Genomic DNA, 104,143 nt, shown 5'->3' with positions numbered 1-104,143 from the left:
TATAACGAGACATTTGTCCTTTTGACATCTGTGTATTAGAAATCTAAGCTGCAGTATGTTTGTGGTAATTAACACACTTCCACTGAGGCTAGCGGGAATCTCTGACATTTCACAACCTCCACTGAGCCTAGACTGAGCAAGTGTGATGGCACGAGAGACTCGAGCGTCTTGGGCCCCAGAGGTCTGCAGGTAAAAGGGCAAAGCAATTGTTGATCTGAAGCTCACATCCCTGGGAGTGATTAGCACGTCTTTGGAGAGATGCAGAAAAGATCATGGAACAAAATAAGAGAGATTATTTGAAATGTTTAAAGGTCTGCTGGCATCAAGAGAGATTTTGTTTTGAAATGTCAATGCTAATGGTCTCTTGGATTACGCTGTGGCTTATGTAAATGTTGATTAGTTACTATCATCTTATCAAGTCTGCTATGTTTGGGGCTGTATGTGTCATATTCAAGTACAGAGATAAAATGATTTTTAAAGCTTAAATTAAACAAAGATTATTGAAGTAAGTTTTAGGAGAAAATATTACTTCGTTTTTTCTTCCGCAAAATTGTACATTTAACTCAATGCTTTACTTGCCATTTCTATGTAATTATTAGTGAAAATAAAATCCTATTTATTTAAATAATAAACACTGTATATGTTTTTCATTTATATATATAAATATATATATATGTATATATACAGTGAACGTTTCATTACAGGTGCTAAAAGCCTTCAAAATGGTCTCTCAGTTTGGTTCACTAGGCTACACAATCATGGGGAAGACTGCTGATCTGACAGTTGTCCAGAAGACAATCATTGACACCCTTCACAAGGAGGGTGAGACACAAACATTCATTGAGAAAGAAGCTGGCTGTTCACAGAGTGCTGTATCCAAGCATGTTAACAGAAAGTTGAGTGGAAGAAAAAAGTGAGGAAGATAAAGATGTACAACTAACCGAGAGAACCACAGCCTTATGAGGATTGTCAAGCAAAATTGTTTCAAGAATTTAATTGAGCTTCAGAAGGAATGGACTGAGGCTGGGGTTTATTGCATCAAGAGCCACCACACACAGAAGTGTCAGGAATTTGCTGAACCACAGACAACATCAGAGTTGTCTTACCTGGGCTAAGGAGAAGAAGAACTGGACTGTTGCCCAGTGGTCCAAAGTCCTCTTTTCAGATGAGAGCAAGTTTTGTATTTCATTTGGAAACCAAGGTCCTGGAGTTTGGAGGAAGGGTGGAGAAGCTCATAGCCCAAGCTGCTTGAAGTCCAGTGTTAAGATTCCAAAGTCTGTGATGATTTGGGATGCAATGTAATCTGCTGGCAAATTTACCAGATCTGAACCCCAGACAGAATCTATGGGCTATTGTCAAGAGGAAAATTGAGAAACAAGAGACCAAACAATACAGATGAGATGAAGGCCACTGTCAAAGAAACCTGGGCTTCCCTACCACCTCAGCAGAGCAACAAATTGATCACACATCTTTTCCACAACATTCTAATTTATTGAGATGTACCTGTACATAATTTATAAGTTTCATTATATTTTAATATCTGTTATAGAAGATATTAATATATCACTAGAGATCGTAAATTCATTATACTGTATATCATAGTGGAACTTTTCTTTCGGCATCTTGAGAGCAATCTGAAAACATCTTTATTTCATACTTTGAAAGAATACAGACACACTTTGACCATTTTAAAAAAAAGAGTGTTATTAGGAAATAGCCAAAAAGTACAAGAATTCACATATAAGAGCCTTATAATGGGGGCTTTTTTTTCAAACATCTAGAAAACTTAAGAACCTGAGGCCAGAGTACTCTGAGGTATCATAACTGGATTCTGTATTCAATAAAAACATAGAAAACTGCAATCTTAAGGGGCTCTTTTACACATTACCCTGTTTACACAATTTTTCAAATCTCATTTTATGTTAACAAACCGTTTAGGTCATTCTTGAGTCCAAAATCTTTTTGCAGTCCAGTTAAACATTTAACAAATATCAGACATGCTCCTCTGACTATTTCAAATATTCATGCACAACATTGACAGGCAACAGCTTTGGTAATATGACAGAGTGGAGTGTTTGTTTCTTTTGGAATCAATATTTTCTCTGTAAACTAAACTGTATTCTAAAACTGTACAACAGAACAATTTGTAACTTTTTTGTTTGTTTTTGTAATACATTTGTGCATAAAGGTTTTACAGATCCATGGTCACACACTGTGCATAAATTTGGTGCCAAATATGATGCAAATAATAATAAAGAAGACAATATTTCAGAGTGGTACCAAACACTTCATTTCCCTTTTTAGTGTATAAATGCTAATACCACATTTGCCATAAATACATACCTATCTTTAAATCATACAATACAGATCATGTATAAATAGGAAACAATATCAGCCACGTTCAAAAGTGACACCGTAAATAGTGGACCTCATGCCTCAGGCGTCTACACCTGTAGATCTTGTGACTGTGGGGCCCTTCACACCCAGTGGTCCCCGTCCTCATCTGCACTGTTGTGTTAAGCGTTCTCTCATTTTCTGGTGAGCAACTGGCTCTCTAGAACTTCCAATCGCTTTGTCATAGCTGACAGTGAAACACAGTTAAGGAAATATACTATAAAAAAAAAAGAGATCAATCAGCAATACTTTTTTTTTTTTTAAGTGGGTTTTGGTTAAAGGCCTAAAATAAGGTCAGTATTTAACACAAGCACAAGACATTTTAATGCTTTTCTATGACAAGAAAAAAAAATCAGTAATAGCCCTTGTGGTTTTGAAGGAGATGGTTCCAAACAAGTGTAAAATAAAATCCTGATGATTTTTGGCTAATGCTACAAATACACCCATGCTACTTATGACTGGTTTTGTGGTCCAAGTTCACAAATATAAAATCAGCAATATCTACTGTATATATGATTTTATGTAGCAACCATATATATATATATATATATATATATATAACTTTAATATAACAATATGGACTGTATACAAAATATATGTCAGTTTGAATGTTTTGTAATCTATTGTTAAGTTACATGCCTATTACGTATGTAATGTAAACATGTATTGATGAGTTTTATCATGTAGATGATGTATATGTCCAAAATTGTATCACAAAGACATATTTGTATGGGCTAGATACAGTATAGTATATATGGTAATAAATGAAATTGTTCCAATTTCCAATAGAAAATGAAAACTTATTACATGTGTGGAAATATAATATACTACATATGTTACATACAGCGTATGGGGGCAAACTCATTTTCTCACAGCCTTGTTTTGTTTATAACTGCACTCTTTCACACTATTCTAAACCAAACTTTCAGGGAAAATGGTTTTTTTTTGTATCAAGATTGAAAGAGTTGTCAGAAGCTCAGATGCTGGTGTGGCGTAGTTGGTTTATAGCGTACGCTCAGCTTTGCACTTCTGCCGATTACATGTAGGCTCCTAAATTCATACAAGATGTGTTAATGTTCGAAGATTATCTTTAAAAAACAACGTCTAAGAATCATAATTTTGTTGCTTATTTTCCACAATAATCCAAAAGCCAATGGAAAAATCATACTGGGACTATAGTAATGTTAACTTTTGGGATGGCCTACAAAAATACATAATCACTGCAGTGCATATTTACATATTTTCACTCCAAAAACAGTAAATGACAAGGCTTTTTGGCCTCTCTGATAAGAAAATGATGTTGGAATTGGATTGTGAATAACATTGCTTGAACAAATAAGCTCAAAGTATCTGAGCAATACGCTCTAACCACTAGATTCAACTGTAAATGACTCCCTTCAGCAAGTTCTGTTCTTAAACTATGTTGAGAGAAGAAAAATCCTTCCTTTGTAATTTCATCAAATTCTAGTTAAATGGATCCAGTGGAGATGTGCATCTGCATCTAGCAGTTCAGAACATCTGTTTCTGGCCTCAGATGCGGGACAAGGGCTCTTTTGAGCTCTGCTGAATGATGCTGAGTGAGAGATCTGAAACAAAGAGCCATTGAAGCGTGTGGGTCACAGAGGTTTATGTGAGGAGCCAAACCAGAGAGGTCAGTCTGGAACAGATCAGACCAACAGACACAATGTGGGCTCTTTCTGTACAGAGGGGCTTCTGTTAAACCATTTTGCTTGTTGTAATAATCATGCGTAAATCTTTAGGTTATAACAGAGAAAGTTTGGAGTCTGGACGAGTTATGCTGCAGGGCTGCATGGTGTAGCTGAAAAAAAAGCAAGCTGTTTAAAGGATTTGTACTGATGAATATATAAAGGATATGTTTCTGGTTGAGCTGGTCTAGGGTGGACATCGTGACCTGCTGGAACTCCACAAGGCTTTCACAAGCACAGGGGTCCTTAACCTCAATCTCTCCTTGACTCTCAGCTGAAAAACAAGGCATTAAATGTGACAATGAAAGAAATGTTCAGGATATTCATTATCAATAATGTTTTGAATTTATGCAATTTTGAATTTATGCAATTTATACAGGCTATAAACTCCTTTCATTGGTACCTCCTTGTGTGAACATTGCATGTGTGTGTGTGTGTGTGTGTGTGTTTACCTCAGGCTCCAGATGGCACTATTGAACAACATATTATTATGTGCCATCTAACACTGCTGATTTGGGTATGGTATGTGTGCTCAGTCTTTCAAACGCACCTGCACAGACATTGAGTTTGAGGTTCTCAGCGATCTGGCTGATGGCAGTGAAGTCGGCGGTGTAGAAGAAGTGTTTTTCCATGGGCTCAGAGGCAATCTCTCTCAACTCATCCTCCACAGCTTTACCCACACCAACAGCATACATGGTGATACCTGCAGCATACAAGAAACACATCAACACTTTTCTTCTTTTTCAGTAATATGCTCAGTGAGAAAATGCCGAACTAGCTATTCATTTGATAAGAGGTTTACAATTGATGAAAAATGTGGGATATTTGGGAATTTAGATATTAAGAAACTATTTATTTTAGTTTTTTCAACATTTTCTGGCAATAACAAGGTCAAAAACTAAAAAGCAAAAAACAAATCCTGCACACTATCCAAAAATTCAAAACATTTATTTACTACATTGAAAATGCAGATTTTTTAAAAATAAATATTTATATGATTTATTTATTTTATCTTTTCATTTTTTATATATTCATTCAGGTTTGCACTTTTGGACAGTTTGGCACATATTAGATTATATAAAAATTTGATAAAATGTATTTTAATCTTTTCTAGCAATAATAATAATATTAAAATTTAAAAGATTCAAACAAAATACACTAAATGTTCAAAAGATAGACTAGGTTAATATATAATAATAAATATTATTATTATTATTTTTTTTTTAATTTAGCAAAATTAAAGAAAAGTATTTATTTTAAAGCAATTTAAACCACAATTTGAGTGCCACTTTGATTTTCAGCCCTTAAATAAAAATACCGGCTTCCTTGGCCTTCTTGGCCCACTCCTGAATATCATCCTGTGATCGCCCATCAGTGAAGACCAGGCCGACCCGTGGGATGTTCTTCTCAGCAGGACGGGCTCCATCAGCCTCGGAGAAGCTGTTCTCCACCATGTGTTTGAGAGCCAAGCCTGTCATGGTCCCCTTCTCCATGTATTCCACATTCATCACAGCCTTTTTGATCTCTTCCTTTGTCTGATACATGCTGAGCGGAAACTCTGTCCGCACTCTGCTTGAGTACTGGACGAGACCCACGCGTGTTCCTTTAGGGGAGACGTCCAGCTGATCCACCACCTGGTTAACAAACTGCTTGACAAGCTCGAAATTCTGCGGCCGCACGCTCTTGGAACCATCGATGAGGAGGACCAGGTCAATGTTGGAGGATCGACAGGCTTAGAGGGGACAAGAGTTTCCATTACCAGAGAAGGAGGAACACATTTATTCATTTATTTTTTTCAAAGATGAATTGTCTAATTTGGGCCACAAAACAGTTATAAAAATAAGTTCCATATTCATATTTGCTTTCATCTGCAAAAAAAAAAAAAAAAAAAAAAAAATCCTTCTTTTATATTTAGCCTCAGGGGTTTAGAGAAAAAAGTTACATGAGCAATAATACAGCTAGCATGTAGAGGTCACTGAATGTTAAACTGAGACATAAAGTATTTTAACACTGAAAAAATTCTACACTTCACCTCTTGCAACAGAATACATTAGGTTTATAAAGACACCAATCTATAATTTGCAGCTTTAGGTATTTCCCCTTTTAAAACAAAGTTTTGGATAATTTCAGCTGTATTGAGGGCTGTCTGAATGAAAGCATGCATACTTCCGCAGCTCTTGCCGTCGTCCTGTAGCACATGGCCCTCAGGACATATGCAGTGGTATGATCCTGGAGTGCTCACACACTGGTATTCACAACCATGTTCCACTGTGTTGCACAAGTTATCCGCTGAAGAAGACAAAAACATGAAGAGCATGTCATAAACCACAATGAAAACAAACCTGAAAAGGAACCTGAGGTAAGTCAGAAATGAAACGCCATTTACGTAATGAAAATGAATAATTTTTTTCAGCAAGGATGCTTTAAATTGATCAACAGGGCCGTAAAGAAAATATAAATATAAAGTAAAATATAAAATATTTATAACTTCATAATAATATTATATTATGCTTATTAGAATGATTAATGAAGAATCATGTGACACTGAAGACTAGAGTAATGCTGAAATTTCAGCTTTGCATCAGGAATACATTTGATTTTCAAATATATTAAAATAGAATATATATATATATATATATATATATATATATATATATATATATATATATATATATATATATATATATATATATATATATTTTTTTTTTTTTTTTTTTTTTGTGTGTGTGTGTGTGTGTGTGTGTAAAAAATATTTCACAATATTACTGTTTTTGTATTTTGGATCAAATAAATGCAGCCTTGGTAAGATTTTTTTATTTTTCAGAAACATAAAAAAAAATATTACCAACCCTAAAATCTGTTTGTAAGTATTAAATAATAAAAAATATTAATAATAATAATAATAATAATAATAATATTTTTATAAAAAATAAAAACAAAAAAATTGAATGAAAGTTATGTCGGCTTTTCATTATATTGGTATCAGAAAGCGGAAATCTGGTGAAGAAATGACTGGGTTCTTTAAAGCAAATGTCCAGAGCCTTCAGGTAAACATAACAAATGATATACAACACAGTTGATATTTTGGCTTTTCCAGCTGTTCAAGGCCAAGGTCTGGGAAGGCCATCAGGCTTAAAGGCGGGGTGCTTCATTGCCAGCTAATTTTGAACCATTGAACCAAAGAGTTTCACCCAAGGTACCATACAGTGTTAAGTAATTTGAGCACAGTTAGCGAACTGAATAAATTTATGAGCTAGATTAATCAACTTGGAAGATCAAAAATCATACCATATCTCAAATGTTGTGAAAGCCTGAATGATACATAAAAGGCATGCAATAAAATACAGGCATCAATATGCACTTAGCTAATTCTACCACTGCTTGTTAAACTAGAATTTTTTGCAATTGTTTGTATAAACCTACTAATATTTATATTTGCATCTTCAGCTAGGATAACAGACACTTTCATCCTCTTTAATGCAGCACCTGTCTGGAGCTTAATACATACACTGGCAGGTCTTTCCATTCTCCTGAAGAGTGTATCCCTCGTTGCAGCGACAGTAGAAGCCATTGAGCACACTAACACAGTGATGATCACAACTGTGATTCCCAAATGAACAGTAATCGATCACTAAGAGACAAAAAAAAAGTCAAGTGTTTTAGTGAATAAACGGTGCAAAACATCCCTATAACGTCTTCAATATGACGTTAACTATTCTGAAGAGGTCAAATTTCAATGGATCTGGAACAGTATCTGTGTCGATCAGTTACTCTCACTAACTTGTGCAGGTCTTCTTGTCATCATTGATAGTGTATCCATCTTTACAACGGCAGTGAAAGCCTTTCAGGACACTCACACACTCGTGCTCGCAGCTATCGTTCCCAAATGAACAGTAGTCGATCACTGGAACAGGCAGAAAGAAGCAGAGAAGCGCAAAATTAAGTAAGACAAGCAGCCAAAGTAGTTGGCAAAGAGAAAAATGTTTTGTAAGAGGAAGAAGCATAGAAAGGAAACTTGTAAAAATGCTATTATGTTTATTTTTCTACTGAGATTTGATGGATTTGTTTTAGTTAAGCATGGTTTCGTAAAGGATATTGTATTCTTTGCTTTTGTACCTAAGTATCAAATTGGGGTTATGGATGGTGTGTGTGTAGGGTTTTAACATGTGGCCTTCACTAACTTGTACAGGTCTTCTTGTCATCGTTGAGTGAGTATCCATCGTTACAAAAGCAATGAAAGCCTTTCAGGACACTCACACACTGGTGCTCGCAGCTATCGTTCCCAAATGCGCAGTAATCAATCACTAAATATGGATTAGATGTATTAGAATTCAAGGATATGACATGTTGTACCAAATATAGCATTTAATTCCTTCCTAAAATGTGGGTGTTTTAAAGTAAAGTTTCTTTGCTTCTTCCACATTCTTCCCAATTTTTCTCAATCATCTACCATTAATATGACAGTAGGGCTTGTTGAGTATAGTCGTATTGTAGTTTTGAAAAATTGGACTTTGATACAGTTACTCCATTGCGTGCCACACATGTTTTCTCAATACAACAAAACTCAAAATGACAATTGTGTGACTATGTTGGTGTCTTCTAAAAACAATCTTTGCAAATTGCCTTGAACACACAATGTATTAAAACCGGAAACACTTAGAAAAATCTCACCAGCTTATCAATCGATGGCCCTAAATACTGATGGTAAACAATTGAGAAAATAGCAGTGAAATTGATTTTTAGGAATGTGCAAATTGATTGTAAGCAAAAGGATATTCTCCCTTCACTAACTTGTACAGGTCTTCTTGTCATCGTTGAGTGAGTATCCATCATTACAAGCGCAGTGAAAGCCTTTCAGGACACTCACACACTCGTGCTCACAGCCATCATTCCCAAATGAGCAGTAGTCAATCACTAAATATGGATTAGATGGATAATTCAAATATGACAATATTTTTTTTATGCTATAGTGTTTAGATACTTTAAATCAAGTCTCCTTCTAATTGTTTCTCAATTGTTCTCCATGCTTAAGGTTAAGAACTTATTTTGGTCATCACAATTTGCAATGCTTTTAGCATTTTTTTTATTATGCTTTGTGGCTTAATTCACAACTGTGAATAAACATCTGAAATCCCTTACAAAGCTTTCAGTGCTTTTAAAGAGAACAGAGAACAATGAGAGGAAGGATATTATACAATTAAACCTGATAGGATCCACATCGGTTGATATTCAAACTTAACATCTCAACAATTTAGCATGGATGGACCCAATACTGATGGTAAACAATTGAGAAACCTCGATTTTAAGGGAATTCCTTTTGATTCTGTGAATGTACAAACTGATGATGGTCTTCACTAACTTGTGCAGGTCTTCATGTCAGCATTGAGTGAGTATCCATCTTTACAACGGCAGTTAAAGCCATTGAGCACACTCACACACTCGTGCTCGCAGCTATCATTCCCAAATGAGCAGTAGTCGATCACTGGAACAGGCAGAGAACAGTGAGAGAAAAGCTTTGGCAAAGCAGGAAGAGCAGGTAACCCCATCAAAGTAAACTTAAAGCTGTGTTTATCTCGTTTCAGAACATTTATGCTGCTAAAACTATATGCATAAGTCTGTTTAGCAGTGCTAGGGAATAACTAGCTTAAGTCAGCAACACTATAAAGTTAACTACATTTTCAGTAGCATGACAGCTTAGCTACCTTCAAAACAGTGGGTTTTTTCAAGCAACAAGCTAGTTTTTATTAAAAACTGCTAATTCACATTTTATGCCAGATTGTCTTGTAGCATAGCTAACAAATAGCAGATTATGTACAGTAATTTACTGCAGCTTGCTAAGCTACATTAACAAAACAAGCTACTTGTACTAACAAATAGCAGATTAGCATGGAAAAATGCTAAATCACAGATTTTTAAGGCGTATTTTACAAATGGTTTTAACTGAGTTAGCTACTTTTTGCTAGCATTGATAAAGAGTGGCGGACAGTGTTCTTATTAATTTTTAACTGTAGCTTGCTGAGCATTATACAGTGGGTACGGAAAGTATTCAGACCGCCTTTCACTCTTTGTTATATTGCAGCCATTTGCTAAAGTAATTTAAGAATTTCTTTTCCTCATTAATGTACACACAGCACCACATATTGACAGAAAAACACATAATTGTTGACATTTTTGCAGATTTATTAAAAAAGAAAAACTGAAATATCACATGATCCTAAGTATTCAGACCCTTTGCTGTGACACTCATGTATTTAACTCAGGTGCTGTCCATTTCTTCTGATCATATTTCAGATGGTTCTACACCTTCATTTGAATCCAGCTGTGTTTGATTATACTGATTGGACTTGATTAGGAAAGCCACACACCTTTCTATATAAGACTTTAAAGCTCACAGTGTATGTCAGAGCAAATGAGAATCGTGAGGTCAAAGAAACTGCCTGAAGAGCTCAGAGACAGAATTGTGGCCAAGGTTACAAAAAATATTCTGCTGCAGTTAAGGTTCCTAAGAGCGCAGTGGCCTCCATAATCCTTAAATGGGAGACGTTTGGGATGACCAGAACCCTTCCAAACTGGGCTATCGGGGGAGAAGAGCCTTGGTGAGAGAGGTAAAGAAGATCACTGTGGTTGAGCTCCAGAGATGCAGTCGGAGATGGGAGAAAGTTGTAGAAAGTCCACCATCACTACAGCCCTCCACCAGTCGGGGCTTTATGGCAGAGTGGCCCGATGGAAGCCTCTCCTTAGTGCAAGACACATGAAGGCCCCCATGGAGTTTGCTAAAAAAAAACACCTGAAGGATTCTCTGGTCTGATGAGACCAAGATAGAACTTTTTGGCCTTAATTCTAAGTGGTATGTGTGGAGAAAACAAGGCACTGTTCATCACCTGTCCAATACAGTCCCAACAGTGAAGCATGGTCGTGGCAGCATCATGCTATGGGGTGTTTTTCAGCTGCAGGGACAGGACAACTTGTTACAATCAAGGAGCTACTAAATACTGAGCAAAGAGTCTAAATACTTAGGATTATGTAATATTTCAGTTTTTCAATAGATGTGCAAAAATGTCAACAGTTCTGTGTTTTTCTGTGAATATGGGGTGCTGTGTGTACATTAATGAGGGGGAAAAAAAAGAACTTAAATGATTTTAGCAAACGGCTGCAATATAACAAAGGGTGAAAATTTTAAAGGGGTCTGAATACTTTCCGTACCCATTGTAAGTGAAAGTTACTTGTGCTAACAAATACCAGTACAACATTTTAAAAATGCTAAACTACAAATTTTTAAAGATAAGCTCAAACACTAAAACACACTGTTTTTGTTCAGTGGCTTAATAGGTAAACCAGCTGGTCACAGGAGGAAATGCATAGATAAGTAGCAACTGTGTTTTATAGCGGCATACTGCAGCCAAGAGGAAGCTGTAATGACATTGCAAACTTTATCTTTGTATTAGAATCTGTTCCATGTGTTTGAGAAATGTTTGTTAGGAGAACGTCTGTGTCTGCTAGCAATTATAGGCTTGTAGTGTTGTAGATATTTGTGAATCCTCCATATGTGAATTGTATGCATATCTGTGCACTAACTTGTGCACGTTGTTTCATCTTCATTGAGTGTGTATCCTTCATGGCAGCGGCAATAAAAGCTCTGAAGCACACTCACACACTCGTGCTCACAGCTATCATTCCCAAATGAACAGTAGTCGATCACTGGAACAGGCAGACAGAAGCATGAGTAAATGGTAATACGATGGTAAAACACAAGAAAAATTCATTGCTGTCATAAATGTTTGCATTTGGCGATACAAACATTTCTACTAACATGCTACTACGCAAACATTTATTAATTCTGCTCGTTTAACATCACCTGTTCTGTATTTATATGGTATAAGCTGAATGGAATACTATTGAAATACTACACAGCATATACTTTTTATATTTTAAAAAGCATTATAAGTTGTAGGGAATTGCTCTCACTAACTTGTGCAGGTTTTCAGGTCATCGTTGAGCGAGTATCCTTCGTTGCAGTGACATTTAAAGCCACTGAGCACACTCACACACTGATGCTCGCAGCTATCATTCCCAAAGGAGCAGTAATCGATCACTGGAACAGACAGAGAATGGTGAGAGAAGATGTATAGGTGAGTAAATCAGGTGTTAAAGAACCCCTGAAATCAGGACTGGAGCTTTCTGAGTTTTAGTTTTAGTCCATGTCTATTCATCTTGAAGCCATCTATAGACTAGTGTACTTCCTTCTTCAATCAGTGCTTTTATAGTTATCTAAAACTAAATCTTCTGTCACTCAATTGAAAATGTATGTACGGTATACTGTCCATGTCCAGAAAGGTAATAAAAACATCATCAAAGTAGTCCATGTGACATCAGAGGGTCAGTTAGAATTTGTTAAAGCATTGAAATTACATTTTGGTCCAAAAATAACAAGAATTATGATGTATAATGCATACTGCTAAAATAGTATGAATAGTATGGTAGGATGCTATTCCGAACAGAACCTTTGTCTGTTATTCTACAAATAATAGAAGTTCACACTTCACTTAAATTGTTACGCAGATATCACTTGTGTGTCACTGACTTGTGCAGGTTCTCTTGTCATCGTTGAGCGTGTATCTTGTGTTACAGTCACATGTGAATGACCCGGGTGAAGCAATACAGATCTGGTCACAATCATGCTTCCCTTCAGCACATAGATCAATGGCTGTAAGGCAAACACACACCTGTTGAGCACCACTGGAATGATAATTTTCATACTTCTGTGATGGTGTGTCATTTGCAAGGCTACACACGTGTGCAGGTCTTGCCGTCCTCGTTGAGTGTGTATCCGGGCAGACACAGACAGTGGTAGGAGCCAGGCGAGCTCTCACAGATGTGCTGACAGCCGTGATCTGACTCCAGACACAAGTCCATCCCTGCAAATCCAACACACACATGAGTACAGAGAAATCAAGAAAAGCTAAATCTTTGTGTCCACAGGATGCAAAAGAAACAGCATTCATGTGCTTAGTCAACATAAGATTTATGTATAGACTATTTGTTTCCACTGTTATGCTGATGATACTCAACTATAAAATGGAATATAATTGTTGTTGACAAAATAGAATAAAAATAAGATTGTAATTAATGACCTATATTTAAGATAAAAAAAATATATATATTTTATAAAGATTTAAAAAAATATTTTTATTTTTATTTTATTTGTATATTTAATTACATCATCTAAAATGTATACAGGATCGTTAAAAAGCATTTTTTATTGCATTTATTCAGCAAGAATGCATTCAATTTATCATTAAATTGATCATTCAAAAGTGACAGTAAAGATATTTATAGTTACAAAAGATTATTTAAAAAATACTATTCTTTTGAACTGTCTATTCATCATAGATTCCAGGAAAATAAAACATTTAAGCAGCACAACTTTTTTCAACATCGTTTATACTAAAACTGTTTTTTTATTTTATTTTTTTATTCACTAAATCAGCATATTATAATGATTTCTGAATGATTATGTGTTGCTGAAGACTGGAGTAATGATGCTGAAAATTCAGCTTTGTATCATGATTTGGAATTAATTATTTTGAAAAATACTGTATATTAAAATAGAAATCAGTTTTTATTTTTCATTATTTGAGAAAAATATTGTGAAATATTACTGGTTTTACTTAATTTTTTATCAAATAAATGTAGCCTTGGTGAGCACAGGAGACTTTTTCTTAATTGTTTTCAGTATTAACAGACCCTAAAATATTTGCATGGTAGGGTAAATCCTTTGTTATTGCTAAGAAGAAATTATACTTTTGAGTTGTGGTTTGAGGTTAAAACTTTTTAGAAAGAATCCTAAAAAGTTCAACTTTTATGCCTAGATCCTTTCTCTAATTTGGAGTGTATTTCAAATGGAGGAACACTTTACCACAAAGCTTGTCTTGGAACTGAAGACCAAACTGGTGAATGAGGTCAAACCTCTCCACCAGGAACACGTGATCCTCAAACGGTGGAGATGCCATAGCTCGCAGTGAGGTCATATCAGCCCTGGCCACACCAACGGCGTAGATCTCAATCCCAGACTCCCTCGCAGCAGCTGCCACTTCAGCCACACGGTCCTGAGGACGGCCGTCCGTCACAATAACCGCTACGTGGGGGACATTGGGACGGGCACCTTCTTCAGCAGAGAAGGCTACGTTCATGGCATAGCGGATGGCCAGGCCTGTCATGGTTCCCTGTGCCAATGGAATGATCTCGTTGATGGCTTTGACCATCTGTTCAGGCTTGCTGAAGGCTTTGAGGGAGAACACGTTCTGGACTTGACTGGAGTACTGGACCACACCAACTCTTGTAGCTTCCAGGCCAATGTCCAGCTCATGGATGATGTCTATCATGAACTTGCGCATTGTCTCAAACTCATGGGGACGAACGCTGCGCGAGCCGTCGATGATAAACACAAGGTCGACTGGGCCAGATTTACACTTTGGTTCAGCTGAAAAAAAAAAGGAAAAACACACAATGACAATACTGACACTATGACACTAGGTTCTTTATTGCCATCGATGGTTCCATAAAGAACCTTTATGGAAACTTTACATTACACAAAAGGTTGTTCATAAACAAAGAATCCAAACAAAAAATTATCTTTTAAGGACTGTTTCATGAAATTCCCTTTGGGAACAAATAATGGTTCCCAAAATATTGGCTGCCAAGAGCATGACACCATTCAAAAGACATTTAGAAACCTAATATTCAAATTATAAAAATACATTTTCTGTGTCAGCCCCATCACGGTTTAATAATTCTGCATATTGGGCCATTGCAGTTCATGCACTCCATGTAAAACATACTTTCAAGATTGATTTTTAAGTGTTATGACGGCGGTTTAACCAACCTGATTTAGGTCTTCCTTCCGTCGCAGCCATTATGGCTATTAGCACACCAACATACACCAACGCACGTATCATGTTTCTTTGACAAAGGCCCAGTTTTACCGCACAAATCCCACTGGCTGTAGGTGGAGAAAAGAAAGAAAGAGAAAAAATGCAGGTCAAGGGAAATCTGTTCTTTAAAAGCAGCCATACATTCCAGTCTGAGCTCGCAATAAAATGGCGACACCAAACAGATGGTCCACAGCAGCAGTTCTAAACAGGCTGTTAACATGGAAGAGTTAATAGACTTTTGGGCCAATCACATCACCACAGGCACTAAGTTCAAATGCTGTGTGAAGTAATTGCTGGGAAATAACAGCGTCTGGGACGTTGGCGTTGTAAATGGCGTGCTGTCAGTCACTTTGGCTTTCAAAAAGGGATTTGCTTCTCCAAAGCCCTGATAAGGGTTCTCACTATCAGTGGGCCACAGAATGGAGGAGTGTGTCATGGTTTGGCATGAACTGTTGTCTTTGAACTCGGCAGATAAACAGACTGACAGATTAGTGCTTTTCTATTTGCTATTCAATTAAAAACAGCATTTCAGCTGTACAAATGTTGCAGTTGAAGCTGATATGCTTGCAGGAATAATTCATTCAAAAATGAAGATTCTGTCATCAGCACCACGTAAAGTACCATAAAGGTTTTCTGTACAACATGCACAATACTGCAACTATATATTTGCAACTTCTGAAGTTATATGAAAGCTTAATTAAATGAATATATATATATATATATATATATATATATATATATATATATTTTTTTTTTTTTTGTTTGTTTGTTTGTTTTTTGCCATAGCTCTCAAATCCTTTTTAAGACCAAAAGTTTTATTCAGCATTGACATTATATTAAATAAAAATGACAGTAATTACATTAACAGTATAATGCTAAAGGATTTTATTTGTCAATTCAGAGTTTCTAGAAGACTGGATGCAAAAAAAATATATATTAAAATAGAAAACATTTAACATTTTTGCAATTTTTACTGTAAGTTTGACCAAATAAATGTAGCATTAGTGAGCATAAGAAACAATAAAACATTTTTTTTTAAATCTTATTGACCGGCACATTTTTCAACAGTACATTACAATTTTGATGTGAATACACTCAATTGTTAAAATGAGAATATTCACAAATCTTCTACAAGATCTTCTACAGGGTCAAATGCAATCATTTTGGTCTATAGAATGGCTTCAAAATCCTCAATTTTCATTTTTGCTCAATCTGGAAGATTACAATCAAACTGGTTTAAATACAGTATAATATAAGTAATGCTATTATATGCCATTTTAAATGAAAAAGAAAAAAGATATCAAACATGCATCCCTATATACTTCTCTACTTCTTTCAGCATGAGCAACATGACCTCTATGACCAGGAGTGCAGGACTGGTTTGTGGTTTCTCTCAGCCTTGATAAAGACTCTGCTCATGACTGTCGGTTTCAGTGGCATCCAGGTTAACGGCAGACTTCAGTCCCTTGTGTGCTAATACAATGAATCCTCTGTGCTGTATGTGTACATTAGGCTTTGAGTGTGTGCGTACGAGCTGCCGAGACCCTTAACTCGGCTTTGATTATTTCTGTACTGTGTGGTCACACTCATCATATAAGCAGATTCAGAAGATTTAAGAAGTATGTTTAAGAGAATATAGCTTCATTACTTGCTTTTGGATGGCAGCCAATGTCATATTTAACTGCAATGATTTATGGAGCACGTCTAGCAGGCATACAGAGAGGTGCTGTTATTCCAAACCATTTGCATGTACTGATATTTTACTGATAAACTGTTTCCAATCAACTGGCTTTGATGAACATTCAGCCCCTTGTAAATGGGCTTGTTGATTTAATGAACACACACCCTCCATATTTCAGAATTTCAGCTCCTCTATCTGGAAATAATGCAAATTCCATGTAACCACATCAATGCCAACTTGTGTAAAAACACTTATCCTCTTCAACCATGATTCCTGCTTGTTATTCAAGGTTGTAACTGAAAAGTCAGATAGGTTTGGTTTCCACGTTTTACTCTCACAAAATAATTAACATCTGCACCAAAAGTCCCCCACATTCACTTCTATTTGGACTTTACGCCTCATTCTGTGTTCAACTGCTTGCCACGTGGAGGAAGGCGTGAGAATTCAGCACCTGAGTGCAGGTGACAATCTCTGAAAACAAACATGCATGCAGATTTACAAATACTTCTATAAGGCTGATACCACAGTTGTTGGAAATGGAGATGGAGCAGTCCTCTTACAACAGGACTCTGACAGTTACACTATTGACAGTTACACTATTGTGAAAGGATGGAATAAAATAAAACCAGTTGGCATGAACAGTAGTGGAGTGTCTGGCAGAGTTTGTGGGCAGTCGTGGCCTAGTGGTTAGAGAGTTTGACTCCTAACCCTAGGGTTGTGGGTTTGAATCTCGGGCCGGCTATAACACGACTGAGGTGCCCTTGAGTAAGGCACCAAACCCCCAATGACTCCCTGGGTGCTGCAGCAGAAATGGCTGCCCAGTGCTCCGGGTGTGTGTTCACAGTGTGTGTGTGTGTGTGTGTGTGTTCACTGCTCTGTGTGTGTGTGTGTGTGCACTTCGGATGGGTTAAATGCAGAGCACGAATTCTGAGTATGGGTCACCATACTTGACTGAATGTCACTTCACTCATGAGGATTTCAAAGTGGATGTTGCACACCTGAACGCCATGCAGGACCAAAGGAAAGGAGAGAGAGAAACAGGTCAGTGCAACAAATATGATAACAATGGTGGCCAGTGTTTTAAGTAAATGAAATTAATGTATTTTTTATTTATATTATATAATATTTAATGATATACGTTTTTTTTATTACAAATTTATTAACTTATAAAAGAGAACCATGTTAACAATAGTGGGCATTTTTTCAAACAAAATAAATTAAATGTATATTATGAAATAATATGAATATTTATCACATAATATTGTATTTATTAATTAAAAAATATATAAAAAATATATAAAAGATAACCATTTTAACAATGGTAAGTATTCTTTAAACAATTTTTTTCATTTATTTATATTATATTAATGATGTATTTTATTAAATGAGATTGAAGGGAAAATATTTTTTAACTATTTAATGGTGGGCATTATTTTAAGATATAAATAAAATGAAAAAAAAAAATTATATTTAGCATTAGAAATTCTATTTTGATATTTATGCTTTGCAGTATGCATTGCTTTCCTGACAATTTTAGTGAATCATAAAATGAAAAAAATATTTATTTGTTTATACTATGTAATTTATACAAATATTTATATCATTAAAAAAAGGGTCTTTAGGATCTTTAAAATTTGCAATGTTCCGACATTTACCTGAAAATTAAACCGTTAAAAATTAAATAATTAAAATAAAAGAATATTTATAATTTGTATTATATAATTTTTATTATATAACATTTCTAGATATTTATATTTAAAATGAATATCTGATTCTCAGAATAAATCATAAATCAGCATAATTTAAAGGCACTACAGCAAAACTACCTTTACAGTTAGAACATAGTATTAATTAGCCTGAAATGCAAGGGGCTAAAAAACAATACTAGATAAGCTTAATATTCTTTAAACAAATGAACATTTTTCTTGTTTACATTTTTTTGAGGGGCTTTGGGATAAAATATTACCTTATTCATCATGGGTTCGATCAATCTCTGAACTTTAAAAATTAGGGGGGGGGGGGGGGGGTTATCATTATAAATTATAGGTGGACAAAAAAAAAGACAGCTCCTCTGAGGAAACCAAACTAAGAGAAACCATATCCAACCATCAGAGTAACGTAGAGGAGCGAGAGAAAAAAAAAATGCAACAACACATTTCTTCCAGCATGCTGTATGTATATATATATATATATATATATATATTTTTTAAGCTTCCTGGATCCCAGTTTTCTCCAAAAGGGATCTCCATGAGTTAAAGCCCCACAGTGTAACCATTACTCTCAACTTGACATGGGGCACAGACAGACCAAAGAAAAACCCATTGTGAGGGAGCGCGGGAGAAGACAGGAGCTTTAGAGGAGGCGGCGAATGGAGGAAAATGACAAGTATATGGTTTCTTCAGCAGCCAATTGACTGACAACTTCAGAGCACCGTTAGATTAACTAACAGCAGCTTCTTGTTAAAGTGGGATTGAAAGCAGATGTGACGCTTTGCTACTAATGGCATTTTGCCTCCAGCCAACCACTGCGCACCTAAAACATGTGGCTGTGTCCCAAAATCTGGTGAGCTGCCTATCTAGATAGCACTGTGGGAAGCATGATAGCCAACTATGCTGTTTAGGTTGGCAGCTCACTAGGTTTTGAGACACAGACAGTCTGTTACATGCTGATTTATATTTAGTTTAATTCAAGTCTTGGCTGTGTTTGAAGGGAATACTAATTACTTACAGCACAGTATATACTGTGTACTGTAACAGATGCTTTGATAGAACATTCAGAAGAAAAAAATAAAGATTTTATAAGAATTGCTTTAGAACCATTTATTTCATTAATCATTTTCAAAAGTAGTATGCTGCATTGATGGTCCATGATTAAAATATCCATTTCATTACCATCACAAAATTAAAACATGTTGCAATTAACTTAAATTTTGTATATATATACAAATATATATATATATAAAAGATGGTAGCTGACATATCTTCCACTTAAAAAATCAAGGCCAATTTAAGTGCACTGCATTGTGGGAGACAATTTTACACAATATGCTTTGGTAGAAAACCACACACTATAATATTTAATGGATACAGAAAATACACCTTTTGAAAAATCACATAATGTGCACAATACAGACAGCAGAAATAATATGTCATTTAAATAAATACATTTAAATGTTTTTCTTTTGTTTTTCAATTTCAATTTCAGTTAGGCTATATGAATTTTTTTGAATGATCAATTGCATTTTATAACGAAGAAAATCATTTTATTATAAATAAATTATTTTATAACATCTTATAACTTAGCTTAAAATGCAGTATTGCAGCTAAATTACATTTATACTTCTTTTTCATTATTGAGGGAACATTTAATCTAAAATCATAGTTTAAAAATAGCACAGAAATGCTCAGCTAAGCATTTTTCTCACATTCACTAAATGTAACTGCTATTTTTTTCCGAACCAATATGATTTTTTTTATGAGAAGGTCACTGTCCAGGTCAGTAAACATATAGTTTAAATAGTCGAAGAAACAATTAAATCGCAAGCAACCATGCATTTTTTCTTCTCCTAATTCTCCAGGACTGGCAACTGTGGGCTCAACAGAAGTGTCTCACCTGTACACAGCAGACTCATGCTTCACTCACCTCAGGTAATGACACAGGTACAACGGTATCCAAAAATACGACAAAATGACGCAGCAGTGGTTCAGAAAGCCTATCAAAAAGAGTCAGACAGTTCCTTAAGGTGAGTAGTAACCTCTCCAGGCTATTATCTGGGCATAGAGTGAACAGTCAAGACATTGGCCAGTTATTAAATCTACAGAGCATGCTTAAAATGTAGTTCCCACCCCCGTCCGAAATGGGAAGAGCAGGCAGGATTTCTTCGGGGGGTTGCAGCAGGAGAGAGAACATTAACGCTTTCTTTCAGTGAGCCTACAGAAATTCCTTGTGGTTCTGCTTTAGTCCACGACTGATGCACCAGCTCTTGAAGCGCTATTAGTGAACACAGAACTGACTTTTATCAGTCTAAATTTCATTAACAGTGATGCTATTTTCTTTAGAGGCTTCCTGTGAAATATTAATGTGATCTATATTAGCGTAGTCATGAATAACTGTATCATGACTTAAATGAAAGGGTAAGTGTATTTTAGAGACTAGAAGAAAAACACTTAAAATAATTTTAGAAAAATTACAGCTTGTTAAACTGCATATTTCATGCTAACTAACCATACAAAGTATTCAAAAGTTTTGTGTGCAATAATTTTTGAAAAGCCAGACACTGTGATCTGATTCGAGCTTCATCCTAACACACTCTAAGTGGGAAATAACATCAGTGCCCCTCTGACCCCGTATGCTCCTGGGAAGTCCTCTAATAAAAATCTGGGCAGACTGACTGAAACATCCTAAACCTGGGGTATTAACTGTGTTTCAGTTAAAGCACTTCACTCTGCTGGGAAATATCGTATTTATATCATTGGGGTCTTAATCAGTGGAATTAAAACTCCCAGAACTGATCATAATTGAGTAAGTAATAAAATGATTTAAAATGAGTCACTGCAAACAGATCATATGAATTTCAAAGTTAAATGCTTTTGAAAGAAGTGTTTCATGTTTACAGAGGTTGCAATTATTTGATTAAAAATAGAGTCATGTAATTTACTCCTGTAATGCAAAGCTGAATTTTCAGCATCATTACTCCAGTCTTCAGTGTCAAATGACCTTTAGAAATCATTCTAATATGCTGACTTGCTGTTCAAGAAACATTATTATTATTATTATTATCAGTTGTGCTGCTTAATATATTATAATATTTTTTTGTGGAAGCTGTGTTGTTTTCAGGATTCACTGATGAATAGAATAGAATAGAATAGAATTTAAAATAGTTACTATCTAAAAGGATTTAAAAAGGAAATTAGAATTAAAAATAGGATATATATTGAAATATATTGCCCTAAATGTATCATGTAGTGTTTATTTGTATTTTTTTCCCCTCTTTTTTCCAGAGTTTGTGTCCTCTGCTAAAGTCTACACATTTAAATCACCCACATAAAAATGGCTTATATTTGTGTCAGAATATACTGTATATTATTGTATCTTGTATCTATTACTGAATCATTAACACTGTGGTAGAATAGAAAGCACAGTAGGTCTACCAAAGATATAAAGTGCATCCAAAAAAGCTGTTAATGTCCCAATGCCTCGGTACTTTCTGAAATAATATCCATATTTTTGTTAAAACCATTAAAGCCCTTCTCCATGATTGGCTCTCTGCAAAATGCAGATAGTTCACTTCAAAGAGTAAATTGTTCGGAAAGTATGCATTTGGATTTACCACCGTTTTACCATTTTGTAACACTAATTTAAAAATAAATATTTTTGTGCATCACTAGGGGGATCAAAATTTCTCCTCTTTGCCAAAAGTAAACAGAGATTCAGTGAGAAAATACCTTCAATTCAGAGGAAAAATGACTTCCATCTGTGCATTCACATTTTTATCAGTCAAATATAAAAGCATATACAGACATAAATATACTGAAATATGTAAAACCAACTTCAGGTCATTTGCTGGTTTGAGATTTTGACCAGCTCATGACTGAACCAAATCCTTGCTAATGAAAAAAAGAAACAAACAAACAAACAACAAAAAAAAAAAACATAATTCCTTAAAATGGTTTTTGGACCATTGAAGCTGGTTTGGTGCTGGTCTACCAGATTTACTACCAGACTAACAGATTTTTTAAACAGAATTCAGCTGATTAAAGACATTAACATTGCGACACTGAAATTAATCATCATTGAACTGACTATTGAATTTGCTTTCTGTACATCTGCATACAACTTAAACTAATACATGAAATCATTGAGATATTGAACAAAACTAAATTGAGCTGAATGATGCTATTGTTTTCTGTAGAGCTGCTTTACAGTTGAATTTTTCATAACTGGTTAAATTTACAACAGTAGTACTACTGTTGTTATTTTCCTGTTTATTCATGTAAAGCTATTATGAATCTGTATTGGATAAAATACTAATTATTTCCATCCAAAACTATGTTTTTGAAATTATTTGATCACTAATAAAGTAAAAGTAAAACTACTGCACACCCTCTTTCTTCATGTTCCAAAAATAATCGTTTTGTGCATTTTCATAGATTTTTCTGTCCGCCTCCTTGCTTGTATCTATCTGGACATGGATGGAAACTCAGACAGGAGCAGATGAAAGGTCAGTGAGCTGTGAGAGAACATCTTCATTCTTACCCTTGTAATTCACAGTAATTTTTCAATTTGTATTAACACAACATCAGGTCTAGGAGAGTCCAGTTGTCTGCTTTTCGGTTACATGGGTCTGGAACAGCTCTGCTGATCCTCGTACAGACAGAATCAAGCTGAGCTTTGAGGAGCAGACGGACAGGAGGGTGAGACATTGCCAAAGCCCAGTGATCAAAGAGGAGAGAGTCTGTCGGGTTTATGAGAGAACATGACTGCTGTGTACAGACAGATTTGGAGATGGGATCATATGTTTATTCTACCTGGATTACAACCAGGTTTATGTAAGGAGGGCAGGTGGGTGTACATGAAGATGAATGATCTTTAAACTTCCTGATCACAGAAAATAATACTCACAAATAAGATCTCTTGAATATACCACCAAAACAACAAGATTAAATGGAGAGCAAAATTTTGATAAGCTTATTCATGTGATCCTCTTTAGATGAGATCTCAAAAATGTCTCCAACTGTGCTCAGAAACCAGAGTCTGCATTCAAAGATCTTAAAATAAACCCCACAGGCTTTAGATACAATTAACAATTACACTACCAGTTAATAGTTTGATGTCTGTAAGAAATTTATCAAATAATGCTGAATAAATGTAGCATAATAAATATTAATCAGCACAACTGTGTTCAACATTAATTAAAATCAGAAATGTTTCTTGAGCGGCAAATCATATTAGAATGATTTCTGAAGTATTACGTGACACTGAAGACTGGAGTAATGATGCTCAAAATAATTTAAATAGTAAACATATTTCACTGTTTTGACTGTAATTTTGATCAAATAAAAGCAGCCTTGGTGAGCAGAAGAAACTAAAAAAAAAACCCGGAGTGTCTATTTACACTAAGTGCAAATAGCCCACCAACGTGAGATTCAGCTAGTCTACACTGCAAAGACAAACAACAATTGTTAGCTCCAGAAGCAGAGCAGATGGTAAAACGTGTGATGTGTTTGTTTTGACGCGCTCAACCTGGGTTTGAATCCGCCTTTAGGTGAACTTTTTTCTCCCTTTTCAAATCACATCATAAAAACATTTATTCTCAATGAAAATTAAGGATAAAATCAAAAAGTTGAAAATAAAATATCGTGGAGGATTAAGACCAGGAGTAGGGAGGGCTATTGGCCCAATAAGGTGGCATTCATTTAATAATTTGAATTAAAATTACAATTTACACTCAATAAGTTAATATTGTGTACTGTTTTACAATGTACTAGAATACTGAGGTGCAGATAATTGCCACTATTTGCCATAAGTAGTACAATTTTAACATAGTGTAAAAAAAAAAATCTATAGCTTAGTGTAAATAGCATATCACAAAATAATGCTGCTATTTGGATTTATTGTAAATAGCCTCTATTGCTATTTACATTAAGTGCAAATAGCCACTGTCAAAAAAAAAAAAAAAAAAAAAAACAGCAACAACAAACACTTGCATACCAACCTCAAACTTGCAAACTTTTGCAAATGTTAACAATTTCCTTTTTTTTAATGTTTTTCAGATGTTTGTCTGCGCCAAAACCTTGTATATCACAGATATGGACAAACGAAAGCACTTTCGTCTGCTGCTACACTTGTATCACAACAGAGGGCAAGAAACTGGCACATTTAACAGCAAACTCATTAAAGTCATCTCCAAATGATCACAGAAGAGGCAGTGCATGAAAAACGCTGACCGTGAGTCTGTGCATGTGTGTGCAATCCTGAATGTCCATAAGTAATGATGCAAATGAATTTGATGCTGCGTGTAATAGAAAGACAGTCAGTTCAGAATTTTGTGCAGTATTGAGGTTCTAGGTCATTTATATTTATTTATTTATATTTTTTTGTCCAAATTACATTTTTTTTGTAATATTTTTGTTTTGTTTTATGATCAAGCCAATGAATCAAATCAAATATGACATCTTCTGCTAAGTGCCATTTTCATAAAAAGGGTCGAAACTGAACTCCTGTAAGTTTTGGTAGTGTGTTTGCGTGTCTTTGTGTATAAGAAGTGGGGTCAAGCCACTAACTGGTGTCACCCAGCAGCCATTGCCACAGGAGTCAGACATTTGATCTCTAACCTTCTGATCCTAAAGCACACACTAAGAGGGCACGTTCTGTTGACAATGACTGCTAGATCCACAGAGAGCTTCTGAGGGGAAGAAAGAGGCGCTTGACATCTGAGAGCATCGGTCAAGTGACGCTGAATTCCTCACCGTTCTGTGGGAGAGACGGACAATGAGACAAAGATTAAGGAAAAGAACAGACTGGCATCAGTCACAGTATACCCGTCATTTGTGTTTGCTGTCTGCTTGTCAGTCTGAATGTGCATGTTTAGGATCAGTGAGGGTTTAAATTATGAATGGTGTTTCTTTTGTTTGCCCTATTGGTTCAGTAAAAAAAAAAAAAAAACTGTTGAAACTTTATAAAAAGTATGTGATTGTTTCTACAATGTGCATATCAAGAATTAACCACAGTAGCTAAATAAACGGAAGAAACCCAAACAAGTTTAGAAACAAGAGAGTAAAATCAGTTCAAAAAATCTAAAAGGTCCAGTTGTAAATGTCAGCAACATGTGCTCAACAGCTGTAATAAATGTAGCATAAATGGGTTTAACCCCAATACAGCACTTCCTGAGTGAGGTCTATTTTTCTTTCTCTTCCCCTACAGTGTTATGGCCTAATACTTACTCTGTTTCTTTATAGTGGAGGAGATGCAAGCCACTCATAGTGAATACACAGTGTGTGACAGCTTCATCTGTTGTGGCTGTGTGGTTCAGCTGGTAAGCACTGACTCAGGAGTGGTGCTGCCACCAATGGTACATTATGGAAATATAAAACTAGTAATCTCCAAGTAATCCACATCTAATCCATCAATTAATGTCTGTGAATCCAAAATTGCAGGTTTAAAGAAACAAATGAATAATTAACATATTATTTAATGTCAAACCATTGCTTCTGGGCAAAATAGGAGTCCGTAATCTTAGAAAATGCTTCCTTCAGTGAAAAAAAGTAAACTGTTCCTTTAAGAGGATGTTAAATGTACAAAAAAAAAAAGGTCAGCTGTGGGAATAGTTACCCGATTCTATTTCTTTCCTTGCAGGTAATACGTAAAGGGAATTAGCAGCATGCCTATCTAGATGTGGAAGAGCTTGTGTCTCATCTTCATAAATGTGCTTTCCAGTTCAGAGACAGTAGCCACATGTACCTTTGCCTGTCTAATGAAAAAAATCATACAGTTCCAGGTAAACACAGGCAGTAAAATGAACAATAGTTCAACCCAAAATGAAAACTGTCATCATTTACTCATCCCCATGTCATTCCAAACTCACAGTCCTCTCCATGTCCTAAAGAAAGTAATAAGGTGTTACTGAATGATGGCTCCTGTTAGATCATCGCTGGAACAGAGATGGTTAAATACACCTTCAGTGAGAGTCTGACCAGTCACCTGAACACCATCAGCCCTGTACCTGTCATCAGCGGACTAGAGGTCAGAAATCCAGCCAGATTCATTCAATCTCGTCAAAAGAAACTGAATTTAATACGAAACTCTATGGGATGCATGTTAAATAAAAATGGATTACTTACCTAAACAATACTAACAAGTGTCCTTGGTGATTTAGTTAACGGTGGAGGACATGAAGCCATGTTGGAGTTTCACGGAGAACACACTTAAAAGTCTGGTTTGGTAACATGCAGGCTGAAACAATGTAAGCAGGTAAGCTTTTATCATATTTTGGTGCAGTGATAAGGCAGATACTTACATCATGAGTAGCTTGTAATTTGGCAAGCTAAAATAAAGCGACAGTCAAGTCACCCAACCAAATAGATAGTTACACTACAATTAAAAACTATTGAAAAAAAAAATGTCTAAAAAATGTAATATGTAATTCAACTGAAAATATAGTTATAAACAGCAATGCATTGTTTATGTTTCATTGTGTAAACCAAATATATGCAGAACTAAAATAATTGTATATATTATTTCATGCTATACTGTTAAATGTTGAAAAATACTACTAGTACTATTATTAATAAAACTGCACTATAGTGTAGACAGAGTAGTGTCACAATTTAGCATTGTACATTTATTTGTTATTCCTCAACAGTTCAAACACATTAAACAGGAAACTAACTCACTATTTGAATATGACACGCTTTGTGAATGTGCGGTTCAAAAGCTGCCCTTTTCAGTTTATGACTTCCTCCTCCTTTAGTGAACCTCAGGAGATCCTGCGTAACACAAGATCTTCCGTAGCAAACCACAGATCTCCTCATTTATCCTATCACACATTAAAGCACAAATGTCACAAATAATTACTATTCATACCGAATCAATCTTTGAGGAAGTACATTTACTGGTTTTTAGATATGAGAACAACAAAAGATCCCTGTAAATGACACAGGGATTATTTCACTTGTGCTAATTGGCAGGTAGTTACCAAAGCAGTCAGCTAGCAGAGAGTTTATCACAATTAAGCAGTGTCTAAAACCAAGCATAAAGTGCCTAAACCAGCATAAAACATGGTCAAATTAGCGTATAACTCTGGCCATACTGTTTAATAGCTTTTAGAAATCAATAACAAATCAGAAACCATCAGATAAAGCCAAGTTAATTCAAATTAATTTTTGTTGACATATTAAAGTTAAAAGCTTTTACGGAGAGGATTTTGGATATTTTTTAATAAGAAATTACTGTCAACTGCCAGAAAACACAGACAAAAAAAAGTGCTGCTGAAGTGGAGATTTCTGACATTTAAAGACATGTAACTGAAAGACACAAATAAGGAAAATATATTATGTACACATAAATGTGTATTTTGGATGTTTTCTTCCCACTAATCTGAAAGAAGATGTTACGGAAGCAAAATAGCCCAAAAAATATTGATATTGATATAAACTGTGTGGATGCAGATATTTTAAAGTGGCTGTGAACATGGCTTATCTAATCATGAGCTGCCTATTTTATAAATTCTTTGCAAGACACAAAATTAATTTCATACTCCTATTATACATTTCCCTGTGCAATCATTTTAGTTTGTCGTGACCATCTTGCCAAGGCTCCAGGGATGCCGTGGTGAGACATTCCTGTCTCAGCAGGCAAGAATGCAATGATGGTCTCTCTCAGGTCCTTTTAGGGTGATTCTTAGAGCTGTAGTCAATTGTCAGATCTCAGAAGGTCAGCAGTGACCTGATACTGAAATGACTGACAATTATTGAGGTGTACCTTTCATCATCTTAAGTTACAGGACTTTAACATTTATCAAAGTTTGACAATTGCACTGAATTAGAATAATATAAGAGTCACTGCAACCATTTATTTAAAAATATATATTTTTTCAATACTGGGTTTTATGAAGGTGACTTTTTAACACCAAGTAAAGAAAATGTAAGTAATTAATTAAAGGTAAAGTACATAATATGGCAATATGTTTAATGTACATATCTATAGAGAACATAATTAGTTGTATTAGCACACTATAAAAAGTGATGTTTCTTCATCAGTATTACAGTCTTGTTTTCCAGTGTAAATATCTAAAGATTCTTATATCATAATACATGTTTGAGACACTAAATGACACAAGAAGTCTTGTTTTATGAGAAACGGATCAAAATGGAGTATGTTTTTGATTGAACCAAGAACAAATATCTGCCATTGGGCTCAGAAAACAATTAAATTCAAAGGGTAAACGAGTTTTCATTCCCAACTGAAATTAAGCATTAACTTATTATTTTTTTTAATAAAATTTACAACTCACTTACAAATGTATACTGATTTAAAGGGGTCATCAGATGCAAAATGTACTTTTACATGTTGATTGTTGATGTTTTTATACATTCTAAGATTTTGACAAGGTAAAAAGGGTGTTACAGACATGTTATAGACTTTTCAATAAGACCCTAAAGAATCATATCAACTTGTGGAAAATGGGTATCCGATGAACCCTTTAAGGATATTTAGATATTTATATTGGAAAACAAAAATACAGAGGGTGATTTTTATTTTTGTTTTGCAATGCATGAAACATTTAATGCCATGACTTTATCAATTAAAAGAGTTTATTTTCTGATTTAAGACGTTTTCAAGGCCTTAAACTGTGGAGAGGCAAATTAAGACTTTCTAAAACACAAAAGTCATTTTTTTTTTTTTTTTTTATGAACCGGCCAATTTTTATATTTTGGGCCATTTTGCTTCCATAGCATGTCTTCAGTCAAAGAAAATTCAAAGTGCAAAAACATGCAAAATAGTAAAAGTTAAACAATTGTTCTTAATTACGATAATAGCCAATGTTGTCTGCTAACAAGTTCTTTGTTGAAAAAACTGTTGCACACTAGATCTAAGACTTTTATCTCATTTATCTCAGGTCCTCCAGGTCTGTGCTGCGTTTCATTCCTAATGTATCCAGATTGAGTGGTGAGTGGAGATGGATAAGACAACCAATAAAAGTGCCTTTATTCCTGATCCGATTGGACGGGCTGATCTTCAGGAGTTCATACTCATTTACTTACAAACCAGAGCACAGCGCCCCCTCTCAAGCAAACTGTACAGCAGAAAGAACCGCAGACTCGCTCATAGACACCATTCACCAGGAGTTCACACAGACAAACTTTCACCTGTTTATGCAGAGCTGAGAACACACACACATACACAAATATTCATGTAAGATTATGTCCAGTCCTGGCTCACATTCTAGTCTTGTTAACACTCACACTAACAAGGAAAAATCTCGCAGCATGCAATCACATAGAGCTTTAGGGAGCTTACGCACTAGAGACAGCTCTGACAGGGCGTTTGACATGTAGGAATGCACAAGATCTGTCTATTAGGGCTGTGGAATGAACCGGGTCGCTCTGCAATAAAGATGGAATATAGTTCATTGGATTCATGAAACTGGACCTGCCTCTGTGAAGTTCTCATTGGTCACTAGATGCTCATGTCAGAGATAGTTGCAGCAAAAAATGTAATTCTAACTGAGAATCGCTGACATTAAACACTTTCATTTTCTACTGCTTTGCTGTGCAACATCCACACTAAAATCAATTGATTCACAGCAAAAACTAGTGTGTGGGTGAAGAGATAATGCTGGGAAGAATATACAAGAATAATTTTTTTAGTAATTAATATTTTTTATACAGCAAGGAGGGATGCATTAAATTGGTTTAAAGTGACAGTGAGGACATTCATAATGTTGCGAAATATTTCTGTATTAAATAAATGCTTTTCTTTTGAACTCGCCATTTATAGTTTCAGATTCCACCAAAAATTGTAAGCAGAACAGCTGTTTTTAACATTGATAACAAATGTTTCTTAAGAATAAAATCAGAATAATTTCTGAACAATCATGTGACACCTAAGACTGGAGTATCAAAGGAATAATTCAATTGTACAGTATATATATATATAAAAAAAAGGTATTTTCAATTGCAATAATATTCCATAATATTAGTGTCTTTGCTGTATTTTCGATCATATAAATGCAGCCTTAGTGAGCTTAAGATACTTTAAAACGTGATATGAGTTCAAAAGAACAGCATTTATTTGAAAAAGAAATATTTTTAAAGTCTACATTTTTTAATCAGTTTAATGCATCCTTGCTATATAAATAATACTAAATAATAATAATAAAAAGTTAAATTTTTTCCAAAAAAAGACTGACCCCCAAAATTTGAATGGTATGTATAATTCATCAAATATAAGATGCATAGCAGAACATAGCTATAAAAACAAAAGTTTTCATATGGGTATAAATATCCAGCACTTTTAAGATGTTCTGATCCTGCCACTAAACTCCTTAACAAACACCAGTACCATATTTTGGCATGTAATTAGATTATCAGTATGACTTCTATATAATTATCATTAATGCAGTTATGTAATTTATATTTTTGGTTGTGGGATGATTCCCAGGGAACACATGTTAGGTAAAAAAATGTTAGCCTAATATTATTATGTCCTCTATCTCAACTTACTCTGCTTTAATGCACATAACTTTACACAAGGTGACTATTATATAGCACCACTGTCACATTCAAGATCATCTTCAAAGAATAAAGCTAAGAACATACCCAATATATTGTGTTGAAAAGTGTGAAACTGTGTGTGTGCACATTTTGGAAGGGTCTTAGAGGTCTTTGGCTCGTTTCCTCCTCCTAATTACTGAAGCAAATATGCGTGAGGGGGACCGGCACATCAGCTAATCTTTGTCATGTGTCCACCTTTGCCAACAGGCCCCTGGAATTTATTTTCACATCAATCCATTCCACTCGGAGAAAAGAGATATGAAGGGACCTGTTCTTCACACCTCTTATGTAACAGGAAGGATTGTATTCAATACCATAAAAAGGAAATTTCTTTCAGCTTTGCCTTCCTGCTTGAAATCAAACTCTCAGAGCATCTCAAAGTTAAATTTTGGGCATGTGTACGTGGCGCATCAAGTCTCCTATGCTGCTCCCTCTGAGCATAAAGAAACCTCTGTCCCTTTATTTTTGCTGAGTGATTTTCTAATATATCACCACTCTCCCATCATTCCACGGCGATCAGCCTTCTGCTCCAATCAGTTAAAGGACCTGGCCTGTGATTGACAGCTCTGAGAAAGGCCCTTTAAGGTCTGAGAGGCCAGTGCCTGGGCAGAGAAGATGAGAAAAGTATGAAAACTATGTCTGTACTCATTGTTCGCAGGGACTTTTTGGGGCCAATTAATGTGGCAAGGTAGAGCATGGTAGAGTAGCCAGACTTTTCATGGATTATTACAAATACTTTGAAGGATTTGCCATGTTTGACAACATGAACCCAGAATTTTTCCTCACATTTCTTCTTCCTGAACACCGCACAAGAACAAAACATGTAAGCTTATTATGGAATGGATAATTCAAACTCGAAAACCAAAAGTCAGTCTGATATCTAAATATTTTTTAAGTAAGCAATTAGATTGAATACTTCTAAGATATGTAAATAAATAAAATAAATACACACTACATTGAATCGCAAAAATAAATTACATTTTCAAATAGAAACTGTTCTTTTTTTGTTTTTACTTTTGATCAAATAAATGCAGCCTTGGTGAGCATACTTCTTTCCAAAAAACACACACACAAAGAAGTAACTGAGCCTAAACATTTTTAACGGAAGTGCATAAAAAAACTAATCTGTGGGTTACAGTGATTTTATGACTGTACCATTGTAAATATCACTTTAATATACAGCCTCATGAGACTTCATGTTCAGTAACAGCAGCTTCTCCCAGCAGGTAACTTAAGTCCTTGTGCACCAACTGGCCTGATATGATTAGGTCTTATAATCTTCATTTATCAGCTGTGACAGGTATGCATGACCCAAATTGACTTAGATGACCACCTTCAAGATGTGACTTAGCCAAGCTGACATGTATAGTGACCAATTCCAGATGTCTGGCAGATTTTTCAAACAGTCTAGGTGACTAAACAGCGAAAAATGAGGCTTATTTGCCAGACCAACAAGAAAGAGGCATTAACCAAGACCTAGAAAGCCTTAAAAGGTCATTTCTGCTCTGATGGCATTTCACTGTACACTTTAAAGCCTTTTAGAGGACACTTGAATGAAGTTATGCTTGGCCTTTGGGAAAGATGCAATTAAAAGTGAACATTTATTAAATCCAGTACATTTATTTGACATCACATGGCTCTCTAAGTGAAATGGAGTTTGTGAGCTCTCTGTTGTGACTGCATGAGAACCTGGAAACGGTCCGTTCTAGAAAGCCCTTCTTCCTCCGCAGGATGTCTGTAATAATGCCTGACTTGAAGGGGAACCAGCTGAACTTGAATCCTTCCGCCAGCCGGAACAGAATCACTCCCTACAGTAATCTCACAAATGTTCCATGTTGTCAGAATGCCTTAAATCCAAGTGGATCAAAAACATGGGCGGAAAGCCCAGAACTCTGTAAAGAACACCACTTTGTTCATGCAGAATGAGAACATTTTCCAGCATCCTCAGCATTAGGGTGTGTTAGTGCGTACCTGGTGTAAATGTCAGTATTCCCTTGTAATCATGACAAGAGCTTTGTTTTGTAGCTCAGGTGACATAATGGAGAGCCCATTTAAAAGTCAACAATGTCTCAAATGTTTCTTCTAGATGGCACAGATGTTCATTCCTGAGGAGAAATAAAGAAATTAGAGTAGAGGAGTAGTTCACTTCCAGATAATGTACTCACCAACTTGTCATCCAAGATGTTCATGTCTTTCTTTCTTCAGTTTTTCGAGGAAAATATTTCTTTCTGTATAATGGACTTCTTGGTGCCCGGTGGGTTTGAACTTCCAAAATGCAGCTTCAAAGGACTCTAAAATCTAAAATCCCTTTGAAGTTGCATTTAAACTTCATTTTGGAAGTTCAGACTCAGGGGGCACCATAGAAGTCCATTATATATATAATTTTTGCTAATATATATATATATATATATATATATATATATATATATATATATATATATATATATATATATATATATATTTATGACTGAAGAAAGACATGAACATTTTATTATTGAAAAGGGGGTTGACTACATTATCTGTAAATGTTTGTTCTGAAAGTGAACTACTTTGTTTTTTTTTAGACGAAATTCACAGAATTTAAATAATAACCTTTTGTTTTTGTCCCCCTCCCCCCTTTTTGCCTTAGTTGTCTGATGGATTTCCTGGGAAACTACATAATGCACTTTAATCATTCGGCAGTCGTAAATAAAGAAAAGAAAAGAAAGACAGACAGATTATTTTATGCAGTGGAATGAACCTGGAACCGAGAAGGGTTAGAAAGCAAAAAGTATAAGCGACGGCACCTGTAATAAAACATGAATCAACACAGTTTACATAGCATCACATTTGCCATGCACTGACTAGGTTACAAAACAATGTGTTTGTTGGTGACAGTGTCATTCTCTAAACCAGTAACTACATTGGTCTGTTTGCCTATAAAGAGTTTTGGAATCAAATAGTTCACACATTATCTGATATGAATAGTAATCTTTCTGTTTAATGTAAGTGTTGCCAAAGTTTTGTAACAAACTGATTTCAGTGGGTCTAAACAACAACGGAAAATAAGCTACTTACCAGCTCATCAAACAATTTTCAGAATCTTTCATTTTCTTCCTTCTTTGATTATTTTGGAGAGTTTTGGTGTCTGGAAACATTAGCAGTGGTGACAGATTCATCCGTGCAGAATAGTGGAACCAAAACTACCAAAACAATGTTCCTCTGCGAGTAGTTTACTGCTTCAGCCGCTAGATGGACAAAATTACATAGTTTGGTTTTAACATACAGAAAAATCTACTGTATTCAAATCAGTGTGTATATCAGTGAAGATTATTATTTAGCCATGGAATAATTTGAAGATAAATATTCTTATTGAGATGTCTGATTTTGATTGCAAACTGGTATTTTCTGGTAAGTGTCCAAATACGTTTTGGGGCCCACTCTATCCAGGAGAAACAAGATATTAGAGATCCAATTTGTGATTTTCCTTTCCTGTGGGCTGAAATGAGATTTCAAGGGAGAGACATCTAAGTCCAGAGCAGAACCTCATCTCTCTGGCTCTCGTTTCCCTGTACCTCCTCTTTGCAGCAGTGTATTCATGTGGGAATCTCTTTCCTCTCAGGAAGCAGGTCCCCTTTCAGAGTCAATAAGCCTTTCTGCTACACCCCAGCCCAGCGTGTGCACTCACATGTGCAGGAGTGTGTTCACGTAGGTCTGACCGGCAGCTGTGGGTGTGTGGGCTCCTAGGAGCCACTTGTTTGAAGGGTTGGAGATCATTCCAACATTTGTTCACTAGCACTGAATAGTGGAAATGCTCCAGTTTTCAATATATACAGGATAACGTGACCATCAAACATAAAACAAGCATTACTGACCTTGCTCTTACTAAGGGTTAGTTATGTTGTATTTATTATTTATATTTTATTTATTCATTTTTTACTTTTATTGCTTGTCATGTTAATAGCATGGAAATTGTGCAGAATATTACTTGTGGTATAACTCTGACTTTGTCGCAACATGTTAATAAACCAGTATGATTTACACTTGGTACAGCAAGACACACAATACCCAAATTGCATTTAAAATGAGTTTTGAGAGCTATTGCACATGGAAAGATCAGGTAACAATGATATCTGTCTCTTTTTATTGCAATTATGCTTTAACAAGGACAGAGACACAACATTACAACCTTAATAATAAATACATTAAATAAATATAAGTAAATGAATTAAATAACAAAAAACAGTTTAGGGAAAAAATAATAATATTACAAATAAAACGTCATGGACTATTTCTGTGGTGATTGTATTGTATTGATTGCTATGATTGATACATTTATTTACTCTTTACACAGACATTATTGGCTGAGTGACTGGCATGTTTGTTGAAAGCATGGAACAGAATGGAAATTCAGCTTTATTAATATCAGATAATATTCTGACAGTGCTGAGGTATTATACAGGTACTATTTTTTGTCTCTCAAAAATGCATATACGTTTTACCACCTTAAAAACAACTGGAAGGCCATAATACAGACATCAGGCTTTAGCAGACAGATCAAGAATGAATATTTTCCCATTCCTGTTGTCTGCAAAGCATGGCCATCAATATGTTTCCTCTGGAAACAACCACAAAACAGAGTGAATAGCTAGTAAAATGCAATCTTTCATTTAATATTTCTCATAGCCAGTAGTTCAGCAGCCAAAAATAATAAATGCAAACATTCCTCTATAGGTATAGGGCAGAAGGTATGGTTGAAATTGTCCAAGTAGTGCAGTTGTCACTTTCTTATACTCTGAGGTTTTCATAGTAACTGTTCGCTGTCTTTATTTACCTTGAGCTCTGTAATTTTATAAAATAAAGGTCTTTAATTAATCATTTATTTAGGTATGCAGAAACTGACACCGGTGTAAAACACAGGATTCTCATTATAGCCCAGCTGGATAGAGTGCCTGGGGCTTCAGTTTTATTTCATTAGTGATGCCTGCTGAAGTAAAAACTATAGGCTACTGCTGCTCATACTTAAGGTTATGAGCGCACTGGAAATCAAATTGTGCAAGGAGAGGTGTGCTATTACTATAGACAAAAAAAAAACAAATCTCTAGACTTATAATGAAGGAGGGATGTGAGCCAAAGAATATCTAAAAACCAGAGAACAGACTCGAGGTTAGGCTCTTTTGACCAGAACGACCTAGCAACAGCTGAAATGTCCCTTCTCCAAAGTCAAAGCACCATTGTGTTCATGAATAGAGTCTGTATGCGCCATGCTTTGACGTTTCTGTAAATTGAGAAATTATGGTTTATATAGCTTAAGTTTGTTTTCACAAGCGTTTTGACTAGAATGAAGGCTCCGGGAAGCACAAGAGCTCCACAATGCTGCGTGTGTCATTGCCTGGACTTGTGGAAAGTACATAGCAGATAACCTTGAAACGCTTCATTGGGACCCATAGTGATTGTGATTTTTACTGTATGGGCTTTTGAAAATCAATCTTTCAAGCTAGGCATAACTGTCCTCCATCAGGTGTAATTGTGAAGCCCAGGATTCCTGATTGTGTTTAACAATGTAATGTGATATATGGGATAAAATTCAATAACGTGAGGAATTTTCTGGAGCAGGAGGAACCTCGTTCTTGATTACTGCAGAGAACAGATCATCTTTTCAACAAGGACAAATGAGTTTAACCTGCACTACAGCGCCATCTGCAGGACACAGCCGCAAAATATAACACACTGGCTTCAATCTCGCCTATATTAAATTGTATAAACGCACTAATAATAACCATAACAAAACCACATATTCAAGATGTTTTATTTGTGGTAAAAAGCTTGACAAATGTTTAAACATTTCAATCAGCATATAGTACATCACTTAACTAAATAATATAAAGAATATATAAAAGTTTACATCATAAGAGATCCGTTCAAAGTCTCAGATTTTGTAAATAAATAAATGAAAATAATGTAATTTTGATCCTGTCAAGGATAACCCCCCCCCATATATATATATATATATATATATATATATATATATATATATATATATATATATATATATATATGAATATTACAATACATAATAATTTACATCATAAGAAATCATATCAAAGACTTAGACTTTTCATAAATTAACACTTTTTCATAAAATATTTAATTTGTATTTATTTTTAATAGAACTGTCATCAAATAAATAAGCAAAATTAACATGGACAGGTCCCACTTTCTAACTTGAAAATATTTGCCTTAACAAAATTTATAATATTTATAGTCCAGCAAATGTTGAGTAATAACTGTATGTGTAAACATGGTTTTATTTATGAAGGATTTAAAAAGATTGTCATTGCAGTTTAAACACGTGAACTTGCTGGGCTTAGAATTACACAGTCCATTTCTCTTCAGACATAAAGTTTTCTGCAAGATCAAACCCAAACATGGAGAGAAGAACAAGGAAAGGGATAACATGCATTTTTTAATAGTTATGTAAAGTATTTGTGGCAAAAACTTAGTCTGTGTGTGAGATCCAGCACACATCTGAAACATTTAACAGTCAGAACCAGACACTGAGGTTTTAGGGCTTCCTATGGCTTTCTCCAAAAATAATCTCATGCACATATGGAGAAAAGAGTAAACAGGAACTCACCAAACGTTTTCCATTCCCCAGGGATCTGGTTTTGATGTGCTGTGCATCTGGTTATATTTTTTTTGTACAGTAATACAATCCGTCCTTCCATGTTAATCTAGCTATAAATTCCATCTTTATGATGCACTTTGTGTCTGGCTTCTTTACAACTCCAAGCTTCCTGTTTTCGAGTGCAAACAGGCTTAATAAGGTGCGCATATGGAGGCCCGAGACAATGCAATTCATCACCACAAGAGGACGCCATTCAGCTGTGTGCAGTGCTTCTATTACCAGAAGAAAGAAAAATAAAACTTAATTGTCGTGGTTTAATGGTTAGGTAAATTGTATTTTTTTGTTGTTGGTGTTATTATTTGTAAATGTTTAATACCTACTTTATAAATGTGAGAACATTTTAGACATTTTTAAAATGTTTTTTTTTTTTTTTTGCGTATGTAAGCTGCTGAAATAAAGTAGGTAAATTGAAAATTCACCATTCTGAGAATATGACCTTTAAAAATCAGTCAGTTAATTAATTAATTGTACACATTTTTCATGGCTATATTAAGACATCTATGGGGGGGGGGGTGAAAATTTACAACTGTTTTGTTATAATTATCCACTGTTAATTGTATTTTTATTATATATAAATCATGGCACAACCTAACACCAGAAGCTTCCATTAGCATCTGCTGACGTTTGTGTGTACGTGCACTACGTCATCGAGATCTGCGTTGTTGCAGAGTCACTCTGAGTGGTTGAGTGTCAACAAGAGACTAGCAAGGGAAAAATCTAGAATATTGTGTATGATTGGTTAATTTCTTCTATTATTTGTGGGTATTGACTTTACATACGTAATATCTAGATCGCGTTATGCTCGTCGACGGCCTGTCAGCGGGCGGTTTAAAGCGAGTTTTCTCACAGATATCGTCTCTACACACTGGCTGGCTAACGTTAGCCTGCTAGCTTTGTGAACACAGACCCTCATAACAGGAGAAACAAAATCCTGTATGTCCGGGGTATACACGGATTTGGGTCCTTTCGCCGTAAGTATATTTTTCTAATGGTCTGTTTCTTTTCTTTATATATTTATATATCGAGCAAAGAGACACTGAATGCAAACCGCGCCAACTGGATGAACACAATGCTAAGCTTCATAATGCTAAGTGTTCATGTGATCAGCGTTTCATAACATGAATCACAACTACTCCATTGTGATAATTTGAATGATTAAGGAAATTACAATAATAGGTTGTACTTTAAGTCTGCTTGTAAGTTATTACAAGAGGTTATTCTAAATTCTCGAATAAAGTTTCATCCACTGCAGGTTTCCTATATTCTTCTAATAGTTCGAAGCTTATGTTAATGTTTAAACGTACCTGAGTGGGTTAAAATAAAGTTACTGAATGTTATAATAACTGTACCTGGGTTTGCTATTACTGCTCACTTTTATTACTCTCTACTCTTTTGGTTTCAGAGTCTAATATAATGGCTGCTGTGGAGAAAGTAGGAAAGGAGTGTGAGGAGGAGACACTACAGACTGCTTTTAAGAAACTGCGTGTGGATGCTGAAAGGTTTGCCGTATTTAGATTTTTGTGAAATGAATTCTCACTTTTATGTACTGTCTGGGTAATTAATGTGTGTATTCATTTCCAGTTCCACAGCCGCAGTCCGCGTCTCTGAGACTTTGGCTTCCAGATTGGTTGCTCGAAGCAGCCCAGAAGGAGCCAAATCCAAGATGAGCTCCTCGAAAGATAACTGGCTTGGGTGAGGACCGCTTTAGGGATTCTGACCTAGTTAACAATGTAAAGTGTGACATAAGGAAGAATAGTCAGAAAACTGTTGCTTTTAAATGGAACAGTTGAGTGAAGATTCTGAAAGTTGAGGCTAGTTTATTACGTTTCACATTGACCATCATTTTTGATACATCAGGACTTTATGGCACATATGATATTATATAGTGAGAATATGATTGGGAAATAAAATGCCCAAACTGGGCGAAAATATATGCAGTATTTCAGACTGCTTAGCATATAAATATCAGTTGTCACTCTGTATTTTTCAGTATGATTTATTAAGATTATATCTAAATACTTTTATCATCAAAGCTCAAAATATTACCAACAATATAAAAGCTATTCTTATGTTTTCTTTATAAATATCAGTAAAGATTTGTACAGATGGACAGTTTTACAATCATGCTAAAAAGGCATTTTACTTGTTAAAAAAGTATAAACTGTCAATCAAATGACAGGAGGCATGTAGTATGTTGTATACAACTCTTTCAGCATTTTTTTTTTTTTTTTGAGCATTTAAAGGCTTTTGAAATTTTTAGAGATCCAGGCTTTATAGGATTACAACAATATACATAGTTATACTTCATGCTAATATTTTTGCCTTTTTTCTTTCCTTTAGATGCACTAGAAAGTCATCAAGAGGAGTTGTGAGAAGCCAGCGACGTCGACGATCAAAATCGCCAATCCTTCATCCTCCGAAGTTTACCTACTGCAGCAAAATGTCTCCCCCTCCTGGACACCTCAAACACAAGACCCCGCCAGAGCCCGACGACACCTGTGCTGTCAAGAATGAAGTAGCATTCTCAACTCCGTGCTCCACTCTATGTGGTGTCGTCGGCTATAAAACCCACCTCCCTTCTCCAAAGGGTCAGGAATCACCCCTCAATCCCAGAATGCCCCCGGATGACAAGAGCGCTCCTGAAAACAGACCTGCTTTAGGATGTGGGCCGGGATCTCAGGAGGCGTGCGCAGGTAATGCTGCTCCATCTGACTTTCAAACTCTGTCCAAGTTGCAGGAGGCCGATCAGTGCCCATGTGGGCAGCGGGAATGCCAGTGTCCCGGTTGGCAGGGGGTTGAGGTTTACTCATTCACCGGCCTTCGAGATGTGATCTCTGAATGCGAGCGGAAGCTTCCCAGCCCACAGGACAGTTCATCCAACAGCAGAACTTCCGCTGGGACGTCCAGCTCCCCTCGCTCTTGCTCCGAACAGGCCCGCGCCTACGTCGATGACATCACGATAGAAGACCTTTCCGGATACATGGAATATTACCTTTACATCCCCAAGAAGATGTCGCACATGGCTGAGATGATGTACACCTGAAAATTACCTTTAATGAAGCAAATTGAAGCATTGCGGAAAAAAGTGATTTATTTAACAAATAAAAAGCAGTAATAAAGATGCTATCTAAAAGCAATTCTACTTTATTGTGGTATTGAGGATTTATGTTTGTTCTTTCTCCAAGACAAACAGACAACGTGCGCTGACTAAAAATCATGGGAGCATGACTCGTTCTGTGATTCACTACTCTGTTTCCTTTTGTTTTTGTTTGATTTCGTGATAACTGTCTTGTTTGGTTTACATTTTAAAGTTGCCAAAGGTCAATCCCAGAGACTGCAGGTTTGATTTCACTGATATATGCAAACTTACACAATGTCAAGTAATAATTCTGTTCACCATGACAAGGATGTGATGTCATCTGATTTGTCAATAAAATGGCTTTTTGGGGATTGTTCATGAAGTTTGGTGTCTTGGAAGTCTTGCTTTTTTAAAATTAATAATTATTGTTTTAATTTAATTTCAAGGAATTAGTTATGTGAAAAGTGAGTGAGTGAAGTGACATTCAGCCAAGTATGGTCACCCACACTCAGAATTTGTGCTCTGCATTTAACCCATCCGAAATGCACACACACAGAGCAGTGAACACACACACACACACTGTGAGCACACACCCGGAGCAGTGGGCAGCCATTTATGCTGCGGCGCCCGGGGAGCAGTTGGGGGTTCGATGCCTTGCTCAAGGGCACCTAAGTCGTGGTATTGAAGGTGGAGAGAGAACTGTACATGCACTCCCCCCACCCACAATTCCGTCCGGCCCGAGACTAGAACCCACAACCTTTCGATTGGGAGTCCAACCCTCTAACCATTAGGCCACGACTTCCCCAAAAAAACGAATCCATCATTGAGATGTATATTCAAATAACATTATGCATTATAACTAGTGAAAGGATATGATGCAAAAGCAGTAGACACTTGAACATGTCCATCATGCAAGTAACATGCAATTTTTATTCTTACCTCCCTATATATAAAGTTGTGTTACGTAAGGTAATGTTAACATTACCTGCCAATCCAGTGTTGTAACTAGTGCTGCACCATTGTGTAATCCTGTATAAACAGGCCATTTTCTGACGTCATTCTCATCGTGTTTTGTAACGGCCACTAGGGGAGGCATTGCACCATTCATTCACTTCCCATGCTGAAGGCCTGCTTTATGCACAGACAGTAAGCAATAGAGTTTGAAAAACTTTGTTTTCGTTTCTTTTAGTAATATCCATTGAAACATAGATTTCTGATCGCAACATAATTTGAATATTTATGTATAAAATAAAATAGCCTGTTGATTGTTTTTTTTTTCTTCTTAAGACACAGTTAATAGAGATCTCATTTAACAACATAAAGAAATATCTGCGACCCACAAACCACAACATTGGCAGAACATCCCAGAAACAAATGTTTTCATGTACAGATTGTAGATTTAACTTCATCCAGTGAAAAGTCTGTATTTTAAATATTGTAAGAACTGTTTTGATCTTTGCGTATTTCTCTCCTGACTCAGAAAAGCAGATGACTTTATGGAGAGAGGACTTGTATTTTATCCGGAAGCAATGATTTAAGTTAGAACATCTCAATGATGGATTCGTTTCTAATTCTTACAAACACAAAGCATTTTGCTTCATGAGACTAGAGTGGTGTGGATTACTGTGATGTTTTTATCATCTGTTAGGACTCTCATTCTGACGGCACCCATTCACTGCAGAGGATCCATTGCTGAGCAAGTGATGTAATGGAATGCTACATTTCTCCAAATCTGTTCTGATGAAGAAACAAACTTATCTGCATCTTGGATGTCCTGAGGGTGAATACATTTTTAGCAAACATTTATTCTCGGGTTAGCAATTCCTTTAAGTTTGGTTGTTACCATATATTCAATAATGGGTGGACCTTATGTAATATTTTAAAATCAACTATTCAAATCCCAATTATGAACAAAAGATCTGCATCTCTCAGATGCGAGGGGGAAATATCCATGTAAACAGACGTTCACCTGACGTATATTTTTTTTAAAATCCCATGTTTACTTTCTTTAGCTCGTTGCACATGGGCCGTCAGGTGACTTTGTTCTCATCAGAGGGCGAGAGAAACACCCTAAAGGGCATTCCAGTGAAACACACCTTGTGTTTCCAACCACGTCACAGAGACTCCCTATTATCTCTGTAAATAACCCACATGTTAAATGTCATGGCATAAGTCATCTCTCACTTATCTGTAACATTTGCTTTGTATTTAAACATAAGTCAAATTCAACAATCCACCCCGTTTTTTCTGGTTTACAAGTCATTCTCTGCTCCTAGAGAATGACTTGTAAGGTTGTATGGATTTTTACAAAAGGGGAACTGCATCAAAGCATACCAAGAAAAGCTATGGAAACACACAAAAGAGTCTGCTGGATGTTGCTGGTCAACAAAAGCTGCCCAGCTAACCAGTTTGCCCAATAATCTAGCCTTTTGTCAACCAGATTAAAAAAACACAGGGAATTCTGCTGGGAGAACATGCAGGCCGAACATGTGTGGCTGCTTTATTGTGGTGTCTGTTGTTGTGTTTGAGGTTGCTCATTCAGAGCTCATCAACTTTGATGTTTCTCTTAAAAAATGTTTTTAAGAGAAAAAAAAAATAGCCACTAATGAAACACTAGGTATTTAGAGTATAGAGCTATAAATTAATGTGAATAGCAGCTCAAGTGATCTGAGAGAATTTGAGGAGAAATGTTCATATTTTGAATCGTGGTAAATAAAATTTTGAGACAATTTTAGGCTTATCTCAAGGGCAGATCATTTATGTTCACTTTATTTTCAAATGATTGCTAATTATTATGATTATTATTTTCTGAATATTTATTTAAGGTCATTTTCTCAGTAAAAAGTCATGTAGCTTTAATAAAAATCTGAAGTGGCTGTATATTTATTTTCATTGCTGTCTTGTAGAAACATGCAGATATTAAAGAGTTTTGTTTAATTTATTGTTCCAACTTTACCCATGATAACAGTTTTGTGGTTTGTTGGTGGACATTTCAAGTTCCCATATCTCTTAGAATCATGTATTTCAGATATTAACCCTGTACAGCCTGACATATCAAATAATAGTCAGAAAAATACATTTTAAAATTAAACTGTATATTGAAACTTGATGCAAGAGGTTTTATGTTTTGTATCATATTTGATACATCAAGCTTTTATGACTCATATACTATATTATAATGAGAATAAGGAGTTCAAACCTGAGGAAAAACACCTCAATTTTATTTGTAATATTTTTTTTTTCTTCTGATTTTTACAACATATGCTCAAAAGATACAAATAATTTTTCACTCCAAATCTATCAATCATATGTCTTGATGTGTGAGATGGTATTTAAATACTTCATTTCATGATCAAAACATTATATTTTCAAAGCATTTAATGCAATGCAGTTCACTGTTAATGAGATTTCACAGCAAAATACACTGGACCACATTTTTGCAATTACATTAAAAGTCCTTTCACTTGCTAAAATCATAAACTATCAGTCAGATGACAGAACGCAAGTAGTAGATTGTGTAAAACAGGTTTTTCAGCAAAGTTTTGATCACGTAGCTCATTTAGAGGCCCTGGAAATGTGCGTATCAGATATGATGGTGTAGGATTTATATGTTAAATGAAATATGCTGCTGTCACTCACTGGTGTTGTTCAGACTTGTCTCCTCACCTGCGCTCCCCCTAACCCCTGTTCCCGTCCCTCGTGGCTTTGCTCTCTTTGTACGCTGGAATGTTTGTACTTGAATCCTGGTAGCATTCAATCACTGACTCAGGAGAGGAACGCAATTGTTCTGTCCTGGTGGGGTTGCTTCCCCCTCGGGACACCTCCCCCCCCCTTTTTTTTTGTGTGTGTGTGTGTGTAATATAAGATGTTTTTTTTTTTTTTTTTAGATTACTGCACAGAATGCCTGATGATGAGAGTTTAACCAGTGATTGTTGAGGGTTGTTTTAATGAGTTAAATGACTGCACTTTCCTATATGTTGATACTATGGAAATATTCATTTGAAATGTGGGGGGAAATATCTGTGTGTGAAAGATTATGCACCAGAACTGAATACTTTGGGTTAAGGGTTTAAAAACATAATCGGCAGTAACCGTGATGCTTTTCACAGCGAACCTACTAATAATAAATAGAGAGATTTTACAATGTTTAGATGGACTTTTTGACCTAAGCTACTTTTTCCCATGGCTTAGGCAGGATGCTCATATGGAAGTGTTTAGGGCAGCACAGCTAAAGCGGGATCCTGTCGCCACTCAAGCCACAGCCACCCTCGTAGGGGCATGATCCTAGCAACATGGGGTCAAAGGTCAGCAGAGTTGAGTGAGACTGGAAAGATCCAGATCTGAACCTTTGTAGAATGCACTGATCAGTCTGTATGTGCTTTTGAAGGGTTCAACCACTCAGTTCTCAATTTCCTTTTTAAACTTTTTCTTTTTTAGTTTGGCTAGATTTAAGTAAATGCTTTAAGTAAATATATATATATGTAGACCTCAGCAACCACACAAACCTGGCAACAGACCATAACAGACTGTTTATTCAGTGTAAAAATTGTGTTAAATATGAGATTAAAAATCAGGTTTTCATATTCATGTTTTAAAATATAAAAACATTAACATAATGGCAACAGAAACCATCTAATCTATGCATTTTTTGCACTATAAAAAATGTATGCATTTAGCAGTTTTATATTTTATCTGAATATTATTATTATTATGATTATTAGCTTTATTTGCTTTACTCTACCAAAGGAGGAGGTTAAAACAGTCATTTCATGTAACTTCTCGAGATGTTTTAAATTGCTGTCTATTGTCTTTTAAATTGCTTTCCATTTGTACATGTGTCATCTTTAATACCATTTTAAATAAATGTGTATAACTGCTTTATTTTTTTCTATTTTAATTAGGTGTATAAGACTTTATGAGTGCATAATACAAATGAAAGCACTTATTGACTTTGATCTCCAGTCTAATGCATATTAAAAAGGTGAATCAAACATATTAAATTGTAATAAACAGCAATTCGGTTGCAAATGAAAGTGCTGGCATTCATCTAGCTCATGATCAAAGCTCTGATTACCTTCTAAACTAGCCTCTAATGAGCTGTGTAATGAGAGAGGAAGCGTGTAAAGCCAACACAGTCTCTCAGTTCACTAAGTGATGAGGTGAGACTTTCTATGCAGTGATGCTTAGCAGGACTTTGATTGCATCAAGCACTTAATCATGATCATCTGGATGACTGCAGGCTCAGTGCTGGTATGGTGGCTTATTTTTAAGTGTCTCATTCCTTATCTATTCAAGTTCTTCCTGGTAACCCAAAACATCAGTAGGTTACATGGCCTCAGCTTTGTCAAGGTCACAAACACAGATTTGCCATGACACCAATGTTTTTAATATCAACTCTGCACATTTCTCATCAAGTAAATAGCTCCTTCCTCTTACTGTATAGCCTAAGATTCTCTCATTTGTTCTATTGATCAATAAATTATAAATTACAGGTCCACATGTTTCCAGACATGCTCATTAGTTGCTGATTTCCCAGTCAGAAAAACAAAGGAATGTCAGGTTGCTGCATATAAAACAGTAGTTTTTGAATGCATCAGTGCACTTTTGAACACTATTTTAGAGAAGACTCCACTGTACAAAATAAAAGTCCTTTCTTATAGGCCACTTAACACCAGGTGCTAACAGACAATCAAAAACAGAGTTGAAAAAAACAAAGAATGAAACTTGATTTAATATAAATAGAAAACCACAAAGGCATTGTTTTAACTGGGGGGAGGGGGGGGGGTATGTGGGAGGTTTTTTTTGTTTTTTGTTTTTTTACTAAATTGTGTGTGTGTGTGTTATCCTGGAGCACAAAACCAGTCATACGTTGCTAGGTAGCCAACAACACATTGTATTAATTTGGACAACTATAAAAGTGAATATAAAAGTGATAAACCATCAATGGAAAGCTTATTTATTCAGTAGAAATAATTTCGAAAAACTTACCCTTATGACCCTTATGTTTTGTGGGTGCTGGTCTTATAATTAGAATATAATCAAAAGTTTATTTATTTCACTAATTCCATTCAAAAAGTGAAACTTGTATATTACATTCATTCATTACACACAGACTGACATATTTCAAATGTTTATTTCTTTTAATTTTGATGATTATTACAGACAACTAAGGAAAATCCCAAATTCAGTATCTCAGAAAATTAGAATATTGTGAAAAGGTTCAATATTGAAGACACCTGGTGCCATAATCAGCTAATTAACTCAAAACACCTGCAAAGGCCTTTAAATGGTCTCAGTCTAGTTCTGTAGGCTACACAATCATGGGGAAGACTGCTGACTTGACAATTGTCCAAAAGACGACCATTGACACCTTGCACAAGGAGAACAAGACACTAAAGGTCATTGCAAAAGAGGCTGGCTGTTCACAGAGCTCTGTGTCCAAGCACATTAATAAAGAGGCAAAGGGAAGGAAAAGATGTGGTAAAAAAAAAAAAAAAGTGTACAAGCAATAGGGTTAACCGCACCCTGGAGATGATTGTGAAACAAAACCCATTCAAAAATGTGGGGGAGATTCACAAAGAGTGGACTGCAGCTGGAGTCAGTGCTTCAAGAACCACTATGCACAGACGTATGCAAAACATGGGTTTCACCATGGTATGGACCATGGTATCCCTGTTCTTAATTGGCCAGCAGACTCACCTGACCTTAACCCCATAGAAAATGTATGGGGTATTGTGAAGAGGAAGATGCGATATGCCAGACCCAACAATGCAGAAGAGCTGAAGGCCACTATCAGAGAAACCTGGGCTCTCATAACACCTGAGCAGTGCCACAGACTGATCGACTCCATGCCACGCCGCATTGCTGCAGTAATTCAGACAAAAGAAGCCCCAACTAAGTATTGAGTGCTGTACATGCTCATACTTTTCATGTTCATACTTTTCAGTTCGCCAAGATTTCTAAAAATCCTTTCTTTGTATTGGTCTTAAATTATATTCTAATTTTCTGAGATACTGAATTTGGGATCAAAATTATTGATTATAATTTGAAATATACCAGTCTGTGTGTAACGAATAAATATATTATACAAGTTTCACTTTTTGAATGAAATTAGTGAAATAAATCAACTTTTTGATGATATTCTAATTATATGACCAGCACCTGTATGTCTTTATTTATTTATTTTTACAAAAAAAAAAAAATACTAATATATATTTAGTGTATTGGATTTCTTTTTAGCTTTAATTTCTTTTTCTTTTAATTTTACTTCAGTTTATAATTTTATCAGTTTGTTGCCTAGGCCAAGTTTAAAATTTCTATTGTCTGAATTTTTATAAAAGTTTTTCAGCAAATATTGATTTTAGTTTTATTTCAGGGAACATAAAAATGAGTAATGTAAGTTCCTGGTAATAATAATATTTTTAGTTTTAAATAAAAATTACAACACTGCTCTCCACAACAAGCTGCTTGATTTGAGTTAATGTTAGAGGTTTGAAGTAACGTGATGTTAGCTTAATCGAACACCACTAATGAGAGCAAAATGGAAATGAAAAGCACCTAACATTAGTAATAGAGTAAAATAAATAGAGCACCTGAAACTCTTTTTCATTTTTAGTAAAACCACAGAGTGCACCTGTCGTCTGCTCACCAGCAAAAAGCAGAACAGGAACCGACTCGGTTACACATTGTGACCTTTTGTCAAAAAACCCAGATTCATTTTAATAATGGCAAGCAGACAGGGAATGATATTGTGTCCTCATTAGAATCATGTGGCTTGTAAAAGAGAGAAGCTCATTGTACAGTGAAATGTCACACCTGGCCGAGAGCAGAAACACAGCGGGCAGGTGAAACAGCAGAGAGACGTGTTAAGTGTCTATATTGTCTCCTGGGCATATAAACACTCTGAAACGGTAAAGTGATCCATGTCAGAGCTTTTGTCTAACAAAGGCAGTTGCAGATAATTCTCCAGTGAAATGTGGAGTAGTATGTCGAAAAAAAAACTCTATTCATCCAAACTCCCCACCCTGACACACATACATGCACACATACACTTCAGATGTTTCATGAGCCATTTATTGTTTTTGATTCTTAAGTCATTTCAGAACTAGATTTTTATATCTATTCTAAATAAAAACTGAGTGGCGTTCACAGGTGCTGTGTGGTTGCTTGGGCAGCTGTCAGGACATTCAGTTTCTAGGTGAATGCATTCTTGCCCATGCAAATTTTGATATTTTGTTCTCAATTACTTTGGTTCCTTCCTCTTTCGATTGTAAATCAAAGGGTTTTAACATCCTGTTTTAGCAGCTCTTGTAATTTAGAAAAGCTGCACAATTTGAGTTGATCTACAGTGGTGGCCAAAATGATTACAACACTAGTATTTTCAGCAGCTAAATATATTTTTAAGTCAGTTATTTCTAAATTTTGCTGTAGTGTGTCAGTAGGAAATATCAGTTTACCTGCAAAGTTACAGTACTGTAAAACGTTTAAGGCAATTGTGTAAAAATGCTGTAAAATGAGGATACGTTCAAAAATAATGTTATAAATAGATTTTATTTATCAATTATCTTCTATTAATTAAATGAAATCAACACTTGGTGTGAACATCTTTAGTTTAAAGCAGCTCGTTTTTCAGGGAGCTTTACAGGTTTCTTGAAGTGTCTTGGAGACCTTGCCACAGATCTTCTGAATTTAGTCTGTCTCAATTTGTTCTGTTTCTTCATGTCATTCCAGACAGACTGATGATGTGTGGAGCACTGACTGTTGTGCAAACACAAATCTTACTGGATTATCACAGTTAATGGCAAAATGAATGTTTGGAAATGTAATCTGATATTTCCTATACTGACACACTACAGCAAATTATAGAAATAACTGACTTAAAACCATTTTTAGCTGCTGAAAGTGTTCTAATCATTTTGGCCACCAATGTATAATTCAAATATGTACAAATGAAGCAGTACAAGTTACGCTGTCTGTAAGATTTTTTTAGATGCCTTTGGAAGCCATCTCTTCTGCTCACCAAGGCTGCATGTATTTAATCAAAAATACAAGAAAATCAGTAATATTGTGAAATGTGACCGAGAAATCACTTTCGAGAAATGTATCCTTATGACTGGTTTTGTTGTCCAGGTTCACAAATATTATTACAATTTAAATTAATGGTTTTGTCAGTCTTCGGTGTCACATGATCTTTCAGAAATCATTCATATATGTAGATTTTTTGCTCAAAAAAAAAACAGATTTACGGCTTCACATTTTAGCAGAAACCATCATAAATGTTTATTCTTTGATATATAAAACGTTCAGAAGAACAGCAATTATTTCAAATAGAAATCGTTTGCGAATGTCTTTATTTTAACATTTGATCAACTAAATTCATCTTTGCTGAATAAAATATTAATTTATTTTGAAAAATGATGTTTGGACAGTATTATACAAGTTACATTTTTAGGCTTAGTGGTTTTTAAAAGTGCATGCACTGCTAATAAGTCTTTAATTGTACATTTTAAAGTAAAAATCTGTATGGCTCATCATACTCAATATTAATAATTTAATAAATTAATAAATAATTTTAAAAGACACGACAATGTACCCAGCTTTCTGCATATAGAATACAACTCTTAAAGGAATTACACTACAAGATACGGCAGACCTTGTATCATCAGTGATATTTTATGACTCATCATATTTAGTTAAATATTGTCTCATCATGGAGTTCTCGGGCTGCGCACGTAAACTGTGGCTGAACACTGCAGCACATGTGACGTTTCTAGCAGGAAATTCCAGCCATTCCACACAATTCCCTTATCACAGCTTTACTCGGTTACCACATGGTGTTTCTCGTATCCACACTCCAACACAAACACACACACACACACACACATTGTCCACTGTTTAATGCCCTATGGGCTTCCTCTTAAATTCCATTTTCTTGCATATGCACAGGAAGTGGTGACGTCTTCCTGGCTTTTAGCGTGTGCTGGGAAAGGGAACTAGCGTGTACTCTTCTATATATGGTTCGGCAGTGTGGTAGGCAGTTGTGGGTGGAGGGGGAGAAGCATAGCTCTAGTGTGCCCTGTTTTTATGGCAGTCAACAGAGTGGCCTTCTACAGCCTTTATCTCTTTTTCTGTAAGGCGAAAGAGTGAGATATGAAAAGGGAAAGTGTAAAAAAAAAAAAACAACAACATGAAAATTGATTTGAGAGAGAGAAAATACACATGGAGTGAGAGAGCTGGTTAAGCAGGAGGATCCAGTCCAAAGTTCAAATGGAAAATGGGTGGGGCTTCCGTCATACCATAGTAAAAGAAGTGGGCGTGTTTGTTTGTGTGTATTTCCAAAGAAGAGAATTTCACTGAAAAGGAAACGCAAAATGCTTGGTCATATTCACAGATGAAAAGTGAATATGAAAAAATATATACTTCCACAGAACAGGAAAACTTGATATTTTTGACAATATTCTACTAGACTTTATTACAGTATTTTGGCCCAAAATAAAAAAAAATTTAAATATGAAAGTGATGTGACATTCAGCCAAGTATGGTGACCCATATTTAGAATTCATGCTCTGCATATAACCCATCCAAAGTGCACACAAACAGAGCAGTGGGCAGCCATTTATGCTGCGGTGACCGGGGAGCAGTTGGGGGTTTGGTGCCTGCTATTGCCAGCCCAAGACTTAAACCCACAACCCTAGGTCAGGAAACAAACTTTCTAACCACTAGGCCACAACTTCCCCACTTTTTTTTTTATTTTGATACAATTTATATATTATTTATAATATTAACATATTATTTTATTTAAAAAAAATTATATTAAATGAAATTATTGACAACATTTGATCTGAGCAAGCATCTTGAGGTAAATTGTTCCCGATCTTTAAAAACCAGGGCTGCCAACACTGATCTCACAATCTCAAACAACATGTCTATTTTCATCATTTCTTCTTTCGGTTACACTTTATTTTAAGGTGTCCTTTTAACAGTGAAATTATATATTTAAGTACTGAGTAATATTAATTAACTATATAGTAAGGTTTAAGATTAGGGTGAGGTTTAGGTTTACTTGCATGTAATTATGCATAATTTATTGATATTAAAGAGTAGATTTATTGATTATTATAATCAACAAATTTATTAAGGTTAGAAAAATCTAACAAAAATGTATGGATGATGTTTTTTTACCATATACTAAAATTTTACGATATACTAAAATTTGGGGAGCAGTAACTATTCTTTTATAGCAGTAATATTATATTTATTAGTCTTAAATACAGTTATGTAAAATTAAATTGATTAATTTGGTACATTAAATCCTTCAGTATTCCTAAGTATTTAGAGTAAGTTACTAAACTTGAGTAATCTTATCAAATATGTTACAGATTGCTTTTTATATCTGTTCAAAACAGATAACAATTAACATCTAGACCAATTAATATGTTAATGATGTTGATGATGATAGAGGAATGTGGGCTGCACCTCTTGTAAACTGATGAAAGAAGATAAAGAAAAATAAACAAACAAAAATGGACAAAAATGCCTCTGCTAACAGCGTTAACTTAATCTATGTAGGCCGCTCAAAGGGATTGCAAGCTTTATTGTTCAACTCTGTGGCATGTGTTTGTGATGAGCTTATTTACTTCATAATAAGTAGTTTACAAAAGCAACAAGCACAAACATCACCTCACGTCTAACACCCCTCAGGAGAAAGAGATTAGATGGGATTGTGTGTGCTAAACACTTTTAAAATGTCCTGAATACTTTATAGTAACTTCCCTCAAAGAACGTCACACCCACACACACCTGCTCTTATTGCAAACCAGACATATCAGAAATGTGCCTCAAGTAACTAAAACTGGAAAATGTAGTTTTAAAAAGTGTCCAAATTATCTCAAATATTGGTAGCACTTTCAAGGAACCAATTCTCACTACTTATTAGCATGCCTTTCAATAACTTATTGGCTGTTTATTAACACTTATAAAGCACACGTTCTGCATTTTACATATATGTATATATATATATGAAGAGTTCAGATGCAAAAGCCTCTAAGTGCCATCTGCAATTTTCATCTAAAATTAGGATTTTTATCAAGCTCCTATGCTTAGGTTGAGTCATTTTATTTCAATGGCAATGTGCAGGTCCTTTTCTAGGCTATTAAAGTGAAATAACTGAACATAAGTATAGGAGCCTGATAAAAATCCTAATTTTAAATGAAAATTTCAGATGGCACTTTACATATATATAAGCAATCATGTAATAAAATAGTAATTTTTTCTTAGTTTCCCATCAAAGAAAGAAAGAAAGGTACAGGTAACACAAAAGAGCAAAGGGTCCACACAGAACTCTTTTTTTCCCACCATAAAGAGTCATAAAGTTTGCAATTGTGTGTGTTTTGTGTTCTGGAGGTGTGAGATCACACACGTACCAGCAATATGGCTTCAAAAAATGATTAAACCTTCCAGCCCATCTAGAGTGTAATAAAAAAATGAAAAGCAAACACACGCACACACACACAGCAGAGCAACACAAAGGCCTCCATTGTTGTACTTGAATTGGAATGTGTGTCAGACTATGTCAGAGGTTGGGAGGAATTTGCTTTTTACGTGGAGAAAGAAGACGGACTATGACTGAGTGAAAGTCGAGGCGGGGATGTGGAGAAGGCCAGCGTACAGCAGCACTGAGCCAGGCGCTTCTCTCTAATGTACACCATGTGGATTTGATTGCCACAACTGCTTGAACGAGCTGACCCGAGCTGCAGTGTTTGCTGTCTCTGCCTAAACTTTTCCATTGTTGCTCTTGGATCAGCAGCCGCTAGAGAACTGATTATCAATGACGGCATAATAGCAACACTGACAACCCATGAGCTCTGAAATGTTACATTTAAATACAAGCTTATAGGTGGAATTGTAAATATTGAAGAATATGGAGCGCACTTGTCTGTTCTGCTTAAATAATAAATTACACTAAATTGAAAGTGAGTTACAAAATAACTAAGAATGAAGATTCTACAAGCTATTTGCTTATGTCCGCATTTCTCACGTTGTATGCATTCACAGATGTATTTAACTCTGCACTATCAATCTTAAGGCAAATACCATCTTTAAGAAACATGTTAATCTTTTGCATTTTTCAGGACGCTTCCTTCACGTTGTCTAAAATGTACTCTAGTCCCAGACTAAACAAATCAAGGCTGAAGTCAGGCCAGATTCTTCTTGCACTTCATAATATAGGACAGTCTGAGACCTCATGAGCAGCAGGTCAGTGACGCAGCTGGTACTTTTTACAACTTGGTTTGAGCGTAGAAGAACTTTCCACAATTTTACAAGCAATCTGAAGTTGATGTTTAAACTTTGCTGTATGAGCAGATGTGAAGAACACATAATGTAATCAAGCAAGAAATACTGTAAGATTCCTCAATGGACAACAAGGACATAAGAAGATAATTGGACATTTGTTGTTTTTAAATATATAAAGACAAATGCTGTAGAAGTGCATGAATGTATGTAATTATTGTTAACATTGTATCAATAATAATGGCTGTATGAGTTTTAGGGTTAGGATTAGGGTTAGGGTATTATGTCAGCTAAACTGTTGTTATACCATCACATTCACCTATCCACTTCTAACAAGTCAATTTGAATCTGAATCAAGTTCGTTGCCAGGTAAATTAGGCATTTAAGAAGTATTTGCAGCATTTCTGAACCTTAAGTCCTATACAACAACCATTTACATATATTAGAGACATTTATTAGCATGACAGTCTTGATTAACTATTGACTTGTACTGGATGATTTGCATTGCATTCTAATCATAAATAGTTACACATTACAAAAATTGACCTAATTAAAAAAAGTGCCTGCTCTAAGAGTATATTTCTAATGACTTTACAAACAATTGATGATTTCAGTGATTATACGGTACCAAGAAATGACTTAGGCTACTGTAATAAAGTGGACTTGGGAGTAGGGAATATTCAATGACAGTATCATGTTGGGACTTGCAAAAGTGGTTTCAAGTTCAAAGTCATGCTTGAATAGAAAGAGCGAGTTATTCCATCATTTTCCAGTTACTGTGACCAAACTGACGCCTTTTAGTGTAAATGACAACCGTTAATTCTATGATGCAACACCACCTAAACCTGAATGTAACTGTATAAGTAGTCTAAGCCTAGCCAGCTAAATCTGAACAACAGACTGGGAGACCATCAACCAGCTTAAACCAACTAAGGCCTGCAAGCCATCTGGTCTAGTTCAAGAAATGTTGTCAGTAGCCTAGAGAAGAAGAAAAAAAGAAGAACAGAAAAAAAACTCTTTTTATCAGCAATGGCATCTAAATATCATTGTGGTTTTCGGTTTTTGCAAAACGCTTAAGGGAAAAGGGAAGAACAATCAAAAAGTAGCCTACTATGAAAAAAACCTGGAAGTTTACGTCATTGAACTTTCCACGAGCGTTTCGCTTTCCTAATTATCCTTCCTAAAACTTCCTCAAACATTAATTATTCCATAATTTCATAATTTAAGGATGGATATTAAGTTCGTCAACCACATGTAATTGTCAGAAAACGGAGGACTTTGTATTTATTAAGATATTAATCTTAAAACAATTATTTTATATAGTCAAAAAACGTATTTTTTTTTGTTTACAACATGCTTCGTCGTCATGATGGATTCTAATGTATTGTGTGTGTATTTTTTTTCTTATGTATTTTGTTGTAAACCGGAGTTTCCGAAAATCACGTCACTGCTTTTGTCTGTGTGTTGATTGGCTGCACACGAAGAGGGCGGGGTTATGTCGGTCTCTAAATAAAACTAAACTGGATCACTCATTAACGTTTCACAGAAATACTGCGTACAAACACAGAGGATAGGAGTAAGAAATACGCGATATAAATCTCATTGAATCGACATAAAAAGGGACTTACAAAACCAGGACCGGTTTATTTCGATTTATAGAAGTGATTCACTTCGGAAACTGATAACAACTTTAGGCATCGGAGCTATATTTTGAAGAGAAGATGTTGAAAGTTTACCTCATGCTGGTGGTTTTGTCTGGGGCTGCTGCTGTTTTCGCTGAATCGGTGAGCATCTTGTGAATTTTAACTTTAATATTACATTCAGTTATGATTCTAAGGGTATAATCGAGTAAAATTGTTTTCGTTAATTACAAACGACGTAAAAAGGTATTAACGTTACTCTCGTGCTAGCTAAAACATTATCTCCCTGACAACAGACCTGTTGAAACAACAAAGGCTTCTAATTTATATGTTCAACAAATCTAACACTTTAGATTAATAATTCAGCTTTAGTTTAATTGGCAGGCGTGTAGTCAAGTCTTCTCGTTCTTTGGTCGAATTTTCCAATGGGCACGCACTTCAAATAAACCTCAAATGTAAGATTAGACAAGGAACAATTAGTTGTGGTTTTGTGATATTCAATTTGTCCGCGTGTATATTTATGTTGGGATGTAAGAAATGCATTTAAGAGAGTAGTTTTATGGCTTTTGGCACCAAACTAGTCTTGCGCGTGTTTGTTTGGTAACTAACCTCACAAGAGTAGCATTAGCTTTCATGTGACAGTTTTTGCCCTTAGGGAACTATTTGATTAGGCTGGATTCAGTCCATGATGCTTAATTTTCCATCTGTTCATTATGGAATCACCCACTGGAGCACCTGTGAATGGGATGCCACAGCTTTGTGTTGACCAGTTCTTTCATAACTCAAAAGAATAGCTTGCTGCAGATGTCTTTGGAGCTGAAATAGAAGACAAATGCCACCCAGTGTGTTTGCTGGGTCAGTCAGCCACACTCACACAAGTTAAAATGCAAATTTTTTTGGGCCCAATCTCTCACAGACCTTTGGAAAGGTGTTGCCACCGATCTTTATCTACAATTAAACACCTACAGATGCAGCTTTTGTATTGCATCTTGACCTTGTCTGTCCATTGTTATAGTGTGTAATATTGTGTAATCTACATGTAATAGAACAGTAAACCAGCTGTGCTGTTAGTAGTACATCGGATGGTGTGATATAATCTCGGGTGGGAATGTGAGAACAAGCTCACACACACCAAGGGCCATGTCCTTCGAAGCAGAGAAGGCCGCAGCATTCCTCAAAATCATGCAGAAGTGTCTGTGTTCCTTTCATCCCCCTCCCTATCCATTCTTTAGCATTTTCCTGAGGAATGTGACCCCTCCTGACCTTGACCAGCCCTTCTTTCAGGATTTCACACAGTTCGGCAGATTTAAATGGTCCACCTCTTTCATCCAGGTCTCTCCTCTTTAGCCACTGGACAAGTTTGTGTGGCTTAAACTCAACATGACATGGACACTTTAAACATCAGTAATAGGCAAAGTATGAGTGGTTATTCTCGATTTGGCATTGGGGTTGGTTATATTTGAATATTTCAGTGTAGCTTCCACCACCTAAGCTGATATAAAATGTAAGCTCTAGTTAGAAAGAATGTTGGAGAAAAAAAAAGTTTTTTGTTTTTTTTTCCCCTCTCTCGGGATTAGTATCCTATATATAACTATGTGACACTTTTTTTTGTTTGTTTTCTCAGTTTGTGTCTTTCTCGCTATTAATGTTGGTATAGAAACCCTATTCTTTCAGGAATTGCTATTAAATATCACAAAGAATTACAAATAAATGGCAAATAACACACTGAATTAAACGTGAGTGTGTTTACATTTTCTTATAACGCATACTGTGATAATCTTTCATTTAACATTGGGGGAAAATTATTTTAGATTTATCACAAAGTATCTTGTCACATTAATAGCTTAATCATTATCTTAAAAGATAACATGAATTGTTATTTTTATTTTTTTAGGTGAAATGGCCATGCTAGTTGTCTTGATAATGATTGTGTTATGAATTAGGCATGAGGAGATTTGCATATGAATAGGTTTGCTTTTATTTGTTCAGTTGTTATTAGGGTGCAAAGCTCAACTGAATGGCTGTTGAAAGGCAGTGGACATGATAAATACTTTCGCCAGGATGTAATAATGATTTCTGCATTGCTGTCCACTGGCCTATTAAATTGCTTTTGCGGGCTGGAGTGTTGGCACTGAGCGAGAGTTTTATTTGCTGCTTGGATGAAAGAAGAATTTAAGTTATTACAGCAACTCTGCCTGTGAACGCAGTTGTGTAATGAAAATAAGTGCAGTGCCTTATGCTGGCTGCTCTTGTTTTGCAAGTCCAAAGGAATATCTTGAGGCCATGTAAAGGGAATCCTGTGTGTTCCAGAGTCACTAAGCAGACCACATCCGTCACCGTTCCAGTTCTGTTGCTTGTGGAGCCATTAACCATATGCTAGTCAGGCTTTAGTTGGAAATGCTAATAATCATCCACCAGCTGTCCTTCATAATGATGGTTCCTCTTTTTTTTTTTTATTTGACCCCTTTCTTTTTTTCTGCTTATTGGTGTGGATGATAGCACTTTAATGCTTCTATTTGTGCTTGAGTACTAATTGATAGTTTTCTCATAACATATTAGCAATTAGGTTTGTGATATGTGCTCATCTGAACTGGCTTTACTACCCAGTCTTTAGTAAAGTCTCTTTGTGGACTACACCCTCCCCCTAAGCAATGGCAATTCCATCCTTTTGTCTTTCTTGGCGTGTAAATGTTTGTACTCCTGAAAATACCCATTCTTCAAATAAACACCCGTCTTGTTTCTCAGCTCTCTAGACTTGAGTTGAAGAAATCCTGGAGTCTAACCACTCCATTGATGTTCCTACAAACACATGGTGGTCTTTCACATCTAATAACACATTTACTGCTAACTTGCTGTATATCCTGGATTACCTTTCAAGTTGTTTTCCTATGTCTTGTAATTGTTCAGAATGCTCTTTTATAGCTCCTTTCATGTATAGTATTAATAATAATTCAGGACCTAACCAATTATTGGATGGTTTTAAAGCTAGTCTTGAGACTCATTAGATTTTTATTAGATTTTTACTTTCATAATATATTTGATAATTGACTATATTTCTGATTGTTAAGCACTTAAGCATAATTATGTTGTTAAATGTGCTCTGTAAATAAAAACATTATTAATGCAATAATGGTCATTCAAAATTTTGTTATCTGAATGATCACAAATTTCTTATCTTTTTTTGGCAGTGTGTAAGTATTAATCTCATTTCTGCTATAAAAAGTAATTAAAGTGTAATTAGGCATAGGATATATTAAATAGGTTTGAACGTGATTGTTTCCTGTTGAATCCACATAGGTGTAATAGTGTGATATGGGTGCTATTCTTTAGAGATGTGTAATATAGTTAACTGGTGAATCTCTTGAAAACCATCAAGCATGTATTTGGCTCATTTTTGACCCCAGAATGCAATCCAAGTCTTTGTTAACTTCAGGTTTTAGCCAGCCAGGGAAGGTCTGTTTTCAGAAAGCTTGAACTCCTCATGTCTAGATTACACAATACTGATTGTTTGGGCTATTCAGAATGGCTCATTGTGTATTAAACAGTCTTTGACTTAATGGCGAGAAGCTTCATTAATGAAAGCCACCAACAGATAGAAGGAAAGTGTGATCGCACTTCCTGTGCGAGAGAATAGAGGCTGATGACAATGAGGCTGAATAGTCCTTTTGTTTGATTAAGTTAAAGATTTCGAAGGAAGAGTCCAATCCTGTTTCCTACTAAATGTTTCAGGACTTTGAACAGGTGTCGGGGTGAGAATTTGGCGTGTGATTGAACAATGACGTATTGTTTAACAGGCAGGTGAGTCTTTCTGCCCTGGTGCAAGTGGAGTTCTCCTGACATGCAAGTGTGTTTATGTGAAAAGTAGGACATTCACTCTGTCCTGGGTGAGGAGTGTATCTCAAGAGGAGATCATATGACACAATACACTGGTAAATCCGATTGGTGGGTGCGACAGACACCATTTGTCTTGATGACTGAGGCTGTAATTGGTTGTGACCTGAAAGGACAACAAGTAGAATCTTCAGAACACAACAGCAGATAATGTAGTGTAGCTTTAATGGTTCACCAGTGAGTCCCAGACTGAATCTAGGCATTTTGAGGAGACATTCTGTGAAATGCTCTGACTTTCTGTGACTTTTCACACCCATAAGTTGCTTGGTAAAACTAAGTTGCAAACAGTCATGGTTATTTAAATATTGGCCTTTAAACTCAAACAGTGAATAATCGCCTGATCACCATGGACCGTTTTTCACAGTAATGGATGAGTCACAGATTGAGTTATCTTCTCTTAGCTTCTCCCATTGTGACTCACTGGAACAGATGCCAGACCACTTTTCAGCAGATGGTTGGATTTGCTCCTAGCTTTGCTAGTCTTGACTTGGGCCTGGTTTACTAAGCTGGTTCATTTACACAGGCTTCTCCCTCCTTGGCATCACAGCTTACTTTGAGGATAAGAGCCATAGTCATACTTGTCATCTTTTTATTATACAGCCGTCATGAGGGTTGCCTGAGGGTATAGTTCACTCAAAAATAAAGCTTACTCATTTACTCACCCTTATGTCATTTCAAATCTGGATGACTGATTACTGTACTAGTCACTGATGCCAGATATGATTTGCAAAATCAATGATATGAATAATAATTTATATTTCAGCTCAAGTTCAAGTGTGCACCAGTTTTCATACTGCTTTAATTGTTGGTTTTGTCCTTTTTGGATCTGACAGCGCCTGTCTCCATCCATTGTGTAGACAAAAGCAGCATGAACATTTACAAACTTCTTTATTATGTAGTTATTTTATGTAGCTATTGATTTTGTTTCTTTTAAATGCCGGTGAGGGTTTTTTTGGTTATTGCTGAGAAATTAAAACCAAAAATAATTTGCGACTGAGAAATTGAGGGACTTTCTTTAGTGGTCCGTCTTAGTCTAGAGCTTTAAGTTTGGGTTGTGTTTGTTTTTTTTTTTTTTTTATATAAGCTCTTTCAAGTGGCTTGTATATATTTACTGAGAAGTTAATGGTTGCTTATGAGAATTTAAGCATTGGTTTAATTGAGCCACTGCTTTACGCCTCTTCACAGTCAGATGGTATCCGCTGTACTTTCTTAGACAGGTTTTTTTTTTTTTTTTTCTCCTCAGAGCTCAGTATTTCATAATGTAGGGGGATTTTGGAGTGGGGTTTTACAGCACTGTAAGGCTGAAAACCATAAAGTATGTCGGTCTCTCTCCCCACACCCTCTTGTGGTTTCTGTCATTGGCTGTTTCTCGCTCTCCATTTTTCTTTTATTATCTTTGAACAACAGAGCAGGCTAGAACTGACTTGTAGTTTCATGTGACGTTTGCATGATCCTGGTATTCCTGGAAAATGAGTCAGGCGGTCCCCCCGGTCTCCATTTAAAACAATAAAATAAAAAAACTCCTTTTTGTGTGTAGAGCCATTTTAAGTATTACATTTTGTTTTTTAAAAGTTGTATTTGCGATTTAAACTTGAAGTCATTGTTGCCTTACTGAAATCCTCAGTAAGGTGTGTTTGAAATTTGTCTAAGGTGGTTACGCAATGAGTGCGCACCTGTGCCTTATGAATGTTTTTTGCCTTCCCGGTATGTGAAACTTTTCAGTGAGTCAGGTTTGATTTAAATCTGTTTTTTGACAGCGAGCAGGAGAGCGAGACAGATAAAGACCCTCAGCCCCTGTCTGATGAATTCTTGCATCGTTTTAGACAATGGTGCCAAACCTGCACTAACTTGCCTCTTACCTCTCCAACTCGCTTTAAGGTTAAGACTGTATTGATTATAATACAATACTACAGTGTGAATCACAGTTGAGTGCCATTCAGAATAGAATTTAGAACTTTTTTTAAAAGAATGTTTTGATGTCCTGCAACCATAGCAACAGTGAAAACAGTCTAGACTCTAAGAGTCTTGAGAAAGAAACAAATAGGAAAAGCAGACAAAACATAAATCATGTTAGTGTTATCATTGGGAGTGATTGGCAAAATGGCTCTTCTCAAGCGATTAACAGCTTTGTTTAATTTTAATTAAATCAAGTTTGCTCTCCGAACAAAAGAAACATGTATAACTTTTAAAGTGATATGAGATGTTTTACACCAGGTCTTAAAGTCATTCTTGTGTCATTTAATAGTGACACTTCCTTCAATTTCTGATGTTTGCTTTGGATTACATTACAAAGGAGTGATTTTGCATATTTTTCTTTGGTGATTTGTCTTGGAACAAATGGCGCCAAGTGTAAATTTCTCATGTAAATTATTTCTCTTTTTAGGTACGAGAAACCGAAACCTGGGTACCTCTGAAAAACGAGTCGCCCCATGAGGATCTGGAGTCTTCTGGAGACTTTGAGTTTGCTGAATTTATACCAGCTGATGATGAGGATGGCGATGATGGTTCTGGCTCTGGGTTTGAAGAGTCGACCATAGAAAGCGAGGTAGATATGACAAACTGAGTAACAACTATTGAGATGCCTGTTAGGAAACAAAATAATGAATTCTTAATGAAGCTTTTGCCTACTACAAGTGAATCATTTTAAAGTCAAATGCTCTTTAAAGAATTTAATTAAATTGAAATTATATTTTATATTATTACAGCAATTAAACAGACAGCACATCTTTCTGTTGCGTTTTATCCACTGGTTTAATACAACAACAAATACTCAATGCAGCCAGTGTCATCTGATCTGTGACTCTTATGAGCAGATTGTTTTTAATGAATGTCAAAGTGACTCTCGATTGATCTCGTTGGTCTAAAATGAATAATTCATGGGTCATATCCGAATTGAATTGCCAAATCTTTTTTTTTTTTTTTTTTAAATGCATGCCTATAACTCATGAAACATCATTTGAAATGTTGTTCATATAACAGATTTTTTTTTAAATGCAATCGATTTAACTTCTGTATTGACTTTCTTGTGACCATTTTCTCTTTCTCAGACTAGTAACTTGAACAATCAGATCCCTGAATATGAGCATCCATCTACACCGAGGCCAACTGTCAATAACGATATTCTGGTTAAACTCAATGAGGTTGGCCGTCGTGGAGGATCAATGCCAGACGATGACCAGCCCGGCAATGTGCTCATGACGCATGCTGGAGAAGACTCCTTTTTCAACAATACAGAGGTGCTTGCAGGTGAGGAGACTGTTTGATTTCTTTGCAATAGTGATAGTTTGATATACAGTGTTATTTTAGTATTTTTAGACTTCTCGCAATTCTGACTTATGTTTCCACCACAGAATAATGCAAATACCTTTCTTTCTTTCCTTTTTTTTTATTACCCCATGGTGAAAACAGCTTTTCATAGTTAGGTGCATGTCATTTTTATTAGGTTTTATTTTATATCTACATGGCTTTAAAAAAAAAAAATGTCTTTCATATTTTTAATTTCAGTACTTTAGCTAATTTCAGTTAGCTGCCAAGGCAGCATTTCTAATTTTAAATTTTACAGCCAGTTAATTGTAATTTATTTCAATTACTGAAAATACAATAACAAAGCTGACATTTTCAAACATTCATAAGTATATCTTGAAAATGCAGGCATGCTGCTGGTGTCCATTAAGACTGTGTGAAAAGGTTATGCCTCCCTCACATTTTCTATTTCTGTTTTCTAGCCATTATTGCGGGCGCAGCAGTTGGTCTGGTGTTTGCCATCCTCCTCATCGTCCTGCTGGTTCACTTCGTTCTCCGCATCAAGAAGAAAGACGAAGGAAGTTACGACCTGGGCAAGACGCCCATCTACAAGAAAGCTCCTACCACAGAAATCTACGCATGAGCATCCTCACCCTCACATACCTTCTCTCTCTCTTTTGAACTATAAGCTCACACAGTGCCTCGGCCCAACAGGCCGCCGCCAACCTCACGTACCACAAAAACCACTGAAGGACCTCACACGAATAATTCACTCTGACTGGACATTTGTATTAAAATCTTAAAGTGACTCGGAGGGGATAGCGTCTTTTGCCAAACCCGTTTGATTCAAAAGATGTTCTTGTCTTTTTGTTCTCTCACACTTACTGCCTTTAACCATGTGGCCCATTGTGTCCATTCTTCTTTTTTTTCTTCTTTTTTTTCTTTTTATAAATAAAACACTAAAAGGTGCAGTGGATCCAATCAAAGGTAAAAGTCTTTGGATTGACCATTGAAGCAGCCGTTATGAAAAACAGTCAATGTCACAATTGGTGTTACAGAAGGGATGGTTACTGTAGCCTCTTACGTTATCAGATGTCTTTTGTTTTTAAATCGGTGTGCTGTAAAACTTTTCTTTCCTTAGTAAAAGATTCAAGGTGGAAGCAATTTGAGGGCATGCAGTATATGTTCGAAACTAAATTCTGTGAGAATAAAACCTGAAATCGGTGTGCTATACGAATGTATACTCATTTCAACCATGGTGTTATGGTACATTCCTTGTTTCTGTATGTCATTGTTGTGGTGGTTTTGTGCGACGAGGAACTCGATCCACTACAGTGCTGCTTGACTGTCAGCTAAGCTACTTTAACAGGTTCAGATGTTGTTGATTGAGAATCATTTCACTGCAAACAGACTTTGTACATCCAGGGATCTGTATATAGCCATTTGAATAAAAGTTAAACTTTGGTACTTAGCCATTTCTTGACAGCCTTTTATTTACCAAATATTTAAATGCCAAAATAATTTTTTTTATTGTTCTTATATCTCATCTCACTATTCGCTTTTGGTGTAAATCCTGTTTGTGAAACGCAGATGCTTTGCATCTGTATCATTCAGAAACATTTATGGAAATGTTATGTTTGAGAACAATGACCAATGCTATTACTAACTTTTTTTCAGTGTTTTTGTAGATGTTCTTTAATTCCCTTTTCTTTTCTATTTTTTGGTATTAATTTAACTGTCATATTTTATTGCCTGCCTACAGGTCGGGGCTGATTGTCCCCCTTCTCAGCTGTTGTACATGTGATCATTTTATTTTAATTTTTTTTTTGTTTTATATACAGTAGTGTGAAAATTCAAAGGCTGTTAGTTTTTTGACAGATGTGTTTTTTTTTTTTTTTTTTTTTTTTTTTTGGAAGAGTTTCTATTTCTTTTAGACTTTTTTTAAGATGAATCTATTTATGTTTTGTAGAAGGATGTTCTGGATTAGTTGAGGGGAACATGAATGAGCTGTGCATTTCTAGCATGGTGTAAAATAACAAAGAGAAAAATCTGCTGCTTCGTTTGGTCACATCCAGATGAAATCACTGATCTAATGTTGAAGTCAATGAATCATTGATTTCTGCATGCAGGTTCTGATTTGTTAAAAAATAAAGCGATTTCATGCAAAAAAACAAATGTGTCTTGAGCATTTTCGTCCATAGAAATCTTCAAATGTTGCATCACTACATTTCTTAAGACATATGTTAAAGGATCATTGGAAATGAGTACTTCCGCTTCAGTGCACACCTGAATCAAGTTAAAAATTAGTCGCATGGTATAGAAAGGCACTGGAACTAGATAGAAAAGGAGAGTGTATGAAATCAGAAATGCTTCATTTTTCACATGAGCTGAGTAGATGAGTTAGATGCTGTGCTTTTGTTCAGAGATTGAGGATCAGCAAGAAGCGAAGGAAGGTAGATGATGTTTTGTAGTTTTGTTTGTCAAGAAAGACGTTCATCTGTTATTTTGGAGACTCCATGCACAATATTTTGGGATGAGTTCTGCAAAAGTCCTTTTGCTACGGTTCTTTAAAACTGAACATGAGCCACCATTGTGGTTCCCCAGATTGATGGAACCTTCTAGAGAACTTCAAATGGGCTCCAATATAATTCAGTGCCTTAAAAATTATAAAATGGTTTTACTGAAGGTATTGTTGACCGTGTTTAAAGAATCCAACAACCTTGAAGAAAATACTAAGCAGCACAACTGATAATAATAAATAGCACTGACATAAGAAATGTCTCTGTAGTGACAAATTGACATATTAGAATGATTTCTGAAAGATTGACAACTGCTGAAAATTCAGCTTTGCATCACAGGAATAAATTAAATTTTAAAACATTCAAATAAAAATTAGTGAATTTAAATTGTGATATTATTTGGCAATATCGCTACATTTTCCTGTTAACAAAAACTCATATTAGATTAGATTCAACTTTATTTTCGTTATGCAGGGTACAAGTACAAAGCTAATGAATTGCAGTTAGCATCTAACCAGAAGTGCAAGAATATAGTGTTATATATATATATATATATATATATATATATATATATATATATATATATATATATATAAGTGCAGAGTAAGTGAAGCTATGATTTACAGAATGTACAGTGGAGTTGCTATATACAGTATTAAGCAGAGTATGTACAGAATATAAATAGGAATGCAATGTAGGATTATATATAGATTATGAACAGCAGCCACGTAAGACAGTGGTAATAAATACAGTTTGGTTGAGTGTACAATAGTATTGTAAAACAATGTATTCTATGCAAATAATCAGTAGTTCTATTATATTTTTATAGAAATAGTTTCCTGTGCTTTGTAACAATGTTAGACAATTTACAGTGTAATAGCTTGAATAATGTGCAGTCTGCACAAAATTTGAGTAGTGCAAATACATGTAAAGTACTGAATGAAGAATCATATGACCTGGATGAAACATCTATAATGCACAATCAATGTCTTTTTAACTCGAGGTCCTTATAGTGAAAATGCTTCTTCATTTGAAAGCTCTTGGTGAAGCTCAGGTGTTGCAGAAGAACCTGTTTGTTTGAGTGTGTATACTAAAGGGCCTTACACAGAGCTTTCAAAAGCTTGTTTGGACTAGATAGCTCTCACAGATCATCAAGTCCAATGTTTGTTTGCTGGTTTGGTTTGCATTTTACTTGTACATGAACCTGTTCGTGATAGATGAACTTTGAATAATGGGAAAGTCTTTATGTAATCGAATTGCCTCAGTGTTAACCTGGGAATTTCCACCTCTAGAGAAATTACTGTAAGCAGCTGTGTACGGTGTGTGTGTGTGTGTGTGTGCTTATCCAGCATGCTGATGCATGTCTGCTTTGCTACCAAAATATATGAGCATACCAAGAGAATACAGACTCTTAGTTTTCTTTTAGGATTGAAGGATAAAAAGAGTCATGCATGGTCCTTGATCATATATATGTATATCAGGCTTAATCATGTGGAAAAAACAAATACAGCGGCTCCAAAAAGTATTCAGCCACACTTCTTCTCGTAAGTGTTTTTTTAAAGAGGTAGTTTACAAAATTTTTTAATTCATACTGTTTTATAACAAGTTGGTGGTGAGTAAATGATGATAAAATAAATGCCATTTGGTTTGATATTTTGTTACACAATGATATTCATATATTTTTAAGCTTGGCGTAGAGGATAAATACTTTTTTTTTATACCCATTTAAGTGATCGTCTGTATGATAATGCAACATTAAAATGGTTAATGACAGGGTGTGTTGAACACATGCCCTCTCTGACCTCACACTATCAGTTTATAGACCTGAGCGAGTCTAAGAGCCATGAGAAACAAGGCCAATTCAGCTGGTTTAGACATTCACGAAAACCAACTAAAACCTACTTGGTAACACCGATATGAGTAAATGTCCTGTATGGGGAAATTCCCTTGTGATTGATAATATCTGACAATGTTGTGCTGTTAAAATATCTTAATGCAAATTGAAAAGTTTCCATGATGAGTTTATCTTTTGTCTGCTAGGGAAAAAACACCATGCCTCCGGTTACAGGTTGAATGGACTGCACAAGGAAGTAAATTGTGCTGCTTTTTTCCCTCACTGCACACAGAACAGTTTCATCATTAACACACACGCATTTCCTGCAGTACATTTGAATGTGTATCAGAAAAACAATCAAATGTTCCAAATGTCACGTACTACGCCATCCTATTGGAAGATGAATGGTGCCTTTTCACTTACACCTACAGGCCGGTTTGTTTACACAACAGGTGGAGCAAAAAACCGTTTGTCATATAAACGCTCTTTATCATTTGCTATATAAGTGTTTTTCTCATTGCAACTAGTTTAGCTCATTTGAAAGTAACTCCTACATCGAACAAAAGGAAGACCAGGACAAGTTGTCACTAAATTTCCCAGTCGGTTAACTATAAGATTATGAGCCACAATTCCACAAATAAGAGTCTGTAACTACATAACGACAGTAGCTTTTAACAGACTAATTCTTAGGACAAGGCGTTTTATTCTATTAGGGATCTATAAGGATCATGAGTTGTTCCAAGCCTTCTCCATACTTTTTTTCTTCCTGTCATTCTGGTGCAGGATGATCTTAATTTCAGCTGTCCAAAGAATGCATTTCCAGAAGTGGTCTGGCTTTCTTTTTTTTTCTAGTCTAATCTGGCCTTGTTTGCACGGTGTGGTGAACCCTCTGTCATTTAATCATATTTGTTTTCCCGAGCAGGTTGTAATAAATATTTGTAATATTTATTGTCATTTAAAAAACATTGTTTATTTATATACATCTTTTTTTCCCTCATACATTTATCAAAAACATGTTGTAAAAATTATCAACTTTCCTCTGATCAGCAATGGCATAAATGTTCAGTTGCATCCAAAGTTTTTATCTACTGGCTTTAAAAACTAAACCAAAAATTATACATTTACTAGTTCTAGCTAGTGCCAGACTCCCTACTAAGAATCGCTACTAAGAGAATATAGCCCTGTTGCTTTGACTAATAATATCAGCAGTCTTTTACTACATGGCATATCATAACATGGCTCTTTAATCTCTATTAAAATCTTGATAGCCTACTGTATTTTAAAACCGTAGCATCTTGTAAGGATCTCATACCAAATCTTCATTAATTATTGTTAGCCTGTGCTTATCATCACAGAGAAGCGTAGCTATAATAATATTCTATTTCTGTAGGACGTGACTAGCAGGTCAGACAAGGAAAGTAAACATGAAAAGCAAACAAAGATAAGTCTGAGCAGTTCCAGTACAGTGATGTTGACCGTGTGCGTCTTTAAAGGCAGGCAATGGAAAAAAACGATTAAAATGTAGATAAAATGCTAAAAATGTTTTGAGAGGAAAATTGGATGTCACTCGCTGATTCTAACAGACGATGAGGTGCCATGACCTCGGTGTAGTGCACTACAACTGTTTCACGTGCTTTTACAGTAGGACTGTACTGCAGTATATACACAGCCGATGATCTTTTGAACAGTTGCCTCTTACTGCCACCTGCTGGTTTGTGGAAGACATTACTTAGTCCTTTCTAGATCTAGTGTCGTAGACTATATCAATCACAAAATGCCATTTTTCGAGACATTTTTAGAAAACGGTGTAATTGTTAAATTGAATTAAAATACCAAAACATATAGTACAAGGTATTTTCTGCAACGTAGTTTTTGCGAATATTTAATGATTCATGAGAAACGTCGGTCTGTTTCACATTCGCACGCCACATGGACCACTTTCACTAAACCGGAATAACCATAATAACTGTAATAAAACTATAACCATTAATGAGAAATAAAACTTTATCAATAACTAACCCAAACTGTCCGTCTCACCCATTTTTGATCATGTATCTCAAATGTTACGTACTTTATTATATAAATTGTAATTTCGTTTAGACTTTTATAAAGTGTTTAAAACCCCCCACAGACATTTGAATTGAAAATGTACTAGCCTACTTAGTACCATCTTTCTTACTTTTTTTTTTTTTTTGGAAGTAATAGCCTGAATTGTCCAAGTGGGGGCAATGTTGCATTTTTTCCCAGTCTGTCATTGTGAAAAGTCTTTCAGCCGCTCAATCAGTCGTCTGTGTTAATAGTGTGGGCCAAATGTTTGAAGGAACAACACTGTTTCACTAACACACTCATCATACTGTCATCGAGGAGAACAAGCTGCAGTTAAAACATGGATGTACAGATACCTAGTCGTGACTGCCATCTTTTATTTTTCTTTAAACTTCACTTGAGTTGATGAAGCACAGCGCAGGTGGAGTCGAGAGCACATGTATATTAGCAGAATGTCGAAAACTGTGGCTTCTCCAGAACAAGAGGCCTTTATATTTCGTTTGTCCACGACTGCACCTGAGAAATGTCTGTGGTTTTGCAACGTCTAACACCTTGACAGCTGCACATTTCTCTGCACAAAGATAGCAGCGTAGCACGGCAATCCGAGGGAATGTGAAGGGGGTCAAAGACGTATGGCCGGGCCCAAATATCAGCCAGCACAGTGGAAGATAAAAACTCAAATAAAATTATAAAATAACATTTCTGCATTAAAACAAAAATGATATAAAATGTTATATATAATAATAATAAAATATAATAAGTCATACAGTAATAAGCTTATATAAAGAATTAAATGAATTAATAATTAAATAGAATAAACTTACAATACATAAATACATATTATTATTATTTCTAGTTTTATTATTAAAAGTGATGATGATGATGATGATTCATGTTTATAATGAAATAAAATACAGTTTGAATGAATAGTGCAATGTATTAATAATACATAATTTGATTTATATTAATAATAATTAAATATAACACAAATAACAAATGCATAATAAATATAAATCTAAATAAAATCTAAATAAAAATGTAAATAGAAATTATTTGTAGTTTATTATTAATAATATAATAATGATATAATAATATATAATTATATGATTAATTAAACATTTGTATTAAATTAGAAACATGCAAAAAAGAAGTATTTTCTCTAGTGGCCTCAGACTGTATATCCACACAGAAGAACTCTTCCTGGTGATCCGTGCGTCTGGGTGTGGGTTAAACCACAGGCCATGTTTCCTCCGATCTTCTGAAAACATCCTGACAGACGAACATCTCGGACAGTTGAAATGTGCTGCGTTCACTCAGTTTGCTGGCCAGCGCTGAGGTTTTCACCCCTGGATGAGCATGTTTATGTGTGTGTGTGTGTGTGTGTGTGTGTCCCGAGCTTCACCTGCGCAGTCCGAAGCACTCTTCGTTCCCCCCTCTGTTTGTCTACGGAGGTGGATTTTTTTTTTTTATGTTTGGAAGGATTGGAATGGTGTGTGTGGGTGTCTAACAGCGTTACCAATAGTCCATGTACTCGACTTGAGGAAATAAACTCTTTCTCCACAGGCCTTAAATACTAATGTATGGTCGAGCTTGAGAAGAAACAGAGTGCAGTGCCAGATTCAACATCCCAGAAACCTAAAATCTGTCATGTGACCTCTGACCTTCCACCAGTGTGACGATATTTAGATGATGTGGCAACTGAATTTGAAATCCATACACCTCATTTGATCTTTCAGTGTTCAATAAAAAGTGCTTTCTGTAAACTACCTGTATATTACTACACAGCTGTCTGGGATACTTGATTCTGATTGGCCGATAGCAGCTTCTTGCTCACATAATATAATTTCAATTTCAAATTTATTTATTTATTTGCTTAATCTATTCATTCATGTATTTATCTTATATATTTATTTCTTGATTTTATTATTTATCTTCATTTATTTTTATCTGTTTTTTATTTCTTGATTTTATTGTTTATTTAATAAAATAAATATGCTAAATTACAGACACAATATAATATCAAAATTAATATTATAATTAAATATGCATTATGACACATTATTACATTTATTATCTTTATTATTATTTTAGATCTTGTGGTTATACAGCACATTGTAAAAAGTGAAAAGATGCAATTATATGATCCTTAAAAAATATTTTCCTTCATTGAAAATATTTTGCTCTTTTTGACCAGTTTTTGCTTTTTCTTTCCTTTTTTAATTTTGAAAAAATTATTTTGAAGGGTGCATTAATAAAACTTATATTTAATATAATTTGCACATCAGCTCTTACAATGTTAAAAAGGATTTATATCCAAAAACCAAACTGTTTTACAAGAAAGTACTATTCAAGATTTTTTTTTTTTTCAAAATTTCAAACCGGTGTGTTACTGTCTGCTTCTTTGTAATTGCGAAATGTATCGATTTCTGAGTGAAAATCGTTTACCTTTTTTAAAGAAGTGAAGTTTGCATATGAAATCATGTTTAATGCATGAAAAATTTGCATACCAGATCTGACCAGGGGCTCATAGATTGAGGACCCTTAGCAGTGCTTTATTCTGGTGACCTAATGCAGAGCTTTTGGTTTTATGTATTCAGTGACTCATGCTTTAAGAAGAAATATTGCAGTGGAATAAATCTGGACAGAATGACATCAGAGTAATTAAGCCCGTTTGCGTTGGAATTCCACTTCCAATTCCTGCGCTCAGGTTTGCGCGCAACTTCAGCACCTGCAGGTTTGTGTGTGTGTGTGTGTGTGTGCTGTTTTCACTGGACCGCGTTCAAACTCGGAGAAAGTAAGAGAGAGTGAGCGAGAGAGCGCATTACGCCATCCTTCCCTCTTGGAAAAAGTGGGATTTTAAACAAGTCCCTTACAAGATATCAAGCAGAACCGCTGGATTTCACCGAGAGACACTGCGCTTTTGTACCTACTCCTGGATCTCCACTCCGACAGAGAGCTGGATCACTATGGTTCTGAAGAGAGGGGCTCATGGCAATGATTTGCGCAGAATAATCGATCAGACGTTTCCAAAGCTTCATTTTTACCTCTCCAGACCCGTTCATGGTAGAGCCGTCGGTCATTTCTCCATCACCGAAACTCAGAGGAAGATCAGAGGATGAAAGTTCTGACTAGTCTCCCTCTTTTATTGGGCTTCTGGACTCTGTTATACCTGGACTTCATCCCGCAGGCGCTCTCCATCACCGGAGTGGCCGGTCACAGGGGCACCGGGGCGGCCAAAGCCAATCCACGGTTACCGGTGGCGCGCAACGGCACGACTCTCGTTAAGCCCTCAGACAACGCCAAGATCTCTCGCATCCGCGCTGGTCCACCTCTGATCAAGGCCGAGGGTAACCCGGCTCGCGCTGCGGTCCCTGTGAGTTTGGGGCGCAGGGAGGCCGCGCGCTCTTGGGTACCCAAGGATGCGGCGAGAGTCGCATCCTCTTCCAGCATCCAGCACCAAGTGGGACACAATAAAGGAGTTTCTGCGCAGAAATCCCCTGCGCCGGCTGCGATCAGGGCTGGTCAGAACAGTGCTGGAGTGAGGAAAAGCATCCCACCGTCACCTGCGCATCTGAGAGCGGAGAAGCACAAGGACACCGAGGAACCCAAACACAATTCAGTGACACCCCATGACTACATGCTGTCCCTGTACTGGTCACTGACCAGCGGGGAGGTCAATACTAGTGTCCTGCACGAGGCTGGGATGGCCAATACCATCACCAGCTTGGTGGATAAAGGACAAGGTATGGTATCCATGTTTATTCTGCTTTGCATTGGAGAGTTCTTTTATATGCACATTATAGGGATAACCGGGGCAAGTTGTCACACTGATAAGTTGTCAAAAGGGCTGTATCTCAGTAACCAGGAGGTTTTGAATCAAAAGTCTAGAAAAATAGAGTTTCTTCCTTTTTTTCCCCTTGTTGGTTGCAAATATTTAATATTTAAAGTGTAATATTGCATATGATTCTCATGTTTTATTATTATTATTATTTTTATATTTATATTATTTTTTTTGTTTTTGGGTAAATGGATGAACAACAAAATCACAATGGTTTATTTTATGTATTTGTATGTAACTAATTTTAATTGTTTTTTTCTAATTTACCTATTTAAAATGAGCTGAAAAGCCTAGAATTAGCAATGTAATTTCAGGTTTGTAATGTGACTACTTACACCATGTATTGCGACAACATGCCAGACTTTTTCGTTTTTTGCTGATTTTTGCAGGCCCAATAGCCTGAGAGTGTGAAAAACAAATGATTTATTAAAATAAATATCCCATTAAGTTTATATTACATATATTTTCTCAAATAATAAGCTCATAAAAGTGCAGGTAAGACCAAAAAAAAACAAAAAAAAAAAACAACCTTGCATAGGAAAATGTTATATGGCCTTTCAAATGGCAGGATACTGCTGTCACTGCTTGAAATGTCACGTCAACTGCCCATTTGAAGTCTACTGCATTCACGCTAAATTGTCCTATTCTGTTTATACGAAAGACGTCAGTGGATATACATTTTGAAAACATCTTATTTCTGCTTAGTTTTGCACTACACACTAAATCGACAGAATCGTTTTTTTTAATCTGGGTCTCTGAACCAAACCAACTGTGTCAATATGCATCTGGCATAAGACTTGTGATGGACCTCTGCTTTAAGTAAATAAACTCTTGGGCCGGTTACAAGTAGGTGGCCTCAATATGTTTTTATTTTTTCAAAGTAAATCTGTTTAAAATGGCATTTAAATGGCCCTGCTTTATGTAGCTCCAAGGTTGACTCCTCAGAAGCTTTGAATGGTTTTAGTTTATGCCGTGTGAAATGCCCTTTGCAGATTTATAGTTACCACATCCTCTGTAGACACCGAGAAAAAAAAGCATGCGTTTTTCCATCACCTAAAGGAAAAGTTTCCCTACAAATGATCATTTACTCACATTTGTTGCTTGCTTCAGACCTGTATGACCTCATCTGTGGAGCACAAAATAGTGCTCCATTCATTTTCAATGCATGAAAATAAGCAGCCTTTTGGAGATCATACAGCTCATACTGGTGACAAAATTTCAATTTTTTTTTTATTAACATTTCCTCTAAGTTATAAATATTTCTTTCAGATTAAAAATGGACCGCACATCATGTCTCTGTACATCCATTCATGTAATTTATACCTCCACACACACAAACACACACTCATTCAGCGCTAATCAGTTGCACTCTCTCTGCCCCTCTCCATGCACTTCAGATGGTCTTTTCAGCCTATGTTAGTGAAAGCCATATGTCACGGTGGTAGGCCCACTGGTAAATAGCTGCAGGTTGATAATAATGCTGTGTTTACAGTATGTTGTGATCTCCAGGCCGAGGTCGTCTGGTTTTAATAGTCTTTTGAAAGCAAACTGTTCTTGGATAAAATGAAACCTTTCATTTTTATAATGGACTGCCTTCATATTGCATTGCATTGCATTGGATCCAGAAAGACAGACAGACACACACACACACATATAAACACACACATAAACACACACACGCGCACACACACACACACACACACACACACACAATCACTAAGTTGTGAGCTTTGATTGAGGAAAAATGAGCTGTCGTGCTTTTAGAAGAGATCAAAGTGACTGGTCATTTTACTCTTTTAAAAATAATTGTCTTCCCTTTCAAAAAGTACAGTGATGGTATCAGATGGAAATACCATGTTACTGAATGATTGCTTTCTTCATGTAATATGGTGTTTACTGCACATGATACCATTGTATTACTATGGTAAATGTCTAAAAAACATAGTATGATCATTATACAATTTGAACTAAAACATGCCATTACTTCAAACAAGAGCACTGTGACCAAAAAAACATTGTGTCCAATTAAAAACACTGTATTACCCTGACACCATGGTAGTACTGTTAGTACCATAGTTTGTATCTAATATCTATGGTAATACTATTACAGCTGTCCAAAACTATCCAAAATTACCATAATACCATAAAAAAATTTGATACTACTATTGTTACTGTACATCGAAAACATTGACTTATTATAAAAGTTGTACATAAAAAAGCAAATCATCCTAATTTTTGGGTTGTGCTTTTAACAGAGATTAATCTTAAAATGAAACTATTGAAGCAATTCAAGTTATTGTTTTTATTGACCTTTGACCTTAACTTTTTCAGATGACCGTGGGCCCCTCCTGAGGCGTCAGCGGTACCTCTTCAACATCAGCTCAATGGAGAAGGAGGGTCTGTTAGGCTTAGAGTTGCGCATCCTCCGAAAGAAGCACATGGACTTTCGTAAGGCCACGTTTACTGGGGGCACGACAGCTTTGAGACTGTACACCTGTGCCTCAGGTAAGCACACACCCACCCTGCTGATGACCCAAAAAATCAACCCTCATAGCGTACCATCCTGGGAAGTGTTTAACATCTGGAAAGATTTCGAGAACTTCAGAAACGCTCCTCAGCTTTGCTTAGAACTGGAAGCAGTCAATCAAGGCCGACCACTTGACTTGCGATTACTCGGCCTGGGTCGGGCAGGAAGGCAAGATCAGGAAAAAGCCTTCCTTGTGGTGTTTGACCGTACGAAAAAGCAAGGGCTCTTTTACAATGAGATCAAAGCCCGTTCAGGTCATGACAACAAGACCATCTACGAGTACCTCGTCACCCAGCGGCGGATGCGTCGGGCACCGCTGCCACGTGTGAAAAAACCACCCAAGAACCCCAAACAGAGGTGCAACCGCAAGCAGTTGCACGTCAACTTCAAGGAAATGGGCTGGGACGACTGGATCATCGCCCCTCTGGAGTACGAGGCCTTCCACTGCGACGGCCTCTGCGACTTTCCCATCCGCTCGCATTTGGAGCCTACCAATCACGCCATCATCCAGACTCTCATGAACTCCATGGATCCCAAATCCACCCCACCGACCTGCTGCGTCCCGACCAGACTCAGCCCCATCAGTATTCTGTACATTGACTCGGCTAATAATGTGGTGTACAAGCAATACGAGGACATGGTGGTGGAGAGCTGTGGTTGCAGGTAGCGAGTTATCCTGAAGACTTTCAAAGAACAACCAGAAGAGATACATACTGGGTCTTCATGACTTCCAGACTTCCTCTGTCAAGAGTTATTTGACCAAAACTTTTCCTCTTTGTCAACTAATCCTTTTTTTTTTTTTTTTTTTTATAAAAATTTGCTTATACACTTGCATTCAAAATGAAACAGGGTTGTGCACCATTCAGAATGAACTCTTCAATTTGAATCGAGGAAGCAAACAGAATAGCAATTTGTGAATGTGAATGTAAGGAAGAAAGCCCTTGTTTATACATTTTAAAAACATTCTAAAACACAATCCAATGCAAAATCTAAAATACAGGAAAAATACCTGTAAAAGAAAGAAAACAAAAACTAAAAACCCAATATAGAAACTTTCGTCATTTTAATACAGTACATTGTGGCCTAATTTATGGATTTATTTAAACAGTAAAATTAACTGGAAATGAAAATGTTATGTTAAAAAAATTATATTGCAATAACAACAGTCATTTTACGAAAAAAAATTGTTTTATACTTTTCATAATTATCAAAACCATATTTATATAAAGAAATATGTAACTTGTGACTAGATAGATAGATAGATAGATAGATGGTGGAAAAACACTTCTTTTCCCAGAATGCATTGCTTGTGATGAATTGCAATTCAGTAAATTCCTCTTCCTGTCATTCAAATGAACTTCCTGTCAGATGTGGCTAAGTTCAGGTCACACTCATGAACTGATAGAGAGCCGATTCTTCCATTCTGAATTTTGCACAACCCTGTCATGTAGATCATTATTAACATCTGGAGTTCACAACAAGGATTCAGAACAAACAAACACTGTTGCTTTACATTTGTATTTTTTTGTTTACACGGACCTGTGTTGATCTGCCAATAAAACGCCGCAGATTCCCTAGTCAAATGCAGGTGTCTCTTCAAAACTAGCCGATGGCTTTTCTGCTAATACATTTGGCTCAGTTTGCCCCTGCTGGTAGATGTCATAACCACACCATCTGGCTGCTAAAAACATCTGTCTCCATTGACAGCCATTCAGTATATTTTGCTGGAATACATGTAACTGCAAGCAACAAGTAAATATTTAATTCTATTATAGTAGATGTAGATTTATCAGAGATTTAGTCAGTGCAGAATTGTGAATCTTGCTGGTGAAATGACACCACTACTCACCACAGGTTGATGTTTTTGTCCTCACATTATTAGCTGCTCAACAGAAGCACATTTTAAGTATTTCTTTAAGTGATACATCTTGAGTAAATGTCTTGTTATATAAAAAATGTTTTTTTAATTGATTTAAATGTATTTCAATGCTAAGTAAATAGTTTAAACTTCTTTTTTAACCTTTGTTTTACAAAAGAAACATGTTGCTATTGCTTTTAGTGCTGAAGGGATTATGGATGTGTGTTTTGTTGTTGTTGTTTTTATGATCCAGTCAAAGTTACTTCCCAAAGTAACAGCATGTAACGCATATTGTGATGCTAACCATTCTGAAAACATTTTTGTACAAATATATTGAAAGCTATAGCCTATAATTACATTTTAAAAAATATGGCATTTAAATTGAGTGAATTTAATTCAACAACCATACCACAGATAGTTTAACTATATGTCTGCACTCTTAATTATTATTTTTTTTGTTTTGTTTTGTTTTGTTTTTTTGTAAATAAATGGAAACTTTAAACCAGGAATTTATGTTAACTGAAGGAAGCAGATATTCATAATAAACAAAAGGTCCCAGAACTAAATAGTTACAAGTGATTTTTCTTTGTAAGCATTTTTGATAGAGAGACAATGCACATCTTAAACAGGTACAATGTTTTCATCATCAAATCATTTGTCTGAAAAAAAAAAATTGCAGAGAAATGTGACAAGAAGATAACAAATGTTTGCATGGCACAACTTACACCAAAAACAGTCAATATGTGGCTTTGTTGTTAATGACAGGAAAATACTTTACAACAAATATGAAACTGAATATTCTATGTAATGCGTTGCTGATCACTTAATCAATGGATTCATGGAGTACTACTGCTTAGTCTGGTTTTAGAGAAAACAATTACCAAACATCTAAAGCAAAACTCCAATAATTAAAAAATAAACATTTTTATTTATAAAAACGTAGACAAATTATGCATTTGAAAATTGAACATTCATTAATTTTGATAAATGTAGCATTCCATCATTTGCTCATCAATGGATCTTCTGCAGTGAATGGGTGCCATCAGAATGAGAGTCCAAACAACCGATAAATACATCACAATAATCCACACCACTCCAGTCCATTGACTGAAGTCTTGTGAAGTGAATAGACATTTTTAACTTAAAACCATTGACCTATCCATAATATTGCTTTCTCCAGTGAACAGTCCAATACAGCTCTAAACAAGTTTGTTGGTGGATTTTGAAATGAGAGGACAACAGATGATGGACTTTTAAACTGGAGCAAGTGTCATTATGGATTATGAACTTTCCATAATATTTTGGCCAAAAGCAATGGTTCTTAAGTTAAAAACCTTCAAGATGGACACATCTTTTCGCTTCACAAGACATAAAGTTATGGACTCAAGTGGTGTGGATTACAATTATTTTGATGTTTTTATCAGCTGTTTGGACTCTCATTCTGACGGCACCCATTCACTGCAGAGGGCACAATAATAATGCAAAATTTCTCCAAATCTGTATTTATAAAATACAGTTTTACAGATAACTCGTCTTGAGGCCTGAGGGTGAGTACAACTTCAGCCAATTTGAATTTTAAACAAATTATTCCTTTAACTGTATTGTACATTTTTATTTCTTAAAGCATGGACTATTTTAAATTTTAACATTAAAACATCTGTTTCAGCAGAAACAAGACTTGTTTCTAGGATTAAGTTTCGGTTGTCACTGTACATGGCCCTGGATTGTGGCAAAGTGTCAAACTAGATTAGATTGTACAGTATCACATAGTCTTAAAGAGACGTGTTGTGTTTCCACATATAAGCAGAACCACCTGCTCACTTGGATTCGAGAGTAGTTTTAACTCATGGAGCTAATTGAATATAACTTTAATTGCCCGTCTATTAGCCTGAGCAGATTTCACAATGATACTTTGGGAAAGTTGACAAAAACACGTCTACATTAACATTGGCCATTGGACACTCACTACTACAGAGTCTTTACACTCACTCACTTTTATAGAGTTCCTGCGGCTTTGAGCGGAGAGTGTGTTTCCTAAACCTTAATCTCTCCCTTTCTCTCCATCTCCGTCTTTCAGGCTTAACATTTTTGTTGGCTTGTTATCAGCTCTGGCAAGGAAACCTTGACCAATGTTTAACATTTTTCCAATGCAATCTTATATTTCCTTGACAGATGCCTGTACATTTCTATTATATAGTTTGATACCATGTATTGGAAAACGAATTAAAGATATAAGCAAGCAGTGATCAAGAAAAACAATGTTTTAGAAAGATATATATATATATATATATATATATATTTTTAGATGGGGAAAAGGATAAAGTTTAGCGAGGTTATAAAACGTAACACCCAAACACTCCAGTAGAGCCTATGGACTCAACGTTCAGAGTTATATGTAATGCATTTATGTCAAATATTTATACATATAAAATAATTTTTCTCTGTAAATTCAAGACCTGAACCTCTTCCTGGCCTTGACTAGGATGAAATGCTTTTCTTTTAGTTACTATTAGAAACTCTATCTTCCAAAATATCTTTACAGGACCTGAATGAACACATGGAGTTTAGCGGAGCACAAAACTCTGGAATTCAAACGTTTCTGCCTATTTTAAGATTTAGATGACTTTTGTCATCATTTATCACTAACTTAAAGGGATAATGCAGATTATGTTAAAATGTAACCATTTGAAGAACGACCTCTCTATTAAAAGTGAATATAATGATAGAGCTGTGTATTTGTGCATAAAAAAATGATTTTAGTTTGTTTCTTGAAAAACAAGTACAACCTTATAGCATGTAAATAAGTACTGTTTTTTTAAACTGAGTTTCAGTATTGGATCTCTAAAAGCAACATAGACAACAATGCTACCATCAGATACAATTTATTTTGAATGAATTCCCTTACAGTACATACCGTGTTTTGGAAAACTGTAGCATCAGCAAACCAAGCCAGACGCTTTAATAATACAGCCAATACAATGTCATTTGGTCAGGCCAAAGACCACCTTTGTTCTTCATGCATAACCTTCCCAGCTTGCCTGGACCTCCTGGTTTTGACATTCTGCAGATTTGCCGGTATTATTTCACCCCCAGCTTTGAGATCTGCTGTTGAGAAAACACGGGTGAGCCTGATGGATCAATGGCATGCATACTTTCATGACTTCCGTCACTGGATTTGGCAGCTGCTTCCACGCATCAAGGCATTCCAAAGGAGGCAGATAATTTTATCTGCCTCCTCCTATTTTCTATCACTAAATGATATCAGAACACCATGTAGAGATCTATCACTGCTAGACGAATTAGCAGTGATAGTTTGAGCTTTAGTACTATATCCACATTGCACATCTGCTTGCAGAACAAAAGTGAGAGACTAATGGGAACTGGATAGTCGAAGGTCTGTTATAATAGGGATTCGTTTTTTTAAATGCAGTTAAACATATATAATGATGTCTAGCGCAAAGGACTTTTGACACTTGAAATAATTAACCCAGGGTTATTCTAAACTCTGGGTTAAGATAAGATTATGTTACAGTCTTAAATTATGAACATAACCCATGTCTCGCTTCACATTTCAGACTGTTCATATTTTATGTGGTTTAACAATTAATACCGGGTACTAATAAATTGAAATTTCACAGAGTACATTCCTAAGTCCTGGGTTTAGGTTCTTACTTGCAGATTTGCAGTGTCAATGTTTTCTTGATTGGATGAAGGCATCACATGACCTGTTTACGTAATGGCTCCAACATTGCGTATCCCTGTATTATATATTTTTTTTACCAGTGGACTATAATGGTAAGAATAATAGCAGTTCTTAACTCCTGTTCACAAGTTTAAAAGACTTCAGAGCTTTTAACATTGTGCTTAACCCTGGGTTATCATCATTCTAAACCTTTTTTTAACCCAGGAAGGAATGTTTATTTACAGAGGATTCGCATTATTTTTTACCTCAGATTAAGAAAACCTGTAAGAGCACAAACAATATATGTTTGCCAAATCTGCAATGAAATGCCATTACTGCAGCTTTACCTGGGGGTGCTTTGAGAAAATGAAACGAGTGATGAAGACCTCTTAGTTAAGAAATGCTCGCTTGAGGTGGTTTTTGACTGTTAATGTTGTGACGCATTTTGTGAATAAATTCCTCCATGCACATGAAAAAAGTCACGTCACTTTTTGCTATGGGATGGCATAATCTGACTAACTAGTGGACTGATCCCATTGCACAGCATCTGAGATGTTATTTATATATTTTTAAATGCCCGAGCAAAGTTTGTGAAATTAATATTTCTATAATTGCCACCCAGAATTGGCTCACACGACTGCATTCCGAAACAGCAGACAGACTTCCACCCCCAAAAGCAATGACCACATTGATTGTTTTGTCTGCTCACTTCTGCGGTGCAAGTAATGTATTATATATGAAAATTATTATATTCTGTGCTCTGTGGTCTGCCTGTATTTTTCTTTGCTTTGACATTGATTTTGTTCTATTCTTTCCAATGTGGCCAACACCTGCAGTACTACATGTACATTTCCAGTTGTCACCGAAACTGGAGCCTCTCAAAACATTGGCAGGCCACCCTGTGGGAATATTTATTTTGTCCTTTACATTGTGTTTTATTGTGTTTATTGTAGTATGCCAGACGCACTCTCTCCGCACACTCGACGGAAATGGGAGCTGAGGAGGCGGAATTTACATTAGAGCTTATAGCTTGTTGAAAGATGAGTATTGCATCCCGCAGCACTGATGTATAGAACATTGTACTGTAGGAGCAGACGAAAATATTTCAGGCCCGGATCTACGTTGTGCACCCACGCTCTTACAGAGGTGGTTTATTTGGTTGATGGAGTGGCAAATCATACAAGTCATGCTTCATGCAATAAAAGTTATTTATTATTGTTCATTCGTACATTTTGCTGGAAGCCTTCTGGGCCCCAAGAATAGAAAGGAAGTGGATTTCCAACAAGAAAACAGGTTCCGCTGGGAATAACATGGCTTAGTATCAGCTGTCAAATGAAACTGAGTGCTGCTTGTATTGGGATTTCTAGAGAATACAGGTATGTTTTGTTATAACTTTTATTGCATTTGGCTAAAGTATGAAACCTAAGCCTGGTGGGTAAACACACAGTTATGCCATTTAAAACAATGCAGCAGCGTTAGGCATCGAACCACCTGACGCTCATGTACACAGTGATGTCATTTCCCATGTAAAATGTGTGCACCCCCTGTAGCATATGAAGTTAAAATACTGATGAGTTTAACATTATAAAATTCTGCTTTAAAATGCGGCCAGTGAAAGGTTTATTTACCTCAAAATCATCTTTCACACTCATTTATTCCAAACCTGCATGACTGACTTTCTTTCGTGGAAAATAAGAGTTGTCCAGTGCAGTTTAGTTAATATAATGAAAGTATGAGGGATAAGAGCTGCATAACTGAAAAAAAAGCATCATAAAAGTAGCTCATATGACTAGTGCATTCAATTCTATAGCCTTTTGAAGATATGCTTGTGTCGTATTGTATCTAATTATGTTTACTGTAAATTCATTTTACTTCCTTATGTTTATATTCAAATTCTGTATCCTGTTTGCTACCACAAAATCAAACAGAATTGGAATTTTAAAGTGATTCTAAATTCAATTCTGAACAGTGCACAACTGCTTATGGTGCTCTTTCTAAAAGACATCCGTATACACTTTCATTGTACAGAAAAGATAAAAAGAAAAAAAGAAAAAAAAGAAAAAAAAATCATAGAGACTTGGAACATCATGAGATGAGTAAATGATGGCAGAATATTTTTGTGTTTTTTTTTAATCGACTGTAATTTAAGAATATAACAGTAGAGTGAAAAAGAACAGATTCATTTTTCTGAACTATAATGTCAGGATCTCCTATATCTTCTGGAAGCTTTCCAGTCTTACACTCATAGCTCCAGAATAGAGAAGGAGGGCCAAAACATAGAAGCGCTTCTGTTCGCCAAAATTGATGGATCATAATGACGCCTGTGCACAATTTTGATTTGGCATCAGGCAGAGGTCATTATTCAGGTCTTCAGAAAATGCTCAGGTGTTGAAAAATAATATTTGCAGGATGGTTCAGGGTCTCGGCCTCCACAGACCCTGTCTTTATACCTGCACATCCTTCTCCTGCCTCCTGCCCAGCATCTGTTCAAACAGCCGTAATCAGAGCTTTCGGTAAGCACAGGCTATTCCCACTGAGAAGTTTCCAGTGCTTACACAAACACGTCCTTAAGTCCTCCTGTTATGATTGGCCGTCATATTCCTACCAGTCACACACAGGTATACGTGCACTCGCTCGAGTTTATAAACGGTGACGCACAAGCTCAGGACCGGCGTACACATCAGCGTGCTGTCATCTTAATATCCTAAAACACACAAAAAGAGCTTTCATCAGGGCAGTTCTTCAGACGGACACTGTTAAAACCCACGAGGATCTCAAAAACCAAAATGAGACTTTATAATGTGCTTTGTGACCTCACATCTCTACAAATTGTTGTTCATCAAACAGCCTAGCTCATTTATTAAGTACTAAGATTATTAATATAATATATAAATATTAAATATTACATTATCTGACATTGTAAAAACATTTTATTAATTAGATTATTTTATTTTATTAATGAAATATATAAATTAGTTTAAAAAATGGTTTACCATTGTCTTCTATTGAAATCTTACAATTTTGACAAATGGTTTGCTTAAAACGTGTTTTAAACTGACATTAATTTTGACACACGTCTTAAGTCTCCAAAAACAAGTTTTATTCAGTGTCAAATCATCATCTGCTTTAAAATAATTCATAAATATTTTTAAATACATTCAATAAAATAATTTAATATTTATATTAATATATATTAAATTGATTTTATATTTAAAATAACTATAGACTTTGTAGTACCTTTAAATGTTTTATTTTACAGCTTTTAGTGAACATTTTAACTATTGTTGTGAATATTACAACTTTCATGTTAGACTGAAACAGCCCTAAACTCTGTAAACTGCAAAAAAGAAATGGCCATCTATGATTTTTTAATGAACCTAGGAAAGATTTTAGGCGACTGGAAGACTATCCAATCAGAAATGTGCTTTGTCTGTAGCTCATTTTGTATTATCAGGATTGCTGCCATCTGATTGGTTGACATCTTTAGAGGGTGGGGTTCTGGAGAGAGGTCATGTGGAAGATAGGATAGCAGCTCATAGCACCTGTGGGACAGTTGTTTTAATCACATTCTTTGCCATTTCATATTTAATAGCAAAGACTGCATTAGAATTGGTAAGTTTGATTTATTTCCTTGAGCCAGTTAATTGTCCTGTGATTTAAAACTTTGATTCAAAAATATGTTTTCAGTGACCCTCAAAAATGTTCCAAGAAGACTTAGTGGGGTATTTTTCATGTTAAAATGTCATAAAACACACAGTATGTGCAGGTAAGTATTGCTGTTTTGTCCATATCCAGTGGAAATGATCACATATCATTCATCCTTGTGTGAAAAGCATATCTTGATTTAGCTTTTTCCTCTATTAAATCTTTTTTAAAGCCATTTCAGAATGAAAACATAAATATCAAGAATGTGAATATTGTAATTAGACTAAAAAACAAACAAACAAACATTTGTTTTAGTTCTTTCACCCAGCCTGACTCATCCCAGACTGTATACCCCGAGCCAAGCGTGTTCAGCGTCAGAGCTTCCCGTTCTTGACGTCTCTGGATATTTCTGCACTCTCCTGCTTTCTTTTAGGCTGTATCAGAAACAGGTGGCACTCGTAGAGCCGCTCCGCCGCTCTCTGATGAATGAGTTGAGTGAGGGATCTTGTTAAGTGTGTTTTTATCGGCTTCATCTGAACTCGGCCTTGAACTGCTGCTTCCTGGGGGAACAAGTCATTTAAGAACTGACTTTTGTTCATCATGGTTTTGTGCAACGTGGCTTCAACTAACATGCTGACAATTTCTGCATCTGGCACTGAATGTTAACTTCACTCATGGTGGAGCGGGGCCCCAAACTGAGCGAACACACACACACACACACACACACACATACACACAAATACAAATACAAGAATCCGCTGACATTTTCACCTATTACCCGTCATTTAGAAAACTCTGTGCTCTCTCGCTCTCTCTGCAAGGTGCTAGGCAAACACACCAGCTCTGAAAAATGAAAATATCAGCACTCTCCAAAGCAATTTCCTTCAGCACCTCCTTGCTCTGAGTGGAGACATGCTTCACATTTAGATCTTTTATTGTTGTTCTCTCATGTTGGACAGAAAAATCACAAATGAGATCTCAATTGATTTTACTTAAAGGGATAGTTGAGTGAAAATTCAATCATTATTTACTCACTCTCATGTTGTTCCAAACCTTGTTCCAGACCTGTATGACTTTCTTTCTTCTGTGGAAAGAAGAGAGAAATTTAAAGAATCTGCTGCTCACTCTTTTCAATGCAGTTACAACAAACGAGGACTAGAGGTTTCATGCTGCAAAAAGAACGCAAAATTACAATAAAAACATCATGAAAGCAGCGTTTCTGCAGGTCTTAAAAGGTTTTAATTCACCATTCCACGAAAGTATAAGGCCTTTAAAGTCATAGTATCAAATATTGCTTGTATAGCAAAAACAATCTGTATCTTCCATAGTATCTTTGTCATGTTTTCCAGTACCAATATATAACATTCATAAATTAAGATTTACTTTAGATGGAAAATGCAGATATGAAGTCTTTAAACATGATAAAGTTTTTAAATTTAAATTTATTTTGTTGAACTTGACAGAAAACAAGAATTTTTATTTTGCTTCTCATTTTGCGTTCCCCGTTGACATGATCTCTCCAGTGGCTTTTGACATCCATAAAAAAACAAAAAAAAAAACACCATGGAAGTCAATGGCTACCGTCACCAACATTCTTCAACATATCTTCTTTTGTGTTCACCATGGGAAAGATACTCCTATAGGTTTGTAATGAGTTGAGGGTAAGTAAATTATGACATTATTGTAATTTTAGGGTGAAAAATCACTAGAAATTAACTTAAAGTTTGGTCTCTTTTTGGCCTCTGTTCTCACACAAAGTTGTATGTCTTTGATTTTTATGATTTTGAATATAGTGCTATAGGACTATTTTGGTTGACCATACATCATATTTTTCCCATTCTGATATATCCTAGCTAGGATTTGTAAATTTTGATTTGGGTGAACTATCCCTTTAAGTCTCTTGAGATCTAAGATCAGCCTCAGAGCGGTATGGTAATATTCTTTTAGACTCTTCAGAATTTGATTCGTCTGTGAACTCTTTTTGCTCCTTCTAAACTGAAATGTGAAACATTTGTCTGTCCTTTATCGATAAAAGTTTATGAATAAATATTGTTTATTAAAACACCATGTTCTAGCAAATGGTTATACGTCTAGAGTAGAAAAGTATTCATTATATCTGCGGGGATCACAACCACATGTCTGGTGGAAGAAAATCCTGTTTGCAGTTTAAAATACTTGGTTTACGTGTGTTGTAGAGTGAATAACAGTCTCAAGCTGTTGAGGGTCTAACATGTGGACTTCAGTGTTCAGCAGGAGTGGAGGATCAGTGTAGTTCTCTGAAGAAAATTGCATCATTTATCTTTCCTTCTTCTGCCTATATTAAAAAGGATAGTAAAGATAATAAATAGTAGAAAAATTAATAAGGATGATATAAAATGAGGCAGGCTGGATTCAAATCTGCAGCCCAAAACTACATGTCATCACCACGAACAAAAGGACAGTTTTATTGAATACTTTTATTCAGCAAGGACGCATTAAATTGATCAAAAGTGACAGTAAAGACATTTATAATGTTAAAAATTATCATAAAAAAAAAACAGCTGTAGTTTTGAGCAGCACGTGGAGCAGCATTAGAATGATTTCTGAAGTATCATTAATGACTTGAGTCATGATGCTGAAAATTCAGCTTGCATCACAGAAATAAATTACATTTTAAAATATATTCAAATGGAAAACAGTTATTTTACATTGTAATAATATTTCACAATTTTACAGTTTTTGGTTAAATAAATGCAGCCTGGTGATAAAAAAAAAAAAAAAAAAAAAAAAAAAACACAAGTACAGACCCCACACTTTTGAAAGTCTTAATCAAAATTCCTTAGAACAAAAAATATAAGAGTATAGAAGTATATAAAGAGTATAGAAGAGTATATGAACAGCAAAAATATTTTTTATAATTGTTTGCAAATTTGTTCATATACTCAAGACATGTAAGATTCCTGATGTAAGAAAAAATCAGGACATTTCAGTAAAGCCTAAATATGCTCTTATTTCCCTCTAGAAGACAAACCTGAGATATTATAGCAATTTTAACAGATATTTTTCATTCCCATGTGGATGCTATAACTGTTGCACCTCAGCGACAAATGGTTTTGTTTTAAGATCAGGTCATTTAGGAATCCTGAACTGTGTCACGCACTATCAAAGGCGAGCGTGAGCGTCCTCAGCAAACATCACAGCAGAGACTTCCTCTTATTAGCTGACTCAAGTTTGCATTGATCTCACGAGCGAAATGACTCAAACCTGATACCTGAACACATCTTGCCTCTTGCGCTGGTCATCCGTCACCACATGCACAACACATAAACACTTTTTCTATGCAATCACGCAAACACACAGCATGGTAACCATTCCCAAGATGCTCTGATCCGAGCAAACAAACAACAGTCATGTATTCCTGGAGGAGATACAAGAAGAATGAATCAGAGGATAGTGTGCACGCTTAAAGCTGGGCCATACGTTTACAAATATGGCTTTAGAGTAATAGTTTGATCTTTCTGACTTCATATTTAAGGAAATTACATAATTTTTTAACCTCTGGGTTTAAAGAGTGTTTCACTATGTTTACATTTATATTGACCTCACTAAGCCCAACGGAAAAACTTTTATACATAAATAAAGATGGCTAAGAACTGACTTTTAACCTTGTAACAACCCTGTTGAAAACCCCCTGCTCAATTCAGCCTTAGCTGGTCTCCCACCATGTTCTGTTTAGTTTTATATGGTTTGGGGTATTTTACTGCAAATAGGCTGCAACATTTTGAATGTAGGCTACTATAACAACGTTAATGCAAAATAATATGTTTTGGAATAAAAATGTCATTTTTTTGACAGAATTTAAAAAACAACAACAACAACAACAACCAATTTTCTATTAAAATTTGTATTTTATCACGAGTTCAATTGAGGGAAATAATAGTTTCATGCAGTTCTGTGTTTATGTTATCCCAAAAGTTCCCAAGGATGTGTAAATCAAAAGAAATCCTATTTTAAAAGGGTCATAAGATGGCCATTTTCCACAAGTTAACATTATTCTGTAGAGTGCTAATGAGAAGTCTGCAACATAGTTTGGTAAAAAACCGTTTTATAGCATTTTCCTTTAAATGTTAATGAGCTTTGCAGAGCCCGCCCCTCTCTTCCGAGCCGCTCTCTGAGAGAGCTGTGTTTAATTTAGCTGCATTCATTGTGAAACTTGCTAATTAGCACATTATTAGGAAACGTTTTGCAAAGATTCATTCAAAAAGACCTTATACTCACTTTTTCTGTAGTTGAAGCTGGTTAACGAATGATTTGCACGAGTTACGAAGATATACACATTAAGGTAGATCGGGGGTGCATTCCCTCCAGAAACAAGTGTAATACCCCGCATCTTCAGCAGCTCAGATGTCAGGAGTAAATGTCGACTACTATGTTCACTATTACATCCAACAACAAAATACCTCAATTGCTTAGGAGTCATTCTTGTCTACATCTGCTCCGGCAGTGAAACAATGGCGGACTGATGACAGTCTTTCGGGGCGGGTCTAAGGTAAGACGCCAGTCCAGTCTGTGCTCAAACGCTTCTGTCAATCAAACTATTGTGGTAAGGGGTCTGTCTGTGTGACGTCACAAAGACAGACATTTAAAATCAGCTCGATTTGAGAAAGGAGTACAGAAAAACACACTGCCAACAAACATTTCAGTTCAAACTACTTGTACAAATGCATGTAGCATCTGACGACCCCTTAAAGCCCAATAGAAGTACTTGTATAATAGTTGTGCTCATCCCACAGACACACCTGAGGTTTATTTACAATCTGCATCGAGTTTTATGCAGAAAAATAGATGAAGCAATAGTTTAGAATACAGGTTTCCTGTTTAACAAGCAAAATTTGCTGCTAGACATCTGCCCATAAAGTAAATTCCTGCAAATCCTTGTCTTGTGTAATCATTTACTTCATTGGAAAAATTTCGAACCCACAACAGTTTTGTCGAAAACTACATAAAGCTGTATTACACAAATGAGTAAAACTGGAAGAGTGATTCAAAACGAATTCCGGAACATGACGTCAACATTGAAGTTCTGAAAAATTCTTTACATTGTTGCAACAAGACAAAATGTCTTTCCCACATTATGCAAATTCAGAGTCTAGAACGTTTGTCTTTAGATCAGTTTCATTTTGACTTTAAGCTCTCATGTTTGTCAGCCATCCTTTTGTATAAAACCACAAAAAAACAAAAAACAAACAAGAGCGACAAAACAGCAGGTTCGATCACAACCAGAGAACAGTATCTCTCCATTGGCTCTGCACTCTTCACCAGCTCTAATTTGCTTATGTATATGAACTGTGTTATGAAGTTTGATATATCGTTTGCATAGTTGGCCAAGTATCAATCCTTGTCAACCCAATACAGTGGAAGCGGTCCTGGTGCGACACCGTTTTCTTTTCTCCAGACTCCTTGAGTCCAGATCTCTCAGTCCGCTGTCTCCCACAAAGAGATCCACTGGCCAATAGCCAATTACTCCATCCTGGACTTCTCAGCTTCACCAATAGAAACCAGATGGAGACTTGTACAACAACGCTGTGAGAAAGTGAGAAAGAAAAGGAGAGGTGAGACAAGTGTTGAGGATCAGTTGAGAAAGGCGCTAAATTCCTGAAGCAGTCTTCTGAAGCCATATGATAGCTGTGTGTGAGGAACAGACTGAAATTTAAGTCAGTATTTGCTGTAAACGTGCCCTCTGGGGTTGCTCTCTAATCATATTTATGCTTGTACGTATTTAAACATGACACCTCAAGACATGCTACCCCAGGTTTGACATTTCCATATGCACTAAGAAACCGAGAAAAGTTTAAATCAAGGCAAAATGATGCCTTAACATTTTTGAGTCCCCTCAAGCATTTTTTTCCTGATTTTGAATTTCGACTTGGTCAGACAGTAAATTAATTTGATGTAGTACATTTTCAGTTACAAACATTTTGCATTTATATTTATATATATATATAAATATACATTAAACTGATAAAATTACAAAGCAAAAAAAAAAAAAAAAAAAAAGAAAGGAATTCATATTTTTATTCAGCATTAAATTGACCAAAAGTGACTGTAAAGACATTGCTAATGTTAAAAAAAAAGATTATTTCAAATAACTGTTTTGAAAACACTGATAATCAGAAAAGTTTCTCGAGCAGCAAATCAGCATATTGGAATGATTTCTGACATTGAATATTTAATGATGCTAAAATTCAGCTTTGAATATAAGTGTATAATGTTTTACAATATTACAGTATTAGCTGTATTTTTGATTGAATAAATGCAGCCTTGTTGAGCATCAGCTTCTTTCAGAAACCTTAAAAATCTTACCAAACCCAGACTTTTGAATGTTAGTGTATATGATATCATAAGTCACTCTGGACCACAAAACATAAAGGTCAATTTATTATTTTTGGGGATTTACATATAATCTGAAAGCTGAATAAATAACCTTGATGTTTATAAAAACTTATAAAAATTAATGTTTGTGTTGTAAGGATCTGACAATATTTGGCAGAGATACAACTATTTGAAAATCTGCAATCTGAGGGTGCACAAAAATCTAAATAATGAGGAAATTACCTTTAAAGTTGTCCAAATTAAATCTTTAGCCATGCATATTACTTATCAAAAATTAAGTTTTGATACATTTATGGTACTGGCTTTGTGGTCCAGGGTCACATATTTGACAAAATCAGCATGAACTGCATCAGAAAATAGCAATAATCCTAAATAAATGAATTTGTTCTGCAATGCATGCTGGGAGCAAATACACCCATAACAAATGAAAAATATGCTGTAATATGAAATTGCATGAAATGTATACAAAAATTAATTAGTATGAAACTGTGCTTGGCTGGCTGCAACAATATTTGAGGGAATACTTTTTTGTAGATGCTCATGTCTTAATAATTACATGTCTGCAATAACTACAACATGTGTTTTTTTACACATTAAATTTGCCCTTTTCTCACATAAAACTATTAATGCAAAGTCTTATTCACTAACCAAACATACAGTACAACCTGGTACCATCTATATTTAAATAAATGTATTTTCTAACATACCACTTAAGTAAATTGGATTTATTATAGATTTATTCATAAAATTAAGAACTATGGCTGCTGCAGTTTTTTGAATAACAATGCAAACAGCATGCAATTAAACACTAGCATGCACAGTTTATTCAGTGCATTTCTCTCTTGGAATACAGTCTTTGTATGGTGCTTTTCATGTCTCTTTTGAAGCTTGACAGCCCTTGTTCTGTATGCATGAGAGGTGTAAAGGAGGGAAGGAGAGAATTATAGAGGGATATGAGAGAAATGTGTGCGTATGTGCGTGTTGAAGTAAAACCTGGAGTGTCAAAGCAGCATAATTGATGTCTTTGTTTAGTTGGCTTGGTTTCAGTGACTATATGAATCCTTGCAGTGTAACAGGGCTGAGAGAGAGAGAGGCAGTAAGCAGGGGGTTGATGGAGTAGTAGGCTGAAAGAAAGGGGCCCTTTCACATACCCGCTGACCGCTAAGTAGTAAAGGGAGAACAGAGTCGTGGTGCTGACTGAGAACACCTGAAACACACAACACTGACCAGAGATCAGTGCTATGAACTCGCCGTAACCCCCACAAGCCTTTCTGTCTCACTCTCTCCTTTTACAAGCTGACAAGTGTCCATTTTTGCTCAACTCAACAATCTCTTTTCCAAACACTTCATCAGTCTAATCAAGCTGGACTTTTGACTACCAGCTATCAAGGTGTACAGGTTTTTATTAGCCTGCTGGGAAACATGTTAACCTCTAAGTAAGAACTAGGGCCAGGCTTATAACAGTCTGAAAAAAAAAAATCTAAATAGTGGAGCTAGGGAACTGAGAGAAGTGTTGAACAGAAATACATTTCATTCAAATCTGTAAAGTATCAACACAATATGATGGATTTAAAGAATAGTTAATCCAAAAATAAAAAAAACTGCTGAAACCCTTAGGCAAGATGTAAATGAGTTTTTTCTATATCGGAGTAGATTTGTAGAAATTTAGCATCAAGTCACACCAGTGGATATTCTGCAGTGAATGGGTGCCGTCAGAATGGCAGTCACAATAATCCACAAGTAATCCACACCACTGCAGTCCAGTTAATGTATTGTGAAGCAAAAAGCAGCATGTTTGTATAAACAAATCCTTCATTAAGGTGTTTTCACTTTAAACCATTGCATCTAGTAAAAATACCTGTCCATAATCCACAACTCTTACTCCGATGAACTAGTCCATCTCCCGTTCCTCTCTTACACTTAAAATCCATGACATATTAGTTCCATGACATAGGTTTAGACTATTTTGCTTGCAAACAGTGCTTGATCTGTGCATATTTTTCACCTGATTCAGGTGAGATGACTGGAGAAAACGGTTTTAGGAATTGAGGACTTGTATTCGTAGGACTCCGAAACATCAGTTTAAAGTTAAGTACATCTTAATGATAGATTAGTTTCTTACAAACATGCAGCTTTTCACTTCACAAGATGTTAATCAATGGACTGGAGTCATGTGGATTACTGTGATGTTTTTATCAACTGTTTAGACTCTCATTCTGATGGCACCCAGAGGATCCTTTGGTGAGTAAATGATGTAATGCTTTGTCTAATTAAAATATCACCAAGCATTATCATCTTTGGTTCTCATGCGAACACAATGCAGTGAGTGAACACTGAATTTTAACTCGTTTTGAGTCATTATGGACTACTTTTATTGGTGCTTTATATCCTTTTTGGAGTTTGATATGTCATAGTCACTGCACATTTTCATCCTCTTGAAAAGAATAGCATGATTTTTTTTTTTTTTAAAAGGTCTCATTCACAGAAGACACGTGGAATTATAAGATTTTCGTAAGAACTCTTTCTCAAACTTACCTAGTAAAAAAAAAGTTCCCTTCCAACTGAGTTCCATCAGTCATGGAATTAAAAACATTGGCTTTCTCTGTCTGCAAAAGAGAGAGACAGAAAAAAAAAAAAAAACCTTGAGTTTTTCATTTTTCCTTCCAAAAAGCAATTCCAGCTGTACTCTATTTAGCTCTTGGCTAATCAGGTTTAAGCTAATTATGAACTTAGATCAAATTCTATAAACAAACACGGCGTTCAAATCACTTACTTACAACGTCCCGTCGTGGCTTATAGGTTGAAAGAGCGGCTACGTCCACCTGCCCCCCACCCAAATACAAACCATAAAATCTGAGTTTCCTTCCTTCCTTGCTCGCTTTAAAATCAAGTGACTGTTTCAGCAAGAGCTCGTTCAGATGTAATGATGGCGGAAATGAAAAGCAAGAACATTTCTTTGTATGTTTGTTAGCATATAGCTGGGTCTGATCATATTATCGGCGTTTGTGAGGATGAAGGTGATGATAAAGATGAAGATAAGCTAACACACACCGTGTGTTCTCTGTCTTCCTGTAATCCGCTGCAGACTTTGCAACAGACATCCTGCAAAATACAGAGGAATGTAGAGCTGAAACAGTAAAATAAACTTTGCCTTGTCCTTAAGAGTCATTTATATAGCTCAGTTAAGAAGCACTGTATTGGGATTGCCAGTAAAGTTCGAAATTACTTACAGCTCTTGGCATGGATTTAGACATCCTGCTATGTTACAATTATCATCTTTCTTAACAATTGCCAATATGCTAAACAATATGCAAGCTAAAACCAAAATGCATGACTTTGAAAATCGCCAGGCCTTTGCACACCTGCACATCTCTGATGCACGACTCTTGGCGCCTGCTTCTGAAACTTTGGTTCTTACTCAACCACTGTAAATGCCAATAGCCAAAAGGAAGTAATGGAATGTCTCTTAAACAGCATAGAGAAAGCCATCACTCTCAATACGGGAATAAAACCCAACACAAGCCGTCATACATGATTTTGTGATGGTCTGAGAGGAAGCCTTTGAATTTTAATCTAATTCTGCTGTCAAACACAATTTACAACACGGCAGACAATGAAAGGTAAACGAAGCGGGGTTCTTGCAAAAGATCGCGTAATTAATTCAAGACGTCGCATTTTTCGAGAGATAAACAACTTGTCAAGACGGCAGCTGATGTGAATTTCTGTTAAATCACAATGCGCTCAGCATTTGGAAAAGGAAAATAAACAACAAATTAAAACAAAGAAACAAGGCTGGCTAACTGCGTAACCTTCAAAACTATTAAAAGGCAATACAGCGCACTTAAGCAATACACAATATAATCATTAGTGCCCATGCTTATGCCAAAGTTAAGAGTTTTTGTTTAAATCACTAAATTCGATCCATAACTCATCCTGCACCATTTGTGCTATTAGCTCAGATTGTGCAATTTATTGAGGAAAGTTGTACTGTTTCTTTTCTCAGATTAACAATTTGTTCCTTGTAGGCAATAAAAGATGGGGAAAATCCAATCAAAACACCCTAGAAACCATCGAGCAACACCTTAGCACTTGTCTTTAAAACACTAGCATTGGTGGTATGTTCTGCATTGGCAAGCTCTCATTGTGAGTAGCTAAATTTGTCAGAAAATGTTAAAATATTTATTCTCTAATGTGCAAATTAATTTCTACTGTACACTTAAAATGTTCATAAAACAAAGACTGCTGAATAAGATTATGTTTTACAAGAAAGTAATATGTTAGTCTTTCTACTTTTATGCTTAGTTCACTGTTACTTGTTGCTTCTTTGGCATTTCTGAGTAAAATATTGTTTCAACCTGCACTGTAATTATTATTTAAAATATTAAATTAAAGATTAATTGGAGTTTATTTTATGAATAAATTCTGCTGTATTTCAGTCTTTTTATTTAAAAATATAAAATTTTAATCACATTTTAATTTACTAGCAATTCTTTTTTTAAGCCAAACTTCAATAAAAGCATCTAAATTGATAATGATAAAAGTCCAAATTTATCATAGAACCATTGTCACCAATGGAGCTGTGATCAGCTTAATCTTACCATGCTTTTGGGAAACACAGCCCTGGTTGGTTACCTTGAAAAAGCCGGTTACTTTTAGAGTATAATGACAAGAAATTGGTTCGACCAATGAGTCTGAAGTAAAACTGTACATAGAATGGAAGACAAGGGTAATGTTTGAGGAAACCTGTCATTAACTTTGCAATTCTATAAGTGATGTAAAGTTACACACTGAACCTTTAAGTTGATGAACTGAGACGACTGCTTTCTGAAGTGAATGACTGACATATGATGCTTATGTTTGTTTGTGTACAACATGCAATCAGATATCACTAGATTTGTGTGTAAGCACAAGCACATTTACACACACAACTCAACATGAACGACTCGCCCCACAATCGGCCTTCACACCCAAACCTTCAGACAGCCTCCGTCCAAACCTGGCACTTCTCGCCAAAGTGAAAACGAAACACTATAAAACAACATTTAGCTCTGTCATGATGTCATCGTCCCTCTACTCATTTTAACTTATCAGTTCTACATTTAATGACTCATCAGAGCCTGAGAGCGCTTACCTCGGGCCAATAAATTCATGCAGAAGGGTTTAGCTGTTTTGATTGCTTTGCTCTTTCCTTTTCAGTTTGCAGGGCACCATGCTGCAAACACCAACCGCTTCAGACTCCAGGGAGGGTCACGCACCTCTGAACGCATCTGACCGGAAACTTTATAACAGTGGTGACCTTGGAATCAACCTAATCGTGAAAGAATTAACGAAAATAAAATATCACAAACCTGTTCCCTCACATGGCATAGCCATATATTACAGTTTGTGATGAACACACCTTAGTGAGTCCAATCGGAGAGAGAATATGTAACGTTTTTGCAATTTTAACAATCTTAGATCATACAAACATAAGTTTTATAAAGGATTAAATATTATTAGTGGTATAATGTTATTAGGCAAGCATCACTATTATTGATCTGAACAGTGCGGAATGTCTTAATAAAAATTATATAAATTAAGTTATATAATTTTTCAGTGTGTAACTGTGAACTTAATATTTATTTTGACAGTTTTTTTTTGTCAAAAAATGTAACCATATTTCATTTCAATGTTAAACTGTTATCATTATAATAATAATTAATGGAAAGTATTGATGCTTTCTGTTGATAAAAAAGAGCAGAACATAGTGGTGAAAATATTATTTTTAATCATATATATAATGTGCATATGTATATATATTTTTATCATATCATATTAACTTATAAGGGCCTTTTAATATTTTGTTAGATAACAGAGGGCCTTCAAGTCAAAAAGTTAGAGAACCACTGTATTAAATGTAAAGATGAAAGATACATCAAACTTTTACTTTTCTAAGTGATCAGATTTATTATTTTACATCTTCATATTTTCATGCACATTTTAAAAAAAATGCTGTATGAAAACACAAAAATGTGAAGAAAATGTTCAAAATGTTCATAGAAAACGAAAATACTAATTTTAGATGGATACATTTTTTATTCAGTAAGTAGACGTACATAATTTAGAGTTTTAGAGGTGTGCTTTTACTTTTCCAACCATCCACACTTTCCATGCATATGATTTTATGTACATTTTGAGAAAATTTTAAATACATTTCTAGATGCAAAAAAGTATTAAAACTGTACATAAATTGTTCAGTTGTTTGTGCTAAGGACATTGAACAGAGGTCGGTCCAGTTTGTTGAACAGAGGTTTGCTTTTACTTTCCCAGTCATCCGCAATGTTTTAATGCAAATTTGGAGAAAAATGCTGCATGAAAACACCAAAAGATTCAATGATGCACATTAAAAAAGTGACTTTGTAAGTCATTTGACTGAATAATTCACTCAGAACCATTGAATTAATATCGCTGCACGGTTTACTTTTTCAAATTGTAAGCCAAAGTCACCACCTAGCAACCATAATACACTATCCCCATAGGCAAGAACCGCTCCCATTTACTTTTGAAAATCTAGTTAGTAGGAGTTGGTTGGTTTGGGCTGCGCTCAAGAGTTGGCAAAGATTTTCCCTGGTAAGCAAACGTCTTCAGAAAGACTCTTTTTAGTCTTCTGGAGAGGGCTCCCCGTCATAATTTTTGAACAAACAAAGCAGAGAAAACAAAATGTCAAAAACCACAGTTTATTGCCTCTGCCCTTTAAAAGGCTCTCTCTGTTCTGGCCAGCAGCGGCTCAGCGTTTACTCTCTATTTCTACTTCTGGATGGCAGGATAGTAAGACATCTTTCTGTCATTCTAAACTGAGGAGCCATTTGTGTTCATTTACGAGCTCTTCGCCTCCCGAACCCTGCCTGACATCACTCGCTAGTTGAACTTTACTATACCAATGCGTCATTTACTCAAGTGTACCGTTTTATTATCAGAAGTGCTATAAGATGAGAAAGAAGTCTCCTTGCACTTTATAGGCCTTGGGTAAGAGTTTTAGAAGTTGGTAGTACAAAAATATGGACATTTGTTATGCAACCACATGAGAAAAGAAGGAACAGCAAGTTGCCTGAAGGTTTAACTGAGCTATTAAATAACTCGCCATATTGTTAGTAGCCTATTTAGAGGGGCTGCACTCTTGTTTTGGAGTTTAAATTACCATTCAGGGTATGAAATGGGGATCTGGTACTTAAAGGGGGGTATCGAGTAGCTCAAGCCCTCCTGTTATAGCCCCTAAACTGGCCTGCTTGATGTCTTCTCCTTTAGAATGGCATTGTCCCATGTTAGCGTAACGTTAGTGTTGCATTTGGGAGCTGTTTGCTGCCACTGTAAAGAGTCAGATGGGACATTCAATGAAAAACAGGCAGCGGTAATAAAATAGCAACTAAACAAGGAGCCACTGAGTAGCGTCGGCCTCCTACAGCGCTGCAGGGAGCAGAGTGCAAGTCAGATGCCCACAGCCAAAATTGAGCATGTCTACAAACTGTAAACAGATGCGTGCCATTGTATATTGCATTTAAAAGGCTCGAGAGTGGCCATTGGGATTGTTTAATTGTTTATTCATAACCTGGCAACAATATGAAATAATATTTAAATAATAGCATGGAAAACTGGCGTATGAACTGTAAAAAAAGATTTTTCGAAGCTGTAAATAATGCAAAGGTTATTGCCATACATTTTATTAAATATAATACTAGTTTTAGTCTTTCTACTTAAAAATTTTACATTTAATTCAATATTTTACTTGTGGTTTCTTTGCAATTAATTGTGAAATTTACTACTGTGAAATTTATTATTTACTACTGTGAGAGAAAATTCTTCTACACCTAATTTGTTGGCAGAAATGTAATATACATTTTCTGTTTCTCCACTGTAAATTACATGGTATCTCATAGTTTTAACTTCCATAAACCATAAATCATAGAATTTTACAGTAAAATTACATATGAGGCAATATATCAATAATTTTTCCCTGTATATGATAAGGAAACTTAAACTTAACTAAAGGCTTTCATTGTAGCAATTTTATATTTTATGTTAACACTTTATAATAACAGTGACTTCTAGTCCTGTACTAATACCTAAATTAAATGTAACTATAATATTAAATAATGATGGGTTAAGGCATGTACTGATCAAAAACTAACCTTCACTAGAAACTTGAGTCAGGACTGCATGTGTACTGACAAACATGTAGCCAGAGTGCTTGTAACTTACACATGAATTAATTCAACTTATAATAAAAAATGTGGCTCTATAGAGAAACATCCCTTAATGCAAAAACTCATAAAATACCAAGCAATTGTTATTACAAAACCTAACTAAATGAACACGGGATACAAAAAACAGAGTGGGACACTTTCAGAATCTTTCTGTCATTGTTTAATTTATTTTTATAACAGTGGTGACTAATACTGAGTTACCACAGTTTTATTGTAGTAACTAGAACTGCAACTGTGGTATTTTCGTGGAAACTATGGTTGCCAAGGTACATTTTTCAAGGAGCCGAAAAATCTCTCCAAACCACAGTTTATGTCAAGAACGCACCATATGGTTATTGCAAATATTGTAAAACCATAGTAGTTTAATATGAGATGTTCATCAAACAGAGTTTATTTTTTCATGAAAAATGGTGAGTAATACCAAGTTACCTCTGTTTTCTTTTCATATATTAACTCTATTATTGTATTTTAGCACAGTTTCTTTTCTAAATATGATGGTGTCTCTAATAAATCATACTGTAGGTCTATTCGATAAGTTAATCATATCAAGACTTTAATAGCCAAAGCTATATGTCGAATGATTTATAGACGCTGATAAATTGTTGAGCATTTCATTAGCCACACGCCTCTCAACAGCAGTTAACTTACACCTCGTGCATTACATGCGCTTTCACAAATAGGCCTGTTATGCTTCGCAATTAGCACTGAGTGAGTGTTGCACTGCTTCAGGCAACGCTTCAGATCTGGCGGTCTCTCTGAGGCCCTTAAACCCCGCGCAGTTGTTATTGTGTTACCAAATACATGAAAGATATGAGGTCAGCGCTGCGTGTTGTGTACAGGTCCGCAGCGGCTGCCAAGTAAAACACGCGTGGCCATGCCACCGTTTAGTCCAAGCTAAGCGGCGCATGCAAACACGTTCCCGCCAGCGCTGTCGACTTTCTGCATCTCAGCTTTCAGCACCAAACTCTGTTAATTGATTCTCTGTAGAGTAATTGTGTGATATACAATTTCGTGGCGAGATGCTGGAGTAATTGGTCGTGTTGGAGCGGCTGTTGGCAGGGCGTCATGCTTTCAGGGAAAATTTGTGTGTAAGAGTGAGAGAAAAGTATTTTATGCACTGAAATGCCCTAATCACTGTGTCGAAAATTTGCCTCAAAATGCAGAGGATGGTACAACTGGAAAACATTAAAATCACTGTTGGCTATTCAGGATTTATTCTTGATTGAACCGCATGGTTTTCAGGGGTGTGCGAGCACCAATGGCAGGTTACTGTCTCTCAGATGTGGTTTTTATTATGAAGGGTGTTTATGACATTTCTTTCCACCTAAGCATGACAGGCCGCATGCCAGGAAACTCTGAACAAATGCATCCTTTGCTTTGTTTCTTTCTCATTCAGTGTACAACTGAATAGCAACATGTGTGAGGCCTTAGCTTCTTCACCAATATAATTTATTCATTTGATGCAAAGCAACATTTTCTAATTTGCTGATTTGCTGCTAAAGAAACATTTCTTATTTTCAATGTTGAAATATAAGCTGTCTGAACGATTTTGTAAATAAATAGTATTTATAATGTATTTACTGTCACTTTTGATCAATTTAATGGTTCCTAGCTAAAAAGTATAATATAAAATAAAAATATTAAAACGTGTCACTGATTTGATTTAACAGGTCTTCCCTGCATTTCCAAAAAGCATTGTGAGTCTAAAGTAGATTGTAGAAACCATTGGCATCAATTATCTCTACAATCAATTTTCATTGCTTTATAGAAAATGCAGCCAAGATCTTTTACACTGAAGTTGCATGGCAAAAAATTGGATGGATATATGATTTATTTCCACTTATGAAAGTGGCCAAGACCAGAATTAAAAATGTGACATAAATGCCACATTTAACTATGAACACAGCCATAGTCTCGATTTAGTGTGGGTGGATAAGAGGTGAAACATCGCATTTATACCACCTCTTAAATAATAAAACTTCCTCAGTACCACATAGTTCAGCGGTACCCTTATATACTCTCTTGGGAAATTGGGTGGACCTAAATGACCTTTGCAGTCAACTGAAACCCATAGCACTCCAAGATTCAAAAAGGCATGTTGTGAGTAGCTCTAGTGTCAATACTGGCCCTGCCAAACATCCTCACCATAACTTTGGCCAACCTTACACAGCATGCCGAGTTCCGAGATTTGACTTGCAAGAGAGCGTTGGAATTGTTTGCCAGTGTTTTGCTGTTTATGATGCCCTGGGGCGATTGTTTTGAGAGCTATAAACTAATGCAAATTTCATTTGAAATCAACCAATTAAAGAAGTATTAGGGCCCGTGCTAACCTTTCTTCACCTCGCACCAATGTTTCAAGACGGAATGTAGATTCTTGGCGTTTCTCGACCTTTCCAAGTTTCCTTTTTAGTGTGAAACATTCGAGATAGCCATGATGTTGCTCGCCTCAACCCTACATGACTAAGAACAAAGCTATGCCATTGCTCACGACTAATTTTCCTCTAGCTCAGCTGGTGGAGATACTGAAATCACTTACTGATAAAATGTGTGTTCAATGTTGCTTTAGCGTCTAAAAATGTTAAATTATTATAATGTACTGTACATGTTTATGAGCTTGCAATCCATGGCTATTAATCAGACTAGATCTTGGTCCTGGGAAAACTGTATGTTGTTAAAAGTCATAGTAATACAGTACATTTAGGTTGAAGTAGATGTCCTTTTTTCATTATTTTAAGATAAAGAATCTTGAAAAAAATATCATGGTTTATACAAAAATACAGATTTCAACATTGATAAAAATCATATTAAAATATTTCTAGAGCTACAAATGATTTTTAAGGATCATGTGCATCACAGGAATTAATTATGCAAAAACATATATTAAAACACAAAACCGTTAACTTAAATTGTAATAATTTTTCACAATATTACAGTTTTTTCATCAAATAAATGCAGCCTTTGTGAAAATAAACATTACATTCTTTAAAAAAAAAGAAAAAACATTAATTATTCTTACCAACCTCAAACTTCTGAACGCAGTGTATTTCCAAGTGAAACATGATTTTCAACAAGAATATTTTTTGCTGATCTAACGTTATCATTTTGGATTGTGCAACTGGCTCTTAAAGATTAGAAGGAATTCATAACATTATCTTAAAAGCAAACTATTGCATTTTTTATTCGCAAAATTCGCAATTATGTGCACCAATGATTAGTAGGCTAGGTTTATTTTGTAGACACTAAAACACAGTACTATATAGCAATGCCAAGGTCATAGGTTTGATTCCCAGTGAGTGCATGAACTGAAAATGCGTAGTTGAATGCAATGTGCCGCCAAATGCATTACTGCAAACGATATATCCTGATCAAACAGGCCTTTTTACCAATGCAACTGCAAGCAGTGAATAAAAATAAAAGGACTTTTTTGTTCATGCTAACAACATCATTAAGCTGCGCCGACATGTGCAATCAATTTTATATTTCGCGAGTATCACATATACGACAGCACATTTAAATCAACGTTAAAGCAACTTTGGTACAAGTTTATCCAGCTGTAGTTTGTTATGCTAATTTGTTAACACAGCTGTCAAGAACAAGATGTTCAGTGGTAACACTTGTTTGATTGTTTACATCAGCAGTGACAAAAAGAATCCATTTGAAAGCACTTCTAGAATGAAATCGCCAACCTCTGAACTCGGGAACTCTTTGCTTGTGGGCACCTCCACCCTACCTCAATACGCCGTACCCCCAACTCTAGAGCCACTTTATGGTGGGGGTTTATTTTTGTAAGGCTAAACTTTACACACAGGGCAGCTAATTAGGCCTGGGTTTGTTGTTTCACCTACGTCTGTGTCACATGAGTGAAATATAATGATATGTGCTGACCCTTCAACTTCGCATGTGTTGAGTTCTGCCTTTTTATGATATGTGCAACTGGACTTTATGGAGAAGGTCACAGTTTTATCTGCCAATTTCATTATCTCAGATGAGAAAACATCATTGGTTTGGTATCTTTGTTGTTGACTTTGGCTTTAGGGTGTTTTTAGATAACTACAATAAAAGCCACATTTTTAGACAAGTACTTCAGTCAAGTAAAAAAAATAAAAATCGATGTACACTTAGGACAAGTCAACATTTGTGAAACTGTGATGTTCCCTTAAAGCGGACCAAGCTGTAGCAACAGGCTTTTCATGCTTTTATGGCTTGTAACTGACTGTAGACACCATATATTTACATATTTCCTAGTTCCTGTGTGGTCTGCAAACCTTATAGCCCAAATGATGCGTTTCTGGGTGATTCAGGAGTTAAATACTGGAGAAAGAAATATATACTTGTATAGGTAGAAACTTATGTAGAAAATATTAACATGCTTCAATTCATTGTGAACTTTTCAGTAATGGACTAATCCTGCAGAAAAGAGCACACTTGAAACTTATGTATTGACATTTGCTGTGCATGATTGGTCAATATTTTCCTTGCCTTGTTTCCAAAGCTTGTCGCCAGTCTGTCCTTCATGCCAAATTGACATACCAACAACGTGCACACACACTTGACACACTTCTACTCTCACTCACACACACACACACACACACACACAGCTTGCCTAAGCGAGATGGTCGTTGCACATGGACCAACGCTTCTTATTTATAGCTCTCTTTCCCAAGGTTTTTCTCACAGGAATGGGAGCAGAGCAGGAATCGAATGTTTCCTCTCCTGTCTTCATCAATCACTCCTTATTAATCCAAACATGCTAGAGAAAGCAGTCCTCGCTTCACTTGAGGAAAAAG

General features: G+C 35.7%; 4 protein-coding genes and 1 long non-coding RNA gene across 19 annotated transcripts; 3 read left to right on the top strand and 2 right to left on the bottom strand.

Moving 5' to 3' along the window:
- Positions 1-1,683: 1,683 nt before the first annotated feature.
- On the bottom strand, positions 1,684-20,566 carry LOC113103657 (matrilin-4). Of its 8 annotated transcripts, XM_026265993.1 has the most exons (17): positions 20,355-20,566; positions 14,983-15,099; positions 14,017-14,580; positions 12,893-13,015; positions 12,682-12,804; positions 12,070-12,192; positions 11,676-11,798; positions 9,460-9,582; positions 8,892-9,014; positions 8,282-8,404; positions 7,882-8,004; positions 7,609-7,731; positions 6,267-6,389; positions 5,419-5,832; positions 4,651-4,803; positions 4,270-4,374; positions 1,684-2,587 (listed from the first exon to the last, which is right to left on the bottom strand). In XM_026265993.1, the coding sequence occupies exons 2-17, from the start codon at positions 15,053-15,055 to the stop codon at positions 2,529-2,531; spliced, it is 2,598 nt and encodes an 865-aa protein (XP_026121778.1). In that variant the 5' UTR covers positions 15,056-15,099; positions 20,355-20,566; the 3' UTR covers positions 1,684-2,528. The 8 variants fall into 8 exon arrangements, with proteins under 8 accessions (XP_026121778.1, XP_026121780.1, XP_026121779.1 ...); XM_026265995.1 differs by lacking the exon at positions 8,282-8,404 and having other exon boundaries at positions 20,355-20,565; XM_026265994.1 differs by lacking the exon at positions 8,892-9,014 and having other exon boundaries at positions 20,355-20,565.
- Positions 20,567-24,352: 3,786 nt separating this feature from the next.
- LOC113103611 (uncharacterized) lies at positions 24,353-37,799 on the bottom strand. 8 transcript variants are annotated; one of them, XR_003291585.1, is made up of 5 exons: positions 37,602-37,799; positions 34,043-34,212; positions 27,104-27,246; positions 26,552-26,663; positions 24,353-26,433 (listed from the first exon to the last, which is right to left on the bottom strand). It is a non-coding gene; the product is annotated as an uncharacterized LOC113103611 (long non-coding RNA). The 8 variants fall into 8 exon arrangements; XR_003291587.1 differs by having other exon boundaries at positions 24,353-25,184; positions 25,655-27,246; XR_003291583.1 differs by having other exon boundaries at positions 24,353-25,847; positions 26,043-27,246.
- Positions 37,800-38,291: 492 nt separating this feature from the next.
- On the top strand, positions 38,292-41,113 carry LOC113103594 (oxidative stress-responsive serine-rich protein 1). The gene is made up of 4 exons (XM_026265991.1): positions 38,292-38,623; positions 39,055-39,151; positions 39,234-39,344; positions 39,993-41,113. The coding sequence occupies exons 2-4, from the start codon at positions 39,066-39,068 to the stop codon at positions 40,693-40,695; spliced, it is 900 nt and encodes a 299-aa protein (XP_026121776.1). The 5' UTR covers positions 38,292-38,623; positions 39,055-39,065; the 3' UTR covers positions 40,696-41,113.
- A 14,435-nt stretch (positions 41,114-55,548) lies between these two features.
- Positions 55,549-64,633, top strand: LOC113103578 (syndecan-4-like). The gene is made up of 4 exons (XM_026265990.1): positions 55,549-55,805; positions 61,936-62,097; positions 62,600-62,798; positions 63,278-64,633. Exons 1-4 carry the CDS (start codon positions 55,743-55,745, stop codon positions 63,436-63,438), a joined length of 585 nt encoding a protein of 194 aa, XP_026121775.1. The 5' UTR covers positions 55,549-55,742; the 3' UTR covers positions 63,439-64,633.
- Positions 64,634-71,585: 6,952 nt separating this feature from the next.
- On the top strand, positions 71,586-76,820 carry LOC113103562 (growth/differentiation factor 5-like). The gene is made up of 2 exons (XM_026265989.1): positions 71,586-72,937; positions 75,364-76,820. The coding sequence occupies exons 1-2, from the start codon at positions 72,310-72,312 to the stop codon at positions 76,224-76,226; spliced, it is 1,491 nt and encodes a 496-aa protein (XP_026121774.1). The 5' UTR covers positions 71,586-72,309; the 3' UTR covers positions 76,227-76,820.
- The last annotated feature ends 27,323 nt before the right edge of the window (positions 76,821-104,143 follow it).

This window comes from Carassius auratus, chromosome 6 (genome assembly GCF_003368295.1).
Source record: "Carassius auratus strain Wakin chromosome 6, ASM336829v1, whole genome shotgun sequence".
In the NCBI taxonomy this organism is placed as follows: Eukaryota; Metazoa; Chordata; class Actinopteri; order Cypriniformes; family Cyprinidae; genus Carassius; species Carassius auratus.
Note: the sequence above shows the minus strand (reverse complement) of the source record. Positions and strands in the feature narration are given on the sequence as shown.

What these genes read in the sequence shown, in the direction of transcription:
- LOC113103657 (XM_026265993.1), bottom strand. Translation starts at nt 15,055, where the DNA reads ATGATACGTGCGTTGGTGTATGTTGGTGTGCTAATAGCCATAATGGCT. An exon ending in TGACATGAAGACCTGCACAA is followed by an intron (nt 9,015 to 9,459) that starts GTTAGTGAAGAC and finishes ATCCATATTTAG; the next exon opens with TGATTGACTACTGCTCATTT. An exon ending in CGACGGCAAGAGCTGCGGAA is followed by an intron (nt 5,833 to 6,266) that starts GTATGCATGCTT and finishes GTCCCCTCTAAG; the next exon opens with CCTGTCGATCCTCCAACATT.
- LOC113103594 (XM_026265991.1), top strand. Translation starts at nt 39,066, where the DNA reads ATGGCTGCTGTGGAGAAAGTAGGAAAGGAGTGTGAGGAGGAGACACTA. An exon ending in CTGCGTGTGGATGCTGAAAG is followed by an intron (nt 39,152 to 39,233) that starts GTTTGCCGTATT and finishes ATTCATTTCCAG; the next exon opens with TTCCACAGCCGCAGTCCGCG. An exon ending in TCGAAAGATAACTGGCTTGG is followed by an intron (nt 39,345 to 39,992) that starts GTGAGGACCGCT and finishes TCTTTCCTTTAG; the next exon opens with ATGCACTAGAAAGTCATCAA.
- LOC113103578 (XM_026265990.1), top strand. Translation starts at nt 55,743, where the DNA reads ATGTTGAAAGTTTACCTCATGCTGGTGGTTTTGTCTGGGGCTGCTGCT. An exon ending in AGTCGACCATAGAAAGCGAG is followed by an intron (nt 62,098 to 62,599) that starts GTAGATATGACA and finishes TCTCTTTCTCAG; the next exon opens with ACTAGTAACTTGAACAATCA. An exon ending in CAATACAGAGGTGCTTGCAG is followed by an intron (nt 62,799 to 63,277) that starts GTGAGGAGACTG and finishes TCTGTTTTCTAG; the next exon opens with CCATTATTGCGGGCGCAGCA.
- LOC113103562 (XM_026265989.1), top strand. Translation starts at nt 72,310, where the DNA reads ATGAAAGTTCTGACTAGTCTCCCTCTTTTATTGGGCTTCTGGACTCTG. An exon ending in CTTGGTGGATAAAGGACAAG is followed by an intron (nt 72,938 to 75,363) that starts GTATGGTATCCA and finishes TAACTTTTTCAG; the next exon opens with ATGACCGTGGGCCCCTCCTG.